Source organism: Carex rostrata, chromosome 34, assembly GCF_964058835.1.
Source record: "Carex rostrata chromosome 34, lpCarRost1.2, whole genome shotgun sequence".
Lineage (NCBI taxonomy): Eukaryota > Viridiplantae > Streptophyta > Magnoliopsida > Poales > Cyperaceae > Carex > Carex rostrata.
Window position 1 is genome coordinate 966,037 of NC_135951.1, and position 144,179 is coordinate 1,110,215.

At 32.5% G+C, this 144,179-nt stretch overlaps 12 protein-coding genes, 3 long non-coding RNA genes and 1 pseudogene across 25 annotated transcripts in view; 5 read left to right on the forward strand and 11 right to left on the reverse strand.

Moving 5' to 3' along the window:
- The first annotated feature begins 3,979 nt into the window (after positions 1-3,979).
- On the forward strand, positions 3,980-6,165 carry LOC144549084 (UPF0481 protein At3g47200-like). Its single transcript, XM_078297833.1, has 2 exons — positions 3,980-4,079; positions 4,449-6,165. Exons 1-2 carry the CDS (start codon positions 4,004-4,006, stop codon positions 6,071-6,073), a joined length of 1,701 nt encoding a protein of 566 aa, XP_078153959.1. The 5' UTR covers positions 3,980-4,003; the 3' UTR covers positions 6,074-6,165.
- Positions 6,166-14,289: 8,124 nt separating this feature from the next.
- Positions 14,290-14,999, forward strand: LOC144549230 (uncharacterized). The gene is made up of 3 exons (XM_078297961.1): positions 14,290-14,438; positions 14,520-14,698; positions 14,805-14,999. Exons 1-3 carry the CDS (start codon positions 14,318-14,320, stop codon positions 14,919-14,921), a joined length of 417 nt encoding a protein of 138 aa, XP_078154087.1. The 5' UTR covers positions 14,290-14,317; the 3' UTR covers positions 14,922-14,999.
- Positions 15,000-16,290: 1,291 nt separating this feature from the next.
- Positions 16,291-17,409, forward strand: LOC144548833 (cytosolic sulfotransferase 5 pseudogene; annotated as a pseudogene). The gene is made up of 2 exons (XR_013509482.1): positions 16,291-16,646; positions 16,848-17,409. The product of XR_013509482.1 is annotated as a cytosolic sulfotransferase 5 pseudogene (transcript).
- A 6,629-nt stretch (positions 17,410-24,038) lies between these two features.
- LOC144548778 (lipid phosphate phosphatase 2-like) lies at positions 24,039-63,339 on the reverse strand. 3 transcript variants are annotated; one of them, XM_078297488.1, is made up of 8 exons: positions 58,774-58,909; positions 57,838-58,084; positions 57,664-57,751; positions 57,116-57,225; positions 56,695-56,788; positions 56,212-56,400; positions 55,825-55,884; positions 54,997-55,324 (listed from the first exon to the last, which is right to left on the reverse strand). In XM_078297488.1, exons 2-8 carry the CDS (start codon positions 58,033-58,035, stop codon positions 55,128-55,130), a joined length of 936 nt encoding a protein of 311 aa, XP_078153614.1. In that variant the 5' UTR covers positions 58,036-58,084; positions 58,774-58,909; the 3' UTR covers positions 54,997-55,127. The 3 variants fall into 3 exon arrangements, 1 of the variants encoding a protein (XP_078153614.1); XR_013509473.1 differs by lacking the exons at positions 54,997-55,324; positions 55,825-55,884; positions 56,212-56,400; ... (2 more) ...; positions 57,664-57,751; positions 57,838-58,084 and adding exons at positions 24,039-24,097; positions 60,111-62,215; positions 62,597-63,339 and having other exon boundaries at positions 58,774-58,926; XR_013509472.1 differs by lacking the exons at positions 54,997-55,324; positions 55,825-55,884; positions 56,212-56,400; ... (2 more) ...; positions 57,664-57,751; positions 57,838-58,084 and adding exons at positions 28,121-28,207; positions 60,111-62,215; positions 62,597-63,339 and having other exon boundaries at positions 58,774-58,926.
- Positions 25,885-30,924, reverse strand: LOC144548780 (putative disease resistance RPP13-like protein 1). 3 transcript variants are annotated; one of them, XM_078297491.1, is made up of 3 exons: positions 30,499-30,924; positions 28,003-30,104; positions 25,885-26,833 (listed from the first exon to the last, which is right to left on the reverse strand). In XM_078297491.1, exons 1-3 carry the CDS (start codon positions 30,922-30,924, stop codon positions 26,788-26,790), a joined length of 2,574 nt encoding a protein of 857 aa, XP_078153617.1. In that variant the 3' UTR covers positions 25,885-26,787. The 3 variants fall into 3 exon arrangements, with proteins under 3 accessions (XP_078153617.1, XP_078153616.1, XP_078153618.1); XM_078297490.1 differs by having other exon boundaries at positions 25,885-26,842; XM_078297492.1 differs by having other exon boundaries at positions 25,885-26,842; positions 28,003-30,100; positions 30,499-30,597.
- On the reverse strand, positions 31,072-31,554 carry LOC144548834 (putative disease resistance protein RGA1). Its single transcript, XM_078297548.1, has one exon. The coding sequence runs from the start codon at positions 31,552-31,554 to the stop codon at positions 31,072-31,074; it is 483 nt and encodes a 160-aa protein (XP_078153674.1).
- LOC144549094 (uncharacterized) lies at positions 46,801-49,468 on the reverse strand. The gene is made up of 2 exons (XR_013509572.1): positions 47,798-49,468; positions 46,801-47,116 (listed from the first exon to the last, which is right to left on the reverse strand). It is a non-coding gene; the product is annotated as an uncharacterized LOC144549094 (long non-coding RNA).
- A 4,912-nt stretch (positions 63,340-68,251) lies between the features above and the next one.
- On the reverse strand, positions 68,252-73,230 carry LPP2 (lipid phosphate phosphatase 2). 2 transcript variants are annotated; one of them, XM_078297499.1, is made up of 8 exons: positions 73,060-73,230; positions 71,135-71,359; positions 70,963-71,050; positions 70,434-70,543; positions 70,014-70,107; positions 69,531-69,719; positions 69,144-69,203; positions 68,252-68,643 (listed from the first exon to the last, which is right to left on the reverse strand). In XM_078297499.1, exons 2-8 carry the CDS (start codon positions 71,348-71,350, stop codon positions 68,447-68,449), a joined length of 954 nt encoding a protein of 317 aa, XP_078153625.1. In that variant the 5' UTR covers positions 71,351-71,359; positions 73,060-73,230; the 3' UTR covers positions 68,252-68,446. The 2 variants fall into 2 exon arrangements, with proteins under 2 accessions (XP_078153625.1, XP_078153626.1); XM_078297500.1 differs by having other exon boundaries at positions 70,434-70,513; positions 73,060-73,207.
- Positions 73,231-83,674: 10,444 nt separating this feature from the next.
- Positions 83,675-86,263, reverse strand: LOC144548787 (uncharacterized). The gene is made up of 3 exons (XR_013509475.1): positions 85,794-86,263; positions 84,796-84,876; positions 83,675-83,806 (listed from the first exon to the last, which is right to left on the reverse strand). It is a non-coding gene; the product is annotated as an uncharacterized LOC144548787 (long non-coding RNA).
- Positions 86,264-89,311: 3,048 nt separating this feature from the next.
- LOC144548786 (uncharacterized) lies at positions 89,312-91,970 on the reverse strand. Its single transcript, XR_013509474.1, has 3 exons — positions 91,501-91,970; positions 90,503-90,583; positions 89,312-89,443 (listed from the first exon to the last, which is right to left on the reverse strand). It is a non-coding gene; the product is annotated as an uncharacterized LOC144548786 (long non-coding RNA).
- Positions 91,971-97,632: 5,662 nt separating this feature from the next.
- On the forward strand, positions 97,633-98,592 carry LOC144548784 (uncharacterized). The gene has a single exon (XM_078297501.1). It carries the CDS (start codon positions 97,716-97,718, stop codon positions 98,160-98,162), a length of 447 nt encoding a protein of 148 aa, XP_078153627.1. The 5' UTR covers positions 97,633-97,715; the 3' UTR covers positions 98,163-98,592.
- A 3,380-nt stretch (positions 98,593-101,972) lies between these two features.
- LOC144548785 (uncharacterized) lies at positions 101,973-103,006 on the forward strand. The gene is made up of 2 exons (XM_078297502.1): positions 101,973-102,233; positions 102,642-103,006. Exons 1-2 carry the CDS (start codon positions 102,063-102,065, stop codon positions 102,837-102,839), a joined length of 369 nt encoding a protein of 122 aa, XP_078153628.1. The 5' UTR covers positions 101,973-102,062; the 3' UTR covers positions 102,840-103,006.
- A 1,455-nt stretch (positions 103,007-104,461) lies between these two features.
- Positions 104,462-110,516, reverse strand: LOC144548781 (uncharacterized). Of its 5 annotated transcripts, XM_078297493.1 has the most exons (15): positions 110,330-110,516; positions 110,092-110,202; positions 109,927-110,025; positions 108,387-108,810; positions 107,865-108,137; positions 107,692-107,733; positions 107,104-107,588; positions 106,808-106,968; positions 106,434-106,539; positions 105,876-105,937; positions 105,477-105,505; positions 105,409-105,440; positions 105,049-105,162; positions 104,886-104,948; positions 104,462-104,785 (listed from the first exon to the last, which is right to left on the reverse strand). In XM_078297493.1, exons 3-15 carry the CDS (start codon positions 110,012-110,014, stop codon positions 104,730-104,732), a joined length of 1,935 nt encoding a protein of 644 aa, XP_078153619.1. In that variant the 5' UTR covers positions 110,015-110,025; positions 110,092-110,202; positions 110,330-110,516; the 3' UTR covers positions 104,462-104,729. The 5 variants fall into 5 exon arrangements, with proteins under 5 accessions (XP_078153619.1, XP_078153620.1, XP_078153621.1 ...); XM_078297494.1 differs by having other exon boundaries at positions 105,409-105,505; positions 109,927-109,996; positions 110,330-110,515; XM_078297495.1 differs by lacking the exon at positions 104,886-104,948 and having other exon boundaries at positions 105,409-105,505; positions 110,330-110,515.
- A 5,071-nt stretch (positions 110,517-115,587) lies between these two features.
- LOC144548779 (putative disease resistance RPP8-like protein 2) lies at positions 115,588-120,623 on the reverse strand. Its single transcript, XM_078297489.1, has 3 exons — positions 119,206-120,623; positions 118,786-118,929; positions 115,588-116,905 (listed from the first exon to the last, which is right to left on the reverse strand). The coding sequence occupies exons 1-3, from the start codon at positions 120,483-120,485 to the stop codon at positions 115,645-115,647; spliced, it is 2,685 nt and encodes an 894-aa protein (XP_078153615.1). The 5' UTR covers positions 120,486-120,623; the 3' UTR covers positions 115,588-115,644.
- A 9,494-nt stretch (positions 120,624-130,117) lies between these two features.
- On the reverse strand, positions 130,118-131,394 carry LOC144548835 (zinc finger BED domain-containing protein RICESLEEPER 2-like). The gene is made up of 2 exons (XM_078297549.1): positions 130,855-131,394; positions 130,118-130,759 (listed from the first exon to the last, which is right to left on the reverse strand). Exons 1-2 carry the CDS (start codon positions 131,392-131,394, stop codon positions 130,118-130,120), a joined length of 1,182 nt encoding a protein of 393 aa, XP_078153675.1.
- A 7,665-nt stretch (positions 131,395-139,059) lies between these two features.
- The window catches only part of LOC144548836 (putative disease resistance RPP13-like protein 3), a 5,818-nt gene continuing 698 nt past the window's right edge, over positions 139,060-144,179 (reverse strand). The window contains exons 1-5 of the mRNA XM_078297550.1: positions 143,388-144,179; positions 142,980-143,098; positions 142,907-142,931; positions 139,548-140,359; positions 139,060-139,346 (exon numbers count right to left, since the gene is read on the reverse strand). The exon at positions 143,388-144,179 is cut by the window's right edge and continues 698 nt beyond it. Of these exons, the coding sequence (XP_078153676.1) occupies positions 139,060-139,346; positions 139,548-140,359; positions 142,907-142,931; positions 142,980-143,098; positions 143,388-144,179 (2,035 nt within the window). The remainder of the gene's footprint in view (positions 139,347-139,547; positions 140,360-142,906; positions 142,932-142,979; positions 143,099-143,387) is intronic.

The following is a 144,179-nucleotide window of genomic DNA, read 5'->3' on the forward strand; positions in this document are numbered from 1 at the left end:
CATAGAGGCCTCTATGCTACGGCTCAATATTTCATATTTTAAAATCCAAACAGTCGATCCGAACCGTTCATCTTATTCTCCATATTAATATCTGCTTGGAGACCAAATTTTACATTTTTATGAAATTTTTTACTATTTATTAAGTATTTTACAAAATTGTTGATCCAACGGTGGCTGCACAAAACAGTAAAACCGTTGGATTAGCGATTTTCAAAGTGGCTTAATAAATAGTAAAAAAATTCAGAAAATTATAAAATTTGGTCTCCAAGCAGATATTAATATGGAGAATAAGATGAACGGTTCGGATCGACCGTTTGGATTTTAAAAACTTGAATATTGAGCCGTAGCATAGAGGCCTATATGCTATCCATAGCACCCCAGCCTTACTCATATTATACTTACCACTATATGTATATGAGGCTTACATCATTTGTCATATATATATATATATATATATATATATATATATATATACATTAATTAAAAAAAATGTAAAAGTTTATTGTCTTATTATTAATGATATTTGAGAATCTTAAAGTCATTTTGGTCGTTCTTTTGACGACCAATAACAATTCTAGTATAAAGAGCAACAATATTGGTCGTTGCAAATCTGATCATTTCAAACCGGTCAAAATATACATAGAAATTAATGAATTTGACATTGGTCGTCAATTGTTATAAATCAGAGAGAATCTCCTACATAAAAATCATATAAATAGCCATTGTTAATTTATTAACCCGATAACTGTTGTTTTAATAAGAAAGTTTCTTCCATAAATTATTATTGTAATTATACATATACCACAATATATATCTAAAGATAATCAAATTAAACATATAGCTGAAAAAAAAAAATCCCCTTCCTTCATTTTATTTAAGTGTTGAAATGGAAAATAAAATATATTATATGGCACAAGTCATTGATGCATAACCATATGAAAAGAAAATATATTATATGCACAAGTCATTTGAAAATTAAATAAAATTTTTATTAAATAATTAACTTATATTTCTAATATGTAATTTTTTATATTTATTTAAACATAACCATATGAAAAGATTTTCCAAATAAAAGAAAAAAACTATCTGGATCGGTTTTATTGCTAAAAACCGATCCAGATACTATCAGGATCGGTTTTTAGCAATAAAACCGATCCTGATACAATTTTTTTTTTTCAAAAAAATTTCTGCAAAAAAAAAAAAAAAAAAAAAAAAAAAAAAAAAAAAAAATCAGGGTCGGTTTTTAATAAAAAACCGATCCTAATAGTATTAGGATCGGTTTTTTATTAAAAACCGACCCTGATTTTTTTTTTTTTTTTTTTTTTTTTTGCAGAAATTTTTTTTGAAAAAAAAAATTGTATCAGGATCGGTTTTTTATAATAAAAAACCGATCCTGATACTATTTTTTTTTCAAAAAAATTAGTATCAGGATCGGTTTTTTTATAAAAACCGATCCTGATACTATTAGGATCGGTTCTTTATAAACAACCGATCCTAATGATAACTTTCTATATAACCAGCTTAGCTAGGGTTCTTCTTATTTTCATTTCGCGCCTCTCATTTTCAATTTAGCGTCTCTGTCTCTGTCTCCGTATCTCCCTCTCAAATCCTCAGTACTCTCTCTCTCTGTCTCCGTCTCTCTCTCTCCTCCGTGTGTCTCTCTATCTTTCTCTCCGTCTCTTCCTCTCAAATCCGAGCATCTCGCACCTCCGGCTCAATTGTGCCAATTTTTTATTTTTTTTATTGTTTCAAAAATGAATTAATGGTGTTTGTATATTGTTTTACAGTTTTGAGGACATCTCTCTCAAGTTACTTAATCATCCGGCCGATCAACTATCATGGTATTAGCTTTATCTAATTTTCTCATTATTATACTTTTAAAACACATTTTTTTGTATTTTTTATTGGAAAATGTTTTTCTATCTAATTGTTACCTTTGTTTTTGTTTTTAGGATTTTTTTTAATCTCAAGTGATGTGATTGCAAAAGAGGTAATTATTGATTTTTTTATTGTTGTGCTTTACATTAATTGCATAATTGTGTATATTGCATAAATGTGTGTTAATTGAAGAAATAGCCCAATTAGTCACTTGTATGTTTGTTAATTAATTTTTTTTTTGGATTTAAATTTATTGTTATAATATGTAATGCTTCACAAAACTTTGTATGAAGTACATGAATTTTTTGTAATAGTTTAAGATGTGTATGATAATTAATTTAGAATGTGTATATGATATTTAATTGATTATTGCTTCTTACTGTGCAAAAAAAAAAAATTTAGGATGCTGGCCAGCAAAATATATATGGAAGCTGGTCAAATAAATAAAAATATTTTTTTTAGCCTCAATAAAACATCAGGATCGGTTTTATATAAAAACCGATCTTGATAGTACGTATCAAGATCGGTTTTTATTCAAAAACCGATCTAGATATGTAATTTTAAAAAAAAAATCGAAAATACTATCAAGATCGGTTTTTATATAAAAACCGATCTTGATATGTAATTTTTAATTAAAAAAAAATTCGAAAAAAATATCAAGATCGGTTTTTATATAAAAACCGATCTTGATAGTACTATCAGGATCGGTTTTTAGCAATAAAACCGATCCTGATACAATTTTAAAAAAAAAAAAAAAAAAAAAAAAAAAAAAAAAAAAAAATCAAGGTCGGTTTTTAATAAAAAACCGATCCTAATACTATTAGGATCGGTTTTTTATTAAAAACCGACCTTGATTTTTTTTTTTTTTTTTTTTTTTTTTTGCAGAAATTTTTTTGAAAAAAAAAAATTTGTATCAGGATCGGTTTTTTTATAAAAACCGATCTTGATAGTACGTATCTGGATCGGTTCTTAGTCAAAAACCGATCTAGATAACAACTATTAAGATCGGTTTTGTTAAAAAACCGATCCTAATAGTTTCTATTTGGATCGGTTCTTTAAAAAATATAAAACCGATCCTGATAGTATCAGTATCGCCTTCAACAGGATCGGTTGGATTCCGATACTGATATGTGTATATAACCGATCCTGATTCCATATTTTCCACTAGTGTCTCGTTCCACAATAAATATGAAAATTCTGATTTCCCTTTGTAATCACACAAATGATATATAGTATTAAAAAATCGTTCCTTTTTCATGATAGTATATATTAGGAAAACAATTCTCAGATATAAATATTTCGCTTAATATTTTAATTGAATACCAATACAAAATCAATTTTAACTATAGAGTATAATTTACTTATAATTTTAAGTTTTCATTATTGGTAATTAATGTATCCTTCAAATCTATCCTTATTAAATTTTCATTATTGGTAATTTTTCCATACTTTTTTAATTCGCATCACGAAGAGCTACACCACATGCGCTACACGAAATACAAAAAAAAAATTATGACAAAGAGAGCCCAAAAACAAAGCTTAGTTTGCTTATCATTTCCTGAATAGAAGATGTCTTTTTTTTTTTCTTTTATTAATGAGTGTACTTCTGGAGATAATATATATGATTATTGTGTCTTAATTAATAACTATTCATCATGTCAAACAACAAGATGTAACTAAAATTTCATATGATTGATGATTTTACAGTTTACATGATACCCATGCATATTTGGATATAATTTATGTTAAAAATTAAGAACGATTAATACAACCATGAAAAGAAGTAATTGAAAGGGAAAATACATACATGTACTTTTCCACATTATTATTCAAATTTAAAATTAATTAACCCAAGTAGGTCAAATCAAAAATAAATTGCCACATAATAGTCCTGCAGTGCCAATTAAATGCTCAAAAGGAACATTTTTGGGAGCCCACACGGTATTTGTTATTTTAATTAGAACAACTTTGATTTTAGACACGGAGATATAGTAATTACATATTTCAAATATAAATAGACTTCAACACTAAGCTTTAAAACCAATACTGAGGGGTTTTGTTTAATCTATTATTCCATTTTATTATATCTCTCTAGCTACTTCTTTTAATTTACACAACACATGCCATGGGCAACGCACCAAGCTCGCAAGATAATGAGGAGAGGAGAAGGCACATGGCAAGAGGCAAGAGACCAGTGCCAGGTAAAGATAAACATTGTTTTTATTTGTGTTTATGTATGTATTTATATTTGTAAAAAGAGAACAAGTAAAAAAAATAAGTAAGAAATCAGTTTAGCATGTAAGGCTTTAGAGAAATTAGTTCAATAATTTGCAAGTTTTTTTTATTATTACAGTGAAATAAGCTTACATTAGCACAAAGTGTACATGTGTGTGGGTGGAAATTTTGCACTGCTTTCTATTTGAATTCTACAAGCTTTTCTAGTAGATTGTTTAAATCCAAGTGATCTTTTTTTTTGTTCTTTATACACATTAAAATTTTGTTATAATCATAAGTTGTTGGTAAATGTTTTCTTTAAATCTTGTTTATCCTCATATAATACTTTCTTGCAGAATTCCGCACCAAGCAACAAAACCAAAGAAGTGAAAACCCCGAAAGAACCGAAATCTTTCAAGCACAAGCAAGCAGCAGCGTAAGCAACCAAGAAACCGTTGTAGAATGCGGCGATGCGAGAATTCAGCTGCTCGCCTACTCCATCAGGTCCGATCTCAAGATCGATTGCCCGATGGTTGTGATCGATCATGGCAGATTGAGACGTATCAGTCACCTCTCCAAAGTGCCTCATAGAATGGCAAGTCTCAATCCCCGGGCCTACATGCCAAGTGTCGTTTCCATCGGGCCTTACCACTGGGGAAGTTCATCCCTAAAAGGTATGGAGGTCGAAAAACGTCAATTCCTCGAACTCAACCTTTGGTCAAAGGATGAAAATACATGGAATAGCTATGTCGAGGTTATAGCGAAACTTGAGGCCGATACAAGGAGATATTATCCCGATTGTGTTAACGCGATGGATACCAACGCGTTTCTAAGTATGATGCTACTTGACGGGTTTTACATGTTTGGTTTGTTCTACCCCTTGTCGTTTGTCAGAGTACAAAGCAACGAAGCACACGATGCGGTTGATATATGGCATGATCTACTTCTGCTGGAAAATCAGATTCCTTTTGTAATTGTCGAGCGCATCGCTGAACAATGGGCACAGAATGCTGGTGAGGATAGTGAAATTGTGCTAGCAATGATCAAAGAACAAGCTGCCGGATCGATCGAATCCGTGTTGTGTAACCTATCTATGCCATTCGCGATCAATCCAAGCCAAAGACCTGAAAATTTTGAGCATTTGCTCTATCTATTGCATGCTTACTTCAAACCTAGCAATTTGCGCAGCTCCACCATTGCACACGGGGACCAGACACCGACAAGTAGACCTCCAAATTTAATGTATATGAACCGAAACTCGGTTGGTCGTGTAGCAGGTCGTGTACTTTACAAACTCTCAATTGTTTTTTTAAATTGGGCATACAATTTCTACAACCGGAACCGGCACCACCAAATCGAAAATAGCGATAGTACATCTCAACATACTTCTCATTGTCACCTGCACCTACACCGAGCGGTGCAATATGACGAAGCCGGTATCAAGTTTACGGCGAAAGAAGGTGGGGGACGTAACCGGCACTCCTTGTTGGATATAACAATTTCTAAGGACGTATTAGAAATCCCCCGCCTTCGTATCAACGAGTCTCTTTATTGGCTCTTTGGCAATTTGATTGCGTTTGAGCAAACGAATGCTTCGATCGAAAAGGATGTCACGGCATACGTCATTTTCATGTCTCAGTTGATGGCCACAGCAGATGATGTGAACTTGCTCAGCAAGGCAGGAATTGTGCAGCACCAACTTGGTAGCAACCGAGACGTGTCGATCCTCTTCGCCAACTTGGCAAGGGAAGTCATGTTTGACTTTGACTCGGAGTACCACCTCAGCCCGGTGTGTGAGGCGCTAGAAGCACGGTACCGAAAACCACGAAAATGGCGTCCAATGTGTGCTCGCCGGTACTGTACCAATCCATGGGTGTGGCTTGGTGCATTAGTGATTTTTCTCATGTTTGTTTGCACAGTTATTATGACTGTGTTCACTATTATGGCATATGTGAGGCTACCCGATCATCCTCGATCCTGATAAAAATTAAGGTTGTAAATTAAAATGAACTACATTTAATTTTTTTATTCTTTTATATGAGATGTAATTATTTTTTTTAATAGAGAAGAGATATAAACATACTATATCTTGTAAAGGTAAATTTAAATTATGCATTTTATCTTATCTTGTAAAGGTAAATTTAATTATGCACTAGGCATGTTGGTTTGTATTATGAATTAGACGTAACTTTATTTTTAAAGTTCAAACAATCAACATGAATTGTTCAATATCCAAATGAAAATATTCTTCTAGATCAAACTATATTTTTTTTGGGAGATGATATGAGTACCCGCACTCTCATCCCCCCATTATCCCCCCAATTTTATTTGTTCAATCTCGTCCACATTTCTCATGATCTATAAGAAATTTTGCGAATCTAAAATCACGAACATCTTCTACACAATTTTATCTTTCAAATGAGATCCATGATGACATACTTTCAAGCTCGTCATCACACAAGTATTTATACCTCGTCATTTAAGTATTTATACATAGTATTTTTCACATATGACACTGCTGACATTTAAAAGTATTAATATCAAGTATTACAAGTATTTATATCTATGCACTGAAGTATTTATACCTATGTGGTCAACTATTTTTGTTAGAGAAAGGTTGACGCAGGGACGATTAGGGAAATGTGATGCGGAGATGCGGGGTCCACGATTGGGGATAAATACTTACAAGTATAGGTATAAAGACTTGTACGATGAGGTATAAATACTTGCACAACGAGGTATAAATACTTGTGTGACGATGAATCCGAAAGTACGTCATCATGGATCTCATTTGAAAGATAAAATTGCGTAGAATACATTCGTGGTTTTAGATTCGCAAAATTACTCATAGAACGTGAGAAATGTGAAAGATATTGAAAAAAAAAAAACCCACCTCTAAAAACGTGTATGATTCTTCTCCTCATGTAGTTTGAGTGGTCTCTCCATATAGTATACATGCAAGTATTAATATCTTAATTTGCAAGCATTAATTTATTATCTTCCAAGTATTTATACTAGTGTTTTGAATAAATTTAATTAAATTAGTTAGTTAAGTTAGTTTATGGGAAATTAAAATCTGTTTAAGAGATGAGGGTATAATGCGGGTACTGGAGTGTGGGGATTGAAATAATTATTCATTTTTTTTAGAACTTTTTACTATTTTTTAGATGGGTAGAAAAACACTTGATCCAAAAATTCTAAACTATTCAAAAGTAGTGATGTTTTACCTATCTAAAAGAACAGTAAAACAATTCTGAAAAATGTAAAAATTATATTTATAAGTACATTTTCATATGAAAATCACAGAGCAGTTCTGATTGATTAATTTTGAACATTGAAAATGAAAAATATTGATATGTCGTGCAAACTAATATGCTTTATGCATAGTAACTTATTATAGCCTCATACTCTTATGTAATAATCCAATTATGTAGTAAAAACAAAACAGATAATATGCATGATTTTTGACTACCTAAGAAAATGAAAAGGGATAAATTTGAGATAATGTGCTAAATTAATACAAAAGCAAAAAAATATGGAGCTTATGAATGAAATATGATTCAAGAGGAAAGCTCTTGCAACCTTCCTTGATAGCTCTTTTTCCTTCAATGGCTTATCACATCAGTCATACATAATCATAAATGAACAGGAAATGTCATCATCCTACCAGAAAAAAAATTCAAAAAGAAGATAAAATCTTGATTTTGTATTGAATGCACCCACCATCACGATTTAATTTAAGCATTTTAATTACAATTAATTTGAATTAGGGAAATTTGTTATGAAAATAGAGGTAAAGTTGTTAACATCATATGGGAACTAGTCTTTTCCAACACATATATCTATCGCTAGAAAGTTGGTTGTTTTATGCAACTATCTGAAGAAGATATTTAATTTAAGATACAAAAATTGAGAAATTATGGGTTTTATTGGCAAGATTACAAATATTGGGTCTACAATGCAAAAGTGAATTTTTCCCAAGTATGAAATGGTCAGACATAATTTTATAAATATATTTTTACCTTATTATGTTTATAATATTTTTTTAAAAAGAAAAAGAAAAATCATAATATACAGGAGGTTAAACGTGAAGCTCTGGCCAAGGGGTTCCAACAGGCATCAGACTTAAACCTGTCTGATGCTAGGTCTTGTAAGTTGTCCGAAATAACGTTGAAATTCGTATAGACGGTTTAGATTAGTGTAGATTTAAATTTGTTTGCACGAATTTAAACATGAATCGAACTGTTTGCACCGAATATCAAACAAATTTCGGTCCGATTTTCATTGAAAAGAACAAACTGTTCCCCTCTGGGTAAGATGCAAATGGCTGTCAGTTGTGCAGGATACCATGCGAGGTATCAACTAACTAATAAGTGACATCTTCAGATTCAATCACCACCAGACAAAGTTCCTTTCTTTAGAAGCCCAAAAGGCCCAAAATAGATGATGCATTTCGACTTCATTACATGTCTACATATATTGAAGCACCTTGATTTTATTGGGCTTTAACATGTTAGAATTTGAAGAAATTTATTGTTATAATTGAATTTTTTTTGTTTGGTATTATTACTTCAAAAAAAGGGATTTTGTTATTACAATAAACTTCACTTGGATTTTTTATACTGAATCTTATGTTAATTATCAAATGCAAGCTCTTTATTATTGGCTGATTACTATAAAGATATTACAATAAAGTTAAATTAACTAGTTGAAACCCTACACTGTTTGACATTTTGAGTGTGCAATCTTTTTTCAAGTTGTTATGTATGTGGGCCTGATTCTAGGAGTATGCGGGGGTGGCAGGGGGGCGGCAGTCCCCTGCGAGCGGTGTCTGAGGTTACAAAGTAATTGCATGTGAATCCTTCAACCAATGGCCCAGATTAGTCTAGTTACCCATCAAGATGTACGGCCCAGATTAGTCTCAGTTTAAGGCTTTATCAGTGGGTTTTTTTTTATATATATACTAAATCTCTCTGTAATTGGTTTGTAACTGACTTTGAGAAATTAGTGAATTTTTTGTTTTGGCGAGCGGCCGTGGGTTTTCTTCCCCTAGAGGATTTCCCACGTAAAATCTGCGTATTCTGATATTGATTCTTTCTCAATTTCCTTCTTTCTGTGTAGTGTGATTGCTCTATGCTACTAACCTCCTTAACACAAGTACCATTTCCAATTCATCCAGTTGCAATTGGTACCTGTCATTTGTCGGTCCCACTGTACTCTTTTTTATTTGGGGCTAAACATTTTTGTTCATTGATTGTGATATTTTTAAAATTTGGTTTACCTCAAGAGGATTACATGATTTTTTTTTTTGTTGGTGTCGTTGTCACTGGTAGGTGCTACCTACCCAGAGGATGCAGGAATTCAAGACGGGTATATATGTCAAGATCTTTGTACCGGGCAATGAGTGTAGGAGGAAAGGTCAAGTGAAATTATGATCTAATCTGGGCATGTAAGGCTCCACCGATGGTAAGAATTTTTTGTTATCTTTTGATGCAAGAACGGATACTAACACAGCCCAATAGAATCCAGCCTGCACCTAATTTTTACATTTCCCTATGCGGTTGAAGTTTGGTACTGGATATTTGAGGCTAACGGGTTCAGAATGATCATCCCAGATCAATCAGTGCATCTGGTATATATGGGCATCATCTTTAGCACAGTTCACATTAGGGGCAGAGGGGAAGGAATAGAGAGAGTCTGGACCTCCTATTTCTTAGGAGCGTGCTGGCTAATGTGGAAGCAATGAAACAATGTGGTTTTCGGAGGCACGGAAAAATCAGCAAAGCATTTGGCGGACCGAGTGATGCATGATGTAAAATTATAGTGCAGGTTCTGTTGAACATAGAGGAAGCACTACAGCAGAATAGTTTTTCAGCGACCGGTATCAGCGACTGGAGCTGACGCCGGTCGCTGATGGAATTTTTTTTTCAAAAAAAAAAAGAAAAAAGAAAAACAGCAGCAACCAGCATTTTCAGCGACCGGCTATGGTGCCGGTCGCTAATAATCATTTTTTTTTTTAATATCTGAAATTTTTCGCTGAAAAAAAGGCGCCAGAGCGTCGTCTCTCCGCCAAAACCCTCCTTCTTCTCCGCCAAAACCCTTCTTCTCCGCCAATTCCTTCTGTCGTCGTCTCTCCCTCGATCGCCAAAACCACAAACCTCTCTCTTCTCGAAAATTGATCGCCTCTCCCTCCTCCTTCTCCGCGCGCCATAACCCCAAACTCCGGTGCCCAACGCCTCTGTCTCCTCCGGCGCCTGTCCCTCCGCCGGTGCCTCTCAAGCGGATCCTCTCCACTGTCTGCCGTCGTCTCTCTCCTCCCAGCGCCTACATGTAATTCTTAAACCTAATTTTAGTACCGAATTTCTTTAAGTACAGACTTTTCTGATTTGAGTAATTTCTGATTTTCTGATTTGAATCAGTCCGGTTCTGATGTATGCTAGTCCGATCTAACGATGTTTCAAAATCATCAAATTTGGCTTGTATATGAAATTGTTGGTCTTGCTTCTATTTTATTAAGCAAAATAATAAAATCAAATGTTTCAAAACCAGTAGCATTTGATAGTTGAAACTCATAACAAAGGGGGTCTACTTTTACTCATAACACAAGGTTTAGAAAAGCTAGTTATGAGATTTAGTTGGCTTGTAATTCTGTTTTGAGAATTAGATTAGCCTGTACACTTCTTCTTAATATACTGGTATATATATATATAGTGGTCTGTTACTGCACCAGTTCGTTTATTTGAAGTTTGTTAAGACTGTAGGAGTGTTTCTCACAATTATAAAATTTCTCAAGGATAAATGGTTAATTTTCTAAGCATGATTGTGTAATCAAATAATTCTTTAGGGGTCAATTAGTTATTTCCAGTCTCTAGATTGGTAAAGATTTTCTGATTTGATAAAAATCATTTTTCTTAAACCTTAATATAGTTCATCACTACTAGAAAACCTTAATATTGTTTGTTTGATGATTTTAGGGTCATTTTAGACATTTATTTTCTGATTTTAAAAAAGTTGTTTGTTTGTTTGTTTGATGACTTTGAATACTTTGAATACTGTATACAAACTCATGTTTAAAAAAGTTGATAAGTTAAGAAGTTATTTGTCTGAGTATGTGATTTCAATGCTCAAAAGAGATTACAGTATAAAAAAGGTTTTCCTTCATCATACTGTAATCACCAAAAAAAATTGATTAAGGTAGTGTAAAATTAATGTTTTCCTTTGCCATTTATTTTAGAATAAAGATTTTTATCCCCCAATCTATTTCCCTCATTCATCCCTCAGTCAATAACTACTTGTGCGGACCATTAACTAACTGCACTTCATTAATTACTTGGGGAACCACCTAATATTTGATAGATTTTATAACTGACGCGTGCAAATCTGAATACCTATGCACGCAAGTGTTAATATATAATACATCAAGTATTCATACCTAAGATATTAAGTATTTCGAAAAAAAATCTGGACACATTGCACACACATCTTTTACACTTTTTTAGAGTTGAATTTTTTTTCCGTTCAATATTTCTAACGATATGTGAGAAAATTTGCAAATCTAAAATCATGGACGTCTTCTACGTAATTTTCTCTTTCAAATGAGATCTATGATAACGTACTTTCGAGTTGTCCGTCGTGCAAGTATTCATATCTTGTCATGCAAGTATTCATATCTTGTCGAGCAAGTATTCATACATCGTCGTTCAAGTATTCATATCTTGTAATGCATGTGTATATAATTCATGTCTGAAGTGTTTGTACCTAACATATTTTATCAATTTTTTTCTATATGATACAAGAAGACGTTTGAAAAATATTAATATTAAGTAGTGCAAGTATTTATACATCGTCATGCAAGTATTCATACCTTGTCATGCAAATGTTAATAGTTTATGTATCAAGCGTTTTATTTAAAATGAATACTTACACGACAAGGTATTCACGACGATGTATGAATACTTGCATTACTAGTTATAAATACTTGTACGACGAGGTATGAATACTTTCACGAAGGACAGCTCGAAAATATGTCATCATTGATCTCATTTGAAAGAAAAAATTATGTAGAAGATGTCTATGATTTTAGATTTGCAAATTTTCTCACAGATCGTCAGAAATATTGATGAGATTGAAGGGAGAAAAAAAAACCAACTCTAAAAACGTGTAAAAGATGTGTGTGTGATGTCCAGTTTTTTTTTCGAACTACTTAGTATCGTAGGTATGAATACTTGATATATTATATATTAACACTTGCGCGCCTATGTATTCATATTTGCACGCGTCAGTTATAAAATCTATCAAATATTAGATGGTTCCCAAGTAATTAATGAAGTGCAGTTAGTTAATGATCCCCACAAGTAGTTATTGACTGGGGGATAAATGAGGGAAATTGACTAGGGGATAGTTAGTTGATCCCTTTATTTTATTCATAGTTAGTCATGAGATTGCTAATAATCTCTCAACTGATTCCCTTTTTAGTTAGAAAAATATTGCTAATAAACCGGTTTAGAGTTGATAGCTCGGGGGTACTGTTTTGGGGTATTTTGGGATCTATTTTTGTAAGATCAGGATCAGATCAGACACGATCTGGATTTATTTCCTAAGATATGGTTTTTCTACTTGTCTTTGAAATTTACAATTAATTGAAGTTGGCCCTATTATGTTATTTTTATATTTATATAATATAAAATTATTGCCTTATATAAATGACCTAATTCACTTCTTTATTGATTGTTGCTTTGGGCATACAGTCTTTTGAAGCATTGTAAGTTTGGAATAAGTGCATATGTAATAAAGGTGCATATGTGCATCTGTATAGGTTTAAGTTTTTGTTGCATCAAATTTTTTTTTTAGCTCTGGAAAACTATTAAATTCAACATTTCTTTATTTTTCTATACCATAATTGTTCTCTAATCAAGGCAAGGCAAGGCAAGTGAAGCGTCCTATCTCTCTCTCTCTCTCTGGTACATACGTTTAAATTCATAGTCTAATCAAGGCAAGGCAAGGCAAGGCAAGTGTATGGCTATATACAAGTCCTATTGCAGCAATCTTTATATTTGATTTTTTTCAATTCGCATGAGTGAAACTAATTGATTTTTATCATCTCAACTCTAGATATGGCACCAAGTAGAAAGAGAAAGGGAAAGGCACCGGCGGAAAACGAAGAAGAGTCCAATGAGAAAAATGTTCGCGGTCGAAATGCATACAAAGCGCCGCCTTCAGATCTGAGTTTGCGACCAGTGCTTCGGTTGGCAGGTTTCAAGTAATATTCAATTTTTTTGTATGTTGTAATAATTATGCTTTAATTGTAGTGATTGTAATAATAATTTCTATTTGCAGGACTTTTGACGCAGGGCACTCAGAGAAGACAAAGGATGTCGCAAAAATTATTTCGCAGGAAGTACGAAATAATTATCCTGGCCCGTACTACAGATACACTGATTTCCCCAATGATACTAAGAATATTATCGAGGCGGAGTTTTTGGTAACTAAAATTTTCTGAAACAAAACATGTAATAATTACTTAGTAACTTTTTTTAAAGCTAACAAATGATATTAATTATCCACTATGCATTGCAGAAGTACTATCAGTTTGCACCTGATGTAGAGGAGCATGAGGCATGGTCTACATTTAGAAAGATAGCTAATGCACGGCTAAAGGATATGCTGAATAAGTGCAAGGGGGGCAGCAACCAAGCAGTATGGAGATTCAATGGTTGAGTGGAAGGAGCGTGGGGTTGCTCCTCGCCCCTACTGCGAATGGATCACGCCAGCGTACTGGCCCGAACTCGTCGATCATTGGTGCAGCGATGATTTTACCAGTCGGAGCAAGCGGAATGCAGAAAATAGGGCCAATGCCGAAGGTTCAGGGGCCACGACGGGCTCTGTTAACATGCTTGTTCACAAACAGCGCTTCGTAAGTTGTTTTTCATTAAATTAATTTATTTTCATTCCAATTAAATCTAATCGAACTAACCTTGATAATCTTTTTTTAAATGAAATAATCTTTCTTAACAGGAGCAAACATAAGGGCGCGAACCCAGATGGTCGGATGAGTTGTTCCAGCCTACCCATACGAGAAAGAAAACGGGGGAATACATTAATGTTAAGGCTAAAAACGCACATGCAATAATACTTTCGAATCATTTAGATTACACCAATTGGTTCCTGGTGTACATAACATTATTGTTATATTTTACAAAATTTGCAGCTAAAATATGAGAAAGCTATGACGGAGAAGTATGGAGCGGATAGAGGCACATGGCCCGCATACGACGGCGACCTCTGGTACTCTACGGGCATTGATGATCAGAATGTCCATGGCAACAACTATGGTCTCGGTGCTCTAGGTAAAATAAACATTCTTTGAAATTTTAAATTTGTTTTAATTTTGTCATTTCGCATTAATTGTCTTACTTTTAATATTCCAGGCAATACGAGAGGCATGTTTCGCTCCAATGGGTCTAGTGGTTCTCAGTCGCATTCTTCACAGTCATATTCCTCTATGCCGCCAGCTCAGCGTCTCACAGAAGAAGATATCGACAGGATATCTTCTCGGGTACTTCATGAGATGGAGGCTCGGGTGGAGGCTCGGTTCAGAGCTTCTCAGGTATGAAATTCGATAAGTATGTTTTAATTGTGAACCGTAAACCCTAAATCCTAATTATGTAAACTATTTTCTTATAACCTCACAGGCCGGAGGTTCGGGCTCGCAGCCGGGAGGTTCGGGCTCACACCAGGCCTCGCCGCCCGCTCCTCAGGATGACGAGAATGATGACGACGCTGATGACGAGGAGAAATGGTCGGATGTTGGCGGTGATGGTACTGCTTAGGTCTTTTTTATATATTTATACCTTGTCAGATGATATTGTTTATGTTACTGTTTAGATGGTACTCGATATTTATGTTTATGGTGCTGATGGTATTGCTTGACATTTAGACTTACTGTTTAGGTTTGATGAGATGATATACTATTTTTCGATTTTTATGTTTATATTTGTTTGTATGCTTATCTTGTATGTTGATTGTGTATCGATATTTATTTTTTGCTTGTATGTTGTATGTTGTTTGTTGTATGTTGGTACGTGTGGTACCAATTATTAAATGGTGCAAATTTAAATAATAAAAAAAAGTTCAAAAAACTGATAAATGGGTATCAGTGACCAACTTAGACTATCAGCGACCGTTTTGTGTTGTCGCTGACAAACGTTACATGACGTCAGCAAAAAACAACAGCGACAAAAAAATTTGGTCGCAGAAGAAGTATCAGAAACCGGATGACGTCATTCAACGACCAGTGATGTCATCAGAAGAGTATCTGCGACGAGGCTTTCAGCGACCGGGGTATCAGCGACTGTTTTTACCTTTCTGTGACCAGAATCACTTTCAGCGACCGGCGTAATTACTATCTGCGATTGGAAAAACGGTCGCAGAAGCCGTTCTGCTGTAGTGAAGGGAAGAACAGATGTCTTATTTTATATTGCTATTACTGGTATTATATCTTTTTTTGTTTTAAATACAGTAGGCAATGTAGCATTAAAAGTAGCTGCTAAATAGTGTGTAGTGCCTCAGCAGGTGAAGTGGTAAGATACTGGTATGTAGGATCAACTATTTTTATTATTTTTATTTTTATTTATTTTATTGTGTGATGTAAAGACAATATTTATTTTAATTCAAAATTGGCAGCCACTGCCAATTACAATTATTTCTAAGAGAGAGAGCTAGGGAGAGGGGTGATAAGTTAATCTTTGATTAATTATAGGTTTTAAAATATTAAACATAAGTTAATTTAAATTTTGGATATATTTGATATATACTAAAATTATATTAGATAAATATGTGAGTTATTAAAATTTAAGATGGTATATATGTAATTATAGAATTTAGAGGGGAAATATGTAATGAAATAGTGACGAATTGACTCGTTAACTACTCAGATCAGTAACGAACAAGCCGTTAACAATCAAGTCACATACAAGTCCCAATCCTCGCAATAACTCTTTATATCTTTCATTTATTGGTTCCATCTGCAAAATGTAGTAGCTAATACTCCATCCATAATTACAAATATTTAATTGCGCGAGTACTGGGTTGGTACGTACTCTAGTACTCTACTGCATGCTATTTATTATAAGCCAATGCAATTCATAGAAAAATCAAACATATCACTAAAACGTAAAAACGACAGCTTCCCTCATCCCCATGGACAATCCTTCACTTTCACTTAGCCAATGTAATTCAAATCCTCTTAAGGCTGAGGAAGGAGAAGAGGCAATAATACTGAGGTCTCGTCCATCGATGAAGAACCTTCAAAATATTGAAGAAGTGGATAGTAAATACAAAGAGATCATTCTTACACTCCCAAAAGAAGAAGGATGGCTTGTGTTTCCGATGCGATACTTCAAAGGTTTTTGGCTATCTGAACGGTTTCTTCCAAGCATTATTGCGATGCAGGAGGCATTCCAGCCGCGCCCAAGTGATGTAATCGTGGCAAGTTTTATGAAATCCGGCACCACTTGGCTCAAAGCCCTCACTTTTGCTGTAATACACCGAAACATGTATGGTAATTTCTCGTCTCACCCTTTGCTTAAACTCAATCCTCATGATTGCGTTCCATTCATTGAATATCACTATGCTATGCAAGATGAACAGTATCTTCAAACCCTTCCTTCTCCTAGAGTTCTTGGAACTCATCTACCTTACTCATTACTCCCAGAGAGCATCAAAACATTAAAATGTCGAACAGTTTACATTTGTAGAGAGCCAAAAGATGTCCTAGTCTCCCTTTGGCACATGATCACAAGATATGAAGGTTTCAACAAACGATTCCCTTTTACTCAAGCCTTCGAATTATTTTGCGAGGGACGAATGCCCTACGGTCCTGTTTGGGACCATGTTCTTGAATATTATACGAAGGGGTTGCACCCTCGTGAGAAAATTTTGTTTCTGAAGTACGAGGAGATGATGAAGGATCCGGTTGATGGTGTGATGAGACTAGCAAAGTTCATTGGATGCCCCTTCTCAGAGGAGGAGATAAAAAATGGTCTAGTGAAAGAGATCGTTGAGTTTTGTAGCTTTAATAAACTCAAAGATCTTGACATTAATAAAAAAGGAGGAATAGATATTGATGTACAAAATGATTACTTTTTCAGAAAAGCTGTTGTGGGGGATTGGCAAACCCATATGACACCTGAGATGGCTATCAAATTAGACAAAATCACTAAAGTGAAACTAGCTACATAATTCTGGTCTTACCTTTTGAGCAGCAAGCAACGAGAACAAATTAACAGTGATATTGTTCATCAACTGTTTTATATTTTTCATTTTGATGTTCTATTGGTCTACTATTAAGGATTATAATTGTTGCCAAGTTAGACGAGATGCATACAATTTATTTTGTTTGTGTGCCCTAAATCGTTATTCTGGGTTTTCAAAATGGTTCAGTTAATTATGTGTATGTTATTTTGAATAAAATGGCTTGGTTTGTAATTCGAGTTAAATTTAGTGTTAAAATTAAAATAAATATCTTGAATTCTAATTGATAATTAGAATTATAAATTGAAGCATCAGAAATTATAAGTCAAATCATTGTTTTTTTATATAAATGAATGCGATCTTGAAATATATCTAATATTAGACCATTTTGCTTTTAAAGATGAAGGTGGTCATATGAATACATTTTGGAGAACACTTTAACATTCAATTTGAAATTTGAAATGAAGTCTATACATACTTGATGCATTCTCTACTTGTAATAGGAACCGAACAGGAGATTTGATTCCCTTGTAATATGTTAAGCAAATAAGCATTGAATAAAATAATAGATGAGCCTATATGAAATATTATATAATAAGATTCCCATCCTCCTTTCCCAGAGAGCATGTGTGTTGGGCCGTGAACCCATGTGTTGCAAGTACTAAAAGATAACGCATATCTCAAAAAAAAAAAAAAATGACAACGCATATCTCAATAAGAGATTCCCAATGGTGATAAGGCTCCCTCCCCCCAGTTTTTGTTAGATTTTGTGTGGTTCGTTTTCTGTTTAAAGAATAAAACAGCTTATTTGAACCTTTACGAATGCATATTTCGACTCACCTCATTATCTGCCACACAAAGTCATCCATGGAAAATGATTGGAAAATGATTGGTGCCAAAAGTGTGTGGCTTGGTACATTACTATTTTTTTTTTTCATGTTTGTTTGCACAGTTATTATGACTGTGTTCACTATTATGGCATATGTGAGGCTACCAGATCCTCCTCATAAAAATTAAGGTTGTAAATTAAAATGAACTACAACTTTTTTTATTCTTTTAATTATATGTATGTAATTATTTTTTTTAATAGAGAAGAGATATAAACATGCATAACTTTATATTGTAAAGGTAAATTTAAATTATGCAATAGTCCAATTATGTGGTAAAAAATGCCAGATAATTAACATGCATGACTATTGACTGCCTAACAAAATGAAAATGGGTAAATTTGAGATAATGTGCTAAATTAATACAAAAGAAATTTTTTTTATGGAGCTTATAAATGACATATGACTCAGAGGAAAGCTCTTTTAACCTTCTTTGATAGCTCTTTCCTTCAATGGCTTATCACATCAGTCGTACAAAATCATTAATGAACATGAAATGTCATCATTCTACCAGAAAAAGAAATTCAAGAAGAAGATAAAATCTTGATTTTGTAATGAATGCATCCACCATCACGATTTAATTTAAGTAGTTTATGACTAATTTGGATGAAGAAAATTTTATTTTAAAAATTGAAGGAAAGTTGTTAACATATAGGAATTAGTCTTTTCCAACACATATCTATCACTAGAAAGTTGGGTGTTATATGCAAATGTCTGAAGAAGATATTTGATTTAAGATACAAAAATTGAGAAATTATGGGTTTTATCGGCAAGATTACAAATATTGGGTCTACATTGCAAAAGTCAATTTTACCTAAGTATGAAATGGTCAGTTGGGCTGGCAAAAAAAATCGTAGTTCGTGATTCGATTCGAGTTTGATTCGGGTTTGATTGGAGTTAATTCGATTCGAAATTAGTTCGAACTGAAACAAACCAAATCAGGTTTGGTTCGAAATTAATTCAAACCAAATTCAAACTAGGTCTGGTTCGATCGAAATGGGTTCGCGAACTTTTATGATTCGAATCTCATAATAACATCAGCCATTCATTTACCTGATGAAATCAAAACCTAAGATAGAGAGTCATAATTTAACCTAGCCGACACTCCTTGGCTCTCAAAACACTCAGTTCTTGTAAGATTACTTGTTAAATTGCATATTTCAGTTCTTGTACTTAATCCTCTTTTTACGATTATTTGTTGTGATGTATTTTTTCATGAACAATTTTTCAACTTAAAAACACTCATTTCATACTTTGATGTCACACTGAAACTCTTTTTTTAGTACCATAGTGGCAATTGTGAGAGTTAATGTAGCAGCTATCAGTCTTGCACTTGTCTATGCTCAGTTGGCAGGATTATAGCAGCTAACAACTAATAAACTAGCCCATAATCCATTAGTGTGAATTCGTGAAAGGTAAAAGAAAGCTGTGTGAATTGTCCCGCGAGAAGAAAATTAATGTATAAACTACCGGTATAACTAGGGCTGCTAAAAAAAAAAATTTAGTTCGTAATTTGATTTGACTTCGATTCGAAAAATATGTAGTTCGCAATTAATTCGATTCGAAATTAGTTCGATTCGAAACAAATCAAACCTAGTTCAGTTCGAATCTTATTCAAATCAAACTCAAACTAGGGTAGGTTCGATTCGATTTGATTCGTTGCCACCCCTAATGGTCAGACATGATTTTATAAATATCTTTTTACTATAGTATGTTATTATATTTTTTTTTAAATAAAATCTTATTATACAGGTTAAACGTGAAGCTCTGGCCAAGTAGAGGGGTTCCAACGGGCATCAGACTTAAATCTATCTGATGCCTAGTATTCTAAGCTGTCCGAATCAATGTTGAAATTCGTACAGATAGTTTAGACTCACAGTACGGTTGAGATTAGTGTAGATTCAAATTTGCTCGCACGAAATTCAACGTCAATCGAACTGTTTGCACCGAATATCAAACGAACTTTGGTCCGATCGATGTTCATTGAAAAGAACAACTGTTCCCCTCTGGGTAAGATGCAAATGGCTGAGACAATTGTGAAGGACACCATGCGAGGCATCTAATAACTAATAAGTGACATCTTCAGATTCAAATCACCACCAGACAGTTCCATTTCTTTAGAAGCCCAAACAAGTTCAGCTCAAAAGGCCCAAAATAGATGATGCATTTAGACCTCGTTACATGTCTACATATATTGAAGCACCTTGTTTATTGGGCTTTAGCATGTGAGAATTTGAAGAAAAAATTTCTTATAATTGAAGTTTTTCTGTTTGGTATTATTACTTCAAAAAAGGGATTTGTTATTACAATAAACTTCACTTGGATTTTTTATACTGAATCTTATGTTAATTATTAATTGCAAGCTCTTTATTATTGGCTGATTACTATAAAGATATGGCAATAGAAGTTCAATTAACTAGCTGAAACCCTGAACTGCTTGACATTTTCAGTGTGCAATATTTTTTCAAGTACCACTTCCAATTCATCTAGTTGCAATTGGTACCTGTCATTTGTCGGTCCCACTGTACTCTTTTTTATTTGGAGCTATACATTTTTCTTCATTGATTGTGATATTTTTAAAATTTGGTTTACCTCAAGAGGATTACATGCATTTTTTTTGGCGTCGTTGTCACTGGTAGGTGCTACCTGCCCAGAGGATGAAAATTATTTTGACAATTACAAGAATCGACATTACGTAGATTGTATAATTTTATCGGTGTACTATGCATTATTTTATAAAAAAATTACTATATTCATAAATAGGTACAAAATTAATAGATCTAAAAATTATGACCCATCTAAAAGTAGTGATTTTCTATCTATCTAAAAAAATAGTAAAAAATTATAAAATATAAAATTTGGCCTCTAATTAAGTTCATTTTTAAATGAATCATGTTGAGGGGTATGGATCGATTGTTTGGAATTTGAATATAAAAATATGCATTTATAATATGTACCAAAGTGTGCTATGTGTAGTACTATGCACAGTACCATAGTCTCGCTCATATTTTTTTTTCTTCTTATATATTAATGTAGTGTACGTTGATTGGTTCTTGTTCAAATTTTTTTTTCCATTCATAATTCTTTATGTTTTTCTTACTATCGTATGCTCGTCTACTAATAAATACATGCTTAAAACGCGAGAGATGCTAAAACACCTGTTGTACATGCTTGCAATATACAATTAGTTTTCATCGAACCTGAAAGTCTGTGTGCTGCGTCTACATGCCATTCTCATGTTTTGTCGTGGCAATCAAGTAGACATCATGTAATGCTGCTTGGGTAGCATTAGAGGTTGTGTACAAGAAAGGCACAGAAGTTGTGTGCAAGGGTTACATACGAGTTCTTTCCATCATTCAATCGTCTTTTTGTGGATCTAATTCTGGGCTATAAGAAATGGGAGGACAGCCAGAAGTATTTCTTTCGCTCGTGAGTAACATAAAAGAATTTTATAAAAGAGAGAATTTGTATTAATATTGTATATTTGAGTACAATGACATAACGCCTATTTATAAACTTGACTATAATTAATTCTAAACAACTCTACTAAGTATCTCCTACCTACCAGCATTACAATGCTAATCAACTCCTATAATTCGCACCCACTATTAATGCACTATATTTGATCCTCTATTAAACATAAGAGCCAGAGAGCCTTGCCAAGTTTTAGGTGTTGTTTGGGCCCACCAAGACGAAACTACATGCTTCCGATATCCGGCGATGCGGCTGATCACGAGCACCCTGATCTCAAGTTTGCTCCCTAATTTTTCTATGGGAATCATATTTTCTCTGATTTCTCTTTTATCTTTCTTTCACTGGATGGACTTAGGGGTTCTTAATTAGATATTTAGATAGGAAGTGCATGATGCTTAGCCTTTTACTTGGTGTGCAAGTTTGTGCATGTTATACACAGTGACATTTATGTATACGTCAGAAGTAGAGAAATGGACGGCTTGCTCTCAGAAACGGAGAAATTAGAAGACTCACATTTTTCTCTTAAAAAAGCTACATTATTTTTTTTCTTTTTCCCGTAAAGGGTAAATGGGTATTTTTAAAGTTTCAAACGAGTATAAATAAAGGGTAAGATGGGTATTTTTCTTAAACTGCAAATCAGAGATGTTTTGATCGAACAGGAAGTTTTTCCCTTACAAAATGATATGAAACAAAAATTTCCAAATGCAAAGTACCTATTATTATTTCAAAAATCTCTACACACATGGGAAATAAGTCTTTGGAATAACATGAACCTGTTATTCCGATCCCAACCATTGATCTTTGTTGAGATATACGCATGAAAAACTTTCTTCCTTAAGATTTGCACATGGAAAATTTTGAATCATTGAGATCTGAATAACAGGTTCCTGTTATTCCGTGATTTTTATTGATAGGAAAATAAAAATTAAAAATATTAAAAATAAGAAAGGATGCGTAGAAATTTTAAAAACAAGAAGGGATACGCGACCCATGGCGTTCCTGAGGGACGCCATGCCAACTTTCAGTCCGACGAAAAAAAATTAAAAATTAAAAAGCCATGGGACTGTTGATTCTTTAGTTACGCTCCTCAGTCAAGTACCCCTCTAAAACCAAAGAGAGGGACGCCATGGGACTAGAGGGATGCCATGTGACTGTTGATTCTTTGACTTAAAAATTAAAAATTAAAAAAATCAACAGCACTTCATGTGAGCAAAGCACTTTTCACGTTGAAAATGTTGGATCCAAGAATTAGAATGGCGTCCCAGTTTCTAAGATTTTTTTTTTTTTTTTTTTCATTGAACCAAACATTGCCATGGCGTCCCATGGCCTTTTTAATTAATTTTTTTTCCGTCGGACTGGAAATTGGCATGGCGTCCCTGAGGGACGCCATGGGCCGCGTACCCCTTCTTGTTTTTAAAATTTCTACGCATCCTTTCTTATTTTTAGTATTTTTAATTTGTATTTTCCTATCAATAAAAATCACGGCCTGTTATTCCTTTGAAATAACAGCAGATTTATTTCCACAGGCATGAGCCTATTCCCTCCATGCAACTCTCCAATTAGGTATTGCTAATCAGGAAAATCAATCACAGGGACCTGCATCTAGTAGTTAACTGATAAATGATAATAGGGAACTGAGTATATTAGTTTTTGTTCGAAATGAGCTGAATCGGGAAATGCATTCTGTTCGTATATGTGAAAGCTAATTGAAAAAACCAATCATAACCTCTGATCAGCTGAATTAATTTTGCATAAGGTTCGGTTGTGCACATTCTTATCACCCCTATTTAGGGTTCCTCTTTCTCTTTCAAGTAAAGCAAAACAAACCATGTACGCATGAAATTTTGCTTCTGAAAAAGAATCAGAGCCCTGGAAAGATGATACAGAGCGATCCCATGGAAGTTTGTCACGAGCAACAAACAGAGTAATGATTTTATCCATATGCTCATTTTATCTGATGTTCTTTGGAATTTTTTTAACAAAGCCGTATAAAACTGAATAAAAATCCCCAAAATAAAAACTGTGCTAATTGTAAACTTCTTCTCTCCTGGGCTCCTGTTGGAAATAAATAGCAAATATAACATGATGGGGACACAGGTCTTGGAGATTCAAACATAAAAAAACCACAATTTTACTTACAGATTCAACAAATATGTCAATTTATTTAACCAGGAATCTGAAAAACTTTGACAAAAATCACACACTGAAACTTAAATAGCCATAACCGAAGTAGCTAGATAAGACAACCAATATAGACAAAAAAAAAAAGTAGATAAAACAACAGGCATAACCAAAGTAGAAGAAAAAAACACAATTGTTTTTTGCAGAAAGCTTCTTCCCAATCAACATTGTTCTTTTGCAGATCTCAACATTGACGCCTTTAGTTGGTAATTCTACAAACCACAAACAGAAAAGATAAATCAGCTTTCTAGTACTCAAACTTTCTTTGTCCTGTATATCTATTTGTTTGCTGAAATTTTGATTCATGTACTAAATCAGATTTGATACATGTACTGTGAATCAAATCCACAAACTAATTAAGGAATGCTGGTATGTTTCCAAAATTAACCTTTTTTTGTTCTTTCTTCATCTTGTATATCTATTTGTTTACTGAAGCTTTCTACTTACATTAGATAGCTATAGATAATCCCAATTTAAATGACATACCTCACCTGAATGTAAATTATGGAAACAAATAAATTTTTCTAATAACAGTGTTGGGTCAGAATACATGCATCCCAACCATAGAATGAAAAATCAGAATCGGATCGGGATCGACCGATTCGGCTCGAAAAATTGGACTTTTTTGCTAGAAACTTGTTTTATACTAAAAAATCGGAAAAAAAAAAATATATAATATGTCAACAATTCTATTTAAACAAACGATTACAATTAAATAATTCATTAAAAAAATATAATACAAACATTTCAATACTTGTATATAGTACAAAGAGGACGGCTAAGCTCAAATCGTTTGTTCCTGGACTCAGGAACAAACGATTCAGTTCTCTGATTTCCGAAGTTCAAATGGCCGATCCAAACCGTTAGATGTTTAATCTATATTAAAATGTGCTTGGAGACAAAATTTTATATTTTTTGGAATTTTTTTACTATTTATTAAGAGGGTTTGAAAGTCGCTGTTTTTTTATGGTGCAGAATTTTAATAAAAACAGCGACTTTCAAATCCTCTTAATAAATTGTAAAAAAATTTCAAAAAATATAAAATTTTGTCTCCAAGTACATTTTAATATAGATTAAACATCTAATGGTTTGAATCGGCCATTTGAACTTCGGAAATCAGAGAACTGAATCGTTTGTTCCTGAGTCCAGGAACAAACGATTTGAGCTTAGCCATCCTCATAGTACAAATTACAAGGTTTATATATAAATATAGTTGTGTTTCTAACAAATAAGGCTAGTATGTTGGGGTGGTAGTTGGATGGGCCTTTATTGATGAAGAGATCTAGATTACGAATCACGCTGGGAGCAAATTTTTTTTGGAGATTGTTATATGGCTATTTCGGCCGTTTCAGTGGAATTGAATCATCTCGGCCGGAATTTGATTGGAATTGGGCCGTTTCACCCGGAATTTGACATAAATTGGACTGTTTCGGCCGGAATTTGTCTAGCGCGTAACTCAGTCAAAAATCAGATTGGTCCCATCCGATTCCGATATGGAACAGCCAATTTTTCCTTCTATGATCCCAACTACCACTCAATGCCTAAATTGACAAGTGAAATAATGAATTCTATAGTAAGATCCTTGGGTTTGCTGCATTATTGAAGAAATTTATCATGTGAAGAAAATAAAATATTTAAAATTCAAACATAATATCAATATAATACCTGATGCCTACCAACAATTAATGTCCTGGGAATTCATGTTATATATTTTCTCACTAAATTTGTTTTGACTCCAAATTTGAATATACATGCACAATATTTGTCATATTTTTCTTTTCACTAATGCAATTAAAAAAAATTATCAATTAAAGTGCTTAGAAAAGCCTATCTCTTAGTTTGTTTTACTGTAGAATCAGAATAAACAATAATAAAATATGTATGACTGCATGCAGAGATATTTTATGCATGTAATGAATGAGATAATTGACATATACTTCTATTTGAGAAAGTTGTCCCAAAACAATTTTTACTCTTTTATAGTAAATGAAATCACAGTTAAAATCACGAATCATGATAAAGAAAACATGTGTCAAAAACTGATAAGAACAAGCTACACAAAAACCAGGATCACTTCAAGACAATTTGGTATGGTACTGCACTTAACTCCCTTTAAAGATATTTTTCATAGTTAAATCCTCAGAAAATTATACAACAAATAAGGGTTAGACCCTTATTCCTTAAAAAACAATTTTATGAAAATTTGTACAATGACAGATGAAATAAAGGCAACATCCAAATATTCAGAGATAAGGGTAAAATAGTGTTGACAAAGTAAAATGTACAGAAAATTATGGAGTTGACAGTACAATTGCCACAATGAACTGGTAGAAACTAATATACTGGAGCACTCCAAATTGTAAATTCTATGCTCTGTATAATTGTGGAAGACTGTTGGAATTGTGACTATATGCTGCAGCCTTTTCTAGTACAAAAACAGGGATTTACTCTATGAATTGCAATTCTTGTAGAGAGAGAGAATTTCTGAAAAAATGCTGGTAAACAGAAGCAGATTTGTCAAAATGCTCAATTGTACCCTCTAATGCACAAATTACAGAAATTCATACATATTTATAACACTACAGCATTCCTAAAATAAGCACTACTTTCCTAAAATAATATCCCACTAATTTACTAAAATAACAGCCCACTAACCAATGCAGATTTCAACAAACAATTTTGAATTACTTCTCAACAGAGACTACGGTGGATTTAGATCAAGCAAAATCATGAATTGGATCTAATATTTGAATAATTAAATACATGACAATTAATATAAAGCTAGTTAGATCACGTACAGAAATTAATATACCTAAAAACAAAGAGTAATGACAAGATCACATCATCTCTGAACTGACCATGTGCGTCTCCTTGGATAGAAATCTCCCAAAACATCTCCTCACTACACTTGATTGCTAGCTTCTGCAGCATTATCGTCATCAAGTAATCTGGGAGGGCTTCAATTTCAAAATCAACCAAATATCAATATAATACATGATGCCTACCAACAATATCCTGTGAATTTATATTATATATTTTCTCAATAAATTTGTTTTGACTTCAAATTTGAATATACATGCACAATATTTGTCATATCAGAAAAACCCATCTCTTAGTTTGATTTATTATAGAACCAGAATAAACAACAATAAACTCTGTATGACTGCTTGCAGAGATATTTTATGCATGTAATGAATTAGATAATGAGATATAATGCTATTTGATATAGCTGTCCCAGTCCCAAAACAGTTTTTTCTCTTTTATAGAAAATGAAATTACAGTTAAAATCATGGGTCAAAACGGATAAGAACAAGTTACACAAAAAACAAGCTCACTTCAAGACAATTTGTTGTCACTCCCTTTAAAGATATTTTTCATAGTTAAATTCTCAGAAAATTATGCAACAAATAAGTGTTAGACCCTTATTCTTCACAAAAAAAAGAATTATGAATATCTGTACAATGACAGATGAAATAAAGGCTCAGCAACATGCAAATATTCAGAGATAAGGGCAAAATAGTGCTAACAAAGTAAAATGTACGGAAAAATTGGAGTTGACAGTACAATTGCCACAATGAACTGGTACAAACTAATATACTAGAGCACTCCAAATTGTAAATTCTATGCCCTGTATAATTGCAGGAGACTGTTGGAAACGTGACTATATGCTGCAGCCTTTGTTGGTACGAAAACAGGCATTGACTCTATGAATTGTAATTCTTGTAGAGAAATGCTGGTAAACATAAACAGATTTCTCAAAATGCTCAATTGTACTCTCTAATGCACAAATTACAGAAATTCATACATAGTTAAAACACAACGTTCCTAAAGTAAGTACCACAACTTTCCTAAAATAACATCCCACTTATTTAATAAAATAACAGCCTACTACATAACATGCTGAAAAAACCTAACCAATGCAGATTTCAACAAACAATTTTGAATTACTTCTCAACAGAGACTACAGTGGATTTGTCAAGAAAAATCATGAATTGGATCTGATATTTGAGCAATTAAATATATGACAATTAATATAAACCTAGTTAGATCACGTAGAGGAATTAATATACCTAAACAAAAAAGAGTAATGACAAGATCACATCATCTCTGAACTGACCTTTTATTTATATTGGTGGTGAAATTGAATGGTGTCTTCTGGTAGGTAGCATAGAGCGATTTATCGAGTGTGGAAAGCATCACCTTGTCAATGTGCTTGAATTTGTGCCACTCAGAACCCGTGTCTCCTTGGGTAGCAATATCCCGAAACAGCTCCTCACTACACTTGATTGCTAGCTTCTGTGGCATTATCGTCATCAAGTAATCTGGGAGGGCTTTCATTTTGAAATCAACCAATTGCATTCTTTGTAATGATTTAAGGTTCTCCAAAGTTCTTAGTTTTGGGCATTCTTTAATGCTAATAAATGAGATGCTGGGTATATTAGAAATCCTCACCAAGTTAGGATTTTCAGAAATAACAATTGCTTTGGTTGTTGGGAGGTTCTCTATGGTAATCAGATTGTCAGCACCTTTAATATTTACACGCTCCAAGGAAGTAACATAATGTGAAAAACCCTCCGAAAGAGATATCAACTGGGGGCAAGCTATAATATAAAATTTTGTTAGTTTGGGCATGGCTGGTTGTCCCTTATTCCACTGCCACTCTTTCCAATTGGGCATATCTAAAAAGTATAGTTTACTCAATTTGGGAAATGCAGGCTTGGTAAGACAACTCGTTGCTACTGTTTCTCTGCTTTGGATATCCCCCCAAAAGAATTCTTCTCCCACACTAACCACTGAATAGGCACCATATATTTGAAGGATATCCAAATTGGGGAGTTGGCCTAATGGGGCAAGTCTCTCAAAGCAAGCACACTTTACAATAGTAAGATATTTCAAGTTTGGAAAGGCTGCTCCCAGATTCAACCAATTAGGAAGATATCTACCAAAGTAACCACTAATTCTAATAACATTTACAGAACGTGGAGGACAGAGCTCATTTAAAACATCCTCAGTTGACATCTTCTTCTCATTAGTTTGGGAAAGTTGTTCTTCCGAACTAAATAAAGTGTAGAAAAGGTAAAGTTTTCTCAACTTATTCTTGGTTATAAGGTTAGCTCTTTTTGCTATGTTCCTATCAGATACACTCTCTAAGCCCACTAGCCTAAGTTCAATGAGTTGTGATAGAGATTCTAGTCCGTCTATGCTACTGAATCCCTCGAAACTATTCTTGTATGGCTGGAAACCATATAAACCAATGAGCTTTTCCATATTCTTTAATCCCATTGGGATTGCTTTGACCTTTGTATTTGTAAAACTAAGACACCTCAGCTCTCGTAGATTACTAATGCTTTGGGGGATGTGGGACAACTCAGTGCAGTCTGTACAATAAAAACATTCTAAATTTCTTAGATTTCCTAAGGAATTTGGAATAGTTCTCAACATCGTTTCACTCACATTCAAGTATCTGAGATGCACAAGGCTAAACAAAGAATCTGGCAGGCTTGAGATATTGGACTTAGATATATCTAAAATGCGAAGCTTAGGAGCAGCTTTACATAGATCATGAAGTGCAACATCACGTTTATTACAAAGTACTAATGTTCTCACCCCTTTTTCATTTTTAATTACTTCAACTTTCACCACATCATTTCCTTCTATTGATAACCGTCGTACTTTCAACGAATCGTCAGACTTGGTTAAAACTTGTTTCTCCCTTAAAAAAAAGTTCTCATCTTTTCCTAATTGACGGGCAAAAGACCACAAAAGGTCATGCATTTTGCATCGTTCCCAACTAAAGGAGCTTTTAGTATCTTCCAAAAGATTTCGCGCTATTAACTCTGTGTAATACAATTGGCCCAATTCCCAAAAATTTCCCTTACCTTTAAAAAAACCTTCTGCTTGCCACATATAGATTAAATCTACTTGGTAAAACAGAAAATCTTCAGGATAGAGGGAGCAAAAAATGAAGCATTGCTTCAAAGGCGATGGAAGGTCCTCATAACTCAAATAAAAAGCACGATGGACATCTTCCGATAGCCCATTCATGAACCACACATGGCTTGCAAGAATTGCTTCCCAGTTATCTCTCGTGTTGCCTTTTGTACAAAGTACACCGCCTATGCTTTTGATAGCAATAGGCAAACCGTCACATTTTTTAATAATTTGCATTCCGATTTCCATGAGATCTTTAATCTCACTCTCAACTCCATTTGGGGCTAACTGTCAAATAAGTGCGTAAAAATCAATTAGTTGGTAACTTTTGTATTCTTTAATTTTCTTCTTCAAAATTAATGATATGCATATCAGAAAATTTAAATAAAGGTAGAGGATTCAAATTTTACAGTAAATGAACAACCCAATTTAGTTTCCCATGGTCGAATATTTTGTATTAATTGGAATTTTTTAAAAAAAAAATGCTATATCTGACTGCATTTCTTTTTATACAACTAGATATAAAACTATACTTTTAATTACCCTAGTTGTGAACTGCTGCTTCATATAACAAGAAGCCAATTAAGAACAAAAGTAGAGCAAATTTGAGCAGGTTAGCACATCGAATAAAAATTCAAATTAGGAGTATATTGTAAAATACCATCATAGTTATAGATAATACCTGTTTAACTAACAAGGACCAGCCATCTTCCTCAGATAACTTGTTCATTTGATGTGATTTTGCTGCCTTCATTCCATTTGCAACTCTTCCATCCCGAGTGGTGACAACTAATCGACTCCCATGTGCTCCGTCAGTCATGGGAACACGCAACAGGCCATCCCACACATCTCGACTCTCTTCCCAAACATCATCGAGAACAAGAAGGAATTTTTTCCCCTTAACGAGCCTCTTGAGTAAGGGCACCAGCTCAGATCTTTCTTTGGCATCACCATACTGACCTCCTATCTCTCGGATCATACACTTTAAAATTTCTATTCCTTTCACTTCTTTTGAGACACAGACCCAAACTTTTAATTGGAATTCCTCATGAATTCTCTGATCATTGAATATCCTTTTTGCTAGAGTGGTCTTCCCTATACCACCCATCCCCACAATAGCTGCAACACAAATCTTTTCTCGCCCACCCTTCTCTTCTTCGATCAGCCAGTTCACTAGCAGCTCGGTATCTTCTTCAATCTTTTCTCCCACAATATCATCTAGCAAAACCGTGGGATCAGTCTTGCGGCTTATGATCTAGTCCACTCGGCAAACTCGACTAGAAGGCCTGGAAAAGATTTGTGATTCGGTCAAACCTAGTTCATGCTTTCTCTTCACAATCTCCTCTAGCCTCAAATTGATATCCATGATTTTGGACCCAATCTGATGAGCAAAGAAGGGGTTGCGGAAGCAAGACAGCAAAGGGATACCACAACGGGCATTTGAAGAGGAATATGAACTTGAGCCAGCAAGGCATTCTGTTGCCTTGATCTTACAGAGGTCGATGACATCATCAGCATCATACATGACATCCTTGAGCTGCCTGAGCCAGCGCTCAATGGCTTTGCTATTGCTCTTCTTCCTCTCAGCATCTACAAGAACACATTGGATGTCACGAATGGTGTTGTTGAGGTTCTCCATCTGACCAGGGATTCCAAGCAGCATGCCCACCTCATGCTGCACCATTTCCACAATAAGTGCACTAATCTTTGGCAGGAAGGCATCGAGTATCATCACCATTTTTGTTTTGAATGGCTACAGCTAGTGTTCAAGAGAAAGAGAAAATGTAATGGGTATAGTTGGAGAATGCAATTTTTGTATTATTGAGATTTTAGTAGGCCTTTTCCCCTAATATATAGTCTAAGAAAATATCAGATTAAAAAAATCACACTGATCAATTGTAATCTAGTGGCACATGCAAGTCATGTGAAGTAAATCAGGTTTAATTTAATCTACATAAATTGAGGGTAGGGGTATCAACGGGTACGGTAAGGATCAGGTGGAAGCATTTTCATACCCGTACCCATCACAAATTATCTTTACCTGTACCCTACCCTTACCCGTTACAAATTGACTTACCCATAGCCTACCCTTACCCATTGTAGTTGTCGGATAACGAAACAGTAGCGGGTAAATAACGGTTAATACTTGTATAATAAATATTTTTATTATTTATTAAATAAAACACTAAGACACATTTATTTGTCGCATATATAATCACATTACTAATATGAAAATTAATTCCAACTAAATTATTTTTTTATCAAAACACAAATTCAAAAACACAAATATCTTTGGTCTTTAATAAAAAAAAATCAGACATGCAAATAAAAGCAAGATGATCAATTGTTCAAGTACTTTAATAGTGAATTATGTTTAACACAATTACATAAATAGTCAATTGTTCAAGTTAGAAAATTTAATAAATTTTATTTTCCAAGATCAAGAGTAGTTGCCATTTGGACTATTGGAGATGAATAATAATTCAATGCTCATTAAGATATATAATATATATATATAAATTTTTTTATATAATTACCTGATCGGATAATGGGTACGAAATAGGCTTTACCCGTACTCTTACCCGTTTTGATAACGGAAAAAAATCTTTACCTGCACTCATACCCGATAAGTTTACAAAAAAAAAAATCTTACCCATACCTGTCATATCGAATACAGTATGGATCAGGTAAATGGATAAAAGGGTGTCATTGACCCCCCTAATTGAGGCCCTCGATCGACCAACCCCCATTAATGCTTCATTATTAGCTCGGAATGAAAGCTATATATTATCTCAAAGAAATAATATATAAGAAAAATAAAACCAGAGAAAAAATTTCAATAGTGGTTTGTTTATAATGAATCTTGTAGGAACAAATATTTATTAGTCAGAGAAATTCTATCTTGAAGAAATATCTTTACTTGCGAACAAGTTTTAAACTTACTAAGCAATACAAAATAGTTAGATGAAATTCTCTTACTAAGAATATACAAATTAAAGTACCAAGTTGTGCAAACAAATATGCATACAAATAAAATTTTAGAGTTCCAAAATCTAAATGTTACTTGTTATTTTTTCCAGAAATTTAAATCCACAGCATTTTTGTTAGGTAGGATTAATTATTTCTCTCACCAAATTCTTGTATATGTATGGTTCAAAAATTAAATAATTATAAATAAGCTATGACATGATCTCCAAACATAGTAGAAGTTGGACTCATTGTGATCGAAATGGTGAGATGAATATTTTAAGAATAATCGAAATCCAGTTCGATATATATAATAAAGTCCATAGACACCTTAAATATTTCCACTATCTTATAGAATGATTTATTGCAATAAAAGGAGGAACTAAATTTTAGATAGGAACTGAAAAATAAAATGTAAAATTATATAATGTGTGAGAGGTGGGATATTGAACTCTAGTTCTTCCACAACCCAATAAACAATTTTAATTACCAATTTTAAGCTATATAAAAACTTTTAAAAAAATTATTAAATTTTAAAATATCTAATTAAAAAATTAGAATTATGGAGGTGACTTAGCCACCTTTAAAGTACACTAAGATTCGCCCTTGATTGCAACTAATATATAAATGCATGCGGCCCTGAAACCATTCTGCTTTCAAAGATGAAGGTCATCATATGAATACACTAATATGAAGGTGCTCATATGAATACATTTTTCTTTCAAAGATGAAGGTGATCATATTAATATTTAGTTTGAAATTTGAAATGAAGTCTATCCATTAATACCAATCTCAATGAAAACGGTATAGATCAGGTAAACGGATGAAAAGGTACATTAAATAGATATATATGAGCCATGAATAAAACTATATCATATCATGCATCATCCCCATATGAAAATACATATATATATGATTATTAAGGTTGGCTAATATCAAAACGTTTGTTCCTAGACTGTGGAACAAACATTTCACATATTCAAAATTCAAATAGTCGATCCAAACTATTCAACATTGAATCATAGTTGTATTTTCTTTTACCAGTCTCTTTGTAATTTTTTTACTATCTATATCTATTTTTTTACCAGTTTCTTTGTATTTACTATCCAGTACTTCAATATTTCGAAGGTTCTTTATGGATGGACGAGACCTCAGTATTATTGACTCTTCTCCTTTCTCAACCTTAAGAGGATTGGAATTACATTGGACAAGTGAAAGAGAAGAATTGTCCATGGAGATGAGGGAAGCTGTTGTTTTTACGTTTTAGTCTGTTTCATATGAATTACATTGCATTACTATAAACAGCTAGCATGCAGTAACGCAATTAAATATTTGTAATTATGGTAGTCAACTACTACATTTTGCAGATGGAAACGATAAATTAATGAAAGATAAGAGTTATTGGGTTTGGAGAATATAAATAGCGCCGGTAAAAATGACTCAATCGCTAACAGCTTGTTTGTTACTGACCTGAGCTGTTAACGGGCAAGTTCATCACTAGCTCGGTCCAGAATTAATGAGTTTGAACTGGACCTCGCTCGTCATCGGTTCAATATGGTAACCAGTTGTTTTTGTTTTGTACTAACAACAATTGATCATGTACACAACAGATGGTAAAAGTCACTCCCTCAATACCATCATCCGTTGAACCAAATCGATGTCGAAAACTCACTCAATACTAACTGTTCATAAAATTTAACCGATGACAATGGAGGGGAGCCATCAACACCATCAGTTGGTTAGACCGAACAGTCAGTAAAAAGTTCGAAGTAATTACAGTGCTGCTCCTGTTTACATACACCATCCGTGCGGAAGCACACTAGATGATAAATTGGTGTTAGTAAGAAGCCCAATAAAAGTCAGTTGTGTGGGTCCTGTTGGCAGATTTTTTTCAAAGATAAGACGTGTGGCAGGGATCCCAATCTGCTGCTATTCTCGTTAGAATAGCAGCATGCTGCTATTCATATCTTCTCTATCTCTTTCTTCAAAGAAGAGAAGAGAGAGAATATCATGTGGGAGAGAGAAAGAGGAGAGAGATGGAGAGAAGAGTATGAAAGGAGCATGGAAAAAATAGCAGTGGATCTCGTTCCGTGTGGATGTACGCCTACCACAATTGACTTGATATCTTCGAGCTAGATTCCTTTCACATTATTCAAACTTTGACTAGCCGCATGACTTGAATATAATGTGCACTATTTGCCTTGCTTGCAAAGTATGATCCCGTTTGAAAATATTGTGTGTTCATAGCAAAGACAATGTTTTAAATCCAAATTATTAATATAACTATAATTGAAACAACCATACTATTATTATATATCTTTAATTTTTGTAGATAAATCAAATAATAATTTTACAAACACAGCATTTGATATACATGATCAATTTATGTAAGCAAGGCCGATTCTCCATTAATTAATTATTGATGTTCTCGCCATAAATCAATTCATAAATGTAACCGATATCTTTTATGATTGAATATTTTATCTGATTCATTCAAAAAATTAATCTTAATTATTTTTTTTGTTTTGATTTGGAGATGGATGTGTTGAAAAACTGTATATTGATAAAAGGGTGGCTTCCAAAATCAAAAGTAATTGGGTTGCAAAAATAAAAGATTGTAACCTTTGGAATTAAATCAGAAATTGCAATGACGCAAACGCTGACGTGTTTGAAATATTATTCCGTTGAATTTTATCCAATTTATTCCCTTTCCAAATAAAATTCATTTTAAAATATATAATCTATCCATTTTACTTTTATATATATAAATAAATAACGAGTACACAAATTTACCCATTATACTTGGCGATAGTAAATGTGTTTTTTTTGTAGTAGTGATTGAACTCTTAAGATTTTTAGTTTTAGTGGCAAAAGTACCCAATTTTTTTTATTTTAATCAAAAACTTTTTCAAAATTAAATTTGTAAAAAAAAAAACATGATAATCCCATCATAACCCGGCGCAGATGTATGAAAAGAACCAAGATTAAGATATACATACATACATACATACATACACACATATATATAGAGGGTTGAAATGCCTTCATTTTTTGTGCCTCCATCATGCCTCCATTTTTAAAAACTTAAATAACTCAAAGTTTAAAACTTAAACGTCAAAATAAAATCGTTAGATGTGATCTATGTTATTTTCTCTATGTGTCCATAAAAAATTATCACATTTTGATTTCGCTTTTATATGAATCAATAAGATGAAAAATCAACGTCTAAAAATTATCCACATTAATATACATTTTTACAAGCTCAAGAGACAATCAAAACAAAGTTGAAATGTCATAATTTTCTACACGTGCATAGATAAAATGATGTAGTTCATATCCAATGGTTTTATTTTGAATTTTAAGATTTAAATTTTGAGTTATTAAAGTTTTAAAAAATGGAGGCCGCATGATGGAGGCACAAAAAATGGAGGCATTTCAACCCTCCTCATATATATATATATATATATATATATATATAGAGTAGAGCTAATATGCACTTAAGTGTACCGTACTCCTAAATTTAGGCCGTTAAATTTCTTTAAAAATCGTGTAGATCCTTTAAAAGTCGTGATAGCACGACTTTTAAAGAAATCTAACGGCCTAAATTTAGGAGTACGGTACACTTAAGTGTATATTAGCTTTACTCTATCTATCTATATATATATATATATATAGGGTTCGGCTAATTTGCTGCCGGCAGCATTTTAGCCGGAGGTGCTGTCGCCATTTTTTATTTTTGTGATGTCCAAACAACAAATCCAAACCATTAGATGTTTATTTATTGAAATATTATTGAAATATACACCCATCATAATTAAGTTCACCATTATTGAAATATTATTCTATCAAAATTTCGAAATTACTTATATTTATATCTAACTCAATTGATTAATCTCTATTTCTTAATAGCAAAACCAATGTCTATTTATTCGAGAAACTATTTTTTATTTTGTTGAAGGCCAAGGAACATATTCATTCATAAAATATGTACTAGAACATGCATCATGGAAAAAATCAACGTAATCTGAAATTTCAATTTGAAACCTAAAAATATTATACTAAAATAGAATCACTTCAATTATCCAAAAAAAAAAAAACTAATTTGGATGCAAATACGACGTAAATATATTTTAATAAATTACACTGACAGCAACTTGTTTTTTTTATGTGGTGAGAATCTAGCTAGTGGCTACTACTATATTGAAAAATCAATTAATTAAAATCTGCAGATAAATGCATTTCTAAGTTTCCAACCATTAAAATTTTTTTTTTTTAATTGCAAGGAAAGCATAGTATTATTGTCATGTAAAACCGACGTCATACAAACAGCTATGTTCGTTCTTGAGTTATTCACAAATAATTTGGATTTGAACTTGTTCCGATGGAATCTCCGTATTATTCGGTTTTTCAAACTTTTTCTGAATTATTCATAAATAATTCGAAAAAGATTCCATAATTATACAAATTATTTGCGATTTTTTTATTTTTTGGCTCTCTAGCATACATGTAAGTATACAAATTTATTCGAATTTTTTCTTAATTTTTTTTCAAATTATATCTAAATTATTTTCAAATCACAAACTTTTTATTCCACTAACTTTTCTCGAATCATTAAGTAATCACTATGCTTTTGAAGTCTGGAGATGCTACAAAATAATTCATTACACTATTACACCAATAACCGCATTTAATACCCGCTTGGAAGTTTTTGAAGAGAACAGCGTGGCGCATTTAATGTGCTATACCCGGTTGGCCGGTTGTTATGAAGCCAACTTCACCATGGGCCAGATACACTTACACTCTTACAGTTAATAGTTAACATAAGTTCCCAGTTAGATCAGATCTAAATAACAATAATGGGACTTGCATGTAATCTATGTTGCATGGATATGGGTACGGGTATCATATCGGATACGATACGGATACGACGATACGGCAATTTTCAAAAATTTAGGATACGATACGTATATTATATATTTATTATTTTTAATTATTTTATATATTATATTTAAGATAATCATAACAGAAAATAAATTTGTATAAATAATTAAAGACTTAATCAAAGGATATATTAAATACTATAACTACTAGGAGATAACACAATAGAAGCTCTAGTAGATTGGTAAAATATTTTGACACTCAACTAGGAATCCCCAGTTTGATTCAAGCAAGGGAGGAAAAAAAAATCAATTTTGCTGGTGTATACGCGGTGTATGGGTGCAAAAGCGGTTCACAGGCGCTGCTCGCGGTCCACATGCCCGTATCCAGCCGTGTCCCAATCGTATCTTACGTTTCGGGCCATATCGGCACGTTTCAAGGCTGTATCGAAAACCGTATCAACATGGTTGGGACACACCAGCTGGTGTGTCTAATACGTATCGTGGTCGTATCGGTGTCGGATACGTGTCGGACATGGGTACGATGGGTTTCTAGGAGTATCAAGTTAACATAGCATGTAATATATCTAGCAATGAAAACGGATCGGATAGTTGTAAAACCATATTTATATCGGCTTTTATTTTTCACATATGGATATAGATACGGATCAATTATTGGATATCTAGAGATATGAGCACAAATTAAAATGCCACTTTAATTTGCAAAACATAGTAGCCTTACTCTTAAACTATATAGTATATATCAACTTTTCATATACGAATAATTAAAATTTAAAATCATATATGTATCCGTATCCGTACGAATATTCAAATATATTAGGTCTTTGGTTTACTTTTTTTATTTTTTTTACTTTTACTTTGCTTGTGTTGATAGTTGATTATTTAGTAGATAAATACATAGACTGTTTGCCTTTTTTGTTTCATTTTAGGAGAATTTTTTAGTATATCAGGTTTTTAATTGATAGAAAGATCGGTAAAATTTCTATCTATCATAAAAATCAAAATGTTTGAATTGGTAGGATTTTACCGATCCAAATTTAGTTATTTAATCTGATACATAGATGAAGGGAATTCTTCTATTAGATCTCTAGTAAAATATAAAAAGTTTTTCAAAAATAGATGAAATGTTTATCTCTCTTCCTTTTTATTCCTTTTTATTCATTTTTATAGGAAAAATATTTTGAAATAGTACTCTCTTTAACTTCCTCTGCAGTACCAAGTTCATTTTGTAGGTTTTTTTTTTTCCTTGTTCATCAGTTAATTCATTTCGCTTCTCAAAATTCCTATTCATAAATCAAAAGTTACCATGAATCAAATAAGTGCGCTCCAACATTAACTATTTTAAAAATTAAAAACAAAATTTTGTTGTTCAACATATATAATTTTCCAACTATCTTGACGAAATTTTACAACTTTTCCAGCTCATCTTGATTTATTGACAGAGGCGCTGATACAGATACTGCCAACGCCAGAAAAACAAACAATAGTCAGATAATCTGTGAGATAATTTAAATAATTCTATATATGTAAATAAACCCTAAAACAGTTCTTCATAACACATTCAGGTACTGTACATATAAACCAGTTTGTTAAAAACAGATGACATGCATGCATCATTTTGACTGAAATAGAATAGGTAATATATCTGACAGGTATTGTACATACCATACAGTTGTTAAGAAATCTGACAAGTTGTTGTGTGACTGCCACATATTTATACGTAAAGTAGTGTGAGCATACTACATGAATTATCAATAAAATATATATACTGCCACACATTTATATTTGAACCCCACATAATGTATTTTGATACAAAGGAAATAAATGGACACGGTTATTATATAAGTGTCTTATAGCTATGTTCATTCTATGTATTCAAACTAAGAAAATAAACAAACTAAGTGGCAATATAATAATTATCCTTGTTTTGTCTTTCTGTCTTTACTCCTCACTTTGCTTAGCTACATTGTCTTCGTCACCTGAAATCCACATAAATAATGTGGTACAAATGAGAGCTCGAAGAAAACTCTCTGTGCGGGAATTTCTAGTTCCAGCCTGAATCTTTGTGAAATTATCTTTAGATATCAAATTTACATTTCCCTTTCAAGTTCAATTAATGAAACATATATTTCCTTTCAAGTCCAATGATGCACCAATTTATATATTCCAAAAACATACATTTACCTTTTCATTTCACATATATTTTTCAAGTTTCTGTTAATCTATTTCGTTTGTCCCACCTCAATAATTTTAAAATTAATACATAAAAATAACATAACCTTTATCACTCATGTCACATGACAAATCATTTTGTAATTTTTGAGAAATTACTTCTTGATATTATGTTTGTCTTGGTGCTTTATAAATTTGTCTTGGTATCTTTTATTTGTTTTGGTATATATGCACTACACAGGCATGTTATAAGGAAATAAATTACATTCTAATTGTTTGGTATCTTTTATTTCCCACATGACTAAGAAACTAAGGATGACACGGAATACAAAAGATAAGAAAATAATGCATTTTTGTTTTATATGTTCGCATTAATATGATTTTATTTATGATTAGGCAATGTATTTTAATGTTTTTGGGAAAAAAATGTAACAAAAGAAATGCTAGCTGAAATGAAAATTTTCTTAAATTTGTAGATATAATTTTTATTGGTCTCTATGTCAGTTGGGTATTCTAAGCTCCTTTGCTGAGTGCTGAAATAAAATTCAAAGAAATTGTGAGAAAACTTTTTAAGAAAAAATTTGAAGAAAAAATGAGAACAATAATTTGCTACTTTTCTCATTAACCTACATAATCTTAGTTGTATAATTCCGTGTGGCGAGCGGTTATTGTGTTTATAACAGAACTGATGTTTTGTTGCACTATTTCTAGCATTGTTTTTCTCTGACTTGGGGATTATTTGTACTACTCTGTTTGGTGTTTCATATTTTGAGCCATCAGTGGAATTTTAGGTGAGCCATCAGTGAAACTGCATTATTGGTGGTCCTTTCATTCAAAAAGAAAAAGGCAAAAAGATGAAAGAGAAAAAGATTTGGAGATAACATATTTTTCATTCTGCATTATTGGAGATAATTCACTCCTTAAACACTCCAAGTTTCAACCACAATGATGTAATTTTTTTTATTTAATAAAAACACTAATTTTCAGAAATTCTAAAAAAAATAGTAAACAATTTCCAAAAAATATAAAATTTGATTTCCAAGGCATATTTTATTGAATTTTTTAGCAATATTTTTTTACTTTTTTAAGAAGAGAACCTCTTTTTTTCAATTATGTATTTATGTTAAAGATCCATCTTTAAATTAACAAAAAAAATACATTTTAAACAACGCGCGTGAGACGATTTTTTTATTTATATCAAAAAAATAAAATTTAAAAAAATAACCAAACATGCGCTGGATCTTGAAAACTACCCAAATCGGCAAAAAAATAGTTTTGGTTTCTAATTAAGAAATCAAAAAAATATTTCTGATTTCTAATTAAGAAACAGGAAAAAATTTTGCCAGTATTAGAAACCAGAAAAAATTTTGCCGGTTTTTAATAGGGCAATATTCTAAACTATTTTGGAATTTTATAAATTATTCTAAACCATTTTGGAATGTTCTAAAAAATTTTAAATTATTCGGAAAATATTCTAAACCATTTAAAATAAACTAATTAATTATATTATAAATTAAAACTAAAATTAAAAAAATTAAAAAACCTGAATCGAAGAGCCGATCAATCAGACAGTCAAAGCTCCGAAAGGGATCCGAATAATCCCTTTTTATGTATATATAATATATGTATATGTATATAATACATATGTATATATAATATATGTATAATATATGTATATATATATATCACTGTTTGTAGTAATCATTGTTTTAGCAGTAATCACTGTTTCTGTGTTACCCACAAATTTGAAGAAAAATGAGAACAATAATCTGCTACTTTTCTCATTAACCTACATAATCTTTAGTTGTATAATTCTGTGTGGAGCCGTTATTGTGTTTATATCAGAACTAATGTTTTGTTGCACTATTTCTGGCATTGTTTTTTCTCTGATCTGTGGATTATTTGTACTACTCTGTTTGGTGTTTCATATTTTGAGCCATCAGTGGAATTTTAGGTAAGTCATCAGTGAACTTCATCATTGGTTGTCCTTCTTTCATTCAAAAAGAAAAGGGCAAAAAGATGAAAGAGAAAAGGATTTGGAGATAACATATTTTTTATTCTGCATTATTGGAGATAACTCACTCCTTAAAACACTGCAAGTTTCAACCGCAATAATGTATTTTTTTTATTTAATAAAAACATTGATTTTCAGAAATTCTAAAAAGAATAGTAAACAATTTCCAAAAATATAAAATTTGATCTCCAAGGCACATTTTATTGATTTTTTTTGCAATATTTTTTTATTTTTTTTAAGAAGAGAACCTCTCTTTTTTCAATTATGTATTTATATTAAAGATCCATCTTTAAATTAACAAAGGAATTACATTTTAAACAACGCGCGTGAGCCTTTTATTTGAAATTAAAAATGATAGATATATGCAAACTTATCATTTCATCGATCTATTCCAAACTTGCTAATCATGTTTGGAATCTAGCTTGGTGATTTGAGAATTTATAAACGTTTATTAAATGAATAATTTATTATAATAAATATGTAAATATTTTTTAACCAACACAATTCAATACGTTGTGATCATATTTTCTATTTCTGTTGTATAATTCTGTGTGGTGTGTGGCTATTGTGTATGTACCATAGTCCATAACTGATTTTTTTTTTTTTAAAAGGTTAGCAACAAATTATCACCAACAATATATTGAATAAGAAAAAATTGTATTTACACAGTTTCACTAAGTTTTTTTTTGAGACAGAAACGAGGGTCAAGCCCTCCTTTACATGACAGTTTCACTAAGTTGAAAACAACCTAGTCCGTAAATAAGGAAGCTGTAAAATTAACTACAAAAAAATGGCCGACAGGAGAACGCAGCATGCTTCTGCTGGCCGGCTCCATCACCGCAAAAGAACTATATAAGCAAAACGCAAACAAGAAATGACATCCACAGTTGTCTCTGATGTTTTGTTGTCTCTGATCAGCGAATAATTTTGTACAACTCAGTTTGATGTTTTATATTATGAGCCTGATATAGGATATTGTGAAAAATTAGCTGGGTCCAAACCTGCATTATTTTTGGTACCTTTTTATGCTTTATCCTTTTTTAAAGATAAGATATATATATATATATATATATATATATAGAGAGAGAGAGAGAGAGAGAGATGGGCTATGGTGCATTGCAATGCATGGAGGGGTTTGTGCATTGGATCATAAATCTAAAATTCAAAATCCAAATGGCCGATCCAAACCGTTCATCTTGTTCTCCATATTAATATGTACTTGGAGACCAAATTTTACATTTTTATGAATTCTTTTACTATTTATTAAGTATTTTACAAAATTGTTGATCCAACGGTGGCTGCTGATTTTACTGTTTTGTTAAGCCACCGTTGGATCAACAATTTTGTAAAATACTTAATAAATAGTAAAAAAATTCATAAAAATGTAAAATTTGGTCTCCAAGCACATATTAATATGGAGAACAAGATGAACGGTTTGGATCGGCCATTTGGATTTTGAATTTTAAATTTATGGTCCAATGCACAAATCCCTCCATGCATTGCAATGCACCATAGCCCATCTCTCTCTCTCTATATATATATATATATATATTCTCAACTTTAATGATGCCTCTATAAATTCAACTTTAATCAGAGAACATCTAGAATTTTAGCATATATGCTAAACTTATCATCTCATTTTTCCCTTGCTGATGCATGAATTAAACCAGGTTTGATATCTAACTATCTTATTTAAATGCTAAGCTTGTACAACATTAAAAGTATTTTAAGCAAGAAATAATAATAAATAGATGTTCAAACTCCAAAACATTAACAATTGGCCATCGGTGAAGTGCATTATTGGTGTGGGCCATGTGTTTCATTTTCTTTTTATTGTAATATATACAAATTAATCACCACTGTATTTTATTTTAAAGGTTTAAAAAATTAAAATTAATAGGCTACTTTCCTCTCAAGTCCAAGTGCATGGGCCAATGATGTTGATGATAAGTAGCATGCGTAAATTATTGGATTCCACTATTAATTAGAAGCTGCTTTGCTCTTTAAGTCTCCCTCTTCTATCTCTTTCCCAATATCTGACTCCCTTTCCTTGATATCTAAAAATTAAGATATTACTTAATTACCATAACATCGCAAAAATCAGTCACTTTTGTGATAATCATTCAACATCGATTGCTAAATAAATCGGCTGATTGTTTCGATTCAGCTTCGATTTTACCGGTTTTCTGTACATAACTCACCCACGCGAATAAATCTGCAATAAATTGGTTTGAAAGATGGCCGAGGGTATAGTTATATTTGATAAGTTATGAGTTAAATAAATTATGAATATATACACATAATTTTAATAAAAACGAATTAATTAGCCGCATATATTTCTGATTAATTGGCCGCACACTGATTAATCACTGGCGGTACTATGTCCGTCCGACAAGCGCATACCGTTATTTACAACACTGGCTCTAACTCGTTTCACCTTTTTTCTCATTATCTCCCCGTGAAATGGAGGCCTCCATTTTTAAGGCACATCTCATTATTTATTCTGCAGTAGAAAAAAAATACTTGAGAAAAAAATATAATAAATATTTTATTTTTGTAATATATAAACATGAATCACTTGATTTTAATGATTTTAGTGCTTATTTTACTTTTTTTTTCCTTTTTTTTAAGTGTGACAGATGACTTAAGCCGAATCACATAAATAAATTTATTAATTAATACGGACACTTTTTTTTTATCAGTCACTACCAGTTAACACAACATAATCTAAGTATTTTAATATAATTTTTTACTGTTTAGTAATCATTTTACAGTAGAATTTTTCTTTCCTTAAAATTCATGTTCATAAAATAAGCTAATTTGTTTAAAATTTATTTCTCTCTCATACATTATTCGTAGCCGGTCCTGGTGCTGTGCAGCTAGAGCGACTGCCTTGGACCTCAAAATTTAAGGGGCCTCAAAAAAAAAAAGAAATTATATATATAAAAATATTAATTTGTATATATTAAAAATAAATAAAATATTACGGTCCAAATTTTGTATATCTAAATGGCTCAATTTTTTTTATAAATAGATATGATATATTGGCATATCAATAAAAAATTAGACAGGCTAATCATTTCTAGGGGTGTTCATTGGATCCGGTTTAGTCGGTTTTGAACCAAATCGAATTAGTTTGGACTAAACGGTTCAGTTTTTTCGGTTTAATAGTTTGATTTGGTTTTTTTTTTTAAACTTAATTATAACTTCAGTTCGGTTCAGTTCGGTTTGGAAATATTCAAAACCGAAATAACCGAACTTACCGAATTTTTTTATATTATGAATTTGGTATGGACTGCCCCGGTCTATTTCTTAATACCCCGGCTTATTTCTTAATCAATTGGTTTAAATACTTTGGTTTATTTCTTAATATACTTCGGTTAATTATAAATCAATTGTTTTAAATAAAAAATATATATTTCAGTTTGAACCGAAGAAACTGAAGAAACCGAAATAAAACTTTAGTTCGGTTGCAATGCTAAATCGGTTCGGTTTGGTTCTATTTTTGAAACCAAATTATAACTTTGGTTTGCCTAGTTCGGTCCGGTTGAAACCAAACCGAACCGATGAACACCCTAATCGCTTCCATAAGTACTTCAACACCATATACTTATAAGTCGTTTTTGTGTTTTAAAAGTCCAAATAGTCGATTCAAACTGTTCAACATGATATCCATATTAAAACGTGCTTGGAGACCAAATTTTACATTTTTTTATTTTTTTTACTATTTTTATGGTAAGTATAAAATCATTGTTTTTTATGGTTCAGAATCTTCTGAATCAATGGATTTTCTATCTATCTTAAAAATAGTAAAAAAATTCTAAAAAAAATAAAAGTTGGTCTCCAAGCACATTTTAATATGGATATCATATTGAACAGTTCAGATCGACTGTTTGGACATTAAAAATGCAAAAATAACTTAATAGACATATAGTGTTAAAATACTTATAAAAGTGTATTTGCCGATCTCATAAAAAATTTGTATATATAAAAGGTCTAAAATTTCCTCCCGCTGGACCCCAAAATCCAAAATCGGCCCTGACACCAATATCGCAATTAATACCCGCTTTGAAGCTTCTGAAGAGAACACATGCAATTAATACCAGATCTATCACAATTGACGACCGAGTTGAAAGGTCTTCTAAGTGTCATAATGAACCGCACGAGCATCATAAAAAAATATCACTCATTCTCATCGAAATTGAGAGATCCGAATTAATAAGCCCTAAATAATTAGTGCACATCGAACACACACACACACACACACATATATATAAGTTAGTACACTACTAGAATTCACTCTTTTTTCATGCTCCCGAAAATAGCTTTTTCCAAGGGATTACTCTTGAAAAAAGCCCAAAAATCGTCATTTTCAAGCGCTATCCTTGAAAATACTACCGTTGATAATACCCTCCTTGTAAATAGTCAGTATTTCCAAGGGGACCGTTGGAAATACTATTTTCTAGCTTTTTTCAAGAGACTACCCTTGAAAAAAGGGCCGTTGGTAATACCTTCAAATTTGACCACTGTCTACATTATTTTCAAGGGGAGCATCGTGGAGCCCACCAGATTATTTTCAAGGGGAGCATCGTGGAGCCCACCAGATTATTTTCAAGGGGAGGGAACATGGGTCCCACTTGAACATTTCCAAGGGTGACACCCCTGGGACCCACTTGAGTATTTTCAAGGGCAGTTTATGGAGGACCCACCCCAGCAAATTCATGGCCAACAAAAGTGGGCCCCACCTGGTCAGATGTTGGTGCTATTATTTGAATGGGTTCGTGCATTTTTTTCATGAAAATACTAGCCTCCTTTTTTTTTGTACCAAAATGCTTTCATTGGATAATTCTCTCGGTACCAACCCAATATTCCTTTACAATCCCCAATTCACATTCAAACTGATAACACATCTTACAAATCAATAGAAAACACATTGAGAAAAGATATTGCAAAGCATTTAATAAGCATAAATCATTAATATAATCAACACATTGTATCAAAAGAAGATGAAAAACCCTTTACAACACAGTATTGTGTGCTTGCACACTACTAATATACTCAAAATATATCCACTATGCTATGAGTTAACAAAAATTCACATAATAAGTTACCACCTAGTTTGTTGATATGCTAGAAGTTGTAAATTCACCAAAATGTGCACTTTCGGACACCTAGTTTGTTCTTTACCTTGTTGCATCAAAGTCACCAATATAACAATATTGGGAAGCACTTATCCCACCATCCGGCCCCTACAAAAATTAATAATAAATGACAATGTAAGAAAACAGAGCTCAAGTATTTAATTTTTCAAACAACAGTTCCAAAATTGCCCTTCTTTGCTTACTCCTTCATATATGCAATTAAAAACTAAGCATAAGATTGAGTGCTCGTGCAATACCAAGCAACTGAAATATTCCAACATAATAAGATTGCAGTTTTCCAGTACATGTTGACTAATTATTTTATCAAAATGATATTAACTAAACACATTGTTCATATTAAAATGAGGTATATGACTACAAATACGATCTACTATTTCGGCAAGGTACATTGAGTTTTAGAACAATTATTACCAATTTCTGATTTTTCTACAAATTATAGTGAATTTTCAAAGTTCAGCACTTAAACACAAGTTCCAGCTCAAAAACAACATGTCGGTATCAAACTAACCATGAAAGGAACTTAAATTTAACATAGCTCTGGGTCATTAAATGAATTGAAATTAATTGAGGGTGTAGTTCATGACTCCTTGAAACTTTAGACACCAAGAACACTTCATTGAATCTGCGGTATGTTCTACACAAAAATGACAAGGCAGCATGCTAGAAAACATGAAAAACTGGTACCAGCTTAGGTTGGTACATAATCTGATCTGCACAAAAACACTAGTTCGACCTAGCTAGAAAATTTAGAAAATAATGAAACTTAACAGAGATGTAGATCATGAGTTTCTTGAATTTCAGAGACCAAGAACACCCAATTCAGAGTTATGAGCTGTTCTACACAAAATTCACAAATCAGCTTGTCAGGAAATTAAAAAAAAAACAGCAAACAGTGCCTGGTTCAAAGGAGCAAAAGCATACCCAAAATACTCCTAAAAATCCCACCAAAATAACAAAACACCCATAGACCCTCCATAAGCCTTGCGGTGACCTCGAAGTAGACCCTTATATGAAGAAAACCGAAATGAGAATGCTAAATATGATGAACAATCATGCTGAAAAATAGCACTATCTTGCCTCTTTGTCAATTGAATAAAACCTAAGGGCTTGATTGATAACTTCCCTAAATTCTTGGAGACCTAGACAAACATGTATACAAGACAGCCGCAAACTTGAAAAAATTAAATCCGGTCACCAAAGTTATCAAATCATGTCTTGACACAACACCACAACTTTCTCATTTCAAGTCCAAATCAACCCCAAATGAACCCAAGTTAAATCCTTCATGTTTCTAAACCAAAATTGAGTATGTTCAAGCATCAGCCCACTCATGAAATTGCCAAAATACCCCTTCACTCGAACTCAAGTGGATTTTTCATGAATAACTTATATAGAAATATAGAATTGTGAAATGATAATAAATACACCTCCAAATGATAACAAATAGACAAGTATCTTTCAAATGACAATCACTTAGGCATACTTCTCTTGTTCTTTCAATTTGTTTAGGAGCCTTGATCTTTAGATTGAAATAAAATAAAACTTCACAATTAGCTGTCTAGCTCTCCAAAATTAATAGTTTTGGAATAAAAATTAACCTATACTCTTGTTGGGAAAGAAGAAATTAAGTATTTCAGCAAACAACCCACTCGGCATAGAAGAAATTAAAGTTAACCTTCTTCGACGATGAGTCCTCCAGTGAGATGCATCTTCACAAATATCTTTCCAAGGTCCCAACGGAGGCACTTTCCTATAATCTCTAGCAAAATACTACAACCTTTCAAACAGGAACTTTGGTGAAAAATCAAATCCAACACTCCAGCAATAACGAAATAGCTATGGCATTATCAGAAACTTGGAGAATGAAGGTCAGAGAAGAGAGAGAAAGAGAAAGCCTTGGATAAGAGCAAAAAACCTAGGACCAAGGAGGCGGAGGTCGGAGACGCGGACAGCTGAGTATGCCGTGTGCGGCACGTCTGGGGGGTGGGCTGGTCGTTGTGCGACGCGTCCGAAGACGCGGATCGCTGAGTACGGCAGTACGCCGTGTGCGATGCTTCTCTGCCTCACTGGTGGGGATTAGGTTACGATTAGTGACTCAGAGAATAGGAAGGGCGCAATTGAAATTGAAGGACTTGGGGAATTATGGATCGTAATTGAAGGGAACCCCAATTGAAGAGGGAGAAGTAATTTGGCAAAATTTTCGTTTCGCGCTTAAATGGACTTAGAGAATAGGAAATGGGGGAATTATTTTCCAAAATTTTCACTGAGCGCCTCAGTTTGTCAAAAATTTCGCTATTCATATCTGATGTGTCACGTGGGACCCATTTGTCATCCTCTATTCTATTTCCGATCCAGAATCAATACATAAGATAGGTGATCATATTCATTGATAATCAAAACAACACATTTTCAATCAGACGGTTCATATTTACATATCTATGAATTAATTAATGCTTGCACAGCAAAAAAATATTAAAAAATTAGAAAGAAAAAAGTTCAATTTTTGTACGACTTATAAGGCCAAATCATACTCGTAATTTCAATTTTATAAACTTTCATTGTTATTTGTCCTTTCAAATTTAACAAATATATATGGACCGTTCATTTTGACGTGAACGATCAACGGTCGATATAAAATGAAATGATTCCAAATTTGTTTGGAAATGATCAAGAGAAAATATTGAATCTAACAAATATAATTTTTTTTGCAGTTTTATTATGTCCTGGCTTCGATCCGATGTGAATTGTTTATAGCCTTTCGATGTTTCAATATTCCGTCGACTAGATAGATATGTAAATAAAAATATTTTTTCGTGAAACTTTGCTGCAAGAGAATAAATACAGTGCTCTTTAATTTGAACGATTCCGATCGACTAGCGGACAATATATTCCCGTACACCTTCATTAACTCACATAACTAGAGTTTATGAACATAAGACATAAACTATAGCTTTGTGAGTTAATGAAGGTGTACGGGAATATATTGTCCCCTAGTCGATCGGAACCGTTCAAATTAAAGAGCACTGCATTTATTCTCTTGCAGCAAAGTTTCACGAAAAAATATTTTTATTTACATATCCATCTAGTCGATAGAATACTGAAACATCAAAAGGCTATAAACAATTCACGTCGGATCGAAACTTAAACATAATAAAACTTGAAAAAAATTATGTTGGTTATGTTCAATGTTTTCCCTTGATCATTTTAATACAATTTTGGAATAATTTCATCGCAGATCAACCGTCAAAATGATAATGGAAAAATGAACGGTCCGTAAAAGTTTGCTAACTTTGAAGGGACAAATAATGATAAAATTATTTAAAATTGACAATTATAAGTATGATTTGACCGTAGAAGATGTAAAAAATCTTTAAAAACAATTTTAAATTTTTTTTCATATTATTTGTTGTACATGCCTTGCCTAATTAGTAAATATCTATGTTCCGAGCCATATGATAAGCAATGAATGGTTCTGATGTGTTCATTTAGGCGATTTTATTAACAGAGCAGTTTTGAATCTATGCAGCACACAACCTATACAATTTAAAGAGTGTCCAATATATTTAACAAACTTCTTGTAGCTAAAACTGCTCTGCTAAAAATTTTACTTGTCAATTTTTTTTTGTATCCCGTCTAATCCAGAGAGGGCCAGAGGGATTCCCTTTGTGATAAATTCATATTCTCCTTGGCTGAATTTTTCTGTTCTTACAACCTTCTCCCCTTTTCGTTTCCCTCTAAAACCCCATACAACAAAACCATCTAGTGTAACATTTTTTTATTCACTACCTCTCTCTCTCCTCGACTCCTCCCCTCTTTACTTCCGCCAATTCAGATGATCAGCTGCTGTGATTAAAGAAACCATTGCTCCCAAGTTTGAAATGGGCGAATCAAACTCACAATCGAGTCTGATAATGACAGTGCTAAGGTTTATTTGTTTAGTTTATCTAGCTATTTACCGGTGTTTGATAGTGTGCACACATGGTGTTTGATGAAATGACATATGTGCACAAGTTTTAGTAAACCGATAATTTTTGCCCGCTCGATCGATGTCTGTGATCAATGAATTGTTGTCGATTTCTTGTGTTAGGTGAAACAAATTTATGGTTTGATTGCAATTTTTATAGTTGTCTATTTGATTGCAATTTTTGTTGTGCATATAAGGTGTTTGTTGAAATGCCCTCTACAAATTAAGACTACCTATTGACATACTCTTGTTTTTTCAGGGGGCTAATGTACGCTGTCAAAGAATTTAGATGAAGATGTTTATATCTTGGCCTTGTATGCTACAACTCACATGAAGAATCTAGATGCAGATGTTTATAGCTTGCCACTGCTCTTACAAACCCAACGAAAGTTTTCAAAATATGCTAATTATATGCGTAAATTTGTAACTTTTAGATGACTTGTATGCAAATTATCTAGAGAAAACTGAACCAAATTAGTTATCGTCACCAACAATGTAATGTATGGATTCACAGGGATTTATTTTAAATTTCAGATTCAGGAGATCGGGTCAGTTCTAATTATGGTTGACTTTGAAATAATGTGATTGATTCACACATGGGTATAATGTTGAAATGAATTAGAATGGTAATGATTGATATTGAAGGACCTTTTATTTTTCTTGATTGGATCTGAAACCCTATTTTTCTACTCTCCACCACATCAGTTTTCCTTTAATGTGGCACTGATTTACAAGGCCTCGTACCAGCGTCATATTTTTACTGTTAGTAGTTTAGATGATATATTAGACTTATTTGGGCAGACTCTAAACATAGTTTTACTTGCTGCTTGTTGTCAATTTGGAGATAAGGATTTGCTTGTTATGGGATTAAAGAATTCGAAAGAATGTAAACTAGTGTTTTCCTAATTTACAGTCTTCTTGTTATTATCTTGTACTTAGTGAAATGACTTATCTTATCCATGACCTCACTTTATTCAAAAAAGAGAGCTGACATTGCTTTTTTTTTGCCTCTTAGTCTAGTGGTACGACTAATTAAATAAAAATGATGTATGAATTAATTACTATTTTTGAATGATATGTATAACTTAAGCTTGCGCTTTTGTCCATTAATTATAATTTATGGCACATCCATCACAACTCCGTTTCACATGTCCCACATTCTATTTTACCCGATTTAATTTAATTAGAGTATATTTCATTGTTTTAATTATATATTCACTCGTTCCCAATATTCATTCAAAAAATTGATATAATTTCTTTAGTTTATATTATTAATTATACTTTTTCTATTAATCCGTAAATTTTGATGATCCGTACTCTCGTCCGATTGTGTCCCGCAACGCCTACTAGTGCATGCCGACCACGCTCACACAAAAAGGAGTCCGGATCCCCTAAAATAATTCAAATTTTGTGTTTAGATCCGGACTATTCGATTAGAATTCCAATCAATTAAATCCGATGTAGATGTACGGAGTCTTTAATATTCGTTCTAGAGCAAATCGAGCGGTCCGGATTCAAACTCAAAATTTGAGTTACTTTATGGAATGCTTCGGATCTCGTGTTATATACCTACGAAAATCTCTTAGAAATCCTTTTAGATCCATGGACTTATTGTTATCTACCTGCTGAATGTTTGGTCATGAAGTCCATATCACAAAAAGATTCGAAAGGAATAATTGAACAAAAATCATAGAAAATGGGGACAATTTCACAGAGGAGAAAGAATCCATCTAGTTAGACTATTTACACGGGTAATTAATTTGCATTTTCCTTTTGAAAAGATTGAACTCTTTTTTTCATAAATCCATAAATTTTGTTTTCAGTGAATGTAATGATTTTACAAGAATGTATAATTCGATTTAACTTTAATTTTTTTAATATTAATTTTTAATATATTTCTGACACTCTCTGAATAAAATTTAAGAAAACACTCCAAATATTATGATTAATTGTCTACAGTAACCGGAGAAAAACCAATATCGATCTTTTTTAGAGAAGACAAAAGAGAAAACCAGAGTATTCCACACGCATTTGAACTACCAAAAGTGTGATGGAGTGTTTTCCATGCATCAAATGATCCCAAGTCACATAATAAGCCACATAAGCCATCTCTATATCCACATAAATCTTCTCTATATCCATGCATCGAATTTTTTGCAATAAATTAGAACTAACCGAATTATTGATTATATTCCTTATGCAATATCTCAATTCTTAGTCACAAATGTCTGAAGGAACTGATTTGGCTCCTTATATAGAAAATGTGTAAATAAACTGAATTTTATATTTACTCAATTCTCTCTATATATGACATAAAATAACACTTCATCTTTCCGGTTCTATATAAAATATAAAATACATATATATCTAAAATAAAATATTCTGAACTTTGTCGGTGACATAAATGAGCTACAGTTAACCCACTGTTGTATTTCTAAAGATGCAAAAATGAGCTACCATAACTAGTTATCCACAAAAACCGGAGAAAAACCAATATCTTTCAGAGAAAACCAGAGTAATCCTTACGCAATTGAACTACCAAAAGTGTGATCGAGTGTTTTCCATCCTAATGTGACTATACTTTATAGCCACATAAATCTTCTCCATACATATAGCTTCAGTCCATATGTTGACGCCATCAAGTCATAAGTCAAGTCAATACATAATCTAATTGAGAAATTAAGTGCTGATCGTTAGAATTGAGGTGTGGATAAATAGTCTAAGATCCTCTTGGGAGGCTTATTATAGACCTCATTTCCATTTGTCATAGGTCAAAAGTGATACTTGATGAAATGCTTGAGCTAAAGGTGACATGTGTTTCCCATCTTCTATGAAAATTATATGAAGATTAATTTTTAGTTCTTTTTTATTGTGTGCACTACTACAGAATAAGTGATTGCACACGGACATAAACAGACGAGCTAGACGGATTTTCCTGCCACGTGGAATGCGAGGGTTTATAAATTCCTGAATATTTACACACGGATATTTACCCGTGTACAATTCATGATAGCTACACGTATTATTACATAAATAACAGTGTACAATTCCTTGACAGTGGCTCTCTCCATAACCGAGCTACACGGATTCGAAAATAAAAAGCCGTCTACGATGACTATTCTACACGGACATTCATCTAAATATCCGAGAATATTCAATTTGTCCAATGAAACTGAACATTTTTTCTGGTACATACAAACGACATATGTTTATTTATTTAATAAAGGGTAAAATAAATTTTAATAGAATAGGCAATAACTTGGGTAAATTTGTAAAATTTTGAAATTTAAAGGAAAAATACGTAATTTTGAGATTTTTTTAGGTTCATACGAAATTTAGAGGTAAAATTGTAATCAGCGGTACACTGTTGATGGCCTTAATTATTATTATTTATAAAATTATGTTCTTAGTTATTGAGAATGCATTATATAGCTCCATTGAACTCAACATGGGCCAACCCTTTGTTTGAATTCATATGTGGAATTTTTTGTTTTGGACCTACTTTAGCTTGATGGGCTTCAGTTTCGTCCGATCCGCTTTAAGATTTGTGTTCCGCTTTAATATTTCAACATGTCTAATATAAATTTGTACTGATTTAAATTTAGTTTTTCTATATTAAGCTGTGTACTTTTTTATGTCTAACAATGGTACTTGAGAGTAATGTTTTACCAGGAACAAGAAAGCCACACATTCTATCTATCTACTTTATAATCAACACATGCAAATTACAAATAAAATAAAAAAATCAACTACACTTAACCTAAATTTGTCCAATGAAAGTGAACATTTTTCTGGTACATACATACTTCATATGTTTATTTTTTTTTAATAAAGGGTAAAATGAGTTTTAATAGAATATGCAATACTTTGGGTAAATTTGTAAAAAAAATTGAGGTGCATACATGAAATTATCCCATAAACAAAAAAACAAAAAAAAACAAAAAAAAAACTAAATGAACTTAATACAGCAAAGGAAGTTAAAAGAGCAATACTTCACCCGGAATGAAACAAGAAAGCCACACATTCTATTTCTCCTATATAATCAACACAAACAAAGTAAAAAGAAAAGGAAAAGGTCAACTACACTAAACCATAGACCTAATTTCATACAAAAAAAAAATCAAGTTAAACGGGTCACTGCCTGAGACCCGACTCCATTGAGTCTAGAATTGGGCTGGTGTCTCTTAGTTGGGTTCGATTGCGACTTTGACTTGACACATAAACGGTCTCAATTTCATTTCTTCTCATGTTAAACGACCCGGTATTAGCTGCAACTTGGGTGGTGCTTTGTGCCAATGCCAACTCTTGGAAGTATGCATGGGGCCAAAACCCTAGCAAATATTTCAAATATTTAATGAAGGTGCACAATTATCTTTCTTTTTTACATTTTCATACAAATCTATTGCTCAATGATGCTATGCATAGTGTGGATTGGTCCATACTATGGATCAATATACAGAAGAAACAGTGAACCATTCAACATGATCTCCGAATAAAAATGTACTTGTAGATCAAATTTTACAGTTTTAAATTACTTTTTACTATTTTATAGACCATTCAAAATTAGTAATTTTCTACCTATTTAACAAAAAACAAATAGTAAAAAAATGTAATATTTAGTCTGCAAATACATTTTCACATGAAGATCATGTTAAACCGTTCAAATAGACTATTTGAACTTTGAAACAAAGATATTGATTCATAGTACGGACCAATCTACACTAAGCATAGTACCATAGCCTCACTCTTGTGTCTCTTTACAAATAAGAATTAAAAGTGAGATCGAATTGTTGGTTATAACTAAGTATTTTTTATGAGGAGAGCAAAGTACCGTCTACATCATAAGGGGCAGGGAAGAACTGTAAATAACAAAATGACGCTATCGCAGTTCCTGCAAAAAAGTTCATAGAAATTAGAAGTACAGTAAAAAAATCCAGAAATGTGCAGAGATATATAACATGTAAATCCCATTATTGATAAAATTTGACAGATATACCTAATACCTAGAATCCATATTTTGCATCTTCGTGGAATTATTTTATACTTCAGGGGTGGAAATGTAAAAATTTCACAAAGTTATATTATTCTTCATTGAATTATTTTATACAAGTTTTAAGTACAGTAGAAAAACCAGAAATGTGCAGAGATGTATCTGTATTCTGCATCTTCATGAAATTATATTATACTTCAGGGGTGGTAATGCGAAAAAGAAAATTACCAATAAGCCCTCCAGCAAAAACATCTTGCCAGTGATGCCAATAGTCATCTACACGAGATACTCCTACAAGTGCTGCTAAAAGTAGAGGCGCCACAACCGGGCACACTTTTGCAACATGGCCCTGACGGTCAAACAAATTTATTTTTCCGGCCAGATACCAGGCAAGAAATCCTAACCCCGCAAAAGACCCTGTAATGTTATGAAATACAATTTAGCATTGTTTCTGCCAAAAATGAAAACAAATATTTCTACAATAATTTATTCCTAGTACAAAAAAATGAAATCCTAATCCCGCAAAAGACCCCGAAATTAAAAATCAGTACAAATAACAGAAACTAAATTAAAATCAGAACAAATTGATTCCTGGCATGCTGGAATTAAGAATCGATTAGTTTTCATTTCTGAAATAATTAAAATCAGTACATAATTACATATTGATTTGTTTTCATTTCTAAAATATTTTAATTTAGAAATATGGCATACATGAAGTATGGCCGCTAGGAAAGCTCTTGTGGCCTTCCTTTATAACACTCTTTTCGCCATGGCATATAACATCTGTTGTTACATTATCATAAACCTGGAACAATAAATAGAAAAATCAACTACCCAGTACAATATTTTTATCGAGGACAAAAAAAAAATATGAAAATATAGTGTTATAATGAGTGAGGCTTGTGGTAATATGATCAAATTTCATATTTTTTTTTAGAATGTTTTTACTAATTTTTTAGATAGTAATTGAAAATTCTGGACCATCCAAAAGCAATGGTTTTCTACCTATCTAAAAAAAAATAGTAAAAACATTCTAAAAAATAGAGATATGTAATATGCATAGACCCATAGCCTCACTCGTGTTATTATTTTCACTTTATATCTTGTCTGTGTAAAAAGGATATTTATTTACATCTTTGCCATCAGGAAAGCAGCGCCAGAAAAAATCAGGCCTTGGTCGGCCAACCCCACCTTTGATCGCATCAGTAATTACCGCAGTTATAAGCACAGAAAATAGAAGTCCTGATTTATAACAAGAGAAATTTAGAGGATCAATTTAACAAATTAGTTTGTTTAAAGAACTCTCGCTCAATTAATATTTTACCGTGGTTCCCTATAGCACTCAGCAGTGTGATGCGAAATGACCAATTGCCCTTAATAACTTTGTAAGTTAGATATTTCCCCCATCAAAATTTTAAAATTGGTTATTCCCCAATGTAAACTCACTCATTTGATTAATATCCTCATTTCATAATTTAATCAAATGAAAACACAGTTTCATATTAATAAAAAATGACCATTTTACCCTTATCTTCATGATAACTAACTTTTATATTTTGATAGGGAAATATCTAAATCGCAGAGTTATGATGGGTATATACATATACAAATTCTTCTAATATGTTTGTATGATCTCCACTAAAACATATTTTGACCAGTAAATAATTTAAAGATAGTTACCGAGTATAGCATGATGCAAGTCATATACATTATTCTTCTTAAAATAAATCCCAACAAATATCACAATCAGCAATATTATTGCTATTATCTAACAATAACAAAATAGACAAAAATTAAAAATTACTCCAATTAAAATACAAAATTTATATACCAAGGGATACAGTAACAACGTACCGGCACAGCCCAGAATGGTACGGTTTTGCCCTTTAGTGAAGACCTCAAATCTGTCATCATATCTCTTGCCACAAATCGGTGAAATGGCTCAATTATATTCAGTAAATCATCGGTCACGGCTAATAAAATAAGTATGATCCAATCATACATGTAAAATCTCGGCACAGTAGATCCATGCAATCGAATCGTGTGATCCATGTGATCGCACCGTAACAGCCGATTTTTCCTTCTATGGTTAGACCCTTATCTTCAAAAAATAAAAAATTTATGAAACTTTGTACAATGAAAGATGAAATAAATGCTCACCAACATGCAAATATTCAGAGATAACAATAAAACAGTGCTGACAAAGTAAAATGTACGAAAAATGACGGAGCTGACAGTACAATTGCCACAATAAACTGGTACAAACTAATATACTAGAGCACTCCAAATTGTAAATTCTACTCTGTAGAATAGTAGGAGGCTGTTGGAAATGTGACTATATGCTGCCGCCTTTTCTGGTACGAAAACTGGCTTTTACTTTATGAATTGCAATACTCGTAGAGAGAAACAGAATTTCTGAGAAAATACTGGTAAACAGAAACAGATTTCTCAAAATGCTCAATTGTACTTTCTAATACACAAATTACAGTTTCTAAAAAACTATAACATTCCTAAATAAGCATCACAACTTTCCTAAAATAACATCCCACTAATTTACTAAAATAACAACCCACTATGTCAACTATTTCTAAAATAACTATATTCTGGAAATTACCAACGCAGATTTCAAGAAACTACGGTGGATTTAGATCACGCAAAATCATGAATTGGATCTGATATTTGCATAATTAAATACATGACAATTAATATAAAGCTAGTTAGATCACGCAAGGAATTAACATACCTAAACAAAAAGAGTAATGAAAAGACCACATCATCTCTGAAACTGACCTTGTGCTTATATTGGTGGTGAAAGCTTCCCCTTGTCAATGTGCTTGAATTTGTGCCACTCAGAACCCGTGTCTCCTAGGGTAGCAATCTCCTGAAACAGCTCCTCACTACACTTAATTGCTAGCTTCTGTGGCATTATTGTCATCAAGTAATCTGAGAGGGATTCAATTTCAAAATCAACCAAATTTGTTTTGACTTCAAATTTGAATATAAATGCACAATATTTGTCATATTTTGCTTTTCACTAATGCAAATTAAGAAAAATATCAATTAAAGTGCTTGAAAAACCTATCTCTTAGTTTGTTTTATTGTAGAACCAGAATGCACAACAATAAAATATGTATGACTGCTTGCAGAGATATTGTATGCATCTAATGAATGAGAAAATTGAGATATAAATCTATTTGAGATAGTTGTCCCAAAACATATTTTGCTCTTTTATAGTAAATGGTATCACAGTTAAAATCAGGAATCATGAGAAAGAAAACAGGGGTCAAAAACAGATAAGAACAAGCTAGACAAAAACCAAGCTCACTTGAAGACAAAAACAGGGGTACTGTACTTGTCACTCCCTTCAAAGATATTTTTCATGGTTAAATCCTAAGAAAATTATACAACAAATAAGCGTTAGACCCTTATTCTGAATTTTTTTTTTTTTTATGAAATTTGTACAATTAAAGATGAAATAAAGGCTCACCAACATGCAAATTTCAGAGATAAGGGCAAAATAGTGCTGACAAATTAAAATGTATGGAAAATTATGGAGTTGACAGTAGAATTGCCACAATTAACTGGTACAAACTAATATAATGGGCACTCTGAATTGTAAATACTATACTCTGTATAATAGTAGGAGACTGTTGGAAACGAGACTATACGCTGCAGCCTTTTTTGATACGAAAACTGGGTTTTACTCTATGAATTGCAATACTTGTTGAGAGAAACAGAATTTCTGAGAAAAAACTGGTAAACAGAAACAGATTTCTCAAAATGCTCAATTGTACCTTCTGATACACAAATTACAGTATTTAAAAAATATAACGTTCCTAAAATAAGCATCACAAATTTCCTAAAATAACATCCCACTAATTTACTAAAATAACAGCCCACTACATAACATGCTAAAAATAACTAACCAATGCAGATTTCAACAAACAATTTTGAATTACTTCTCAACAGAGACTACAGTGGATTTGTCAAGCGAAATCATGAATTGGATATGATATTTGAGCAATTAAATATATGACAATTAATATAAACCTAGTTAGATCACGTAGAGGAATTAATATACATAAACAAAAAGAGTAATGATGAGATCACATCATCTCTGAACTAACCTTGTATTTATATTGGTGGTGAAGTTGAATGGTGTCTTCTGGTATGTAGCATAGAGTGATTCATCCGATGTGGAAAGCTTCACCTTGTCAATGTGCTTGAATTTGTGCCACTCAGAACCCGTGTCTCCTCGGGTAGCAATCTCCTCAAACAGCCCCTCACTACACTCGATTGTTAGCTTCTGTGGCATTATTGTCATCAAGTAATCTGGGAGGGCTTCAATTTCAAAATCAACCAATTCCATTCTTTGTAATGATTTAAGGTTCTCCAAAGTTCTCAGATTTGGGCATTCTTCAATCTTAACAAATGAGATGCTGGGTATATTAGAAATCCTTACCAAGTTAGGATTGCCACTAATAAAAATTTCTTTGGTTGTTGGGAGGTTCTCTACGGTAATCAGGTTGTCAGCACGGTCAATTCTTACACGGTTCAAGGAAGTAGCATAATGTGAAAGACCCTCCGGCAGAGATCTCAACTGGGGACAAGCTTTAATATCAAAATCCGTTAGTTTGGGCATGGCTGGTTGTCCCTCATTCCACTTCCACTCTTTCCAATTGGGCATATCTGAAAAGTATAGTTTACTCAATTTGGGAAATGCAGGCTTGGCAAGACAACTAGTTGCTACTGTTTCTCTGCTTTGGATATCCCCCCAAAAGAATTCTTCTCCCACACTAACCACTGAATAGGCACCTTTTATTCGAAGGAAATCCAAATTGGGGAGTTGGCCTAATGGGGCAAGCCCCTCAAAGCAAGCACACTTTGCAATAGTAAGATATTTCAAGTTTGGAAGGGCGGCTCCCAGATTCAACCAATTAGGAAGATGTCTACCAAAGTAACCATGAATTATCATATCATCTACAGAACGTGGAGGACAGAGCTCATTTAAAACATCCTCAGTTGCCATCTTCTTCTCCTTAGTTTGGGAAAGTTGTTCGTTCGAGTTCAATGAAGTGTAAGTAAGTTGAAGTTTTCTCAACTTATTTTTGGTTAATAGGGTAGCTCTTTTTGCTATGTTCCTATCAGATACACTCTCTAAGCCCACTAACCTAAGTTCAATGAGTTGTGATAGAGATTCTAGTTCGTCAAGGCTACTGAATCCCTCAAAACTATTCTTGTATGGCTGGAAGCCATATAAACCAATGAGCTTTTCTATATTCTTTAATCCCATTGGGATTGCCTCGACCTTTGTATTTATAAAACTAAGGCACCTCAGCTCTCGTAGATTACTAATGCTTTGGGGGATGTGGGACAACTCAGTGCAGTCTATACAATAAAAACATTCTAAATTTCTTAGATTTCCTAAGGAACTTGGAATATTTCTCAACTTCGAATTACTCACATCCAAGTATCTGAGATGCACAAGGCTAAACAAAGAATCTGGCAAGCTTGAGATATTGGACCGATGTAGATCTAAAATGCGAAGATTAGAAGCTGCTTTACATAGATCATGAAGTGCAACATCATGTTTATTACGAAGTACTAATGTTCTCACCTCTTTTTCATTTTTAATTACTTCAGCGTTCACCGCATCATTTCCTTCTATTGATAACCGTCGTACTTTCAGTGAATCATCAGACTTGGTTAAAACTTGTTTCTCCCTTAAAACATAGTTCTCATCTTTTCCTAATTGACGGGCAAAAGACCACAAAAGGTCATGCATTTTGCATCGTTCCCATCTAAAGTAGCTTTTAGTATGATCTTCCAAAAGATTTCGCACTATTAACTCTGTGTAATACAATTGGCCCAATTCCCAAAAATTTCCCTTACCTTTAAAAAAACCTTCTGCTTGCCACATATTGATTAAATTTACTTGATAAAACAGAAAATCTTCAGGATAGAGGGAGCAAAATATGAAGCATTGCTTCAAATGCGATGGAAGGTCCTCATAACTCAAATAGAAAGCACGATGGACATCTTCCGATAGCCCATTCATGAACCACACATGGCTTTCAAGAATTGCTTCCCAGTTGTCTCTCGTGTTGCCTTTTGTGCAGAGTATACCACCTATGCTTTTGATGGCAATAGGCAAACCATCACATTTTTTAACAATTTGCATTCCGATTTCCATGAGATCTTTAATCTCACTTTCAACTCCGTTTGGGGCTACCTGTCAAATAAGTGTGTAAACATAATTAGTTTGTAACTTTGTATTCTTTAATTTTGTCCTTCAAAATTAATGTCATGCATATCAGAAAATTTAAAGCTAGAAAGATTCAAATTTTACAGTAAATGACCAATCTAATTTAGTTCCCCATGGTCGAATATTTTGCATTAATTGGAAATTTTTTTAAAAGTGCTATATCCGACTGTATTTCTTTTTCAACAACTAAATATAAAACTATACTTTTAATTACACTAGTTGTGAACTGCTGCTTCAAATAACAAGAAACCGAAAACAAAAGTAGAGCAAATTTGAGCAGGTTAGCACATCTAATAAAATTCAAATTAGGAGTATATTGTAAAATACCATCATAGTTATAGTTAATACCTGTTTAACTAACAAGGACAAGCCATCCTCATCAGATAACTTGTTTACTTGATGTGATTTTATTGACTTCATTCTATTGGCAACTCTTCCATCCCGAGTTGTGACAAGTAACCTACTCCCATGTGCTCCGTTAGTCATGGGAACACGCAACAGGCCATCCCAAACATTTAGACTCTCTTCCCAAACATCATCGAGAATAAGAAGGAATTTTTTCCCCTTAACGAGCTCCTTGAGTAAGGGCACCAGCTCAGATCTTTCTTCGGCGTCACCATACCGACCTCCTGCCTCTCGGATCATACACTTTAAAATTTCTATTCCTTTCACCTCCTTTGAGACACAGACCCAAACTTTTAACTGAAATTCCTCATGAATTCTCTGATCATTGAAGATCCTTTTTGCTAAAGTGGTCTTCCCTATTCCACCCATCCCCACAATAGCAACAACACAAATTTTTTCTCGCACACGCTTCTCTTCTTCGATCAGCCAGTTCACTAGCAACTCAGTATCTTCTTCAATCTTTTCTCCCACAATATCATCTAGGACAACCGAGGGATCTGTCTTGTGGCTTATGATCGAGTCCACTCGGCAAACTCGACTAGAAGGCCCAGAAAAGATTTGTGATTCGGTTAAACCCAGTTCATGCTTTCTCTTCGCAATCCCCTCTAGTCTCGAATTGATATCCATGATTTTGGACCCAATCTTGTGAGCAAAGAAGGGGTTGCAGAAGCAAGACAGCAAAGGGATGCCACAACGGGTATTTGAAGGGGAATTTGAACTTGAGCCAGCAAGGCGTTCTGTTGCCTTGATCTTACAGAGGTCGATGATGTCATCAGCATCATACATGACATCCTTGAGCTGCATGAGCCAGCGCTCAACGGATTTGCTATTGCTCTGCTTCCTCTCAGCATCTGCGAGAACACATTGGATTTCATGAACGGTGTTGTTGAGCTTCTCCATCTGACCAGGGATTCCAAGCAGCATGTCCACCTCATCCTGCACCATTTGCGCGACAAGTTCACTAAACTTTGACAGGAAAGCATCGAGTATCATCGCCATTTTTGTTTTGAATGAAAGCTACAGCTAGTGTTCAAGAGGAAGAGAAAATGTAATGGGTATAGTTGGAGATCTTAGTAGTCCTTTTCCCCTAATAGCCTAAAAGAATATCATATTAAAAAATATATTCACACTTATCAATTGTAATCTAGAGGCACATACAAGCCATGTGAAGGCAACCATATGTGAAGGAAATCAGGTTTAATTTAATCTACATTAATTGAGGGCCCCGATCGACCGAACCCCAAATAAATGTTTCGTTCTGACCTCCGAATGAAAGCTGTATATTATCTCAAAGAAATAATATATAAGAAAAATACAACCTCCGATGGTTTTCCGAAAGTGAGATGTTTATAATATATGAATCTTCTTGGAATAAGTGTTTATTATTGAGAGAAATCCTAACTCGCAGACAAATTGTCCCTAAAACATTTTATTTAGAAAAAAATCAGAAATTGTCCCTAAAACATTTTATTTAGAAAAACATAAATTATTTTATAGAAGCATTCAATTAATGACACCGTATAATCCAAATGAATTATTGCAAATTAATTTGCAACTAATAATCATGTACGACCTTTAAGTTTTTAACGTTCAAAACTAACATATATATCACACAAAAGATCTTAAAATTGAACTTGAAGAATATATAATAGTAGACTCAATTGGGTCTCAAATATAATATGAGTATTTTGTAGACAAACTTTCATCCAGATTATTGAAATTTTTGATGAAATCCAGGTACACTTAACATATTTAATCTATCTTCTAATAAGTAGAATAAGATGTTTTTAACTCTAAAATCGATCGGATTGTTTTTTTTTTTAAATGACTAAACCAGACTGTTGAAATGAGATGTTTTTAAATGTGTTTCGGTGTTTTCTTTCTAAATGTCATTGACTCATTATGCAGATATATTAGAAGCTTTCTCCAAGGATTTCTTTTTTTTTATATATATAAATCCTGGTAGTGGCTACAAGCCTAAAAGGTAACCTTCTCCAAGTCCAAAAGCGTGAATTGTGCGCGTTGGTTGGTGTGCCAGCTTTAACTTGATTGTTATACGAGTCATAGTCGGTGATCTGTCTAGAAATTTTATATTTCCAAACTCTCTTTCGTGGAAGCCACTGTTTGAGATAAGAATTCACATTTTTTTAGGGGGAATTTCAAGTATACCCTCAAAAATCTCAAAATTATGTATTTCCTTTCTAAATTTCCAGTACTCTCGACTTTAATCATTTTATTATCTTTTATATCAAACCTCATTTTAAATTTATAAAATATATATTTTACTGTTTATTAAAAGTATAAAAAAATTATTATTTGTTTAAGAAAAATATTGATCTTATAAAATATCCATTATACCCTTTACTTTTTATACAATACTCATTTTATCCTCCAAAACCGGATACCCAGTATATCATTTATTCATTATAAAATATCAATTTTGTCCTTGAAAACCGATCAAATATAAGGCCTTAAACAAGCTACAAATTTTGTATGCTTTTAATGAAAGGTAAAATTGGTATTTATAAATTAAAATGAGTTTTAATATAAAAGACAATAAAATAGGTAAATTTGTGAGTTCAGAAAATTTAGAGAGAAAATACATAATTTTAAAATTTAGAAGGCAAATATGTAATTTTAATGTTTTTGAGGGTATACATGAAATTACTCATTATTTTAAAATAAATTATGAGTTTGATTTTGGACCGTCGTTTACACATTGACATGAACTTTTTTATTTGAATGGCACATTGACATGAACTTCAAAACTACTTGTTATTTTTTCATCATGTGTCATAAATTTTAAATAAACTTAAATTTTTAACTATATCAAAGGATATAAATTCTGAAGATAATTACTCTGGGTACACTTGACGTAACCCAGTATATATTAAAAAAAATTCAACCCCATCTCCGACTCTCCCTATTATATATGTACTCTCATTTTTCTGATATTTTCCATAAACTGCAAATAAGTAAACGGTTCAAATTTCTTTTGTTAGAACTTAGAATCATTTGTAACGGCACTTAATAAAGACTTGCAGCCAATATATAGACATTGTATTATCTATTGTAACTATGATAAATAAATCATAAAGAATCTAGCTAGCTCAAACAATTAACTGATTTTAACATGGTATGAAAGTGATTCTGATGCCGTACCAGAACAAACAACAAATTTCAAAGATGACAAAGGACTGACAATTTGGTACAGTAATTGATCCTAAATTCAATTGAGCATTAAATCTCTAATTTATTATGACGCGCGGATCCGGTTTATCCTATTCTAACCGGCTCCAAATTAAAATCTCAGATACAGATGACAACTTGCTGATCTTTTGTGTTCATACTGATCCGGACTAGTGCACTTCTATTCTATTATTTATTTTTCCCCACTGACAGCCAACTAGCATTTGTCGGTTAGTACACACTACACACTACACCTCTTAATGATAGAATTGTAGAAATTGAACCCTTATCAGCAAACATTTTTATTTTTACTTCTTTTCTTATTTCAAATTTGGTTTTCTTAATTTTTTTTTATTTTAGTTTCTGATTTATTTTCTTAAACTTCATATAACTCAATTATCCGATAATTATTCATATTTGTATTCGTGGATTATCTGTTTTGTATTTGTATATGTTTAAAGTGGATTTAATTTTATATTTTGATTTTAGCATTCAGTTATTATTTGTATTCTTATTTGTATTCGTATTCGCTCAATAAAAATAGATATGAATCTGATATTAAGCATGATCCTATCCGAATTCGCTCCATTCACACCATAGATGTATGGTAATACAATTAATTGTCCAATTGAAGTACAAATGAGACAGAAATTTCATATTTCTATAATGTCGTCTCTTTCGTGGAAGCCACCAAATGAGACAAAATTATAGAGACCCCTATAAAATAAAATATAGAACAAGTCAAGACCTCGCGTTTGCAAAGAAAAATATATTTATGGAGCTGTTCCCCTTGAAAAATATATTCAATAATGTCGTCTCTTTCGTGGAAGCCACCATCTATACAAGTAATGCTTCAAGTCATGCTTGTGAACTTTTAAATAATTAAGTGCATTTACCAATGCCTTAGGTCATGTTTATCTTTTCGAGATTTTGAATCAGCTGGCTGTTCAGTGTTCAGTAGGGAAATATCCATATTTAATTAGAAAATAAACTAGGTGCGTTATTTTCAGTAAAAGTTTATATAAATGAATGTCAGCTTGTTGTTGATATTGTTGTCTTATATATGAAGTTATATATAGGTATGTTGCTGCTGTTTTGAAGGTAAGTGTACAATGAGTTCATTATTTATACCAAAAGAAGAGGAAAAACGTGCATTCAAAGTTCAGCAGATTAAGATTTACAATACTTACAAATTGCATGTAATTGAAATTTCGTTGGAGCGGAGGTATAAGAACTCGTGTGAGTTAGTCGGCAATATTACATCGTAGTGTCATATATATTAGCGTCTATTTTTAATTTGTAACACCAGTATGGAGGGCATGATATGGCAGTATATCTGAAATTTAATGGAAGGACCAATGCATTACAGGAACAGAAAGAACTGACTGTTGAACTTTGAGCTCGATAGTAGTAAAGTTGTAAAGAAATTCACAAAAGTAAAATGTCAATAATTGGAGCATATGCGTCAACACATTCCATAGCAGTCGGAAGTTCCCTTTCGAGTGCTTTGGTAGATGGTTTCGTTTCAATTTTGACATGACATACTATTGCTTTATCCAATCTTCTATGAAAAATATATGAAAATCAATTTTATTTTATTTTTATTGTGTATTTGTGTGCTTGATATGTTTGTTACTGGTGCTTGATATGGTTTTGCAAGATGTGAATTGAATATTGTAAAATGTAAACTGGTTTAATGAAATTTAAAATAATCTCTACTTCTCCTTTATGCACTAAAAGTTTAAAACAAAGGACACTTGTAGCAACTTTAAACAGGCAATATCTAATATCTTGAATGTAATCTAATGGGCCAAGTTGTAATTAGATTTTTTTTTAAAGCCCAATATAAAAATTGTAATCAGGGGCACACTGTAGATGGCCTTAATTATTATTATTTTTGATCAAATTATGGCCTTAGTTATTACGAATGCATATGTGGAATCTTTTGTTTCGGACATATATACTTTAGCTTGATGGGCTTCAGTTTCGTTTAATCCGCTTTAAGATCTGTGTACAGCTTTAATATTTCAACACGTCTAATATAAATTTGTACTGATTTAAATTTAGTTTTTCTATATTAAGCTGTGTACTTTTTTATGTCTATCAATGGTACTTGAGAGTAATATTTTACCAGGAACAAGAAAACCACACATTCTATCTATCTACTTTATAATCAACACATGCAAATTAAAAATAAAATAAAAAATTGACTACACTTAACCTAAATTTGTCCAATGAAAGTGAACATTTTTCTGGTACATACGTACTTCATATGTTTATTTTTTTTATTAAAGGGTAAAATGAGTTTTAATAGAATATGCAATACTTTGGGTAAATTTGTAAAAAATTTTGAGGTGCATACATGAAATTATCCCATAAACAAAAAACAAAAACAAAAAAAAAACAAAAAAAAAACTAGAAAATGAACTTAATACAGCAAAGGAAGTTAAAGAGAGCAATACTTCACCCGGAATGAAACAAGAAAGCCACACATTCTATTTCTCCTATATAATCAACACAAACAAAGTAAAAAGAAAAGGAAAAGGTCAACTACACTAAACCATAGACCTAATTTCATACAAAAAAAAAATCAAGTTAAACGGGTCACTGCCTGAGACCCGACTCCATTGAGTCTAGAATTGGGCTGGTGTCTCTTAGTTGGGTTCGATTGCGACTTTGACTTGACACATAAACGGTCTCAATTTCATTTCTTCTCATGTTAAACGACCCGGTATTAGCTGCAACTTGGGTGGTGCTTTGTGCCAATGCCAACTCTTGGAAGTATGCATGGGGCCAAAACCCTAGCAAATATTTCAAATATTTAATGAAGGTGCACAATTATCTTTCTTTTTTACATTTTCATACAAATCTATTGCTCAATGATGCTATGCATAGTGTGGATTGGTCCATACTATGGATCAATATACAGAAGAAACAGTGAACCATTCAACATGATCTCCGAATAAAAATGTACTTGTAGATCAAATTTTACAGTTTTAAATTACTTTTTACTATTTTATAGACCATTCAAAATTAGTAATTTTCTACCTATTTAACAAAAAACAAATAGTAAAAAAATGTAATATTTAGTCTGCAAATACATTTTCACATGAAGATCATGTTAAACCGTTCAAATAGACTATTTGAACTTTGAAACAAAGATATTGATTCATAGTACGGACCAATCTACACTAAGCATAGTACCATAGCCTCACTCTTGTGTCTCTTTACAAATAAGAATTAAAAGTGAGATCGAATTGTTGGTTATAACTAAGTATTTTTTATGAGGAGAGCAAAGTACCGTCTACATCATAAGGGGCAGGGAAGAACTGTAAATAACAAAATGACGCTATCGCAGTTCCTGCAAAAAAGTTCATAGAAATTAGAAGTACAGTAAAAAAATCCAGAAATGTGCAGAGATATATAACATGTAAATCCCATTATTGATAAAATTTGACAGATATACCTAATACCTAGAATCCATATTTTGCATCTTCGTGGAATTATTTTATACTTCAGGGGTGGAAATGTAAAAATTTCACAAAGTTATATTATTCTTCATTGAATTATTTTATACAAGTTTTAAGTACAGTAGAAAAACCAGAAATGTGCAGAGATGTATCTGTATTCTGCATCTTCATGAAATTATATTATACTTCAGGGGTGGTAATGCGAAAAAGAAAATTACCAATAAGCCCTCCAGCAAAAACATCTTGCCAGTGATGCCAATAGTCATCTACACGAGATACTCCTACAAGTGCTGCTAAAAGTAGAGGCGCCACAACCGGGCACACTTTTGCAACATGGCCCTGACGGTCAAACAAATTTATTTTTCCGGCCAGATACCAGGCAAGAAATCCTAACCCCGCAAAAGACCCTGTAATGTTATGAAATACAATTTAGCATTGTTTCTGCCAAAAATGAAAACAAATATTTCTACAATAATTTATTCCTAGTACAAAAAAATGAAATCCTAATCCCGCAAAAGACCCCGAAATTAAAAATCAGTACAAATAACAGAAACTAAATTAAAATCAGAACAAATTGATTCCTGGCATGCTGGAATTAAGAATCGATTAGTTTTCATTTCTGAAATAATTAAAATCAGTACATAATTACATATCGATTTGTTTTCATTTCTAAAATATTTTAATTTAGAAATATGGCATACATGAAGTATGGCCGCTAGGAAAGCTCTTGTGGCCTTCCTTTATAACACTCTTTTCGCCATGGCATATAACATCTGTTGTTACATTATCATAAACCTGGAACAATAAGTAGAAAAATCAACTACCCAGTACAATATTTTTATCCAGGACAAAAAAAAAATATGAAAATATAGTGTTATAATGAGTGAGGCTTGTGGTAATATGATCAAATTTCATATTGTTTTTTAGAATGTTTTTACTAATTTTTTAGATAGTAATTGAAAATTCTGGACCATCCAAAAGCAATGGTTTTCTACCTATCTAAAAAAAATAGTAAAAACATTCTAAAAAATAGAGATATGTAATATGCATAGACCCATAGCCTCACTCGTGTTATTATTTTCACTTTATATCTTGTCCGTGTAAAAAGGATATTTATTTACATCTTTGCCATCAGGAAAGCAGCGCCAGAAAAAATCAGGCCTTGGTCGGCCAACCCCATCTTTGATCGCATCAGTAATTACCGCAGTTATAAGCACAGAAAATAGAAGACCTGATTTATAACAAGAGAAATTTAGAGGATCAATTTAACAAATTAGTTGGTTTAAAGAACTCTCACTCAATTAATATTTTACCGTGATCCCAAATAGCACTTAACTATTGTACCAAACTCTTCAGCAGTGTTATGCGAAATGACCAAATACCCTTAATATATTGAGAAATTTTTATATAAATACTTTGTAATTTAAATATTTCCCGTCAAATTTTAAAAATTAGTTATTCCCCCAAGTAAACTCACTCGTTTGATTAATATCCTCATTTCTTATTTAATCAAATGAAAACACAGTTTCATATTAATAAAATCACAGAGTTGCGATGGGTATAATATATATAAATTCTTCTAATATGTTTGTATGATCTCCACTAAAACTTGTTTTGACCAGTAAATAATTAAGATGAAAAGATAGTTACCGAGTATAGCATGATGCAAGTCATACACATTCTTCTTCTTAAAATAAATCCCGACAAATATCACAATCGGCAATATAATTGCTATTATCTAACAATAACAAAATAGACAAAAATTTAAACTCCAATTAAAATATACAAAATTTATATACCAAGTGGTACAGTAACAACGTACCGGCACAGCCCAGAATGGCACGGTATTGCCCTTTAGTGGATACCTCAAATCTGTCATCATATCTCTTCCCACAAATCGGTGAAACGGCTCGATTATATTCAGTAAACCATCGGTCACGGCTAATAAAAGAAGTATGATCCAATCATACATGTGAAATCTTGCCACAGCAGTACCATGCGATCGAATCGTGTGAACTCCAAGTTGTATATCCGCCATTTTTTTATTCTGAAAAAAAAAAGGTTTTACATAATTTGGAGGGCAATTAGAGGAGATGTCACTATTTACAAGGGTAAATTGTAAATCTGAGGATCAGGTGATATGATTTGTAAATTAACAGTATATAATAACAATCAGTAAGTCTAACTAAAAGATGAAGAAATATGTGGTAGATTTTGCTTCAAAGAATGAATACAGCACATATTGAAACAAAATTTCTAGTGGTTTTTCATGAAACTTATTCAAGCAATTGCATCCTTAAAAAGAACCCTAATAATAATTCAGTACAAATTGATAATTTGTTGATGGTTACAGCTTACTGTCTCCCAAATTGACATTTTCATAAAAAGAATTGACAGTAAAATAATCTCAGTAGCAAATTTTGCATGGGTTTGCTTGCAATTAAAGAAACCCTATTCTAACACTGGCCTCCGCCACAAATCAAACGCAAAAAATCATGATAATTTTCACAAAAAAGAACTTATTCAAGCAATTGCATCCTCACAAGAACCCTAAATTGACATTTTCCTTAAAACAATTGAAAGTAAATTAATCTCAACAGCAAAGTTTCATGGGTTTACTTGCAATTAAAGAAACCCTACTCAAACACTGGCCTCCACCACAAATCAAACTAAAAAAGAAAAGATAATTTTCACAAAAAGGGACTTATTTAAGATGTTCCATCCTCACAAGAACCCTAAATTGACATTATCATTAAAATAATTGACAGTAAATTAATCTCAATAGCAAATTTTGCATGGGTTTACTTGCAATTAAAGAAACCCTACTCTAACACTGGTCTCCCACACAAATCAAACACAAAAAAAAAGAACTTATTCAAGCAATTGCATCCTAAAAAGAACCCTAAATTGCAATTTTCATTAAAAAAAATGACAGTAAACTAATCTCAGTAGCAAATTTTCATGGGTTTACTTGCAATTAAAGAAAAACCTACTCTAACACTGGCCTCCACCACAAATCAAACGCAAAAAAGAAAAAAGATAATTTTCAAAAAAAAAAAAAGAACTTATTCAAGCAATTGCATCCTCAAAAAGAACCCTAAATTGACAGTTTTCATGGTTACAACTTACTACCACTCCCAAATTGACATTTTCATAAAAAAGAACTGACAGTAAACAGCAAATTTTCATGTGTTTACTTGCAATTAAAGAAAACCTACTCTAACACTGGCCTCCACCACAAATCAAACCAAAAAAAAAAAAAAGTAATTTCCACGAAGAAAACTTATTCAAGCAATTGCATCCTAAAAAGAACCCAAAATTGACATTTTCCTTAAAACAATTGACAGTAATTTAATCTCAACAGCAAATTTTCATGGGTTTACTTGCAATTAAAGGAAAACCTACTCTAACACTGGCCTCCTCCACAAATCAAACGCAAAAAAAATATATATATATAATAATAATAAAAAATAATTTTGCATAAAAAAGGACAAAAGGAACCCTAAATTGACATTTTTCATAGAAAATAATTGACAGTGAACTAATCTCAACAGCAAATTTTCATGGGTTTACTTGTAATTAAAGAAAACCCTACTCTAACACTGGTCTCCTCCACAAATCAAAGGTAAAATATACACTTCTAAGTCAAAATAATAAAAAACCCACCAACAAATTAATATAAAATACTCGTTTGACAAATTCAAACTTTCGACTTATAAAAAAACAAATCAAGTAAGAATTACTTACTGCACGAAGAATCAAGGGCTCCCGACAGTGTTCTTCAACTCTCTCCGTTTTAAGAAATGCAAATTCAAAACTCAATGTACTATTTTTATGTGGATACAGAGAGGATGCGTTCTAAGTCTTGATCGATTAGAGAGAGAAAGAGAGAAATGGAAAAATAATAATGACAATAATGAAATTAAAAAAAGAGAAAGAGATCTTTAATTCGTATTGTCTAAGGTACCTCACCGTTTGGTTTTGAATCATGTCCGTTCATTTTGTATTGCCACGAATCTTGAAGGTATGGTTTTAATCTTACCGATTATGTTACTTTAGAGGATCAACGGATTCCTTGGCGAATCCAAAGGTGGTGGTGATTATATTAAATGAGTAGCTTTAGCTTCGTACAGCTCAAAAACTATAGAAATAAAACAAACTGTGTATCATCTGTGCGCTGCATAATGTCCAAACTACTCTGTTAAAATCTTTACCCAAAAGGAGAGATGGGATTACGAAAGGAGGAGGAATTAAGGAATGAATTTGACTATTTGAGCGCAGTTATTTCTTTATCTCCAGTATATAATAAGTCTGGAACTTTCCAGTTTTGGTGAAACGACAAATTTCGTAATCTCAAATCAGGGGTAAAGATTTTAACAGTGTAGCTATAGCTTCATACAGCTCAAGAATTATAGAATCAAAACAGCATTTCATATGATTTTCTCTCTGTATTAAGTAAAAACTACTCTGTTAATATCTTTATCCCAAAACAGGAGTCAAATTGTGGACCCAAGCGCGAGAACGGAGAAACCAGCGCATGGAAAGAACTGGAATGGTACAGAATACCTAAAGCAACTCAAAATTTGATTTTCCATCCAGACCGTTATCGGTATCCGGATCACTTTAATATTCGTGCCAAGACAAATCTGACGGTCTAGATCCAAACATGAAATTTAAGGTACCTTAGATAATCTGAATATGAGAAAGGAGGGGCTGCGCTGGATGCCAACCGCATTTAATTTGTCGTTTTTATACAATACAAACCCTAGTTTGCAAGGCAGGAATATGGATGTTCATTGGTTTGCTTTGGTTTGGTTTGGTTTGGTCCAAATCGAACTTAGATAAATTAAAGTTTTATTCGGCTTTCAAAATTCAAATCAAACTGAACCGAACAAAGAAGTAAAATTTCAGTTTGTCCATTTGAGCTGAAATAGAATATTAATTATAAAAGTAAATATTTTTTTAAAAGGCGAACTTAAAAAAAATCTTTGATTCGGCTAAACTGATTTTAAATAGAATCAAGCAATATACATTTTTGTCGTAAATTTTTAATTTTATTTAAATGTTAAATTCCGACAGATAATGGGTTTAAAAATTTTGATCGGTTCAGTTTAACTGATTTTAAAATTTCTAAATCAAACTAAACTAAACTATTAAACCAGTTTTAAAAAATAAACCGAACCGATCTATTTAGCTGAAAAAACCGAACCATTTAAACCTTTAAAACCGATTAAACCGGCCTCAATGAACACCTCTGAACTGATTGGCAAATTTAATATTAACCTTTTTTTAACTAGGACAGAGTTTTGGCGTATTGTCGGCAGAATTATGGCAAATTTCCGACATATGCTCAGAGAATTTTTTTACAAACTTTTGGAGGTATTTACTTTTCAAAAGTAAAGCACACAACGTGACAATGAAGTAATCAATAATCAATTTAAATATAAAACAAAGCAATATAGGTCAATAATAAATAATTTCAAATGAATCACAAATTCCAGCAAAGATGCATGCGGCCAGCTTCTGACGGAAACAAATTAAATAGTAAAGTAATCAATATGATTAAAGAAAATAATAATAATAAAGCACATTTATTATGAATGTGAGTGATTTATTATGAATGTTAAATGTTTTCTATTTACTTTGATTATTTGTTTTGTTATTTATGTTGAGTGTTTTATTACTTGCATTGTTTGCTTTGTCATTTACATAAAATGTCTTCATCGGACGTTCGTCATAATTTTTTAGTTACTGGACTATTCTGAAAGTTTGTCCGAGCTCCATTGGTGACCAGTGGCAAGAGAAGAGGCAAACTTTTAAGTTATGGAGACCAAACCTCAAAATTTTCCGTATAAAGAAAAATTATATAAAATTTTTATCGAAGTATGGAAGTCAATTTTACATAACACATTATAACATTTTTATTCTAAATTTACTACAAATCACGTTTAAAATTAAAATTTAAAGAAAAAATGAGATCAGTTAACCACATTCATTCTTATTAAAAAAAACATTTACTAGTCAAAGAACATTATTAATCAGTATTTGAGAGAGTATAAAAAAATATTATTATCAAGGATACACCGACATAAATATATTATTTATGAACATACTATTACCGACAGGAATATCCGCGATGATATCGTCGGCAAAAACACTTTTACATTCGCAGATACTGTCACATTCTTATAGTGCTCTGGACAGTTAATATGTAATTTTATAGTAATATAATAGTAGTATTAGGTAGCAGTATTTAAATCGAAATAGTGATTATAAGAAAAACAATTTTGTTTAATGAAACTTAAATGGAAATAAATCTTCTGTGATTCTAAAGGGATTGCAGGACCCTGTTATTTCAAATCCATCCATTTATTTGTCTAGAGATTCATGCATAAAAAATAAGTGTTGTTGAAATTTGTGCATTCTAAAAAATAAAATGCTGGATTTGGAATCACAGGGTCCTGCAATACCTTTAGAATCACAGCAGATTTATTTCCAACTTAAATAGATGCAGCTATAAGATTTTGGGGTAGGTGGATTTAGCCACCTGGAATTTTATACTATATAGACAAAAATTAATATTGCTAAAGGTACCCCAGAAAGGACCATAATTTCTACAACCAAGTAAAACTTGCACTTTTCTAGGAAAATTTATTGTCATAGAAAAATAAAAATAAAATATATACATTAATTTAGATTCAGAAAAATAATAATAACTATGCTAGATTGTGCAAAATGATGAAAAGTATTGTTCAGCTTTTAGATATATATTTTAAATGCAATCTTCTTTGTAAATATAATTTGACCAGTGAATAAAGAATTATATATATATTAATAACATATTTTTTTTAGATGAACTAATTAATGGACAAAAATTATAGATGAATATTTATTTTATGTAACTTATTAAGAGATGAAACTATATGTTCAAATAAACATTAAGGAAGTTGAGTGCTTTTATTTTGTGGTATTGATACTTTATATTGTCTTACTAAAACACTGTAAATCCTTTGTATTTAATAATGAATTTAATTATTTTAATATTCAACCGCAATAATACAAATGTTTAACTTCTCTCTTCAAGAATACAACTTAAAAAATAAAAATTATTATGATCTAACACAATTAAGAGTATTCTGATACATGCCTTTGGTACCGCCACATTTGCTTTCATATCTAGATTAAAAATTGAATTGTCAAATTCAAATTGTTAATACATTTTTTTACGAGAGATGTGTTCATTGGCGGAGCCACATTATATTAGGGGTAGACAACTCTTTGCTCTGAAATTTGAATACCGAGTATAGATTTATGAAATTTGAAAACAGGTATAGTTTATGTATAATTATCAGATTAGCTGTTATTTATCTCTAAAGAAAATTTTATTTATTCCTAAACAACTCACAATATGAATTAATTAATCTACGATAGTCCGTAACGAGCTAGTCGTACCAGTAAAATTTGTTGCGCGCTTATCCCTAGTAAAAAAATTCATAATGCTTAAAATCCATTCAACACAAATTAAGATTAAAAAAAAAATTAAGCACACTAAATCTATCATTTTCAAAAATTAAACACACTAAACATATCTCTCATGAAAAACAAAAGAAATCAGTGTCTAACTCGTCGTTAATTAATTATCAATCATTATTTCTTTTTGTGTTTGTTTATAGAAAATAATGCTTTAATTTCATTGCTTTAATGTCTTCAGAACAATTTTAGCTATATGTATCTTAATTTTATGGGTGCATGGTCAATGGAGCAATATCTATACCCTTAATTAATTAGTATCTAGGCATAGCGGTTAAGAGACCAAATCAAGTGCATTTAAAAAAAAAAGAATGACCACTTGACATGTTAACCAGCGTTGCTAGTCTCGAGTTGGTATGGATCTGTTTGGCCACATGTGAAACAGTTGAAAAATATAGAAAAATAAATAAATTTCGTATTATTTGAGTTGTGTTCGGTAGATGATATAAAGAATTAAAGAGTATTGGAAAATGAGTTAATATTATTTTTTCTAAAATGTCATTTTTTTTTTCATTTTAACATTTTTATGAAATAGAAAATTGGTTCATATATGAATAGAAGAAAACACAAAGTGTAAAAAAAAAAAAAAAAATTTAACTGTAAAAGTTCAAAATTAATTTCACTATTTTCAATTATATAATTTTCGCAACTTTTTCTTGTTCGAGATGAATAGAATTTTTATTTCTCCTTTTCACCATTGCAAAATAAGCCTTATACTTTGTACTTCTACTTCTACTTCCGTTTTCTATATCATTCAAATTTCAATATTCTAAAATAAATTATTAAAAATTTGAACTAGAGATTTCTATCGGAAAATATTGTCATTTGTCACTAGATTAAATATTAATTCTCAAATCTATGCGAATAGATTGAATTGCCTTGAGAAAAACCAATAAGATCAACAATAACCAATTAATTTAAAACATATGGAATATTTGTGAAATTCTTTTAGTTAATTAAGTACATTAATTAGGAGAGGTAGGTTAGATAAACCTTATTTACTAACAAATCCAATGACCAATTAATTTAAAACATACACCTCTCCGAATTTGTCCTAAACAATTATTGAACCTAGAAATCAATTCTAGCTAGGTGGGAATCAATCCCAAGTGGTTTTGCTTTCTAATTTGGATTTAAGAGGCATATTTTCCAAAGCTTAAATCTGATAACGATTGATGTTTAATGCTTCCTTCATGCGCCTTTAAGTCTTATCAAAAACAGCGCTTTAGTAGAATATAGTTAGAGTGAGTCTATGGTAATATGCATATCACAATTTGATCCTCGCTACGGCTCAATATTCGAGTTTTCAAAATCCTAATTGTCGATCTGAACCATTCATCTTGTTCTCCATATTAATATGTATTTGGAGACCAAATTTTACATTTTGTGAAATGTTTTTACTATTGTTTTAGATTTATTGAAAATAACTGTTTTTGGATGGTTCAGAATTTTCATATCAAGTGATTTTCTAAATATCTAAAAAAATAGTAAAAAAATTTCAAAAAATGTAAAATTTGGTCTCCAAACACATATTAATATGGAGAACAAGATGAACGGTTCGGATCGACCATTAAGATTTTGAAAACTCGAATATTGAGCCGTAGCACGGACCAACCCGTGATATGCATAGTATCATAGACTCACTCATAGTTATATATCATTCATTAATTATAGCATGGTTGTCTTGTGAAACCAATAAAAATTCAAATATAATTAATATGGGATTTTTTTTATTTTTTGTAGATTTTTTGGATTAAGATAAAAATCCATCATTACAATTTTTAAAATAAATAACCATCAGTATTGTATATAGAAGCAGTGACAATTATTATTTTATTAGCTAGACATACAATTCATTTAGTTTCTTGTTTAGCGAGAAAGGTGGAAGTTTAGTCTTTTAAACTAAAAATTGGATCTTTTTCCAAAGAATTCTCGCCAATTTTGTTCAAAGTCGCCGGTCCTAAACTATTTTATATGCGTTGAGATTTGTGTGAATAAATTTAGATTTTAATAAATTTAACCGTGAATCTAAATTGTCAGTGCTAATTTTGACATAAATAAGAAAGCTTACACCTAAAAAATCGCCACTTAAATTTATTACTATATATATAAAAAAAAAACTTGTGTTATAATTTATAATTCATAATTCATGTGGTTAAGTTGTAAGTACAAGAAGATCGCCACTTAAATTTACATGTCAGTATGTCAAAAATTTATAATATATTTCAAATATTTTCTCTCTTTATGAAATCATTTTAGCCTCTACTTTTGTGCCTAGAAAAAATTAAAAGGAATTGATTCAATTAACAGAGCCGGCCCGTTGTTTGAGGCTCATGTCGGCTTTATTTTAGATCTATACATGAAGAAATTTGATATTGCTACATTGGGCCCATATAATATATATGTTTATTTTAATATTTATCTTTCAAGTGCTCAACTTTTATAATGATTACCAAAGGTATAAAACTTTTTTGTTTAAGGCTCATGTCGGTTCTAATTTAGATCTACACAAATTTGATATTGGGCCCATGTATATATTTATTTTTTAGTAGAACTAGGGTGTTCTTAAGTTCACCAAGTTCTTTGGTGAATTCAAGTCTAAACTCGTCAAATCGGTTTCAAATGACAAATCTAAACCGTTAAAACCCGCCTACTTTATGAGTGATACGTCTACTTGTGAAAATTTTGAAATCCGAATTAATTTAGTATAAAGTCAATCTGTCAAAATTAGAAGGTTAATAAATTAATTTTAATGCATTCATTTTTTAAACGTTTTTTTGAGAGTTAATAAATTAATTTTAAACATTTGAATTAAATGATTTCCACTATACTTTTTTTTTGAGATAATGATGAATCAAGTCTTCTATTTTTAATATGTATAAGAGTTTTTCAACATTACTAAGTTATACTTAATTGTATTAATTATAATTATAATTATAATGAGATATGTTATATCATTGAGTGAAGAGACGTTATTAAACGTAATAATTGATAGTTATATGTTAAGCATGGTAACATTTAACATAATTTCTAATAAAATATTTATAACTTCGTAATGTTGAATTAATTGTATTAATTATAAATCAAGTCTTCTATTTTTAATACTTATAAGAGTTTTTCAACATTACGATGTTATAATTAATTGTATTAATTATAATTATAATGAGATATGTTATATCATTGAGTTATAAAGAGACCTTATTAAACTTAATAATTGATAATTATTTGTTAAGCATGCTAACATTCAACATAATTTCTAATAAAATAAAATAAGGAAACAGAAAAGAGCTGCAAAAAGTTCGAAATCTTGAACAAATTGAAGACTTTTGGAGGAGATGATATTGTATTGTTTGCATATTATTTTGAGAAATAGCATTTATCTGATTCAAATATATTTGTTAGTACTAATTGTAACCACTAATCATAAAAAAAAATTAGATAATATATGATGAATCAAGGTCTTCTATTTTTAATATTGTTTCTAGTGTATCCATGTAAACTTTTAAATAGTCAATTTTTCTGTAAAAATATCTTAATATTTAATATTTATAAGTAGATGGATTTTAATGGTTTGAATTAACCTTTAAATTTATGTGATTCTACTATTTTTTTTTAATATTTTATGTACAAAAAGTTTCTCTGTCTTTTATCACTAAATCAGAAGACTAATTAATTCTTATAACTTATAATTCATGTAGTTTAAACTTGGTATAATAAGACTGAAACTTGACTAAAATTTACATGTCACAAATCACATAATGGAGCTCTAGTGGAATATGAAATAAGATGAAAAAATTGATAGAGGAAATTAGACACCAGAATGAGGCATGATCAAAATTAATTTGATTCTAAAAATATTGTTAAGATTGTCAAAAATCTTACCTTTTGTATTTTGCTGGTCTATATTGAAATTTGATATGGCTAACAATTTAAATTTTTTTATTTCCTCCAATGACGTTCATATAACAAATAATGCGATGTAGTATTTATGTCAGGGTTATAATAACTTATAAAGCAACATGTCTATTATTCTTTACAATGGAGTGCTCTGATTTGTGCATATATATAGTTCTTGAGATCATTAAATATATTAACAAACTAATGGGACAAAAATGTAATATACGTGACATATCATGCAAATGTCCCTTATAAATTAAATAAATCCGACATTCAAATTTTGCAATGTATATCCAGCATGCACCTTTTCTAGGGGTGCAATTATACGTATATATATACACAACAAGAATTCGCGAGAATAAAAAAAGTGACTTTTTGCGACGAACTACTCTCATTGTTCAGTTTTTTCTTTTTGCGACGGACGACCGTCATAAAAGCGTTTTTTCCCTCGCAAAAAGTGTCTACTTTGTTGTAGTAAACATATTGGATACGCGCGTATAGGATAGTAATAAAACCATATCGGTATCTGCTTTATTTTTCGGATACGAATATGGATACGAATACGGTGCAGTTATTAGATAAATACATATATGGATTGTTTATTATATGGATTACGGATCTGATATTCGTTATTCGATACAATTAGTCATTAGAAAAATATAAATATTATTAAAAGAAATCATTTTATAATATTTATTTAATTATAAGAGTGAATAACATAAATATTTTCAAAATATATATTAAACTAGCTTTCTGCTTTGCATTTGTCTGTCTTGTCCATTTTTCTATGAGAATATTGAATATTAAGATATTTTCACAAAAAAATTAATTATTTCCAAAGTTTACATGGTGCACTAGAAATTTTCATGAGAAAAAAAAATTAGGTATTTCAATTTGATTTGAACTTACGAAGTTATGATTGTATTAATTATAATTAAAATGAGATATGTTATACTATTTTATTGAGCAAAAAGACATTATTATTAAACGGTATAATTGATAATTATATGTTAAGCATGCTAACGTTTCACAGTTACTTTCTAGTTAAAAGACATTTAACATAATTTCTAATAAAATAAAATAGAGTTGAAAAAAATTGGATTCTTAACAAATTGAAATCTTTCAAATGTTCTTGTAAAAATATGCAGGATGAACAAATTGAAGCATTTTAGACAAGATGATGTTTTACAATTTGCATATTATTTTGAAAAAAAAAAATCTGATCCGAATATGTTTTGGCACTGAACAGTGTGTAGGGTTTTTTTGACATATTTTTCACAAGTTATTTACAAAATATGTGCATAGTAAATATGGTTTAACTGATAGGCACGTTTAAGAAGTTTGTATACCACTAAGATAATTAAGTAGAGCTTGAAACAAGATGGAGAAATTTGATAAAGTAAATTTGGATAACATAATGATAAATAATCAAAATCAAATTTATTTTGAAAATATTGTTAAGATTGTTAAAATTCTAACCATTTATATTTTGCTGGTACATATTGAAACTTAATAAGACTACCATTTAAATTTTTTGATTTCCTCAAATGTCATAACAAATAATGCGATGTGCTATCTATATGTATAATCAACATGTCTTTTAATCTTTTACAATATTAAAATGCTCTGATTTGTGCATATATATGGAAGCCATATATATATATTCTTGAGATCATTAATTATATTAACAAACTACTGCAAAAGAATTTAATATACGTGACATATATCATGCAAATGCCCCACATTCACGTGACATATCATGCAAATGTCACCTGATAATAAAACAAATTCGGCCTTCAAATTTTACAATGTATCCAACATGCACCTTTCGTACGGGTGCAAACGGATCGGATAGTGATAAAATTATATCCGTATCTGTTTCGAAAAATAATATCAAATTTCATAATATTTATCTAATTATAACGGTGAATAACATAAATTTTTTCATAATGTATATTAACATATATGTTATATATATCAGATACGGATAATTAAAATTTAAAATCATATTTATATTCATATGAATATTTGTATATCGGATACCCATGTATAATTTTTGAATCTGAGTAGATAATATCCGATCCGTTTGTACCCCTTTCCATTTTTTTTTCGTAAAGGCAACATAACAAATATTTTTCTTCTCAGATAACTTTTTTGGCATGTACAAGTAACTAAAAGTTAGTGAAGCAGGACATATTATACTATTTTGTTTGAAACTAACTTTTTATAATGACTTAAATTAATAATTTTGGCGACGTTTCAAAATTAAAGTCAAAGTAACTTGAAAAAAAAGGAAAAAGAAATGACATTTAATTTTGTTAGTCTTATGTATTAGTGTATCAATTTAATGCAATTTTCATATTATAAGAAATATTAATCAATTATGTTAATCATGTAATGTTGTATATTTAAATTACTTGATGAAATGGTAAATTACATCAAACTTATTACAAAGTTCATTTGATGAAATGGTAAATTACATCAAACTTATTACAAAGTTCATTTGATGAAAAGGTAATATTTATAAGAGATTCTCAATCGGATTTGAACTTTCAAAGTTATATATAATTGTACTATTAATTATAGTTATAATGAGATATGTTATACTACTTCATGAAGTAAAGAGGCATCATTATAATGAGGTTTGTAATTATTATATCTCTATCACTGCATTATTAAATAAAATAAATAAATATTTTATTAATTAGTTCGAAATCTATAACTTAAAACAGGTCAATATGTAATTATGTTATTTCATTTAAATAATTAACCATCAATATATAACATAATATGCTTAAATCATGAATATAAATATATTTTTATATTATATGATGTATCTATTTTTAATATATAAATATATTTTTTCCCAAAATTTGTTACATATTAAAAAAATATGTTAAGAAGTTAACCATACAATCAAATAGTTGAGAAATTCTGTCACACCCCAAATCCACCGGGTCTGACAGCCTGCCGCGTGTATAAATCAAGCGTCACATATACACGCAAGGCAGTGGATCTTTTTATATGCATTACCAATATCCTCACTCGCTGCGTCCGTAATATAAACCTGAAAATAATCGGGAGGGTGGGGGTGAGAATAAATCCTCAGTGCGAAATTTGCCACAGTTTAGATTATTGGACTTGCAATCAAACTCTATATTCAAAAATGAAACCCAAACAATAACAATGCAACAGTTATATAAGAAAACATAAATAACAGAATGCCACTACTCGACAACAGTTAATCAACCTGAAACACAGTTTACGGAATTTACAATATGGATTTCAACACACAACATATATTTTGGCTTAACTCGATTCCTAACTCAGTTCAATTAGGGCTTGTAGCAATTACAGATGTTCTCTCGAGCTGAACCGTTATCAAACCCACATCTGTAGGGTTACAAGCGCCTACAGATGGCCAACCAAGCTGGACCCTTTATCGGACACCCATCTGCAATTGCTGTTTGGCTTAACCATTTCCTAAGGTCCGGTTACAAGTCACCAATACAGGTCAACTTGACACATATGCAAACACACGGACTCAAAGTTACCTATACAGGTCAACTTTGCTAAATCTCAAGCAAATATATCTCAAGCCACACATATAGGTCGGTCTGGCAAATTCTACAGATCGACGCATAAGTCAGCAGCGTCACCTGAATCCAGCCACCTAAACAGGTCGGTCTGGCAAATTCTACAGATCGACGCATAAGTCAGCAGCGTCACCTGAATCCAGCCACCTTAACAGGTCGGCCTGGCAAATTCGTAAACACAGGTCAACGGATAGGTCACCGTCACCTTATCCAGCCACCTAAACAGGTCGGCCTGGCAGATTCATTCACAACAAGCACAATTCATAGAACTAAACAATTAATAACCATACCAACATGCCAATCAACCTTAACCGAACAATTCAAATCATTCTCATTTATGCAAGAATCAATATGCAGTATGAATTCCAAAATATGCAACAATTAATCATTCAACATGACAAACGAATAAACAGTTTAATTCCTGAAAATAAAGTATCAAACAAGTCCAAGAATCCCGCACCTTAGTATGACGAGCGTACAGCTTAATTACGGATCGGCGTCTCGAATTATCTCGCGATATCTGGCTCGACTGAGCCTACACCTATATTATACGATTACTTGGTTTAGTTCGGTTACATTCTCAAACTTAAATTCCGAAAGCCGTATTTTAATTCGTCAATTCTTTTATACCTTTTGGCTCATTTATAATCATTTTAATTCAATTCAATTTAATTAAAAGCCCATAATTTAGCAAGGGTTTAAGCCGCTAATTAACAATTCACAATTTACTCCAAGTCCATTATTTTAATTCTCAAAGCCGAAATCCAATTTTATTTACACATACACATCATGTCATATTCATTTCAATATTTCAAGAATTATGAAATTACAAGCCCAATTCACCTTATTTATCCAATTAAACACTCGAAGGCCCAATTTACTCAATTATTTCACTTTGGCCCATTTACGGATCAATTATTTATTTCCAATTCAATTTAATTAAAGACCCATAATTTAGTAAAGGTTTAAGCCTCCTATTTAAAATTTACAATTCATTTCAATTCGATTCAAGTATATCCCAACCGCAAGGTCATGGCTATCATTCATATAAATTCACATCTTTTTCATATTGGTCCTCAATTAATATAGTTTCACACAATGGTGTCTACTTTGCAATTCAACCATTTTTATTCCTCTTTATACCTTCCTGACCATAATCTTATTTCAAGTGCCAAATCAAGGTCCAATTCATAAATCATATACATAGCCAGCCACCATTTCCAACAAATAATTTCTTACATTTTAGCTCCTTTAATTCATACAAATCACAATGGCTATACCTTTTACATTTCCGACCCTTAATAAAAATCATTTGCAACATAGCCCCTTATACTTAATTTATTCTAACAATTCGATCGAGTCGGGAAAATCAACAACCCGTACTTGATAATTAATAAATCACTTCCTACGACATTATTCAATTCATCAAAACACAAATCAAGAATTTTAGAAATTAACCGAAGGAGAAAATGTCGACAGAAATTGATCGGGTCCGAGGGTTTCGTCTCGCCTTGCGGCCACCTCACTCGAGCACAAGCAAGCACCATAGCACCAAGGCAGCACCAATCAAACACCGGCACGGCTCAGCACCATAACCCTAATTTCTAGGGTTTCTCGAAAGCTCGCAAAAATCAGCGGCAATTGTGAAGAATCCGAAATATTTGTTACACGGGTCAGAGAGAGAGGGGAGAGAAGGATTTTCTGGTGGGGCCGCGGGTCAGCGGGTCTTTGCGGGTTAGGGTTGTGACGGGTGGGGAAGAGAGGCGGGAAAAGAGAGAGAGAGGGGGCGGGCTGGTCTGGCGGGTTGGACCGAGAAGAGGGCGTAGGGCGGCGGCGGCGCTGCTGGCCGTGGCAGCGGCGGAAGAGGGAGGGGGCGGGGCCCCTTGGTTTGGCGTAGAAGAGAAACAGAGGGGGGGAATGGGGGGTCTGTTCTGTGTCACGTAGAGGGAGGGAGAGGAGAGAAAGAGAGAAAGGAAATTAAATGGGCTGCTTTGAGATCCGTGCTGGATCAGATGAGTGGTTGATATCATTCAACACTTTAAATTATAACATTTAAGATCCGTGTTGAGATAGATCTAAGGGTTCACAAAATTCTGAAATTCAAGTATAGTCTCATTTAATTGATTTATGGTCCGTTTCTTTTATAAATTCGAATCGAATTTTCGTAAAACTTTACGATTAAATTCGTATGTATATTTCGGGCCTTTATTTGTCAATTTAAAATCTAAATAATTCGTTATCAAACAATATATATATATATATCAAATCAAATCCTAAAATTCATAATTGAATGAAATTCGTAAGTTTTATATTAATCTTATTGGTACAATAATTTTGTATATTTATTCTCCTAATTAGAACTCAATACAACTATTTATTTTATGTTTTAACCCTCTAAATTTTAATGTACATAATTTTATGATTCATTTATTTTTCAAAATTTTAGTTTCGTTTTAGTTAATTAACTTTCTATTTAAGCCAAAAGATTGATTTATCAATTTAATCAAGTTTTAAAATTTCTGAATGTAACATTTCTTCCCCCCTTAAAAATGAATTTCGTCCTCGAAATTAAAAACTCAAAATAGAAAATAATATCTTTCTTCCTCTAAAATAGTCAGACCAAAAATTTAGGTGCATAGTTTAACCACTTTAATTAATTGTATAAATTCACCACGTTTCCGCTGCGCTACTCTGATTGTAATATTTTGTATGAAAACTTTTATCAAGAACTTTCAAAATAATTTCTAATGATTGCCATTCGACAAGAATTATAATTTTATTCAAGAATTATTTAACTGGTACCACAACATTAAGATTATTCTAAAATAATTACTTGTTAATTTATTATTACAAGTTCATCTCAATTATAGAATTATAATATATTGCGTACACACGATAACAATTTCGTATCACTAAAATAAAATAAAAACTTTAGATGTGTAGGTAATATAAAACTTAATATTACTCATTCCCTTGCTTTTCTACATTAATTAGAAACAATTAACTTCCTAATATTAAAAATCTTTACAGTTTTAAGTACGTTCATTTATTTGAATCACTAAATAATCACATTATCTTATGCACACATTAATTATTTTCATCTTATCATGCAATAATGATGAACTCTCATTCTACAAAATTATCATTATTTATTTCCAAAATTATCAAGATTCTTTTCTTGAAACATGCCAAGTTCGCTTAACTTTTATTAACTTTCTCTACCTCTTCTTTTATACATGTAACAATTTACTTTAACAATTTATTACCATATAGCAGCGGTATATACTTCATTTTGAAATTTTACATATATAGTTTAATAATAAGGTCAATACTTATATTCCGTACTTAATCGACATATAAACATAACGGTTTAATTAACATATCATGTAATACTTTAGTCTTTTTCTTTTACCATTATTCAAAAATATTAAGTACAGTATAGATTACCATATTTCTCTATTACCAATAAATCCTTAAAAATCAAATTCAACTAATAACACTCTTGATGCATATATGCATAGAATTTTATAAACCACTCGTTATATATATATATATTTGTTTCCAACTAGAAGTACTTTGCTCCATTAACTTTAGAATTTTCACATTTTAAATAATATCAATTCATTTGTGAACACTACAGTAGCTACATGATTTTATATACTTGGATAATTTCCTTTCCATTTGTTTGTAGGGATTAATTCCGTTAACATTACAAAACTATCACTTCAAAGTTAACGAGAATGATCAGTATTTATTCCTAGGAATATCAGTATTTTTCTTTGAACATGTCAAGTCCATTTGAAGAATGCTATATAAAATAACTTTTAAAACTTTAAAGTTCCATGGTTAGATCTTAAACAGATTTCAATTCACATCTGGAGAACAAGAATAAAACAAATGTTGACTAATCTCAGTATCAATAAACGGTGCAACAATTTTGAACAGATTTCACAATCACAAAAGGAAACTAATGGATTCAAGGAATCAAAATTTTGAGTCACATAATTAAATTATTTTCGATTCATGCTTAATCATTAGAGATTCAATTTCAATATATTTATATATTTCCTTGTATTTGTACTTTGACAATCTCTTCTTTTATATACATATTCACTAGAACGTTACTATTTACATTTAGATCAACCATTATAACACGGTCTAGTCTATAATATATTTTCATAGAAATATACCTATGTCATTGATAGTTATAAGTAATCGTCAAAACTAAATTTTGTTTACATTCATTCTCAATATATGTAATAATTTACTTTAACAATTCATAAGCATACTTATATCTTTAGTTTGACAACTCTATTTTCAATTAACGGACAGCCACTACTGTCCCATACCAATGCAAATACGAACTCAATTCCACTCACTCAATCAATTAATTGTATAAACATAAAAATAAATTTTCCTTAATTAACACTTCAAGAATCACTTTTATATTTTCATAAAAATCGATCACGCTCAAGTTAACAGAGAAAATATTGTTATCAATATGTTCTACGTTTAATTTGTGCCCATGTATCTATCACCTTATTTCTGTTTGCTTTTAACAAAAATGAAAAATAAAAACAATATTAGGCTTATGTTGTATTCAAAGAAAATTAACTACATATTATAGCATCATTCAAAACTGAACTCCCATTTCTTCCCTTATCATTTGCTTAACGGTTATTTCATTTCTATAATAGGTCAATACTAAAACTAAATTTTCAACTTTGTTTTTTAACCTTGTATCAATTGAAAATAACTTAAGATCATAACATTTAATCTATCATCAACCAGTCACTTATTTATACATAATTTCAGTCTATAGTTTATTGTTCCACGCCAGTAATTAAGAACTAGGTTAATAGACTAGATAATCAATTCATAAACGACACTAATAGTACGATAGGATCTCATAGACGTTCACTCGACAGCGAATGAGTTATTGGCACTGCATATTCATGCTCTGATACCATCTTAACTGTCACACCCCAAATCCACCGGGTCTGACAGCCTGCCGCGTGTATAAATCAAGCGTCACATATACACGCAAGGCAGTGGATCTTTTTATATGCATTACCAATATCCTCACTCGCTGCGTCCGTAATATAAACCTGAAAATAATCGGGAGGGTGGGGGTGAGAATAAATCCTCAGTGCGAAATTTGCCACAGTTTAGATTATTGGACTTGCAATCAAACTCTATATTCAAAAATGAAACCCAAACAATAACAATGCAACAGTTATATAAGAAAACATAAATAACAGAATGCCACTACTCGACAACAGTTAATCAACCTGAAACACAGTTTACGGAATTTACAATATGGATTTCAACACACAACATATATTTTGGCTTAACTCGATTCCTAACTCAGTTCAATTAGGGCTTGTAGCAATTACAGATGTTCTCTCGAGCTGAACCGTTATCAAACCCACATCTGTAGGGTTACAAGCGCCTACAGATGGCCAACCAAGCTGGACCCTTTATCGGACACCCATCTGCAATTGCTGTTTGGCTTAACCATTTCCTAAGGTCCGGTTACAAGTCACCAATACAGGTCAACTTGACACATATGCAAACACACGGACTCAAAGTTACCTATACAGGTCAACTTTGCTAAATCTCAAGCAAATATATCTCAAGCCACACATATAGGTCAGTCTCGCAATTTCTACAGATCGACGCATAAGTCAGCAGCGTCACCTGAATCCAGCCACCTAAACAGGTCGGTCTGGCAAATTCTACAGATCGACGCATAAGTCAGCAGCGTCACCTGAATCCAGCCACCTAAACAGGTCGGTCTGGCAAATTCTACAGATCGACGCATAAGTCAGCAGCGTCACCTGAATCCAGCCACCTTAACAGGTCGGCCTGGCAAATTCGTAAACACAGGTCAACGGATAGGTCACCGTCACCTTATCCAGCCACCTAAACAGGTCGGCCTGGCAGATTCATTCACAACAAGCACAATTCATAGAACTAAACAATTAATAACCATACCAACATGCCAATCAACCTTAACCGAACAATTCAAATCATTCTCATTTATGCAAGAATCAATATGCAGTATGAATTCCAAAATATGCAACAATTAATCATTCAACATGACAAACGAATAAACAGTTTAATTCCTGAAAATAAAGTATCAAACAAGTCCAAGAATCCCGCACCTTAGTATGACGAGCGTACAGCTTAATTACGGATCGGCGTCTCGAATTATCTCGCGATATCTGGCTCGACTGAGCCTACACCTATATTATACGATTACTTGGTTTAGTTCGGTTACATTCTCAAACTTAAATTCCGAAAGCCGTATTTTAATTCGTCAATTCTTTTATACCTTTTGGCTCATTTATAATCATTTTAATTCAATTCAATTTAATTAAAAGCCCATAATTTAGCAAGGGTTTAAGCCGCTAATTAACAATTCACAATTTACTCCAAGTCCATTATTTTAATTCTCAAAGCCGAAATCCAATTTTATTTACACATACACATCATGTCATATTCATTTCAATATTTCAAGAATTATGAAATTACAAGCCCAATTCACCTTATTTATCCAATTAAACACTCGAAGGCCCAATTTACTCAATTATTTCACTTTGGCCCATTTACGGATCAATTATTTATTTCCAATTCAATTTAATTAAAGACCCATAATTTAGTAAAGGTTTAAGCCTCCTATTTAAAATTTACAATTCATTTCAATTCGATTCAAGTATATCCCAACCGCAAGGTCATGGCTATCATTCATATAAATTCACATCTTTTTCATATTGGTCCTCAATTAATATAGTTTCACACAATGGTGTCTACTTTGCAATTCAACCATTTTTATTCCTCTTTATACCTTCCTGACCATAATCTTATTTCAAGTGCCAAATCAAGGTCCAATTCATAAATCATATACATAGCCAGCCACCATTTCCAACAAATAATTTCTTACATTTTAGCTCCTTTAATTCATACAAATCACAATGGCTATACCTTTTACATTTCCGACCCTTAATAAAAATCATTTGCAACATAGCCCCTTATACTTAATTTATTCTAACAATTCGATCGAGTCGGGAAAATCAACAACCCGTACTTGATAATTAATAAATCACTTCCTACGACATTATTCAATTCATCAAAACACAAATCAAGAATTTTAGAAATTAACCGAAGGAGAAAATGTCGACAGAAATTGATCGGGTCCGAGGGTTTCGTCTCGCCTTGCGGCCACCTCACTCGAGCACAAGCAAGCACCATAGCACCAAGGCAGCACCAATCAAACACCGGCACGGCTCAGCACCATAACCCTAATTTCTAGGGTTTCTCGAAAGCTCGCAAAAATCAGCGGCAATTGTGAAGAATCCGAAATATTTGTTACACGGGTCAGAGAGAGAGGGGAGAGAAGGATTTTCTGGTGGGGCCGCGGGTCAGCGGGTCTTTGCGGGTTAGGGTTGTGACGGGTGGGGAAGAGAGGCGGGAAAAGAGAGAGAGAGGGGGCGGGCTGGTCTGGCGGGTTGGACCGAGAAGAGGGCGTAGGGCGGCGGCGGCGCTGCTGGCCGTGGCAGCGGCGGAAGAGGGAGGGGGCGGGGCCCCTTGGTTTGGCGTAGAAGAGAAACAGAGGGGGGGAATGGGGGGTCTGTTCTGTGTCACGTAGAGGGAGGGAGAGGAGAGAAAGAGAGAAAGGAAATTAAATGGGCTGCTTTGAGATCCGTGCTGGATCAGATGAGTGGTTGATATCATTCAACACTTTAAATTATAACATTTAAGATCCGTGTTGAGATAGATCTAAGGGTTCACAAAATTCTGAAATTCAAGTATAGTCTCATTTAATTGATTTATGGTCCGTTTCTTTTATAAATTCGAATCGAATTTTCGTAAAACTTTACGATTAAATTCGTATGTATATTTCGGGCCTTTATTTGTCAATTTAAAATCTAAATAATTCGTTATCAAACAATATATATATATATATCAAATCAAATCCTAAAATTCATAATTGAATGAAATTCGTAAGTTTTATATTAATCTTATTGGTACAATAATTTTGTATATTTATTCTCCTAATTAGAACTCAATACAACTATTTATTTTATGTTTTAACCCTCTAAATTTTAATGTACATAATTTTATGATTCATTTATTTTTCAAAATTTTAGTTTCATTTTAGTTAATTAACTTTCTATTTAAGCCAAAAGATTGATTTATCAATTTAATCAAGTTTTAAAATTTCTGAATGTAACAAATTCGCTGAACCAGCCCATTCATTTCGGCTCATGTCATTCAGTACCGACATGGTAAAATCAAGCTGAAACTCGAGTGCTGGAAGTGTAATTAGTGCTTTAAAATTTTATTCCCATTAATTATTTTCCTCCTCCTTTACCTCAGTCACATCTTGCTTTCTTTTTACATATACTTGAGCCCCGTCTTTCTTTGTCTTTACATCCTCTGTATAAATAAAAAACTCCATTTTAAATGAAAGATATATTTGTCTAAATTTCAAATTTAATAATAAATGAGGACAAAAAAAAATAATGTTAAATTTTTATGAAAATATAAAATTTTAAGATATTTTCATGAAAAATTAACTATTTCAAAAGTTTACATGGTACACTAGAAATTTTGTTTTTAATATTTATAATAATATTAATTATAATTACAATGAGATGTGTTATACTACTTTATTGAGTAGAGAAACTTATTAAACTGTATAATTGATAATTATTTATTAACCATGATAATGTTCCGCAATGATTTTCTAGTTACAAGACATTTAACATATAATTTATAATAAAATAAAACAAGAAAATAAAAATAGAGTTGCAAAAGGTTGGAATTTTGAATAAATTGAAAGTTTTTGAATTATCTTGTAAAAGTTACATAATAAACAAATTGAAGGCTTTTGGATGAGATGATGTTGTACCGTTTGCAAATAATTTTTGACAAAAACAGAAATAGTTATCTGATTCGAATATGTTTCCGCACTTGAAATAGTGCATAGGTTTTGTTCGATAAGCTCTTTACAAAATGAGGTAATATGCATAATAAATATGGTTTAACTGATAGGTTTGAGTTGGTATATATACCACTAACATACTCCATTAGAGTTTGAAAATTAGATACCGGAATGATGCATAATCAAAATAAAATTTATTTTAAAAATATTGTTAAGATTGTCAAAAATCTAACCATTTATATTTTTCTGATCTATATCGATTTTTAATAAGATCATTTGAAATGATTTCCTCAAATGTCATAACAAATAATACGACGGGCTATCTATATATATATATATTTAGGGTTATAACTTATAACTTATAAAGCAACATGTCTATTAATATTTTAAAATGGAATGCTCTGATTTGTGCATATATATAGTTTTTGAGATCATTAACTATATTAACAAACTAATGCAAAAAAAAAAATGTAATATACGTGACATATTATGCAAATGTGCTACATTCACGTGACATATCATGCAAATGCCTCCTGATTAAAAAAATTCGACCTTCAAAATTTACAATATATCTATCCAGCATGCACCTTTCCTACGGGTGCAAATGTATCGGATAGTGCTAAAACTATATTGGTATTTTTGTTTATCGAATATGGATCAGATATTAAACGGATATAGATTGTTTATTGAAAAATATAAATGTTATTAAAAAATATCAAAGTTAATAATTTTGACGGCGTTTCTAAATTAAAGTAAAACTAACTTTATAAAAAGAAGAAAAAAAATGACATATTGTTAGTCTTATATATTAGTTGTGTATCAATTTGATGCAATTTACATGCTATAAAAAAATTCATCAATTCTGTTAATCAAGGAATGTTATAAATAATAAATTATTTGAAGAATTTCGATATTGGCACCATATATATTTATTTTTGATAATGATGAATCAAGTCTTCTGTTTAAATATTTAATTATAAGATATTCTCAATCGGATTTGAACTTACAAAGTTATAATTGTATTAATTATAGTTATAATGAGATATGCAGGGTTTAAGGTTTAGAGTTTAGGATGAATCAAGTCTTCTGTTTTAAATATTTATTCATATTCAAATACTTTTCTTGTTCATTTATTTTTTGCGCCTTGGAAAATTTTGTCCGAATTACTACAATTCACTGAACCGGCCCATTAATGTCGGCCCATTTATGTCGGCCCATAAACCTTTTTCAAGTTCTCCTTTTAATAAAGTGCTCTTCTCCCTAGTAATACTAATAATAGAAGAATGATGATGATCACTAACTATATATTAACTACTGCTAATTATCATTAACAGTTACTGTTATATTAATTATAATTAATTATTTATTATTATAAACAAAGTATGTAACCTTACTTAACATTAGAGAAAGAGTATATTTCCTATTTGTTAATTTATTGGTGGATGTTGTTAATACCAATTAATAAGGTGTCCAGTCAAGTGGTATTACTCTGGCTAACTGGTTTTTGTAATTATATGATTTTAGTGAAATGAAATGGGTATCAGCCTTTTTAAAAAAAAAAAATCATTGATTTCATACAATTCATCTGCACCATCAGCTGAAATCCAATGTCACATCGCACGACTTCAGCACCATCAAACGATCATATTTTTCTCAAAATTCACGCAATATGGTCGAAATTCTCCCGTAAAAATTGGATGAGAATCTGCTCTCTTTTTTTTAAGTAGGAATCTACTTTTCCTCATCCAACTGTTCAATATTTTTCATGTGCGAATCTCAGCAAAAATCATGTTCCTGTTCCTGTTTTTTCAAAAAATAAAAATAATATGATTTCATTAATTCCCAATTAATTAGTGGAAGACAGAACAAAATTTGAAAAAAGAATTAATCTTTAATTTATTCATTTTTCCTTTGATAATAATTATACTAAAAATTGCCTTCACAAATGTTGGCACAAATTTTGTTTGAAGGAAAAGTAGCAACCACCTTGTCAAACTAGGTTGGTAGAGAAATGACAAGTACATGTCACGGATGTTAACGGGTACCTTTCAATGTGGCAGTTGCCAACAAAGATCCGATAAAGATGTCTCAGTTTCTCAGGCTAAGGCTACCAAACACTATTTCTGTTTAGTTTCTTTCACAAAATTATTTCTTTGTATATATTGCTAACAACCAGTTATCCGTCACATCAAACAATTGAAGGCACAAACAATCCATTTTGTAATTTATTTTAAAAAATTTAGTACTTAAAGAATAAAAAAAATTTAAAAAGTGAGCTCATTAGTCAATAGTATTATTTAAAAGAATAATTATTTTCAAATTAAAATGTAATTTTATTTGAATAAAAAAAAATCAATTGGATTTATTCTTTGCGTTTGTTAGGGGCATCCCTCACGCCAGTCACGTGCCTCTTATATCCTTAAATATTTCCCTGCACATGGTTCAGAAAAGACAGGGCAACAAAGTACCCAATAATCATCATACAAACAAACGGTCTAAGCAATGATTATACACCTTTTGACAAAAAAAGGAAAGAGAGACAGCAGTGATGGCCCCCACCTTTCATGCACGTGGCACGTTTTGTCTTGCTCGATTCCCTATGGAATATGGTAAACTATCCGTACAATTGGTGCTGTACACCGCGCATTTTAAGTAACTTTGACTGGTCAATGTGAATTTGCTTTGCGTGACAAGTTAAAAGGTAATTAATATGTTTAGTGTGTTTAATGTGGTTACTTAAAGTTAATACATAATAATTGGGAGAGGTTGATGCCTCTATCTCAGGAGATCTGCTTGGGTCCGATGTCTATTGGACCCAAAGTGGTTCCAATGGGTTCGGTAACCGTCGGATCTGCTTTAGGATTCGTGTATACGGATTTTAAAGCAGATCCGACGGTTATCGAACCCATTGGAACCACTTTAGATCCAATGGGCATCGGACCCAAGCTGTTTTCCTATCTCAGATAGGAGTGATAACGGATGGGATATGGACCGAATAGTGATAAAACTGTATATGTTTTTATTTTTCAAATACGAATTGGATTGGATATTTACTAAAAAATATATATAAATATTATTAAAAAAATACTAAAGTTTATGATATTTATCTAATTATAACGTTAAATAAGATAAATATCTGCTAGTCGTATATACATAATTAAAATTTAAATCTATATCCGTATTTGTATTCACACGAATATTCATATATAGATATATGTATCTAAATTTTCAAATATGAATTAGATATTATTTGCTACGTTTTCACCTCTAATCTCAAACCAATGTTATATATGATTATATTAGATAGGTTATGGAAAATATAACGTATTAAATTACAAATATAGTTAATATTTTTATGTGCACCTGACACTAACGGGTAGGATGTGATTTAATATTTTTATACGATCAATTTCAGACCCGATCTGTTAGCTGTATAAATACTTGTATTATAAGGTCCAATAATTAATTATAATTTTTAAGAAATAAAGTCCAATCAATTTTTAAATCAATTTTAAATACCTTTTTTAAGAAATAAATGGAAGAATTATAATTTTTAAGAAGCTCAAATCTACCGCGTGATCCGATCTATTCAATCTGAAAATAAAAAGTATAGGAAATCAAAATTTAAAAATTAATACTTGTATAATAAGGGTTTGAATATAGTTATCACTTTTTAGTGGATCTTACCTCAATAGCACCTCTATATTAATTTGATTTTAAATAAATTTTTACAAAGCAATATCTTGACCACATCCATATCTACCAAATACAAAATTAATTCAGATTAAATTTGTATAAGACGTTATGCAGGTCTGACAACGACGGACAAATTCATAAATCCTCATTTTTATGATTAATTAGTGAAAGTGATATATACCGTAAATGAGTCATATTATGGACAAGTTCTGTATTTAAAAAATTACAAGGACGTATCTGACAAAAATTCCACTTCACACAAAGTGTGATCCTCTTAATTTAGAGTCCATACAAATGTCCAAATAAACTCCACGGTACCGGACAATATATAATACTGCCAAATTGAAAGGGATGCCCTTTACTATTCGTGTCATAACAAATCAAACGTGTCAGATATCATTCTACATAGTACAGTACCTCACTGAATCCCCATCAATATTTAACTGACAGCATCACATAAAGTCATAAACTCAGTCGCAAGACACTCGCTTTATCTCTGCGGTACAAGACCGCGTAGAATACTAGAAAACTAAAGGAATTATCCCCACGATTCGTGTCATAACAAAATCAAACGACTCAGATATCATTTTGTACTATATAGTACCGTACTGAACCAGAAATCCCTTCAATTTATAACAGACCGCATCACATAAACTCAGCCGCGAGACACTCGCTTTGTTCAAGAGAGAGAGAGAGAGAGAGAGTGGCAGTTCACAGAAACCCACGAGAAAAAAATGGCGGCGCTGCAGCGATTCAAGCTCCTTGCCACGCAATGCACGGCGGCGCCGCCTCCAAGTCCATCTCGCAGTCCTGCTCCGCCTTGTTTCCGTCTCCACCGCCACAACCGTCGTCACCATCTCAGGAAGAAGCCCAAAACCCTACGCCGTCTCATCTCCACCCCGGATCCAGATCCCTTTCCGATCGATCGGGAGGAAGGAGGAGATGAGGAGGAGGAGAAGAAGGGTTTGTTGAGGGATAATAGTCGTACGTTGAGGGATCTGTTTGTGTCTTCACCAAAGGGGAGGGGAGGAGGAGATGATGGTGGTGGTGGTGGTGGTGGCGCCGTAGGAAGAGGTATCACCTCCGTTGGAGGTGGTGGTGGTGGATGGAGATTCATCGGAGTAAGAAATCGATTGCTGAGACGAGTTTGGAGGCCTGTGCTTGTAGCAATTCCGGAATAACTCTGGAATTGTTTGCAATTCCGATGTTATTCCTGACTTACAAATTCCATTTACAAAGACTGTTAGTTTAATTTGTGGGGCCCGCTGTTCAGTGAATGCAATTCTGGATAACTATGTAATTGGATGCGATTCCGATGTTACCTATGGTAGCAGACGATAGTATCAGGTTCCTCTACGGCGTGCTCCTCATGGCGGTTTGTGTTGCTAGTGGTTCAAGTTGAGAAGACTGTTAGTTTAATATTTGGGGCCCCCTGTTCAGTGAATGCGACATGGATATATGTATGGGCGTGTAGAAATTACGATGTAAAAAGAAGTAGAATTGACGGGTGCTGTATTTCATTTATGGTTTTGGCCTTTTTTTTTACTTTTTTTATTTTTTTAGTTTGACTGTCTCGGTATCTTGTGTTGTAAATATTTTTTGATCTGATGATATTTTCAAATTATGATGCGTTGCAGATGCACATTATTTTTTTTTCATATATATAGTGCAATTTTGGCAATAAAAAAATTCAATTATTGTCATAATATATGGTAAATACTTAATTAAATTGTAACAATTGCGTCTTATATAGAGACACGTATACATATAATTTTATATGGAAAATGTTTCTTGTAAGTTGTAAGTAAGAAGAGTAAAAACTAAATTTTGTGAGAAGTCTTTTCAAATTTTCATATACTCTTGCAAAACAAAAAATATTAATGCGAAGTTTGTTATTACTTTTAATACAATTTGGCTAAGTTACATGATAGTTTGGGTACGGAGGTTAATCGAAAAATTAATTCAAGTTTTTGTTCTAACACTACTAGAAATTAGGAGCTGAACTAAAAGTTGAAATTGAAGACTCGAAAACTTAATAAAATATAGTATTTTTAAGAAAAGAGATTAAAAAAATATTGATACATATACAAATTAGAAAAAATATTGGTGCATTGATTGAGAAAAACTTTTTTTTTCTTCTATATGATCAAGTTAGGCCTAAACTTTCACCGATATTAACTTTATTCTCAATTTTTTACAAAAAAAATGTTTTTCCAAAGAGAACTAAATTAGTTCTTCGTCAAACATTTTTGGTTTATTTAATTTTGATCTGCCACTTAAATTTAAACCAAATGCATTTTTGGACCAAGTTATTTAGAAAATCAAAGCATTTTATTTCGTCTACGACTATTTGTGATCACTATGCAAATTGCTCCTCGGAGCTCAATTTTGAAAGATTTGAATATCTTTTTTTTATTCTAGAAATAAAAATATAAATTTTCTGAATTACTTTTTTTTTTTCAAGATGTGACCGAATATCATGAACCAATGATTAGCTCTCATTCAATATCTATTAGGGTTGTTAAGCAACACAACTATAATTAAATCTTAATCCGCGTTAAGAAAATCGATATTCGGTTATCTTAATCTGTAAATAAAAGCTAAGGAAGCTAAAGAAAGGAATAGAGGCGTTTTAAAGTCTGGGCAGTGGATTAAGATCCGGATAAAAAGAGGTTAAAGGAAGTAATCTTAATCTGCACTAAGAAATCAGTGTTCAGTATGAGTAAGCAACTAAGTAAACAAAAGGAGTTTAAAGAAGCTTAATCCCTCCTTTCCAAACAACACATGCTTAATCTCTCCTTGTTGAACAACACCACTATAAACAAAATCAATGGTTCAACACCACTACAAAGTTATAGTGTGTCTTTGCCACATAAAATCTAAAAAGTATTGGGACCGTAAAAACTGTAAATTTTAGTGTATAATTAATTTATATTTGAATTAAAAATTAATATATATTTTTCATGCTACGAGGCTTAATCTATTCTTACCGAACAACAACACTATGAAACAAATCAGTGATTTGATTCTAATAATTTTGAAAGATACAGTGTGTCTTTATCACATAAAATCTAAAAATTTGTGATTTGATTCTAATAATTTTGAAAGATACAGTGTGTCTTTATCACATAAAATCTAAAAATTATTGGAATCAAATTATTGATCAGACACATTAAAAATTGTAAATTTAATGTATACATTAATTTATAATTAAATTAAAAATTAATATATAATTTTCACACTACCGTTGTTAGTGTTAAAATAAGTGAGACTGGAGTTCAATTTCATTCATATATCACAAAAAAAATATAATCTATCTTGTTTCTTGTATTTTATTTTTTTGGATAAATTTTATCAGATATCACTAAATTTTATCATTTGTTAGAATTAGTTATTTAAGTTTGATTTGTTCATATTATTAATGATTTTTTAATTTGTTTCAATGAAATCACTTTATAACTTTTTCACAAGCTTCTAAATAGCGTTTATAGCGGTGTAGCGGGGAGACAAAAAAAAAAGCTTTAGCGAATAGCGGAGCTATAGCGAAAGCTATTATAAATAGCGTTTTTTTATTTCAAAAATTATATTTTATATTTCTACTAATAGTAAAAAGAGTGATGCTTCTATGGACATAAGGGCCTATTTGTAAAATGAATATATTTTTATTTTCAAAGTTCAAACAGCCGATCCGAACCGTTCATCTTGTTCTCCATATTAATATATCTTTGGAGACCAAATTTTACATTTTTCTGAATTTATTTACTATTTATTAAGATGGGTATAAAAATTATCAAATTCAGACCATTGAATTTTGTACCCATCTTAATAAATAGTAAAAAAAATCAAAAAAATGTAAAATTTGGTCTCCAAGCACATATTAATATGGAGAACAAGATGAACGGTTCGGATCGACTGTTTGAACTTTAAAAATAAAAATATGTTCATTTTACAAATAGGTCCTTATGTCCATAGAAGGCTTTGCCTAGTAAAAATGTCTCATCAAGAAAAAAAAAATCAAATTAATTAAGAAGTTCTAATATTATTCATATTAAACCAATACAAAGTTCAAATTGTCATTCAAAATATCCCTAATTCAAAAACTATCGATATATTTTATATTCAAAATATACCACTACCATATATTAATGCATGATACAAAATTTAATTGATATAGCGGTATAGCCCGCACATGTTCCATTGTATTGATATAGCTTAATAAAGTAAAAAAAAAAACCAATCTAGATATTAAGGCCCATTAAAATTGCAAAATCATGTTTTCAGAAATTTTTTTTGCAAAATCATAACCCATGTAGCATAGCGGACCGCTATTACCGCTATTGCCGCTACGCGCTATAGCGGACCGCTATTGCCGCTACGCGCTATAGCGGACCGCTATTGCCGCTACGCGCTATAGCGGACCGCTATTGCCGCTACGCGCTATAGCGGACCGCTATTGCCGCTACGCGCTATAGCGGACCGCTATTGCCGCTACGCGCTATAGCGGACCGCTATTGCCGCTACGCGCTATAGCGGACCGCTATTGCCGCTACGCGCTATAGCGGACCGCTATTACCGCTATAGCGGTCGTAGCTTGATTAGCGCAGTTTTTGCCCGTAGCTTAGCTTTCTGGGTCCAAAACCGCTATAGCGGCGCTATAGCTAGCTATTTAGAAGCTTGCTTTTTCATCTAAAAAAATAATAAAATATAACTATTCTGTTAGTATTTTGGACATAACATAGAACGACTTGATTGAGATAATTTTAAAGTTCACTTTAGTAATGCATATGTAATCGGGTTCCAATTTCCGAATTAAACCAAACCCGTTATTCTCAATTATTTAACAAAATAATTTTGGCTTCATGCAGCACAGAACTGTGTTAATTCCATCACCATCGTTAAAATTTTGCGGTGCATTAAGTAAAAACCCGTGCGCTGCATTAAGTAAAAACCACTTCGTTAAAATCACCATCCTTTATTCCTTTGTAAGCAGTCACCGCCGGAGCTGGTAACGAACAAGAGAGATCGTTCGCGCCATTTGTAGCCACAGAGAGAGAGAGAGAGAGAGAGAGAGAGAAAGAGAGATGGTATTTGGGACTGTGGTGAGATGGGCAGCGAAGAAGGGGAAACCAAAGATGAAACCCATCGAGCTGACGTCACCTCCCGAGCAAACCCTCTCCATCTCTCGCGCCATTTTCGATGTTGTCAAGGAGCACGGTCCCCTCACCATCTCTGACACCTGGGACCACGTCAAGGTCTTCCCTCTATTGTTCTGCTTGTTGTTTACTGTGTCTTTACTCATGCAAACAACCTGTTTGATGAAAAGTCCAAGAGAAACTTTTCAGAAATTTACTCATTTACTTGGCATCATCACTCATACACACAACCTGTTCGATGAAATGTCTAAGAGAAACTTTTCAGAATTTTACTCATTTAGTTGGCATCATCACTCATGTACACCACCTGTTCGATGAAATGTCCAAGAGAAACTTTTACCAAAAGAAGATCAATCTTTGTGGAATATATTGACTAAAATACTCAATTTGGCATCTGATTCTGTTTGGATCTGCCAAATTGATTGAAACTCAGAATCTGATTCCAGGGAACTTGAAAAGTAAGAGAAAGTAACAAAAAGCATGTAATCCACTTAATTAATTTTTCAGGAAATGGGATTGAGAGGCCTGACAAGTAAGAGGCAAATGAAGATTATGCTGAGATGGATGAGAGAGAGACAGAAACTGAGGCAAATATGCTGTCACAATGGACCCCACAAGCAGTTTCTATATACAACCTGGTTTACTAACCCTAAGAACATGCCGCCTCCTGCAATTCGTACCAGAAAAGTCGAACCGAAGCCATGAGTAATTTGTGATTGCTTTCCTTTATACCGTTTCCATGGTACCTATAATGTTGTGACTGTGCTTTTCTTTATCTATCTGTAGATATTATTATCTGTAGCATCAAATTTGTTCATGTTTTAAGTACATACCTCAAATTTGGTAATCCTTACATGTACTGGTACGGTGACCATGATTTCTCATATATTTGACCTTTATGGGCAATGCCCAGGTACAAGATAAGTGAAAGGATTTCTTATATACTTGACCATGATTTATCATAAATATTTTCATAATATGTATTAAACTAGAAGGAGGGTTCCAATACCTCATGTTTTTCATACCTCATATTATATATCTCTATTTTCAAACTCCAAACTATCGATCTAAACCGCTAAATATGATATCCATACTAAAATATGTTTGGTGATGAAATTTTATATTTTTTGGAAATTTTTTACTATTTTTTTAGATAGGCAGAAATCACTGTTTTTTAATGGTCTAGATACAGTGATTTTGTACCTATCTTAAAAATAGTAAAAAATTTGCAAAAATTATAAAATTTAATCCCAAGCATATTTTAGTATGGATATCATGATGAGCGGTTTGGATCGATAGTTTGGACTTTGAAAACAAAGATATACAAATATGAGGTATGATGAGTATGAAAAACATGAGATATTTGAATCCTCCTCATTAAACTATATGGCATATATTTACTATTTAGATATGAATAATTAAAATTCAAAACCATATGCAATATCAGATTTCTATATCTAATTTTCGGATATCGGATATCCATATCTAATTTTCGAATATCGGATATCCATATCTAATTTCGAATATCATATTTTTGTATCTAATTTTTGGATACGGACGGATAATATCTGATCCATTTGCACCACTAATTGGAAACAATAGAAATAAAAAAAAAAAAATTGATCTGAAGTTTCAGAATGCAGACCACTCTATGGGCAGGAAATCACAATTATTTGGTTTATTTATTTATTTTTTTTATTTTTTTTTTAAGATGGTAAAAATAAAAATTTCGGAAATTGCAGATTGTTAAATAAAATAAAATGCCTTGCTACATTTTTGGTATTTGGCTCATGCATGATAAATGGAGGATACATTTTTTATACATTCTTTTAATTTAAAAAATTCTACTACCGAATAAAAATTGCCTCGGCTATTTTATATTAACTTGTTAAAATTTAAAAAGGGTATGCGACATGAAAGTTTTTTTTTTTGGACTGCATATTATGAATTTTTTTAATTACATTTAAAATCTTTTGAGAATACCAATCTTATATATATTGCAAAATAATGTATTTATAACTCCATGGTAATTTGAGAAAAAAACAACAATGTGTTGATATTTTCTTCTACTACTAGCTCGTATTCTTGATTTTTTTTTAATATAATTTTACTATTTTTTTATTTTAAAAGCATTTGATTTTCTAATAATCCATCTATATCCTGGGTAACATTTTCAAATGGAGGCCTCCTGTATATGTCATGGTTTCAAATTGAATTGTACTTTCCTATAAACACGGGAGGGCCTCTAAATCAGTTTTTGTTTCCTTCATTTCTTTCTCTCATTTGTGAAACATTAAAAATAGAAAAATAAGGAAAAGGAAAGCAAATGTCACACTAATATTTACATCAACATCAGACAATATATACAAAAATTTGAAGTACTAACAAGGGTTTTGCTATGGAAAAGAAAGAAAAAATAATACAAAAAAAAAACGCAATCACAAATCATTCAAGTGGATGCAGCAACTAACATACAAGTTCACAAAAAATATTGTCTTAAGAAAGAGAATAAAGACACTCTATAAACCTTTTCTTCTCCTCAACTGGCATCAAATTTTTTATGAAAAATCTCAGTTTCACAGTGAATGATCATCATTAATTAGAAGTGCTTCCACCATCCATTAATGCATCCAAGTCGAACTCATCGTCCCCTAGAGAGAAAAAGGAGACAGCAATCAGCCTGGGATGCAGAAACTAAGAAGAATACTTCAAATAAAGCCCACAATAAGAAGAAATTAGAAATTGCATTACTTTGATTATTATCTGTTGTATGTTCCGACGTTATATCACCCAAACACGAAAAATTCTCGTCCCCTAGAGACAAAAAGGAAACAGCAATCAGTCTGTGATACAGAAACTAAGAAGAATACTTCAAATAAAGCCCACAAAAAGAACAAATTAGAAATTGCATTACTTTGATTACTTTCTAGCCAGGCCGAATTTGGTAGTGGTAGTCCAGCTAAATCTGGAATTTCTGCTGTATCTTCCATTCCTTGGAAATTCTCATCTGCATGCAAATTGGATGAATCTGGAAGAAAGAAATATGTTTTTGTTGTTATCACCAAAAAGGAGAGAAGTCCTTTCTTGATATTTTTGCAAAAAATACTATTTTTTACTGACTAAATTGCATACTTCTAGGTAGACCATAAAGCAATATTTTAGCACTAATTGCCGGTATATTGAGAGGGAAACTTAGGAAAATAAAGATAGATTATGGACACAGAATGAGAATAAAAAATAAATTCTTTGAATTTTAATATCATAGAGAAATTACTTGGTTCATTGTTTCCATTGAAAGATGCGTTTGAGGGGAATATTTCCAACTGATCCGATACTAAGTTCGACTCAGGAGCCACTTGTTTGCCCATGCCCTTCAGAAAAAATTAAAAGCTGAAATTAGATCTCAACTAAACTTAGAAGTATATTATAGAGTTTTATATGATTTACATAGGTTTTGTATCAACTTATGGTATGTTTTGAAAACTGATTGATTATCGATCAAGTGATTAGAAAATTAGCATTTTAGTTTTTTTGTATCTGATCAGTGGCCAACCAATTTCCAAATGCCATCAAAGTTGATATATATAACTTTTTGTATCTTTTCTATGATTGTTTGAAGTTCTTCATATAACTAACCACTCAGTGCATTTTAAAAATTTCCAAGTACATAGAAGACCCAAAATTTTAGTAAATTACTTATTTTTGTACTTGATGAAAAAAAAATGGAAATAGATGATTTACCATGTTTTCCTGCTGAAATTCTGGCACAGGGTTAGGCGTAAAAGGTTCAAGTTCTGGACTCTCTGTCATGTGAGATAAGTTTGAAGAATCATGAGTAAAAGACAATTAAAACACACCTAGGAGAAAAGTCAATGTTGTCACCTTGTAAAGCCACAAATAACACATTTTCTTCCCATTAAGAAACACAATTTACAAGGAAAATACAACATGAACCAACTTTTCTATGCCCCTTCAACTCTAGTGAGAAATTGGCTGTGCATATATCCAAGAAACTGGATCTTCAATGGATATAGAACACATATATATTCTGCCTTTTGTTGGGGATATATATAATGGTTTCTCCATTTGCATATGTGGAACCAGTACTCCTAGTTGTTATTGAGATTTGAAAAATATATCATTATTGTAAATAAATTATATTGGAGGTAATTTCATTCTATTCTATTTTTCTTTTGTTTGTAACAAAAGAAGAAAATTCCTTATTGATGACATAAAAGAGCCTAACATTAGATGAGGCATACTGAATAAACTACACAATGCAAGAGGCAACTTAATTACTTGGTAAATCGGCATTGTTCTCCAAATTTGCATGGTCAGGCTCCATACGACACGTTTGCGCATGCTTCACAACTTTGTTCCAGACATTTTTCGGCATTTTCAAGATCTGCAAAATCATAATTAATTGATGTTGAGGAGCTTTCATGACAAAGAAAGAGCAAATCCGATAGAAAAGTTACCTACCTTTTCAAATTGGAGGCTGTGTAATGACACAAACTAAAGGTTCTTTTTAATTGTCTTATTCTTAAATTATCAGTTAATCTACATTTTTCTTATTCCTTTTTTATGAAAATTTCATACTTAATCAGGTCATGTTATCTAGGTTGTTCAAAGTTATATAATGAGGAGCAAACGAGAAATTACAGAAAATTTACCTCCTTTAACACACTTGGATTTTTATTCAACAATTTCAAGAAATCTTGAACACACTTAATATTTTCTTCCATCAATCTCTGATGATATTTTCCATTTTTCCCAATACCCTCAAGTCGCCAAACATCGTCGTCGAGCATTGGGGGATAGTGCTTCTCGTACGCTACACAAAATTGCACAGTTAATCGAATTGTAGATTCTACATTTCTCAGTAAAAATGTGTTTAATTATACAAGTGTTTTTCTTTAAAAAAATCCCAAAAAAGAAAAAGAGATAACTTCTCGTTAAGTTTACTTACATAAACCTCGCTGATCCTTGACTTTAAATTTCTCAGACAACCCCTCCTGAATATTTATAATAGTTCCACAGCGCTTTGAATCAATACATGCACCAAGGCGAAATTTCCCACATCTCAGCCATTTTGAATTATCGGTGAAATATATATCCCCTATAGTACCAACTCCTTGTTGATTAAAAGTCACCTCTGTATTACCAATGAGCAATGGTCTCTTTCCTTCTCTTTGTTTAACAATTGTGCTATTGAATTTGTCACTATCCAAACCTTCTAGCTCTAAATCCCCATCAATCACAACAATTTTCACTTTTATGTTCAAGCCCTCCACGTTTGTGCATTGTCTGCCCGTATTAATGTCTATGAGTTGGATTTCTATGGGCTTTTTGTTCTTATCTGTGATGTTTTTGCAAGTGTACATTGGTTGTGTGACGTGATTTACAAAGACAAGTTTGTGTGTCGGCAACTCTTCGATGTGCAATTGCTGGGTTCTACAAAGAAAAAATATGTGCACTTAAATTTTGCCTAAAATATATAAAAGTTTTTTCCTAAATTCAAAAGTCAAGAAGATAAATTGTGAAACTAAGTACTTACCGCGGTGTTGGTACTGCTTGTTCTATGTCATATTGGCGCTTGCTGCACATAAAGGTAACCCATATATTTATAAAATTAGATAAATTCAAGTTCAAGCTAATGAGTACGTAATAATTCAAGATCAAGCTAATGAGTACATAATAATAGCCAGAGAGAAAAGTATATAAATCAACCTCATTCCAATCATGATGAAGGCGAACTTGAGTGCAGACCTGGCCTTGAAGATTCTGATCATCCCCACTTGAATCTGGCACGACTGAGGCTGATTTTCCATTGATGAAATCAGTCGCACCAGCTTCGGTTGAGGCTGATTTTGGTTGACATCCTGTTCAACCTCCTCCCATGGTCGCTTCCTACGATTTTCCATTGATGAAGTCCGTCGCACCAGCTTCGATTGAGGTTGATTTTGGTTGGCATCCTGTTGAAGCTCCTCCCATCGACGCTTCCTGCCATTTTCCATTGATGAAATCACTCCAACTTAAAAAAAAAATTTCATGGTAAATCTAAACTTAAATTAAATTTATCAAGAGAGCAAATAAACAAAGGGGGAGGGAGGAGTTGAGGTGGGGGTAAAGTTTTAGGGCCTATTCAGCAATGGGAATTTCTATGGGAATTGAATTGGATGGATACAGTTTTCCTTATTTCAATGTAATGATTTCCTTAAAAAAAAAAACCTGTCGGAAAATGTAACTTACTGTTTTGGTTTGTGTTGATCAATTATTGCCTTGATCAAGGGTGCCCTAGTTTCTTCATTACAAGACAGAAATGCCTCACGCACTCTAGCGTTATCGATAAACATAGTGATTGCAAAAACAGTATCCCCTTTGCTGAAACCTTGCAACTGTTCAAAGGTCTTCACAGCTGCGCTAACTGAAAACTCCTCATTATGAATTGCAGTTCTGTCAGATTTCTTCTCCATTGAAGCACAAATGAGCTGTGTCTCCTCTCTCCTGGATGCAGAGATAGACAGGTGAATTGGAGATGGTTGTTGAGCAAAGTTAAGGTTCGGCTGAGTACTGCTGGAAGAATTTTCTCCTTGAGTGTTTAGAAAATCATCCTCAACTTCATTATTTGTGAAGTAACTGTTTCCCCTTTGACGATTACCAGCGGCAATGAAACCTGAAATGAAATAATATGTTATATAACATATTAAAAAATAAACTAGGAAAAGAAAATAGATTGAATTTTACATCAACTTACCACAATACACTATGTAGAGCATCATAGTTAGTATGGGAAGGGTGACTAATTCATAAACTGTAGATCCTAAAGTGTTACTAATTCAGATATACTATCATATAATTAATCAGCTTTTGAATACAATGAACAGCTTATATTTTCTGGTAAAGTGAAATGTATAGAATTAAAAAACACAGTTGAAAGAGATATTTTCACCATAGAAGAAAAATCGAAATTGGAATCGGGAGAATCGGATTGGAAACTCGGATTTTTTTTGGCAGAAGCTTACTTTTCACTAAAATAATAGAAAAAATAGGTAAAAAATATTTTAAAATAAAATTACGTTAAGACAAATACAAAATTAACATGAGATGTTATTGTAGAATTTTTTTTCTTTTAATGTTCAACAAGTTAAAATTAATGTCAAATCAATTTTAATGAAAATGACAAACTCCACAACATGGATTGTCTCCATTTCTTTAAATAAAAATTAATGAGACAGTAAGCTTGTCTCCATTTCGTCTGAGTTGGCTACTGGCTAGCAACCTCTTCAAATATAGCGTGGATTCTCTCCATTTCTTCTGCATTGACTTCTCTGGTACTGCAATGTGGGTCACGTATTAATAATTTGGGACCAGCTGCAGCGTTGTTCTTTCTAAAGTTTTTCTGCTCCCGCACTTGACTGAACAGCCCGAGAACCCTTCTTCTCCAATCAGCATTTCAACCCAGTCAAAATCGCAAATTTCTCCCCCAAATCCAATGTGGGTTGTAACACTTCGTTTCTCAAGAATCGCTTCAAATCGCGAGAATCGGCTCCAAACGTCAAGAATCAGTGAAGAATCGCTCGACTCGGCTGGTTTGAACTGGTTTTTCACTGAAAAATCGCCCATCGAGGAACTTGGTTCAAAATTGAATCGCCGACGGCCAATTCCAGTCTGACTTGGCCGATTCAGGTCTGGATCGCCCGATTTTTCCTTCTATGATTTTCACCTTAAACCTTGAATTTGCATTGTAATAAACATAGCAACAGAGAGAGAATAAATGAGATATAGTTACCTGTATCAATACATTGAGAATCTCGATTGCTCATGACTTCAATTGATTTGCACCGTGCCCACTCTGTAATCTGCATAGCATTGAACATTTACAGCAAAACTGGTATATGAGAGCAAGATTACAAAAAAGGAATTCTAAAAGGGGAAAAGAAGTACAAATACTTACTTTAAATCAAGGTAATATGCAATGAAAAATCAAGGGGCTTTGCAAAAGGGAGAAGGCACGAGCTTGATGAGATCAACCGCTGCTCCAAATCGTGGACGCGTTTCTCCTACACTGTGATCAGAATTTAACAAGATAAATAAGAATTGGATAGAATATATAAGAATAGAATAAAATGGAAAATATTTTAAATTGAAATCACACGATCTGCTAAACTAACTTCTAGGTTTTAGTAACTCACCTCGTGGTAGCAAACGAGAAAGCGAGTCGTGGTCAGATTATCGATCGAAGCAAGCGGGAAGGAAGGGTGTTCGCCGATCAGGTAGAATTTCTTTACCGGTTTACCCATTTAATTCGAGCTCAATTTATATAAACACCCGCGAGATCGAAATTTCGGACTTTGGTCGGCGTCGGTGTGAAATTTCTTAGGAAATTACAAACGGGAAGAGAATGTGTTAATATCAAAACTCATTGACATTAGATATGTTGTACTTACATCATCATCGTCGTCATAGTCGTTCTCTTGAAATTCTTTTTTGATCTTTTGCTATCCCATCCCTCGAAATTACTTAATTAGAAACTTAGAAAATACCTTTTTTTTTTTTTTTTTTTTTCCTACGCTATCATGGTATCGGAGTGAGATCTAAATGGTTCAATACGCAATCAAGATTTGTGCGAGTGAATTAAATTTGCACCAACCTTTGCATAAGATCTTTGATACAAATTGAACTGCTCAGATCAAATATCGGACATATTTATATCTGATGCCCTTCAATTTCCTTCTCCTCCGAAGTAACAAGATTCGCAATTTATTCGCATTTTATTTGCGTTTAATTTGTTTTTTTGATATTTTTGAATCAAATTCTAAATAAAATGCAAAAAAAACGTATAACACATTTTATTCGCGAATAAAACAAGAATCACGAATTATTCACGAAAAAAAACGAAAAAACCCAAATATTTTGGAATTTTTTTGAAATTTTTTTTTTTTTTTGCCGGGTTTTTTTGGAGATTTTTTTTTTTTGTTTCTTTATTGTACCGAATCATTTCTGAATTATACCTAAATTATATTCGAATCATAAATTTTAGAACCTGCCAAATCAAATTCGAACTTTTCGTTTATCACTGTGCTCTCCCCATTACCATAGAGTGCTTGTATAATCATCAAGTCAATGAATCCATATCCTTCCCGGTACCTAAAAAGGAACCTTTTACAATTATTACTTGTCAGCCGGTGCCTATTCCAGATGGCGCTCATTATTTGCGCTTTGAGATTTGTGCAAAGTTATACGAACGGTCCGGATCAATTAATTATAAAAGATTCCTTTTTGCGGTACAGGAGAGGATCTGAATTTAAAGTGAATAGTAACGGACTTCTCCGAATTAATATTTCGATTATTGGATGTGCACATATTAAACCCATTATTCTGAATTATTTATTCGTGAATTAAATCCGATTAGATAGATAACCGGCGGCTGCTTGAACTCACATCCCAGAGATTATCTCAAACTTTGAACTCACCGTCGAAATCTTTTCGGCACACGAACTTCAAACCACATAATTAATACCGTTCTTTTTAATATGGTACGAACGGATCGCCTATAGTTTTCATAGGCACCAAAGTTCAAACTGATTTTGATTCGGCTTAAATTAATCTGGACCGTCCGTTTGATACTTGTGGGACAAGGACTTCCGCCAGAGCTGGGGCGGTGAAGAAAGGAAATATAATTTAACAAGATAAATAAAAATTCGATAGAATAAAAAATAATATATATAATAAAATTGAAAATATTTTAAATTGAAATTGTACGATCGGCTAAACTATTGACAATCTATAAATAATGATATCAAAACCTAGCTTCTAGGATTTTAGTAACTCAACTCGTGGTAGCAAATTAGAAAGCGACTCGCGATCAGATCATCGATCAGAATAAACGGGAAGGAAGGGTGTTCGCCGATCAGGTAAAATTTCTTTACCGGTTTTCTCATTTGATTCGAGCTCAATTTATATAAACTCCCGCAAGATCGAAATTTCGCACTTTGGTCGGCGTCGATGTGAAATTTCCCACGAAATTACAAACGGATATAGAATGTGTCAATATCAAAACTCATTGGCATTAAATTTTTTTTTCTTACACTCACACTTCATCATTATCGTTGACTCTTAAAAAGGTGTGGAGTTTGTATCTTTGGATATATAAAACATCATCCTAAAGTAATTAAACTGTTCGATTCATATTTAAATTTGCATGGACGATTTATATTTACCGAATCATTTAAAGTTATTAAATTTTAAATTTGTTGACACGAATCTTAAAGAAAATTAGATAATAATTTCCGGCTATAGATGAGATTCTGTCCAAAGTCTTTTGGACAAAATCTAATACCGTTAGTGGTTTGGCAGTGGGCTTTCATCTATTTTTCTCTGCTAAATTTTGTTTCTCTGCATGTGGGCCTTCTTCTTTACTTATTATTCCCTTAATTAGTCTGTGGGTGTTTATTGTAGATATACACCGCATGTGATATGATTAAGTGGTTGTAGATTCATGTATCACATAGCATGTTTATATTTATATTTATGTGTTATGAGTTACATGTTCACAAAATCAGGCCCATGAACCAAATCTAAAGCCCAAAAGATGCCATTATATCTCGAGTCCAATTTAACACAGTGCTTCAAGGATTTTCACAATTTGCATTTAATTAATCTGGATTTATGATCCAGGGACTTCCCCTGAAGTAGTTAGTGGAATTCCCAAACCGCGTCTTTAATACATAAAATAATGTTAATAATAAAATAAACAGCGTAATTGTTGCTTGCTTTGCTTATCCAGCTGCTACTACTTGTAACTAAAGAAGTCATGTCAAGCTCCATCTCTGTAAAACTTGGTTAAGGCCTAGTCTCTGTCTCTACTCAAACCTCCACCATTAACTGACTGCTGTTAATTATCTCACCACGTTTCTATTAGCATTCCAATTGCTATTAGCATATATAGATAGATTGGTGCTAATTGAGGAGTCAAGAAATGATGCTGAAGCCACCATTGCTGGGTTACCGGGCCCAGCAGAGGGTTGTGCCCATAAGGATTATATATATAGAGTAATGCTACGCTACTTCGCGAATTAAACGATATGTTTTAATTCGCGCTCATATCTCTAGTTTCGAAAGCCAAATAGCCAATCTAAACCGTTAGATGTTTAATCTATATTAAAATGTGCTTGGAGACCAAATTTTACATTTGTTGGAATTTTTTTACTATTTATTAAGATGGTTTAAAAATTGTTGTTTTTATTAAAATTTTGCACCATTAAAATACAGCGATTTTCAAACCATCTTAATAAATAGTAAAAAAATTTCAAAAAATATAAAATTTGGTCTCCAAGCACATTTTAATATAGATCAAACATCTAACGGTTTGGATTGTCTATTTGGACTTCGAAACTAGAGATATGAGCGCGAATTAAAACAACTCGTTTAATTCGCGAAGTAGCGTAGCCTTACTCATATATATATATATATAGAGAGAGAGAGAGAATGACTAATATGCATTCGGTAGCATATGGGCCGAAATGCATACGGTCAAAATTTAAAATTTTAAAATTAAAAAAATCGATCTGAACCGTTCATATTGTTCTCCATATTAATATGTGCTTGGAGACCAAATTTTACATTTTTCTGAATTTGTTTACTATTTATTAAGCCACTTTGAAAATTGCCGATCCAATGGTGGCTGCTGATTTGACTGTTTTGTTAAGCCACCGTTGGATCAGTAATTTTCAAAGTGGCTTAATAAATAGTAAAAAAATTCATAAAAATGTAAAATTTGGTCTCCAAGCACATATTAATATGGAGAAAAAGATAAACGGTTCAGATCGACTTTTTGGATTTTGAAATTTCAAATTTGGACCATATGCACTTCGGCCCATATGCTACCGAATGGATATATATTAGTCACTCTCTATATATAGGAATATGCTAATATGTTATGCGTAGCATAGAGGGACTCCGTGCAACGGCTTAATATTAAACTTTTCAAAATCCTAATGGTCGATCCGAACCGTTCATCTCGTTCTCCATATTAATATGTGTTTGGAGACCAAATTTTACATTTTTTTGGAATTTGTTTACTATTTTTTTAGATTTATTGAAAATCACTATTTTCAGCAAATCTGGACCATAAAAAAACAACGATTTTCAATAAATCTAAAAAAATAGTAAAAAAATTTCAAAAAATGTAAAATTTGGTCTCTAAACACATATTAATATAGAGAACAAGATTAATGGTTTGGATCGACCATTAGAATTTTAAAAAGTTGAATATTGAGTCGTTGCATAGAGGCCCTCTATCCTACACGTAGCATGCTAGCAGGTTACCTATATATATATATATATATATAAGTGGGGTTACTCACAAATTTCATTGATGAAACTTATTTTCTAAACCAAAAAATTTATAAGGAAGTTATTTTCTAGATTGTCATATTAATAACAAACGTGTATCTTTTTCGTTATGTACCATGGTTGTATCACGAAACCCGAATATTTTTAGCTATCATTTCATAGAAAAAAATAAACAAAGTTTCCATGACTATTGAATTTTTTTTTTTACTAAGGATGCAGATAATAGCTGCGTTATATGCGTTCTGTGTGATATTTTCTTTTTCAACTCTTTTAGTTCAATTGAGAGTGGTGAGATAAATTAAATTTATTCAAAATCCAAATCATGTATGTTTATTATTTTTTGAAAGATGGTAACTAAAAAAAATCGGTCACTAAACATATCTTTTATAGTTAAAATATTTGAGATCCTTCATATTTTTTAGATGGAATCCGAAAAAGGCAACATAAATTACCAACACAATCATAAAACACACATAATATTGAAGATTTATTTCCGACATTTGCAATAGAAGATAATTCCTACTATATGTAGAAGTATCTGTAATTCAGAAAAAAAAAAAACACAGAGGGTCTAATTAGCAAGTATACTATCTTGATCCCATCGGCGAACTTTCTTTATGTGCGCTTTCTGTTTTTGGTTTAGTGTAGCGGGTTGTCTACGAGGGAATACAGGGTATTAGTATTGTAGCCGCATGGAATTGCTCACAGAAAACTTTACTTGACAACTACAGTAAACTCTTAAAGGTTTCTATATCTTAATCTCTGTAAATTATTACGTGTGGCGAGTTGGATTTAAGGTAAACACCAGCATAACAATTGTCCCCAGACATCTTTCTTCCACATAATATCTGTTTTTTTTTTCTTTCCGAAACGCAATATGAAGAGAATAGAGAGGGATTTCTTTTTGTCTATCTATCCTCATTTTTTTCAATATTTTTTTATAATATTTTTGTTCTGAAAAGTTTGACAGTGTAATGTCTCCTTCTTAAACACATGTATTTTACAAATTATTTTAAATTCATTCATTCAGATAGTTAAAATACTGAATTTTCTTTTCTAAATACCGAGACAGCTGAAATTTCAAAATACAATTGTTAAATAAATAAGAAAACAACAACAGAATACTAAAATAAAAAATAAAGTAAACAAAAAGCTATCCATATGTATTAATCGTTGGTATATGTTTGACTTTCTCCCATTCCTCCCCCGACTTGTTCTCAATTTTTGAGTAGAGTGGTCTGTCTATCTCCAGCTCCTGTAGGGTGGTCACAAAATGAAGGTCAGGAAGAGCACGTAACTCACTGCATGCATTAATACGAAGGCACTTGAGCACGGGCAATGCTCCGTACTCCACCTTCCATTCCTTTATATTCTTGACATCAACGAGCTCCAGATTTTGCAATCGAGGAAAACCTCCATATGTGCAAACTATGGTATCCGCCTCAATGTTAATGCCATCTAGCTTCAGATACTTCAAATTACTCAATCTTTCAAGTTTCGGCATTGGATCATCATTCAAATTATACCGGGACAGTGTTAGCTTGGTTAAGTTTGGAGGCATTTCTGCAATTCCAATATATGCAGTTTCATCATTTGCATCAGAGCCCCCACTGAGATACATGGTATGTATGTTTTGAAAACTCGGTGAGCTGCTAAAATCAATCATCCCTCTTGCAGGACCAAGGTTTATTAATTCCACTGAGAGGAGGTTATTTAACTTGGATATGAAGTCATGTATCAGCATGTCATCATGCTCATCACAACACAAAAGTTGCAACTTACGGATACCAAGGAGGTAATTAGGGAGGCTTTTCTTCCATGATTTAGGAACTTTGAACCATCCAAGGCTTCTTAGGTTAACTAGGTTTGCAGTTGATGGCGGTCCCACCAATTTTTGGTAATTAGAGGAATAAACATGCCTCAGACTAGTGATTTTCCAGAGACTTTTTGGTAACTCTTTGACATTTGTACCCGAAATATCAAAGGTCTGGAGATTTTGCAAATGACCAATCCATGATGGAATTACAGTTACGTTAGTCAGTCTCAAACCCAAGTACCTCAAGTGGATCATGTTCTTCAAATCATTCGGTAGGTCTCTTATATTGATGTCTCCTAGTTCTAGAACTCTGAGTAATAGATATCCTATACCTCTAACAGAACCTCCCTCACCAAAATTTATGAATGTTCGAAGATTGGGCATTTTGATCTTCATGAGATGCCTTGGATTGATCTCATTGTGAAATGCCACTCGTCGTGTCATGCTCACATCATCCCTGTCTGCATTTTCTTCCTTCCAGATGAGAAGGAAATCATTTTCTGTGGCTTCATCCAATGCAACTTCACGCAAAAGATCGTGGACCCGGATAGACTTGATAGTACCATGGGAAGACCTCTCAACAACTTGAACCAAACATCTGTATGTTTATTAGTAATAAAATTAGTTAAAGTTACAAAGAAAAAAGAAAGAAATGTATCTATTAGCACTTTGTTTTTTAAATTGTCAATCAATCAAGGTTGCAGCTACAGAACTTGGGTAACAGAGTCAGCAAAGGCTCTGTTTTAGTTACTTTCATGGTAAAAGTTGTTATGCAGACAAGGTGAAGTAATATCATCTACATAATCATTTTTTTGATTGAAGAAAGTATATGGTAATACTGCCTAATGTTTCTGGACTCTCTAAGTTAATGATAAAGTTCTTAAAATGCCAGAATTTCCATTTCAAATAACACATTTAATTTAGCTCTTTTCAACAATTGATAAAGTATCATTGTGTGTAAATTATGTTTTTTTTTTTTTTAATTTGAGGTAAAATAATTTATTGTGTTTAAATTACATATTTTTGTTACTAACAAATTAAATGTACATAATCATTTACTTTTCATATTCTCATTTTATATGAAATAATTTTCTCTGTAACAAACCGTTTTGGACTTTCAGAATCAATAAAAAGTTGGTTTAACTGAATTTTCGATTACCATATATAAAAAAAAAGTTATACAATTTCATAACACACTTTCAAGTGCTAGTTCCAATAAAAAATACCGAAATTTTTATTCATGGTAAATAGAAAAAGAAAAAGAATGGGAAGGCTTGTGTATGATATGGCATCCTGCTGAGATGCCATATTTTATGGAGACCTTTGTTCGAAAAAATGCCTCAGGGATGCCATACTATACAGAGTCCCTATTTTTTATTAATTTTTTTTGGAAAAGTGGGACACCATATCAACATAAAAATGAAAAAAATCCGAAAAAATAAAATCAAAGGGGAATGTCATTTAAAAACTTTGATTTAAAGTTTTTATTTAATTTTTGTTCAATTTCTGTTTGCTAGATTGACCAGTACTGTTTTTCAGAAAAAAATAAAAATGATTGTTTTTTACAAATAGAGTGCTATATATGAAATAAAATATGAGGAAAAATTATATTTCACCTATCTTAAAAAACAATTGACCGTTCACATTGGACCTTTGATTTTTTTTTCATTTGAAATATTAATGCTCTAGAATTTGTATTTTGAAAAATTAATAATATTTCACCCACAATTTTATATTTTAAAATTGTTGATGTACTCTTTAATTATTTAGATATAATTTGTTTCAAATTTGAGTCAATTTGAAATTTGATTGATCATTCACCATAAAAAAATTCAAATTCTCTCATAAAATTTAAAATTGTTTGACAGAGGGTAACGAACTATCAAATAATTTCATATATAATAAACACTATTTACGAAATAAAGAATATACGTTTAATTAAATTTCTTAAGTTGAATAGTTTTGTAATATATCAAATGGATGTACATAAAAATTAGATACCCATATTCTAATGTGTACTATAATTATGTCTTGGAGGATTTCGTGCGACTATTTTTGTGCCCACAAATTATCACAACTTCTAGAGCATTATATTTTAGAATATAAAATTAAAGGTCAAATGTGAACCATCAAACTTTTTTAAGATCGATGAAATATTATTTTTTCTTGATATTTTATTTCATACAAAATCAATATAAAGGGCTCATTACACAATAAGTGGAATACAAATAGCATATATAGCACTCTATTTGTAATGATTTTTTTTTTTAGAAACAATTAGGGTCAAGCTATCAAACCATTTACTTTTCATACTCTCGTTTTATATGATATAACTTTTTCTGTACCAAACCATTTCAGTCTTTCAGAAATCAATAAAAAGTTGATTTAACTCAATTGTTAATTAACATAGAAAAATAAGTTATGAAATTTTGTAACACACTTTCAAGTACCAGTACACAAATACAAAAATAGAAGTACCTTTGCACTAGCTCCTCCAAATAATCTTCGGCATAATCTTCAAATTCCCCATCTTTTTTTACCTCTATTAAGTCTTCAGCTATCCACATCTGCATAAGACGTTTCGCCTCAATTTTGTAGTCCTCCGGGAAGCAAGCTAAGTACCTAAAATATTTAACCGGTTTGATTTATAGTTTGGATGACCAAAGTACTTTTTGTCTAAAATAAAAGATAAGGTAAAATCTTCAAATAACAAGGACTGATTAAACAATTTTATTTGTTTGCAAAGGGGGTATATAACTGGTATCTGAGAAATGGACGAGGTATTAGATGACTTATTAGCGCGTAGCTATTATGACTTAAAAAATTTACAAAAAATAAATCTTTATATTAAAATTATGAGTATTGTTAAATTAAAAAAGAAAAGAAATGGTAACATACCGGAAACATGACTTTCGAAGATACGGTAAGTCATCATAGCTGGTGGTTAAAATTTTCATGCATTCTCCTCCTTCAATTGTGTACCAATCTAATCTGTTGATCACTCTAGACCATTCTTGGTACGTAGGAGTTTTACTTGACAAGAGACCACCTAGCACAGTGAGTGCCAGTGGCAAGCCGTCGCATCTCTTAACTAGTTTTCTAGTGAGATCCGACAGTTCGTCCGGGCACTTCAGGGAGGGATCGCTGTTCGGAAGTGCCTTCTTTAGGAAAAGACTGAAGCTTTCTCCTTCGCTGAGGAACCGAAGAGGATACACACCACTAGGATCCGCGTGATTCGCTACATTAAGTTTACGGGTCGTCATTAGCACCCGACTCCCGTTTCCGATGTCGACTAGGCCGGTCTTGAGTTGGGTAAAGACGTTCTCGGTCCACACATCATCTAAGACAATTAGGTATTTCTTCTCTTTCAATAATGTATTGAGTTCTCCTAATAGAAGTACAATCTGATCTTCTTGTTGTAATTCCTTTAATACATCAGAAACCCGCTTGAACTCTGTCTCATTTACAAGTTTCTGGTGTATTTTCTTTAATACATCAAGGAGATTAAAATCTTTGGAGACAGTTATCCATATGCAAGAATCAAAATGATTCTTTACAATTGGACTAATATACACCTTTTGAGCAAGGGTGGTCTTGCCAAGCCCACCAGGCCCGACAATGGAAACCACATGCCGGCTTTGGGAGCTCGTCCCGTGCAACAACAAGTCGATTATATCTCTCTTTTCGGCATCAAAACCGACAACTTCGATGTTATCGACATCAGGCAGCACACGACGTTTAAAAGATGGTTGTTTTAGGAGAAGGCTTTCAGAGGGACCAGCCCGATCTCCACTAAGTTCTTGTATCCCAAAAGTAGTTCTACCGTTGGAGATTAAGAGGAGTTTGGCTTGGATCTTAGAAATCTTCTCACCGAGAGTGTGACGAGCAAATAGCCCGTTTGGGATGAGACCAAGCCATCGATAGTTGGCTTCAACAAGGAATGTATCGATGGCATCCTCAGTCTCATATGTGACACTCCTCACATGTTGCACCCATCCCTTCACCCTCTTATCACCGGTCTTCTTTTTGGATTCGGCATCCTCCAGAAAGTGTTGCATCTGATCCAATTGAAGCTTCACCTCATCGAGTTTGCGGTTGACTCCGCGTAGGGACTGGGCTTCATTGAAAAGTAGGTCTGCTAACTTTTTTACCACGGCGGAGATGATCGCCTCAGTCATCTCGTTCTATTGCAATCTCCCTCTCTAGCTATCTATCTCTCAATCTGCTCTGGTAAGATGTTAAGCGTATTGCTTGATGGCCACTGTCAACAGATGCTAAGCTTATTGTCAAAAAGGAGAAAAAGATGCTAAGCGTATAGCCACAAAGAAAAAAAAAATGAAAAAAAAATAAAGATGCTAGCGTATTGCAGACTATTTAACTTTTGGACAAAAAAAAAATGCTAAGCGTATTGCTTTATGTGCGTCTCTTTGGCTCTAAAATTTGGAGTATCATATTTTTGTACATCAGATTAAAATAGGATGCACATGATTTAAAAAAACTATATTCAATGGAATTACAATACGATAATACAACCAGTATTTTTTGTGTGTAATCTGGATTCTATGTTCAAATCTGACACTTCATGAATATTAATTGTAACATTACAAAAAAATACATATGTGCAAAATTTAAAATTTTTAATCCAATTCACACACTACAAATATATAAGAATTTTGAAATTCAGAAGCTTAGACTATATATTTAAATTAAATAAATCAAGGATTTATTTGGCAAAATAGACAACGGGACCCACATGATATGTTAATCTTATTCCTTCCTTTGCTTTATGTGGAAGGCACCGCCTGCCTTTTCTTTTTAAAAGACAGAAAGATCCATGACATGTTTATCTTTATTCATTTGTTTCCTTTATCGAAATTTTTATTTATAGCTAAAAAAAAGTTTAGAATACCTTCGTTTTTGGAAAATTTCAATTTGCAAAACTAAATATTGAGATCCGCACATTCAATTTGTAGCTCCAACTATTTTTTTTTACATAACATTTATTAATTAATAGAAAACAAAAAAAAAAACTTTAATTTATGTCACATGTCAAACTTTTGATTTGTCTGACTCAATCAAAATTACAGAAATTACTTATACGTGGGATCCACTGAGATGATAAGCTTCTATTGGTTGTTGGATCCACCGTCTTTTGATATGAACCACAGAGTCTCAGAAAATTCGATAACCAAGAATGAAGGAACCCAGCTGTTAACCATTAATCCATATCCTCTGCATCTCAAACTTTTGATTTCTGCGGCACCAAACTTTCTAATTCTCAAACTTTGAAATGCCTCAGTGAACGCGGTTTTTTTTTTCTTTTTTCAAGGCCCGAAGGCAAAAGAAAAAGTAATAAGTTATGGTGCGGTCTCCACTCCAAAAAAAAAAAAAAAAGGGTTGGTGCTGCAGACTAGGACTGGCAAAAAAATTCGTAGTTCGTGATTCGATTCGGGTTTGATTTGGGTTTGATTCGAGTTTAATTCGATTTGAAATGGGTTCGAATTGAAACGAATCAAATCAGGTTCGGTTCGAAATTAATTCAAATCAAACTCAAACCTAGCCTGGTTCGATCGAAATGAGTTCGGTTACTTTTATGGTTCGAATCTCATAATAACATCGGCCGTCCATTTACCTGATGAAATTAAAATCCAAGATAGAAAATCATAATTTAACTTAGCCGACACTTCCTCACTCTCAAATCTCAATAACCTAGTTCTCTCCACCTCTCCCTAACTCACTCTCCCTCTAGCTCTAAAATCTAGCCGACGCTCTCGGCGACTAGCTGTCTCTCCGGCTGTCACTCCTCTCTCCGGCCTAGATGACTGTCTCTCCTCTCTCTTCGGTCATCTCTCATAGTTCATACCAGGAAAACCGTCTCTGATGTATTTTTTTATGAACAATTTTTCAACTTAAAAACACTCATTTCATAGTTCATACCGGTAAAAGGAAACCATGTGAATTTTGTCCCGCGAGAAAAAATTAATGTATAAACTACCGGTATAACTAGGGCTGCTAAAAAATAATTTAGTTCGTGATTCGATTCGGGTTCGATTCGAAAAATGTGTAGTTTGCAATTAATTCGATTCGAAATAGGTTCAGTTCGAAATGAATCAAACCAGGTTCGGTTCGAAATTAATTCAAACCAAACTCAAACCTAAGGTAAATTCGGTTCGGTTCGGTTCGGTTTGTTGCCACCCCTACTGCAGAGAATGCGAATTCCAAGTCAAAAGAAAAGAAAAAGTAATAAGTTATGGTCGGGACTCCACTCAAAAAAAAAAAAGGTTGGAGCAACAGATTATTTGTACGGACTCCATTAATTGAGGCTGTAGACTCGTTTTATAGTCTGAATATTCATGGAATTCCCTCAAAATAAAAATATTTTGTTTTTTTCTATGCTATTAATAAAAGTTTTGGTTTCCTTTCTTGGGAATTCACATCCCCTCAGATTACTTGATTCAGAATTATTAAATCGGACGGCTCAATATTGGAATTTTTAACTTCGCAAGAATCTCAAAGCACAAATAATACTGCTCCCTCCATCATCCCGAACATGCACTGGCTGATATTAAATCTGGGCCGTCCGTTTCAATTTTTTTGAGTAAGGTACCTGGGAGGATACGGTTCCTATGTGGAACCATGGAAGGAACCGCTTGCCTTTTCTTTCCAAAAGAGAGAAGGATAAGTCTACGGGCATTTCCACTCAAAAAAGAAAAATAAAAGGGAGAAGATCCCTCCAGTCCTTCGCATGCAACACTCTTTTGTTCTGACATGGTGGGACCTAGTGAGCAGTCGGAGAACTTAATTGGATCCACTGGTATGGTCATTTAAACTGCCGGAACTTGAGTGTGAACAAATTAAGTAATGAAACAAGAACATACGTAAATAAATTAATGAAACAACAACAGACTACTAAAATAAAAATTAAATGTAAAAAGAAAAAAAAAACTATATAGAAAAATTATGGATTAAGGTTTGGCGGAGAAAAATTATAGATTAAAGTTGTGGCCTTCAGAGGAATCGTCAGCGCAACGTGGAGAAAAAGGACATCAATTTATCGGATACTCCGGTCACAAAAGAAGGTGTGGCGGATCGAAAATACAAGGCGGAAACGAGTCACTCACGGAAAGCCACAAAAGATGGCAACAGTGCATCTTTTACACCACGTGCTAAGAGCCGTTGGATCATCCTGAGGCCGACACCTGTAATAAGGAAGGACAAGCACGTGGCTTCCTCCGCACCGGCATCAAAAGAAAACACCAACCAAGGGTCAGACACAACTTGCAGGAATTTCAAAAAAGCTATCCGACAAAAGAAGATAATGGCTAGGCAATTTGGGCCTTCAAATAGGGGAGACAGGCCTTCATTAGGAACTGGGCTTAGCAATTCAGAAAAAGCAAAGGTGGACCTTGATAAGGAGGGCTTTTACAATATTCATGTGGACTACTTTCACTGTTCAGCCATAGCTAATGGATCGGGCCTACAACCCTCAGATGTCATGCAGACAGTTGATGAAGATAACCGTGAGAGAGTTTCAATTCTGGCCCCAACTGAAGAGCAGGACATGACACCCAACCCTAAAGATGAGTACAACTCTGAAGGATATGATGATGCTCGTTTTGATCCATGTTCGGAAGATGAACTGGATTCAGAGCTAGAATAGCGGACGTTGTCCGGTCCCTATTGTTGTTTGGTTTTGCAAGTAGCTCATGGAGAGTGGGAAAAACGTATTGTGCTGTATTGTGATTTTGATTTTGTGTCATGCCGTACTGTGACTAAGTGAATAGTCACACGTGCCGTAACTAAATTTAGGGATCACGTTTCTCATGTTTAACTATTTTTTTCATAATTTAGTTTAATTTATTCATGATTCACCATTTGATCAAGATCTAATTGTCATAATTACACGTGACTTGCGTGATCACTTGCCGTATAGTGACTGGATCTTTCGCGTAACGTGCCATGCCAAATTTACAAAAGACGGTCATAGCACGCGAATGGTTACGACACATATCACATGAATCACGGCACAAAACAGTCATGTGTCGTGTTGTTCTGATCGTAACCGTGCCGTTTCGTGACGGAGCCAACTCCGCTGTACCATTTTTCCCACTCTAAGCTCATGTTAGTTTTTATTGTTAGGAATAAAAAATTAAAGTACTATCATGAAACACTAGGGGGTTGGGCAATCGTGAAAAGTATAATGTTGTGCGTGATGTTGTAAGATTGAGATGTAATGTTGTTTGGTTATTAGAGAAAGAAGAATATTAGAATAGAATTATTGATTCAATCACAGTAGAAACAGTGAATTCAGTGTATGAATTAATTTACATTTAACAAAAATTATAATGATTTCCCACACTGATCATTGATGTGAAAAATCAGTGGAACAGTGGTTCGATCCTATCCATATATCACAAAAAATATACAATCTATTTTCTTTCTCATAACTTTTTTTTTTAATTTCTAAAATAAAATAAAATAGTGCTCACATGTAATCGGACTCCAATTTCCGAATTAATATGTTGATTGCGCACATATTAAACCAAACCCGTTATTCTTCATTACATTAACAGAACAATTTTAGCTCCATACAGCACACAAATTAGATAAAGCAAGGCTCTTGTTTTATAGTCTGTGCGCTGAATTAAGTCAAAACTACTCCGTGTGTGTGAGAGAGAGAGAGAGAGATGGTATTTGGAATGGTGGTAAGATGGGAAGCGATGGTAAGATGGGAAGCAAAGAGGGGGAAACCAAAGATAAACCGATTGAGCTTACGTCACCTCCCGAGCAAACCCTCTCCATCTCTCGCCCCATTTCCGATGTTGTCAAGGAGCACGGTCCCCTCACCATCTCTGACACCTGGGACCACGTCAAGGTCTTCCCTTCCTTCTATAAGATCAAGTTACAGCATCATTACTCATGCACACACTGTTCGATGAAATGTCCAAGAGAAACTTTTAAGAAATTTACTCATTTACACATGTACTTGCTTTATTTTCAGCTTCCAGTTGATTTCTTAATGAAGCATTTGTATGGTTTTCTCTATTTGTCTGTGTTTAATCAACTTTTACCAATAAGAAGAACCATCTTTGTAGAATATCAACTAAAAAGATGGTTGTTTTCTCTATTGTCTATGAGACACAGTTATTAACTGCACTCCCAATTTGATATTTTCTTTTCCAATTCTTTTAGCTCAATTGAGAGTGGTGGGATGATGTTTTTTTTTTCTTTTCAAAATCCGTATCATTTATGTTTAATATTTTTTAAAAGATGGTAACAAAAAAAAAAAAAAAATCAGTCACAAAACATATATTTTTATATTTAAAATATTTGAGATCCTTCATAATTTTTAGATGCAACCCCAAAGAAGGCAACAAAAATTACCAACACAATCATAAAATGCACCCAATATTGAACTCATTATGATTGTAAAAATGTAAAAACAAGGACCACATTTCAAAAACTGCTCTCATTCCGACATTTGCAATAGAAGATTTAATTCCTACTATGTAGAAGTATCTGCAATATATTCAGAAAAAAAAAACAGAAGGGCTAATTAGCAAGTATACTAACTTGATCCCCCTGGCGAATTTTCTTTCCATGCACTTTCTGTTTTTGCTTTAGTGTAGCGGGTTGTCTATGAGGGAATACATGGCATCAGAATTCTAGCTGCATGGAATTGCTCACAAAAAACCTTTTCCAGATGACTGCGGTAACAGATGACTCCGCCTGTACCGAATTCGCATCCTCAGAGATATCTCTCCGAGTTGAATGGGGACTGGATTGACATTATTTTATTTTTATATTTTTTTTGAAGATTCACCTCCTCAATCTCTATACAATTATCAGCATCTACTTCTTAGCCCAGTTATTCTTATTCGACATTGTTTTTATTTTATATAAAATTTTAATGCATCTGCTTCGTAGCCCAGTTATTCTTATTCCATGTTATTTTGTTAATTGTGCTATGGGGAATGACACTATCTAATTTGCAATTACATTGCATCGAATTGATTTAAGCTAATGAAGTAATTATAATCTCTCAATTCAAAATAAGGGTACTACAAAACTATATATTTATTCATTTGAACAATGTCATTCCCCTTGTAGATTGTCCGATTTTCATCCAACGGATATAATTTGATGTAGTTGCGTCATGCTGAGATTAGGGCTTTAGCTTTTCTGTTTCCAACGGATATAATTTGCTGATTTTGCTCTGTTCCTATTTTCTCTGATCCATGGGCCCTGCTGTCCGTGTAGCTGGAGATTTTTCTCTGCATATGGGCCTTCAATCCTGGGCTTTGTTTTTTCCTTGCACTAGAAATTGTGTAATTTGACATTGTAGATATCTTATTAGTTGCTCAATTGCAGCTTAATTAATCTTACATTGTGTTTTTATTTTCATTTCTTTATTAAGTGACTTTGTTAACGATGTAAGAGAAGCTCAGTAATGCTAATGAATTTTATTTTCTCTAGCTGTTGTATCTGGGTGAAGACTTGTTATCTTTTGTATTATCTGCATGGATATACATGGTATTTTATTTTGTATACACCGTATGTGATATGATATGATTCAGTGGTTGTAGATTGATCTATCACATACCATATTTGTATTTATGTGTTATGTATTACATGTTCTCAAAATCAGGCCCATGAACCAAATCTAAAGCCCACAATAACATGTCATTATATCTCAGTCCAATTTAACACAGTGCTTCAAGGCTATAAAAGTGGCGTTACTCACCGATAACCGATTTCATTGATGAAACTTATTTTTTAAACCAAAAAATAAACGTAAAATAAATATAAGGAACTTATTTTCTAGGTTGTCATATTAATACTAAACGTTCAACTTTTTGTTATGTACAATGCAGCCGATACATTTGGTTGTATCACAAAATCCGAATTTTTTTCACTACCATTCATAGATAAAAAAAATTAACAAAGTTGCCATGACTTTTGGAAAATAATTTGATTTGACCAGGGATGCAGATAATAGTTATATTCTGGGTGGGACACACTGTGCTCCCAATTTGATATTTTTTTTTCAATTCTTTTAGTTCATTTGAGAGCGGTGGGACAAATAACTTTTTTTTTAAAATCAATTAATGTCACATATGTTTATTATTTTTTAAAGAGGATAACTACAAAAATTCGGTCATATATTTTCTATTAAACATATTTGAGATCCTTCGTATTTTTTACATGCAACCCGAAAAAGGCAACATAAATTACCAACACAATCATAAAACACACCCAATATTGAGCTCATTATGATTATAAAAATGTAAAAACGAGGACAGCATTGAAAAAAAATGCCCTCATTCAGACATTTACAATAATAGATTTAAATTAATGCCTCCTATAAACAAGTATTTTCAATTCAGAAAAAACAGAGGGGCTACTTAGCAAGTATAATAACCTGATCCCGTCGGCGAATTTCCTTTCCATTCGTTGTTTTTCCGGTTTTAGTGTAGCGGGTTATTTTATCTATGAAAAATGCAGGGCATCAGTATTATAGTCATAAGGAATTGGTCATAGAAAACTTTATCCTGACAACTGCAAAAGCAGCTGGCTCCGTCAACACGGCAGCACCTAAGGTTTTCTATTTATCAATCTTTGTAATATTACGTGTAGCGAGTTGAATTTAAGAAAACATATGCTTCCATTATTGTTCATCAGAAATCTTTCTTCCACAGAATATCTGCTTTTCCAATGCAAATTTAGACGTGATGCCGTGATGGGCCGACAGTTGGGCCATTTTATAAAATGTCCAATTCCGTATCAATTGGATCGTTTTCGTTTGTTATTCAAGATTTTTAAAAAATGAAGTTAGACAATTTTTTTTTTTTAAATTATGATGATTTTAAAAGTTAATATATATTATTTTTAAGTACCGTGACAACTAATTGAAGAGTTTGGTTAGTATAACATCAGTGTCATTTTAACTTATATAACACAAACTCTAAAACCTATCAAATCGATTTCAAACGGTGAATCCAAACCGTTCAAACCGATCTACTTCATTAGTTGTGCGTTTACATGCAAAATTTATAACTTTTTGAATTTATTTAGTATTAAGTCAAGCGGTCAAATATGTGAGTTTTTAAGTTAATTTAAATACATTAATTTTTCAATATTTTTACCGCTTGATTTTATACAAAAAGAAAATATAAATTTTTATATGTAAATGCATCCCTCATAATATAAATTGGTTTGAACGGTTTAGATTAGTCGTTTGAAGTCAATTTAATAGATTTTAGAGTTAGTGTTATATAGGCTGAAATGAATGTTATACTAGCTAAACTCCTAATTGAAACTTCAAAATGAACTATAAATACATGTGGTCACATTTCACCATAAACGTATGTTCAGATTGAATTTGTGGAAGCATGCGTTCATAGTATATTTTGAAAACATGTTCGAACTGCTTGTTTAACCAATACTTGGCATAGAACTTCAATTTGATCTTTATTTCTCTTTTTCGAGAAAATAAATCTGAGTGATGCATGCCTCAATTGAATATATATCTCTACAGGAATAAAAACATGTGATGTAGGGCTGCAAACGAACCGAACCAAATCGAATTTGTCCTAGTTCGAATTCAAATTCGAAATAATTTCGAATCAAACCCAATTCGAAATTGAAATAGATTTCGAACCTGAAAGGCCAGTTCGAATTTGGTTCGGTATAATTCGAACTAGTTCGATTTGATTCGAAATTAGTTCGAAATTGAGAGCAATTTGGTTAAATGAACACAGCAATTCGAAATTGAACACAGATGGTTCGAAATTGAGGCAGATTCGAAATGCAGTTCAAAATTGAGGCAGATTCGAAATTCAGTTAAATTGAAACAGATTCGAAATTCAGTGCAGATTCGAAATTCAGTTAAACTAGGCTGCTTTTATACATATGCTTTTCTTGAGGCAATTCAAAATTACTTTTCTAGATCTATCCAACAATTCGATTAAATGCTTACACATATGTTTTTCGAAACAAACAAAGTACAATCTAAATATCAATAGAACAATCACTACAGATTTATAATTATTACAAACTCAAATATTATCATAAATAAAAAATCATGTCTCTAAATCAACAGAACAATCACAAATTGATACTAAACAATCCCTAAATTAATACCAAACAACCAACATAACGATCACATTGCTTGCTGTCACATTGCCACCTGAAAATTAAACAACCAACAGAATGATCATCTTCTTCATTAGTATTTTGTGCAAAGGACAGTCTAAATCAGAAATATTACCCAAATTAGCATTAAATAAACATTCCCAGATTTCAGAAATATTACCCAAATTAGCATTAAACATTCCCATATTTCAGAAATATTACCCAAATCAGAAATAGTACCCAAATTAGCATTAAATAAACATTCCCAGATTTCAGAAATATTACCCAAATCAGAAATATTACCCAAATTACCCAGATTTCAGCTGACAAGTAAAAGAGAAAAAATGGAGACAATATTACCCAAATTACCCAAATCAGATTCTGATCAGTTTCACTCTATAATTATACTGGTCAGTTTCAGATTCAGATTCAGTTTCAGATTTAGATTTTTTTTAGACCATATCTTAGGTTAAAGAGCTTACTCTCTAATCAGTTTTTTCCATCGGTATTTGCACTTCAAGGTTCTTCTCTTCTTTGGCTACTTGCTGAAAATATTAAGGAAAAAAAATATAAGTGCAAAAGTTATTGCAATATTCAAATAAATGACTAATAGATATTTATAAGCATCGTCTCTTACTTGTAAGGTGTGCAATGTGATAGTTGAGTTTGCCCTTATTCAATCACCTCCACAAATCAAAAGTTCAACCATATCTTTGGTTAGAGAACTTCTATAATCATCTAATACACGACCTCCGGCACTAAAAGCCGACTCAGAGGCGACCGTTGATATTGGAATGCCAAGGATATCTCGAGTAAACAAGCTCAAAATTGGAAACTTCACGCAATTAACTTTCCACCACTCCAACACATTAAAATTCTTTCCTTGGCCTACAACAAGAACCTTTTCTTCTAAGTACACCTCAAGGTCAGTTTTTGGATTCTCTTCGGTTTGATTTTCAATCACAAAATTAAAATAGTCATCCTCGAGTGGGGTATCTAAAGAGGTACCATCTTGATTAGAGGTTAAAAAAACTGGTAATTTATTAGAAGCCATATAATCCTTTTCATACTTCTGAAAAAACAATTCAACCTTGCTTCTAACCTCTTCAATACGAGCCTCAACCTCATGACTTTGGTACAACTTTTTGAAACAAAATCCGATTAAATTCATTTTGAATCTTGGATCTAATATAGAAGCAATAGTCATTAAAAGACTAACTTCTCCCCAATACTTTTCAAACTTCTCAAACATGACTTGAGACATGGTACTCAAGAATTCATCCGCTGAACCATAAGCGTCGCATATTGCTCTTTTAACCTTAAACACTTCATTAAAGAACAAATTTGAGGTGGGGTAGGAGGTTCCCGAAAAAAGATTGGTAGCTTTAGTGAAAACATCAAGCAACTAACTACCTTCTCGGCATTTGCCCACTCTAACTCCGTGGGCAACCACTTAAAATCTGTATCTCTCTTGGCATACCTTTCAAGCGTGCTCTTGTAATAAATAGCCGATTGGAGCATGCGATGTGTAGAGTTCCACCTAGTTTTCACATCAGAACACAACGATCGCCTAGTGTTTATGCCTAATTGGATAGCTTGTTCTCCGAATTTGAAAAGCCTAGATGGGGATTTCCTAAGGTACTTGACACCCTCCCTAATCTTGATAATGCAATTCTCAATTTTACCAAGTCCATCTTGCACTATCAAGTTCAATATGTGAGCACAACATCTCACATGAAAGAAATAACCATTAAAATGCAACATGCCTGTTACCTCAAAGTTGGACATCAAAATGCTAGCAACCTTGTCATTGTTTTTTGCATTGTCTAGGGTAATTGTTCCAATTTTATCTATGATACCCCACTTCCTGAGAGAGTCCAATATGGCATATGAGATTACCTCGCCAGTGTGAGGTGGTGTAAGCTCAATAAAACTAATGATTCTTTTTTGCATGTTCCAATTTGAATCTATGTAATGAGCGGTTATAACCATGAAACCAATGGTTTGATTTGAAGTCCAACAAATAAGTGTGACACCGTTTCTACACTTTGTTTGCAGAGGTAGCAGACGCTTGGAAGGGACCACCCTCGTTTCATCAAGTTGTCGGTTGTTAGAATTTTATTTTGAATTGTCAGCCAAGCAAAGATTTGCATCCTAGGTGGTATTCTCACCTTCCAAATATTTTTTATCTCTGTGCATGGGCAAACTCCTTCCTGAATGAAATTGTAAAGAGAATTAGAAGTAAATAATCCGTTGGAATTGAGGTTCCAAGTGATCATGTCAGCTAATGAGTTAAGAACAAAAGCCCCATGAGAAAAAAGATGTAATAGAGAATTTTGCTCTTGCTCGGCTTCAAGGGACAGATTCGGCCTTATATTAAGATACCAATTATCTTGATAGAGAGCTTGCTGTAGGGTCGCATCTTGGCAGAGTGAGAAAGAGTAGAGATTAGGATATGAGTGTTTCAAAATACCATGTCCCCAATTGTGATGCCAGAACAAAATTACATGGCCATTTTCAGGATGAAATGTAACATTTGAAAGGAATACTGTTAGAATGCGCCTCAATCCTCGCATGAATGGTGTTGTTTGCAAAAGATTGCCATTAGTGAGGGAAGTACCAGTAGACAAAAATGCTTGCTTCCATAAGTAGACAGAATTCTGTAAATGCACAATTTAGTATCCTGTAACAGAATTCTGGCACCCTAATTTGTATTGTTCTTTTGTCTTCTTTCAATGTGCTTTTTCAAGTTCAACCACATAGTAAGGTTTGATAAAGTAATTCCTATTTAGTTGCAGCTGTACTTTATGATCAATTCAGTCTATACCGGCCTGTACCAGGTACTAGCACTACTACAAAAAACATTTTTTTCATCGCCCCTTTACCATCGGATGTGCTTCCGCACAGATGGTGGACGTCACGAGTGGCAGCGCTGTAATTACGTTGAACTTTTTACCGTCTGTTCTGGATAATAAACCGATGGCGTTGATGGACCCCCTCCTGACCCCTTCCTTTGCCATCGGTTGAATTTTACGAACCGTTAGCACTGGGCGGTTCATCTACATCGGTTTGGCTAAACGGACAATGTCACTGAGAGGATTACTAATCTACCATCTGGCTATTTCATGATCCGTTGTTTTTTTGGTTGATCAACATTGTCTGGTATCCTTACTAAACCGATGTTGTATTTTTGATTGACACCTATAATAATTAAATAATTGAAATATTGGTCATGCAGGTACACCAATTTAATTGATGGTGTTACTACTACAAAAAACACATTTCATGACTATATATATCCAATTTAATCATTATAAGAAAATAATTATTTAATAACATACATAATCCCAACTCAATAATATCTAATTAAGGATCATTAACCATATCAATTGGAATTTTTGTGTTATATTTTTTTAACAGAAAAGTTCGTAATTAATATATATATATATATATATATATATATAGAGAGAGAGAGAGAGATAGGCTAATCTGCTTTCGGTAGCATATGGGCCGAAATACACACGGTCAAAATTTGAAATTTCAAAATCCAAAATATCGATCTGAACCGTTCATCTTGTTCTCCATATTAATATGTGCTTGGAGACCAAATTTTACATTTTTCTGAATTTTTTTACTATTTATTAAGCCACTTTGAAAATCGTTGATGCAACGGTTTTACTGTTTTGTTAAGCCACCGTTGGATCAGCAATTTTCAAAGTGACTTAATAAATAGTAAAAAAATTCAGAAAAATATAAAATTTGGTCTCCAAGCACATATTAATATGGAGAACAATATGAACGGTTCAGATCGACTTTTTAAATTTTGAAATTTCAAATTTGGACCGTGTGTATTTCGGCCCATATGCTACCGAAAGCATATTAGCCTATCTCTCTCTCTCTCTCTCTCTCTCTATATATATATATATATATATATATATATATAGGCTAATGTGCTTCCATAAGCACTTGGCCCGAAGTGCTGCCATCCCATTTTCGATTTTTCAAAATCCAAACAGTCGATCCGAACCGTTCATCTTGTTCTCCATATTAATATCTTCTTGGAGACCAAATTTTACATTTTTTGGAATTTATTTGCTATTTATTAAGCCACTTTGAAAATCGCTGATCCAACGGTGAACCCCTGATTTTACTGTTTGGCAAGCCACCGTTGGATCAGCGATTTTCAAAGTGGCTTAATAAATAGCAAAAAAATTCCAAAAAATGTAAAATTTGGTCTCCAAGCAGATATTAATATGGAGAACAAGATGAACGGTTCGGATCGACTGTTTGGATTTTGAAAAATCGAAAATGAGGTGGCAGCACTTCGGGCCAAGTGCTTATGGAAGCACATTAGCCTATCTCTATATATATATATATAAATGTAAAATTTGGTCTCCAAGCACATTTTATTGTAGAGATCACATCTAACGATTTGGATTGACGATTAGGACTTTGAAAATGTAAAAATTTGCACCCCTAGTTCTGTGTGAGACAGTTATTAACTACACTCTCAATTGGTATTTTCTTTTCCAATTCTTTTAGCTGAATTGATAGCGGTGAGATTTTTTTTTCTTTCAAATCCATATTATTTATGTTTATTATTATTTTTAAAAGATGGTAACTAAGAAAAATCAGTCACCAAACATATATTTTTATATTTAAAATATTTGAGATCCTTCATATTTCAAAGAAGGCAACATAAATTACCAACACAATCATAAAATACATCCAATATTAAACTCATTATGATTGTAAAAATGTAAAAACAAGGACAGCATTGCCAAAAAATGCTCTCATTCCGACATTTGCAATAGAAGATTTAGTTCTTATAGAAGTATCTGCAATTCAGTAAAAAAACCAAAAAATAAAAACAGAAGGGCTAATTAGCAAGTATACTAACTTGATCCCATCGGTGAATTTCCTTTCCATGCGCTTTCTGTTTTTTCTTTAGTGTAGCGGGTTGTCTATGAGAGAATACATGGCATCAGAATTTTAGCCGCATGGAATTGCTCACAAAAAACCTTTTCTAGATGACTGCGGTAACAAATGGCTCCGCCTGTACCGAATTCGCATCCTCAGAGATATCTCTCCGAGTTGAATGGGGACTGGATTGACATTATTTATTTTATTTTTTTAAGGTTCACCTCCTCATTCTCGAATTCGTATCCTCTGAGATATGTTGCGTGACTTTCTAGAAAATCTCAACCGGTAAAATACGTTCTGCACAAATCCTAATGCTAAACTAATACTGCCCCTGCGCTATTCCCGAATAGGCAGCGGACAAGTCGGTCACGCAAAATATGAGATTATCTCAGAGGACACGCAGTCCTCAATCTCTATACAATAATCAGCATCTGCTTGATTGCTTCTTAGCCCAGTTATTCTTATTCGACATTATTTTATTTTATATAAATTTTTAATGCATCCGCTTCGTAGCCCAGTTATTCTTATTCAATGTTATTTTGTTAATTGTGCTATGGGGAATGACACTTTAATTCGCAATTACATTGCATCGAATTGATTTAAGCTAATTAAGTAATTATAATCTCTCAATTCAAAATAAGGGTACTACAAAACTATATATTTATTCATTTGAACAATGTCATTCCCCTTGTAGATTGTCCGATTTTCATCCAACGGATATAATTTGATGTAGTTGCGTCATGCTGAGATTAGGGCTTTAGCTTTTCTGTTTCCAACGGATATAATTTGCTGATTTTGCTTTGTTCCTACTTTCTCTGATCTGTGGGCCCTGCTGTCCGTGTAGTTGGAGATTTTTCTCTGCATATGGGCCTTCAATGCTGGGCTTTGTTTTTTCCTTGCACTAGAAATTGTGTATTTTGACATTGTGGATATCTAATTAGTTGCTCAATTGCAGCTTAATTAATCTTACATTGTGTTTTTATTTTCATTTCTTAATTTATTAAGTGATTTTGTTAACGAAGTAAGAGAAGCTCAGTAATGATAATGAATTTTATTTTCTCTAGCTGTTGTATCTGGGTGGAGACTTGTTATCTTTTGTATTATCTGCATGGATATACATGATATTTTATTTTGTACACCGTGTGACATGATATGATTCAGTGGTTGTAGATTGATCTATCACATACCATGTTTGTATTTAGGGTAAATTTCACTGTAGGTCACTAAACTTTGTTATTTGTCACGAATTGGTCATTCAAGTTTGATTTGTCCCTTTTGAGTCACTCAATTTTGTTATTTGTCCCAATCAAGTCCCTCTATTTTTTCATCCAAAATTTTAACGGAATATGCTAATTCCGTTAGTATTTTGGATGAAATATGCTAATTCCGTTAATATTTTGGAGGGAATGAGTATATTCTGTTAAATTTTTGGACGGAATAGGAATATTCCATTAAATTTTTGGATGGAAAAGTATAGAGGGACTTGATTGGGACAAATAACAAAGTTTAGTGACTTAAAAAAGACAAATGAAACTTGAGTAACCAATTCGTGACAAATAACAAAGTTTAGTGACCTCCAGCAAAATTTACCCTTGTATTTATGTGTTATGAATTACATCTTCTAAAAATCAGGCCCATGAACCAAATCTAAAGCCCACAATAACATGTCATTATATCTCAGTCCAATTTAACACAATGCTTCAAGGATATAAAAGTGGGGTTACCCACCGATAACCGATTTCATTGATGAAACTTATTTTTTAAATAGACGAAAAATAAATATAAGGAACTTATTTTCTGGGTTGTCATATTAATACTAAACGTTCAACTTTTTGTTATGTACAATGCAGCCGATACGTTTTGTTGTATCACAAAATCCGAATTTTTTTCACTACCATTCATATATTTTCTATTTAAAATATTTGAGATCCTTCATATTTTTTAGATGCAACCCAAAAAAGGTAAGATAAATTACCAACACAATCATAAAACACACTCAATATTAAACTCGTTATAATTATAAAAATGTAAAAACGAGGACAGCATTGAAAAGAAAAATGCCCTCATTCAAACATTTTCAATAATAGATTTAAATTAGAGTAAAGCTAGGGTGTGATGTGCTCACAAAGAGAGTTTGGTGAGCACAACTCTAAAAGTTTATCGGATCGACTTCAAATGCCAAATCTAAACCGTTGAAATCCATGTGCTTCATAAGTGATACATGTGCATGCAAAATTTTGAAAGTTTTGAGTTTATTTGCTACACGGTCAAGCGGTCAAAAAAATAATAAAAATTAACTATATAAAACAACTTATAAATTAGCTTAATGAAATATTCATTTCTTTGACCGTTTGACTGTGTAGCAAATGAACTCGAAACTTTCAAAAATTTTGCATGCACATGCATCACTCATGAAGCACATGGATATCAACGGTTTGAATTCAACATTTGAAGTCGATCCGATGAACTTTTAAAGTTGTGCTCACCAAATTCTCTTTGTGAACACATCACAACCTAGCTTTACTCTTTAAATTAATGCCTACTAACAACTATTTTCAATTCCGGAAAAACAGAGGGGCTAGTTTATCAAGTTTAATAACCTGATCCCGTCGGCGAATTTCCTTTCCATTCGTTTTTTTTTTCCTTTTAGTGTAGCGGGTTATTTTATCTATGTAAAATGCAGGGCATCAATATTATAGTAATAAGGAATTGGTCACAGAAAACTTTTTCCTGACAACTGCAGAAACAGCTGGCTCCGCCAACACGGCAGCACCTTAGAGTCTCTATATATCAATCTCTGTAATATTACGTGTAGCGAGTTGATTTTAAGAAAACATAAGCTTCAATTATTGTTCATCATAAATCTATCTTCCACTGAATATCTGTGTTCCAAATGCAAATTTAGACGTGCTGGTGTCTCCTGCGGTTTTGCAAATATCGGCTTAACTGTCGAAAGTGAACCGACAGTTGGGCCATTTTATAAAAGAGAAAATTTTTAGTGTACCCATACAAATATTTGAAATAGCCAATATCTCCATTAAAATATCATAATAGCCAATATCTCCATACAAATTTCAAATTCTTTCTTCTATCTCCTTTTAATTATTTAATTATTTTAACATTTAAATTGACCATTATACCCTTCAAATTTTAATGGAGGTGTCCTGTACCTTTTTCCTCTATTCTTCACACCTATTATATTTCCTTCCGTATCATTTGAAGCAGAAAATAAATTTCGCCCCAGATTTTTTCCATTGTGTGTGTGCCTCTATCGCCGATGAGAGAACCAAGGCGGGTTTATTACATGCTTTTCTCTTATTGGTAGACCAAATTTTGCAGGTGCTTTCATTACCTACAACAGCTCCACGTCTCCGGCATTACTCTTGAAAGCAGTTTTGATTAATTCATCCTTTAAATACGTTTTTATTTTTTGGTTTGTTTAAACTGTTGGTTTTGGAGTTTATTGGTACCAGCAGGTACATGGCTTGATTCAACTTATCTTGCTACCTGATGCAATGTTTGGGCATGCTCAAAGTTTGTGTTGGGGCTTACTGAGCATGGATACTAAGCTAACAAGAGAAATTTAGAGATTAAAAAGGAAGAAACTGAATTTCAAACCAAATTTCATTTTTAACATGTTCTTAGACTTCTATTAGAAACAGTGAATGAGAGGGAAAGTTTAATTGGAGGAGACTGGACAATGAAAGTGGGAGTTACGGTATATACATTTAGTTTTCACTAATTTCAACTAAATCCTTAAATTTAGATTTTCTAGTGGAGAAAGGGAATATTAGATGGACGGGAGGAAATATTAGACAAGAAGACAAAGCTTCTTTCATTTTCTTCTTCTTCAATTCCATCCTATTTAACCATTGATGGACATGTCCATTTACAATCAGAGGGACAGAATGGTCATTTTAAATTTTAAAATAATTAAACAAAAGATTAAATGATTAAAAGGGGATGGAAGAAAGAATTTAAAATTTGTATGGGGATGTTGGCTATTATGATGTTTTGATGGGGATATTGGTTATTTCAAAAATTTGTATGGGTACACTAGAAATTTTTCATTTATAAAATGTCCAATTCCGTATCAATTGGATCGTTTTCTTTTGTTATTCAAGATTTAAAAAAATGAAGTTAGACAATTTTTTTTTGAAAAAAAAAATTCTTTTAAAAAAATTATGATTATTTTAAAAATTAATATATATATATTTTTTAAATACCGAGATAACTAATTGAAACTTCAAAATGAACTGTAAATACGTGACTGCTTGTTTAATTAACAAATATGTTCAGATTGAATTTGTGGAAGTATATGCGTTCATAGTATATTTTGAACACACGTGCAAACTGCTTGTTTAACAAACAATTGGCATAGAACTTAAATTTGATCTTTATTTCTCTTTTTCGAAAAAATAAATCTGAGTGATGCCTCAATTGAATATATATCTCTACAGGAATAAAACCATGTGATGCTTCAATTAATTATTGGGTTTAAATAAAGGTTGGTAATAACAACAGAAAGAATTTAAGAAATTTAACAAGGAATTAAATTGACCTTTATTGTTCTTGATTGATTGTACAATGGGATATATTACAATTGTCTATTTATAGACTACACTCTGCCTTCAATGTAAACTCTAACTACGGTCTACTGTTATGTCTCTCTTGTTAACAGTTGAAGTATTGCTGTTACATTAATTCGGTTATAGTTGGTATATGTTTGACTTTCTCCCATTCCTCCCCCGACTCGTTCTCAATTTTTGACTTGAGTCGACTGTCTATCTTCAGCTCCTGTAGGGTGGTCACATATTGTAGGTCAGGAAGAGCTTGTAAATCAGAGCACCGAATAATACAAAGGTACTTGAGCACGGATAATGCACCATACTCCACCTTCCATTTCTTTATATTCTTGACACAAATGAGTTCCAGACTTTGCAGTCGAGGGAAACCTCTATCCGTGCAAACTATGGTATCCGCTTCAATGTTAATGTTATCCAGCTTCAGACACTTCAAACTACGCAGTCTCTCAAGTTTCCGCATTGGATCACCATTAAAATTATAGCGGGACAGTGTTAGCTCGGTTAAGTTTGGAGGCATTTTTACAATTTTAATATATGTAGTATCATAATATATATCAAAGTTCCCATTGAGATACATGGTATGTATTTTTTGAAAACTTGATGAGGTGCTGAAATCAATCATCCCTCTTGGAGGACCAAGGTTTTCTAATCCCATTGAGACGAGGTTATTTAACTCGGATATGAGGTCATGTATCAGCATGTCATCATTCTCATCACAACACAAAAGTTGCAACTTACGGATACCAAGGAGGTAATTAGGGAGGCTTTTCTTCCATGATTTAGGAACTTTGAACCATCCAAGGCTTCTTAGGTTAACTAGGTTTGCAGTTGATGGCGGACCCACCAATTGATAGTGAGCAGAGGAACGAACATGCCTCAGACTAGTGATTTTCCAGAGACTTTTTGGTAACTCTTTGACATCCGAACCTCTTATATCAAAAGTCTGGAGATTTTGCAAATGATCAATCCATGATGGAATTACAGTTACCCTAGTTCTTAAACAGAAGCACCAAACGATCACAATTGCCCTAGTACTCAAACCCAAGTACCTCAAGTGGATCATGTTCTTCAAATCATTAGGTAGGTCCATTATAAAGGTGCCTCTTAGTTCCAGGACTCTGAGTAATAGAAATCCTATACCTCTGTCGACAAAACTTCCCATGCCAAAATTTATGAATGTTCGAAGATTGGGCATTTTGATCTTTGTGAGATGCCTTGGATTGATCTCATTGTGAAATGCCACTCGTCGTGTCATGCTTACATCATCCCTGTCTGCATTTTCATCCTTCCAGATGAGAAGGAAATCATTTTCTTTGGCTTCACCTAATGCAACTTCACGCAAAAGATCGTGAACCCGGATAGACTTGATAGCACCATTGGGAGACCTCTCAACAACTTGAACCAAACATCTGTATGTTTAATAGTAAAAGAATGTGTTAAAAAAACAGAAAAAAAAATGTTTTGTACTGTAAGCAATATAAATTGTCAACCAATCAAGTAAGGCCACAGCTACAGAATTTGGGTAACCGAGTCAGCTAAAATATGTTGTCAGCAGAAACAAAGGCTCTGTTTTAGTAAAATCATGTGTAACAAAGGCTCTGTTTTAAGAATCGTATTTGTTTTTATTTCTTTAATAGAACCATGTGTAACAAAGGTTCTGTTTTAGTTATACTTTCAAGGTAAAAATTGTTATGAAGACAAGGTGAAGTAATACCATCTGCATATTATTTTTTTGAATAAAGAAAGTATGGTGTAATGCTGCCTAATGCTTCTGGACTGTCTGAGTTGTGACAAAGTTTTTAAATTGCAAGAATTTCCAACTAAATATCCATTTCAAATAACACATTTAATTTAGCTCTTTCCAACAATTGATAAAATATCATTGTGTTAAAATTATGTTTTTTGAATTTGAGGTAAAACAATTTCTTGTGTTTGAATTACAAATTTTTCTTACTAACAAATTAAATGTACATAACCATTTACTTTTCATATTCTCATTTTATATGACATAATTTTCTCTGTAACAAACCGTTTCGGACTTTCAGTTTCAATAAAAAGTTGGTTTAACTGAATTTTCAATTAACATATATAGAAAAAGAAGTTATAAATTTCATAACACACTTTCAAGTGCTCGTTCCAATAAAAAAAATACCAAATTTTTTATTCATGGTAAATAGTAAAAGAAAAAAAAAGTGGAAAACAATATGGGCAAATTTTAAAAATTGAAAGGCATGTGTATGATATGGTGTCCTGCTGAGATGCTATACCATATGGAGATCTCTGTCCAGAAAAAAAAAAAAAAAAAAAAAAAAAAACGCCTCATGGACGCCATACCATACAGAGTCCCCGATTATTTTTTAGAAAAAGTGGGACACCATATCAACATAAAAAAATTGGAGAAAGCCTGAAAAATAAAATAAAAGTGGGATGCCATTTAAAAACATTGATTTAAACTTTTTATTTAATTAGTGTTCAATTTATGTTTGCTAGATTGACCACTACTGTTTTTAACAAAAATAAATATTATTTTTATTACAAACAGAGTGCTATATATGATATTTGTATTCCACATATTATGTAATGAATAATTTACATTGATTTTATATGAAATAAAATATAAAAAAAAATTATATTTTATCTATCTTAAAAAACAATTGACGGTTCACATTTGACCTTTGATTTTTTATTTTGAAATATTAATGCTCTAGAATTTGTATTTTGAAAAATTAATAATATTTATCATACAATTTTATATTTTAAAATTGTTGATGTACTCTCAATTATCTAGATATGATTTTTTACAAATTTGAGTGAATTTGAAATTTGATTGATTAGTCATCATAAAACAATTAAAATTTTCTTATAAAATTTAATTTCGTTTGACGGGAGGGTAACTGACTATTAAATAAGTTCATATATAATACACACTATTTAAGAAATAAAGAATATACCTTTAATTAAATTTGTTAAGTTGAATAGTTTTGTGAGATATCAAATGCATCTACATAAAAATTAGAGATACCCATATCCTAGTATGTACTATAATTATGTCTTGGAGAATTTTGTGCCACTATTTTTGAACCAACAAATTATCATAACTTCTAGAGCATTAATATTTCAAAGTATAAAATCAAAGGTCAAATTTGAACTATTATTTTTTTTAGGATAGATGAAATATTATTTTTTCTTTATATTTTATATCATGCAAAATCAACATAGGGCTCATACACAATAAGTGGAATACAAATAGCATCTATAGCACTCTATTTGCAATGAGTATATTTTGTTTGAGAAACAATAGGGTCAAGCTATCAAATAGAAATTGAACAAAAATTAAATGAAAAATTCAAATGAAAGTTTTTAAATTGCATCTACTTTTAGTTTATTTTTTTGAATTTTTTTTTTATGTTGACATGGCGTCCTACTTTTCCAAAAAAATTAAAAATTTTGAGGCCTCCGTTGGCTATAGTGTCTTGGTTTTTAATTTCTTGGAAAGAGGTCTGTGTATGATATAGCGTCCTAGTAGCACGCCGTATCATCTACATGCCTTCTTATTTTTAAGATTTTCCCATATCCTATTTCATTTTTTTTTTCTAATTACCATGAATAAAAATTACACATGAGAGAATTTCCAACTATATATCCATTTCAAATAACACATTTAATTTAGGTCTTTCCGACAATTGATAAAGTATCATTATTTGTTAAAATTTATGTTTTTTCATTTTGAGGTAAAATATTTTCTTGTGTTTGAATTATATTTGTTACTAACAAATTAAATGTACATAACCATTTACATTTCGTACTCTCATTTTATATGATATTACTTTTTTTCTGTAACAAACCGTTTTAGTCTTTCAGAAATCAATAAAAAGTTTGGTTTAATAGAAAAATAAGTTTTGAAATTTTGTAACACACTTTCAAGTACTAGTACACAAATACAAAAATAGAAGTACCTTTGCACTAGCTCCTCCAAATAATCTTCAGCATAATCTTCAAATTCCCCATTAGTTTTTACATCAATGAAGCCTTCAGCAAAATCTTCAAATTCCCCTTCCTTTTTGACATCTACTAAGCCTTCAGCTATCCACATCTGCATAAGACGTTCCGCCTCAATTTTGTAGTCCTCCGGGAAGCAAGCTAAGTACCTGAAACATATGCAACCGGTTCGATTCATAGTTTGGATGACCAAAGTACTTTTTGTCTAAAATAAAATAAAAGATAAGGTAAAATCTTCAAATAACAAGGACTGATTAAACAATTGTATTTGCCTGTAAAGGGCGGATATAACTGGCCTCTGAGAAATGGACGAGGTATTAGATGACTTACAATTAGCATAGGTATTATGACTTCAAAATTTTACAAAAAGTAAATCCTTATGTTAAAATTATGAGTATTGTTAAATTGAAGAAAAAGAAAAGAGAAATGGTAAATTACCGGAAACATGACTTCAGAATATACGGTAAGTCATCATAGCTGGTGGTTAAAATTTTCATGCATTCTCCTCCGTCAACTGTGTACCAATCCAATCTGTTGAGCACTCTTGACCATTCTTCGTATGTAGGGGTTTTACTTGACAAGAGGCCACCCAACACAGTGAGTGTCAGAGGCAAGCCGCCACATCTCTTAACTAGCTTTCTAGTGAGATCCAACAATTCGTCCGGACACTCCGGTAGAGAATCGCTGCTTGGAAATGCCTTCTTTAGGAAAAGATTGAAGCTTTCTCCTTCACTGAGAAACCGAAGAAAATATACACCACTAGGATCTGCGCAATTCGCTACATTAAGGTTACGGGTCGTCATTAGCACCCGGCTCCCGTTCCCAATGTCGACTAGGCCAGTCTCGAGCTGGGTAAAGACATTCTCAGCCCACACATCATCTAAGACAATTAGGTATTTCTTCTCTTTCAATAATGCACTGACTTCTCCTAACAGAAATACAATCTGATCTTCTTGTTGTAATTCCTTTAATTCACCAAGAACCCGCTTCAACTCTGTCTCATTTGCAAGTTTCTTGTGTATTTTCTTTAATACACCAAGGAGATTAAAATCTTGGGTGACTGTTATCCATATGCAAGGATCAAAATGATTCTTTACAATTGGACTATTATACACCATTAGAGCAAGGGTGGTCTTGCCAAGCCCACCTGGCCCGACAATGGAAACCACATGCCGGCTTTGGGAGCTTGTCTGGTGCAACAACAAATTGATTATATCTCTCTTTTCGGCA

Coding starts and splice junctions, on each gene's coding strand:
- LOC144548784 (XM_078297501.1), top strand. CDS start 97,716: ATGGCGGCGCTGCAGCGATTCAAGCTCCTTGCCACGCAATGCACGGCG.
- LOC144548779 (XM_078297489.1), bottom strand. CDS start 120,485: ATGACTGAGGCGATCATCTCCGCCGTGGTAAAAAAGTTAGCAGACCTA. Junction 118,930..119,205: donor CTTCGAAAGTCATGTTTCCG/GTATGTTACCAT, acceptor TAAATATTTTAG/GTACTTAGCTTGCTTCCCGG. Junction 116,906..118,785: donor TTGGAGGAGCTAGTGCAAAG/GTACTTCTATTT, acceptor ATAAACATACAG/ATGTTTGGTTCAAGTTGTTG.
- LOC144548785 (XM_078297502.1), top strand. CDS start 102,063: ATGGTATTTGGGACTGTGGTGAGATGGGCAGCGAAGAAGGGGAAACCA. Junction 102,234..102,641: donor ACACCTGGGACCACGTCAAG/GTCTTCCCTCTA, acceptor TTAATTTTTCAG/GAAATGGGATTGAGAGGCCT.
- LPP2 (XM_078297499.1), bottom strand. CDS start 71,350: ATGGCGGATATACAACTTGGAGTTCACACGATTCGATCGCATGGTACT. Junction 70,108..70,433: donor GCTTTCCTGATGGCAAAGAT/GTAAATAAATAT, acceptor TTATTGTTCCAG/GTTTATGATAATGTAACAAC. Junction 68,644..69,143: donor TGCCCCTTATGATGTAGACG/GTACTTTGCTCT, acceptor AATATTTGCTAG/GGTTTTGGCCCCATGCATAC.
- LOC144548835 (XM_078297549.1), bottom strand. CDS start 131,394: ATGCAAAAAAGAATCATTAGTTTTATTGAGCTTACACCACCTCACACT. Junction 130,760..130,854: donor AGTGGGCAAATGCCGAGAAG/GTAGTTAGTTGC, acceptor GAAGTGTTTAAG/GTTAAAAGAGCAATATGCGA.
- LOC144549084 (XM_078297833.1), top strand. CDS start 4,004: ATGGGCAACGCACCAAGCTCGCAAGATAATGAGGAGAGGAGAAGGCAC. Junction 4,080..4,448: donor AGGCAAGAGACCAGTGCCAG/GTAAAGATAAAC, acceptor ACTTTCTTGCAG/AATTCCGCACCAAGCAACAA.
- LOC144548778 (XM_078297488.1), bottom strand. CDS start 58,035: ATGGATCACACGATTCGATTGCATGGATCTACTGTGCCGAGATTTTAC. Junction 55,885..56,211: donor TTTTGCTGGAGGGCTTATTG/GTAATTTTCTTT, acceptor ACTTTTTTGCAG/GAACTGCGATAGCGTCATTT. Junction 55,325..55,824: donor TGCCCCTTATGATGTAGACG/GTACTTTGCTCT, acceptor AATATTTGCTAG/GGTTTTGGCCCCATGCATAC.
- LOC144548780 (XM_078297490.1), bottom strand. CDS start 30,924: ATGGGTGGTATAGGGAAGACCACTCTAGCAAAAAGGATATTCAATGAT. Junction 30,105..30,498: donor GGTCCTTGTTAGTTAAACAG/GTATTATCTATA, acceptor CTTATTTGACAG/TTAGCCCCAAATGGAGTTGA. Junction 26,843..28,002: donor ACCACCAATATAAATAAAAG/GTCAGTTCAGAG, acceptor TTGAAATTGAAG/CCCTCCCAGATTACTTGATG.
- LOC144548834 (XM_078297548.1), bottom strand. CDS start 31,554: ATGGTGATGATACTCGATGCCTTCCTGCCAAAGATTAGTGCACTTATT.
- LOC144549230 (XM_078297961.1), top strand. CDS start 14,318: ATGACGGAGAAGTATGGAGCGGATAGAGGCACATGGCCCGCATACGAC. Junction 14,439..14,519: donor CTATGGTCTCGGTGCTCTAG/GTAAAATAAACA, acceptor TTAATATTCCAG/GCAATACGAGAGGCATGTTT. Junction 14,699..14,804: donor CTCGGTTCAGAGCTTCTCAG/GTATGAAATTCG, acceptor TCGGGCTCGCAG/CCGGGAGGTTCGGGCTCACA.
- LOC144548781 (XM_078297493.1), bottom strand. CDS start 110,014: ATGTTCAATGCTATGCAGATTACAGAGTGGGCACGGTGCAAATCAATT. Junction 107,734..107,864: donor TTCATCATGATTGGAATGAG/GTTGATTTATAT, acceptor CTTTATGTGCAG/CAAGCGCCAATATGACATAG. Junction 105,163..105,408: donor CAATGGAAACAATGAACCAA/GTAATTTCTCTA, acceptor TCTTTCTTCCAG/ATTCATCCAATTTGCATGCA.